Source organism: Dipodomys spectabilis, unplaced genomic scaffold, assembly GCF_019054845.1.
Source record: "Dipodomys spectabilis isolate Male_0828 unplaced genomic scaffold, ASM1905484v1 ptg000353l, whole genome shotgun sequence".
In the NCBI taxonomy this organism is placed as follows: domain Eukaryota; kingdom Metazoa; phylum Chordata; class Mammalia; order Rodentia; family Heteromyidae; genus Dipodomys; species Dipodomys spectabilis.
Genome location: NW_024871030.1, coordinates 1032980 through 1158526, shown reverse-complemented (window position 1 = coordinate 1158526; position 125547 = coordinate 1032980). Strand labels below are relative to the sequence as shown.

Genomic DNA, 125547 nt, shown 5'->3' with positions numbered 1-125547 from the left:
AGATTGGAAAAAATTACATTAAGTGAAGTAAGTCAGGCCCAAAGAAACAGGTCCCATGGTTTCCCTTATCTGCAATAACCAGTATATGTCTGAGACAAGCAGAAAAAGTCAGATAAGTTGATGTTAGGTGAAATGAACCCCAAGATAAGGATTCAAATGCTTTTTCTTTCTTGCAATTGTTTCTAACATATTTATAAGATGATTTTTTTTGTTGCTTTGTATGTCCATCCCCCATGGTATAAACCCCTGATTTCACTGTATTTGATGTTGGTATAATTTGTGGAGGGGAGGGGAAAAACAAATCGTTTAAATAGGGATACAGGTGGACCCATTGCAACAATGAGATGTACAAGTCGTTATGTCCAAAAATGAACTTTACAACTTTGGGTGGGGGCAGAAGGGGGGGGTAGATAGGAAGGGATGGGAAGGGGAAACAAAGGAGGAGACAACAATGCTTGATAAGAAATGTACTCATTACCTTGCTCATGTAATTGTAACCTCTCTGTATGGTATTTTCACAGTTTAAAAAAAAAAAGAAATGCACTCATTACCTTGTCCATGTAATTGTACCCCCTCCGAACGGTATTTTTACAATAAAAAAAACTCATGGATACTGCCCAGTCTCTGAGTTTAAACCCCAGGACCAGCACTGATGTGCGCGCGTGCACACACACACACACAAAGACATTCTCTAAACAGAAAGAAAACTATTCTAGGACTTCCAGGAGCAAGGACAATAGATTCCCAGTAAAACACACATTATAGCATCATCTAGTGGGTTATTTCATGTCTATAGAGAAACTACTCAAGAAATTTATTCATTCATCTATTTTATTTTTATTTTTTTCTGTCATGGGGCTTGAACTGTGGGCCTGGGCACTGTATCTCAGCTCTTCAGCTCAAGGCTACCACTCTACCACTTGAGCCACAGTGCCACTTCCGGTTTTCTGGTGGTTCATTGGAGATAGTCTTGTGGCCTTTCCTGCCCAGGCTGGCTTTGAACCGTGATCCTCAGATCTCAGCCTCCTGAGTAGCTAGGATTACAGGCGTGAGTCACTGGCAATTTATATTTCCCAAAAGGTAGGCATCTTGGAACAAACCATAATCCCAGTACTCAGGAGGATTGCCAGTTTCAGCCCAGCTAGGCTACCTATTGACACTATTTTAAAAGCAAGTAACCAACAAAAGAATAGCCTGTATTTTAAAACAGAAAGGGCTAAACATGTAGCTCAGGGTTGGAACTTATCATGAACATGCAGGAGGCCCTGGGGTCCATTCACATAGCACAGGAAGAAAATCAAGGTGAAATGATCTAAGTGGATGTGAAGTATCCACATCTTACAGTGGTAGATAGAGTGCTAGACAAAGACTGTCATCTCAAGCTATGAGGGAAACTGCCATCAGGAGGCTTACAGTTTAAAACATGACTTGCGGGGAAGGACTTCTCAAAAGTCACTGGATGCAATGATTTTTGCCTGTTATCCTAAGTATGTGAGAAGTGGAGACTCAGGAGATGCATAATTTTAGATTAGTCATACTTGCTGATAGAGAAGATTACTGCATTTAGAAAGGGAGAAATGTGGGTAAGTGCTGAAATTTCAAGGCAGAAGACACACCATAAGATGTTCTTTGGGCCTGACTATGTGGCTCAGTACATCTATCAAGCAGCACATAGGTGATGTAATACACACACGTGCACCCATACAATGTCCTTACTTATCAGTTAGCATGTTATATTATTCTAGAATGTATCTTTTATTTATAAAGCCATTTAAGTATTTTAAAAATCCATCAGCTAGGACTACTGTTTCCTTTATTGTATTTTGACTATATTGTTTATTGTTTTTTCAAAAGTAGAGCTGTCAGTCATTTCTGTGTGTGGTACTAGAGTTTGCTAGGCAAGTTTTCTATCATTTGAGCCACACCTCTAGTCCTATCACTTTTTTTGGTTAGTCCTAGGGCTTGAACTCAGGGCCTGGGTGCTGTCTCTGAGCTTTTGTGATCAAGGCTCGTGCTCTACTTCAGCCATAGCTCAATTTCTGACTTTTTGATAGTTAAATGGAGGCAAGACTCTCATGGACTTTCCTGCCGAGGCTAGCTTTGAACCACAATCCTCAGATCTCAGCCTCCTGAATAGCTAGGATAACAGATAAAAGCTACCGTTGCCTGGCATCCATCAATCATTCTTATTGTATATCTTTCAGACTAGTAGCATGTTTAGAAAGGCCTTTGAAAATTTTCAGCCTGTAAATACAGACTAACTTAATTCTGATACTATGTAGTGCAAGGTGGCCTCAAACTAGTAACCCTCTTCCTCAGCTTCTCATAAATATTGGAATTGTAGGTATGCGCAATCATGGCAAGCTAAAGTATTTTATAATATGACCATGTCATTAGATCCTCAAAAGGCTTTACCTATTATTCATTACACAAAGGTTTAAACCAGCAGTTGTCAAGCAGGGATGGTTTTGTGCCTCAGGGGCCAATAGGCCATGGCTGGAGATGGACTTAACTGTGGATGTGGTTGTGACATTAGCAGAGGATACATGATGTTGGTACATATCCTACAGAGCACAGCCTCTCTTCAGTCCCCCAACAAACACAAGGAATTATCCAGCCCCAAATGTGTGAAGAGATTGAAAAATATGGGCAATCATCTGTTCTCTTCCATGGCTTTTCAGATCCCCTTTGTTTCACGGTCTGCAATTTTCACACTACAAAAGTTTAAAGAAGATGAGAAAAAATAAAAAGGGAATAATTGGATATGCAATTTTTCTCTTCTTTTCATGCTAGGGATTGAACCCACATTCCATGTGCTCTACACGGGGTTATAACCTGAGCCAAAGAAATTTCAGCAAGCTGAGGATACTGGGATATTCCATTTGTAGTATCCTTCATTTCATTTTAGTTTGGCTTCAAAAGCTAAAATCCATGTAATAGAATATACCACAAAACAAAACAAAGCAAAATGGGAGTCAGGCACCAGTGGCTCATGCTGTAATCCTAGCTACTCAGGAGGCTGAGATCTGAGGATCAAGGTTCAAAGCCAGCCTGGGCAGTAAAGTCTGCGAGACTCTTTTCTCCAGTTAACCACCAGAAAACAAGTGGTGCTGTGGCTCAAGTGGTAGAGTGCTAACCTTGAGCTGAGGGATAATGCAGAGTTCAAGCCCCACGTCCGACAAAAACAAAACAAAACAAAAAACAGAAGGAAAACACCTCCACAAAACATTGACACACTATTAGGGTCAGAGGCATAAAGAAAAGACTAGACTAATTATGAGTATAGTGGCCCACATAGCCCTCTGGCTGACAGGACTGAGGCCACTTTGGCCTATATAATGAGATTCTGTTTCAGCATTCCCTACCCCCAAAGGAAAGAGACTAATTATTATGTAAATGCTTTTATTTGAAGTACTATATCACTACCAGATTACATCACTTTTCCGGAGTTAAGAGTAACATAATGATGTTGAAAACTAGAGCAAACAGCTTGACAAAGCAAGAGTACATTAAGTCTTACATAGTTTTACTTTTTAGTGACCACATCTCCTTGTTATAAGTGTAAAACTAAAACATATATTGTACACAGCGTACTTAACCTACAGAATCCCATCTAAGTTCTAGGCTCACTCTCTTCTCAAGCATGTCATATTCAATAGCATTTTAAATTTAAAGAGAGGGTTTGATGATACAGGTTTCAAAATTAATAAGTATTTGTTAAACAGACTCAAGACAAAATATTGTTTAGAGCTTGGATATAAGCAAATTTCGGGTACATTTTTCCTCTACCTATAACAATATATTTTTTTACTTATTCACTTGAAGACCCCCTTAAAAAAGTAGCAAAATCAGCAGACTTGTTGAATGTAATCAAAATATTCTTAAATGTACAAAAAAGGATCATGTAGAAAGAATATTGTAAAAAGATACTGATTTTAAGAATAAAAGAATAAGAAAAGCTTCTATTACATTCTGTGCAGCCAGTTACTTGGGCAAATTTTCAGTACTACCAAGTAAGCAAGGACTACTTCCATCTATATACCTCTGCCCATAGTTTTTGAATAAGAGTTAGCAGACAAGATGGAAAGCAAATGACTGGCTAACAATATTCCTATGCAACCATCTAAGCAAATCTCAAGAGATGGGCATTCTAAGAGGGGAGAGACATAGGGAGAAATACACGCAGCAATGAGAGATGTCAAGGGCAGCATTCCAGGAAGAGAAGAAAGTATTCTGATGATGCACACACTTTAGGTATGCCTGACAGATTCAACTTTGACTGTGGGGGAAAAAGAAGCTGTTTTTCTGAAAAATCCCCTCAGGGTTCTCATGGTGAACTACTCTTGTAAATTGAAACTAAAAGTCCTTTAGATGACCAAGAATTCCTTAAGCCGTGAGTACTTCACCTGGAAATAGCTGACTTACTAATAATCATGCACCTGGGAACATGGTTGGTTTTATTGAGAGGTGTTGTTTTACACTCTCTTCATCCCCCTACCCATCAAACATGCAAACACGGTCATGACCATCTTGGGCTTAACTTCAACAAGGTCTTCAGGAAGAGCATACACTCTGGCTCCAATTCTTCTAGCCATGGACACTGCGTACCTATTTTTCGAAAATAAAATCAAGATGAAAGAATTTCTTGTCTGTCAAGGACACTATGAGACATCTATTTTCTATTTTATAATCATTTGGCTGAGATGCAAAAACTCCCTATCAAAAGTACAAATCTGGATTTTATTTTGTGTTTGTATGTGTTCTGTTTTATTGCTTGGTCTAATAATATTTATTCACTTATCTGTTCCATCAGGAGCTGAGAATTGAGTATAAATCACTGACATCAGGTGGAAATGAAATTCTACATGTAATTACTTAGATTGGTTGTATTATCCATAGACATTCTTATTACACAGGCAATCAGTTAAGATACCCTCCTTATGGGAACTGAGAGATATGGAGCATAAAATTATGCCACATGCAAAATCCAACTTGCTTTGGTAAGATACAGTGAGTGTTTCTAAATATTTAAGTGAGAGAAGAGAATCTACATGGGATAATGGCTGAACTAAGGAATAGAAAGGGCAGGCAAAGAATAGGACAAAAGGACTGATATATACAGCTAGGGAAATTGGCAGGAACACATCTCACTTAATCATAAGCACTTTCTAGGTGCATTCCAACTGTAATCTTTATGGATATTAAATTTTTATCCTGTCATATGTATATATTTTCAAATAATGAAAATCATTATTGCAGGACTGCACATTAGCTATCTATCTTTTAAAAAGGCATTGCTGTGAGCAGATTTTTCAGATTGCACTGGTACATTTTTCACTGGGTCACTATAGAACTAGGTCATGAGTGAAGAAGGGAAAAGACAAGTAGAAAAAATTTCCTAAGCAGTGTTGCAATACAAGGCTTCCCTTGTTTTAATTTTGTTCTTGATTTGCTTTAAAGTATACACTATTCTTATAATTCTCTAAGCAACCTTAAAGGTCAGACACAAATCTAAGCTTTTCTCTATTTTGAGACAAGAGTTTCAGAACAAAGGCCGTGTTGGCATCAAAACTGTGATCCCCCTGCCCCAGTCTCCCAAGTTCTGAGATTACAGGTACACAATACTATGACTAGCAATGATAAGATTTTATAAATTTTTTGTGCCAGTACTGGGGCCTGAACTCAGTGCCTGGGTGCTGTCCCTTAGCTCTTCCACTCAAGGATGATGCTCTATCACTTGAGCCACATCTTCACTTCTGGCTTTTTGCTGGCTAACTGGAGATAAGGGCTTACAGACTTTCCTGCTTGGGCTGGCTTTGAACCTCAATCCTCAGATCTCAACATGCTGATTAGCTAGGATTATAGGATTATAGGTGGCACCTGGCCTTATACATTTTTATGGTTTAATCTTTACAAAAATTTCTCTTTTTTTTTTTTTTTGGGTCCGGTCGTGGGGCCTGAACTCTGGGCCTTGGCGCTGTCCCTCAGCTCTTCAGCTCAAGGCTAGCACTCTACCACTTGAGCCACAGCGTCACTTCCGGCTTTTTTCTTATGTGGTGCTGAGAAATCGAACCCAGGGCCTCCAGCATGCAAGGCAAGTGCTCTACTACTGAGCCACCTCCCCAGCCCCTCTACAAAAATTTCTAATGTAATTAGCACAGGCCTCATTTGAGTGATAGAGAACCTCAGACTCAAAGCTACTTCCCCATATGAGTATGGCGAAAGTGCCATGATGATCTGCCTATGCCTGTAAGTGATGTGAATCACTTACAACTTTCTTCAGGTTCACTCATTCTGTGGCAAGTAACACTAGTGGCTGAAATGTACTGTCATACGTGGACTTGTCAAAGGACACTTACATGTGGACTATCATAGGGCAGAGTAGAATGGTGCTTAACAGAAGTTTGGGAAACTGTGAAGGAGGACATTGGGAGATGGCAGATGAAGGGCATGTTATTGTTAAATAGAGAGAAAATGAGTCCCCCAAAGGCAAATAAATAGAAGGTAGGTAAGTGGTCATTTTGGGCTTGATGGGGGCAATGACTACTAATTGCTATGGAGCTTCTTTATTTTGGCTGATCCTTGGGCTTGAACTCAGGGCCTGGGTACTATCTCTGAACATTTTTTTGCTACCACTTGAGCTACAGCTCCAATTCTCGCTTTTTTTGGTAACTTATTGGTGATAAGAATCTCACAGACGTTCCTGTCTCAGCTGGTTTTAAACTATGGTCCTCAGATCTCAGCTTCCTGAGTAGCTAGGATTACAGACCATGAGCTACCCACACCTGCTTGGAGTTTCTTTCTTGGCTGATGAAAATGTTCTAAAATTGATTGTGGTGAAGGCTGTACAACTCAGTGAGCACATTAAACTACTGGAATGTATGTAGACTTTAAATGCATGAATTGGACAATATGTGAATTATATCTCAATAAACCTATTAAAATACTCAAAACCTTAAAGAATTTTCCCCAGGTCTGGGGGATGTGGTGGAACCAGAATTAACAATCATATCTGCCTGGCTGCAAAGCCTGTGTTCTCTCCACACGATTCTATACTTTCCCTTACTTGGCATTACTCTGTTTGTCATCCTCTGTTAGATTGCCACTCTTCACAAGGTCATAGTTTATGCAGCCCGGCTGGATGGCATCAATTAGATCCACAACTGCCAAACTAGAGCTGATCGTCTTATCCTAGTAAGAAAGGAAAACAAAGCTAAGAATTTCAAGATGTACAAGTTCACATGTGCGATTTTATATAAAATGCTGAAGATATAACCTAGCAAATTAGAAGAAAAACATAGCAGGAGCCCAAGAATAATTAGCATTCACAAAACCAAAGGGAGTTCTTCCAAATTATAGGTATTATTTTAGCAAACAGAGTAATAGTAATATGTGAATATAGATGTAATAGTCAATATAGATTCTTACCTTAAAATTCTGAATGGAAGTTGATTTTCCAGCTTCTCTCAATGTTCTGTTCACCCAGTTCACAATAATATCATCATTAGCTTTCTGACCATCTCCAAGATCCTCCAGGACATTTAGTGTATATCTAAGAGAAACAGAAGAAGAAAAAATACAAGCATTAGAAAGATATCTTCTGTTTAGAACAACTAGGGTTTAAACTCAGGGAATGGTGCTGTCACTAAAGTTATAATGCTCAAGGCTAGTGTTCTACCACTTTGAGCCACAGCTCCATTTCTAGTTTTCTGGTGGCTAACTGGAGATAAGAATCTCATGGAATTTCCTGCCTAGGCTGGCTCTGAACTGTGATTGTCAGATCTCAGCCTTCCCAGTTGTTAGGATTACAGGTGTGACCACCAGCACCTGACTAGAAAGATATAGCATCTTTCTTGAAAGAGTAAAGATTTCAAGGAAAGACATTCATGCAATGTGAAAAAATATTTAAAGGAGGAATGCCTTGTCACTCATCTATCTTTTGTAGTATAGGGGCATGAATCACAGTGCTTAAATGTGCAGACACATGCTATGCTATTCTAACAGTGGTAAGGATTTCAAATGAGTTGTGCTCTGGCTTGGTTCTAGTCCTAATGGGTATTTTTAGCATTAGTGTTACGAGATCATTTTCAAATGGATACATGGACATGTTCATATTTTATCCTCACAAGTTTTGTTTTATGAGAGACAGTACTTGCTGTGTAGCCCAGGCTAACTTCAAACTTGTGATCTTCCTGCTTCTGCCACTAGTGTGGTGGTATTACAGATGTGTACCACCACACCTGGTTTTATTTTTGGGGATGAGAATGGAATTTAGGGCCTCATACATGCTAAATATGTACTATACTACTGAGCTACATCCCCAGCCCCTCTAAGAATATTATGCACAAATATTAAATGATGCTGAAGTCCATGTGTCAGGTTTTCTAGGTAAAGAGGGAATTGTCACAGCTCAGATACAACTTAAGACTGAAACTCATGTCACAATCTAAAGTAAGTACAAAAGTGTACTCATGTACATGCTTGCTTATGTAAAAAGTAGCATTACAGTGGTAAAGGTAGTATTACGCTGCATCCTAGTAGAGCTTAAAGAGCTACGTGTACACTGTACCTCCTCATCAGCTGCCACACTAAAGCTAAGGTCAAAGTTTGGTTCCCATCATTCAGGTCTTGGCCTCCAATGCCAACGAGTGAGAATTTAGCAGGATGCTTCCCCAATTCAATGGCATAGTTGCAGTTCTCCAGCTGCAGACACACAAAAGGAAACGAATGGTTAAACACTTCCGCTCATTTAATCTGCATCCTTATTTGTGTGGATTGTATACTGCTAAGTTTTTTTGCACGTAACACAATAAAAATGTTATTGAAAAAAATTCTGACTGTCCTCTATAGTTAGCAGTAAATGCTTTATGAGGAAGTCAATGATTATAAAAAGTGTTGAAAAATCTTTTATTCCATATTTCCTAGACCTTTGGCCGAACCTAAAACTCTATTAGCTTTTCTAGAACATTTCCCTGAGCACTACAACTTGTGTAGAAATGGGTTCTCCTAGAGGTTCCCATTATCTTCAGTGACACCTATGGTACAGTGTCATCTAACTCACAAGCTGACCCCAGTGAACCACAGCTCAATGGTGGCAGAAGAACCTGATCACCAGTATCTTGCTATCAATTGAACAGAGTAAGGATGGCCCTACTTCAGTCCAGAACCTCAATAGTTCATCATTCACTCCAATAGCCATTGTCATTCCAATCTATAGTACCTTGTAGAACACTATTTTGTTAGTAGAGTACAGTGATTTCTCCTGGGATAAGGAAAAAGAAAGAAAATGGGGAAATGATACACATTTGCTATGGAGCAGAGAATATTCTCTCTTTCCTGAATTACTGAGTCTTCTAGGCTACGTATTTGTGTGTTTTGCTTTATGTTTGGGGACAATTCATCTACCCTACTTTCCCAAGGAGTGAAGCATCATGATACATGGATCATCAATGAGATATCCACTAAAAAAATAAAATGGATATTTCTATAAGAAAGTAACATTGGCATATTAGAATCATGAATTCTATAAGTTACCTGTCCAACAACAATGGAATAAAGAGTTTTAGATGAAAAAAAAAAACAAAAACCAAGACATAGTTCCTGTCTTGGAGAAGCTCAGACTTCAGAGCTTAAGAAAATGAAAGAAGTAGCCGGGCGCTGGTGGCTCACGCCTGTAATCCTAGTTACTCAGGAGGCTGAGATCTGAGGATTGCAGTTCAAAGCCAGCCTGGGCAGGAGAGACCGTGAGACTCCTATCTCCAATAAACCACCAGAAAACCGGAAGTGGCGCTGTAGCTCAAGTGGTAGAGCGCTCCCCTTGAGCTGGAGAGCTGAGGGACAGCGCCCAGGCCCAGAGTTCAAGCCCCATGACTGACCAAAAAAAAAAAAAGAAAGAAAGAAAATGAAAGAAGAAATAAGACATGTGGTAATTTCATTACACACCTTTTTCATGTTGGCTCCAAGTTTCGGGTATGGAGGCTTATTCACCTTATTCCAGTCCACAGGCACTTTAATTCGTTCATATAGCTGTAAGATTACCAGGGCATCTTGCAAGTCACTAATGATTTTAAGAAAAGTAATCAATGTTTACAGATAGCTAGACTTTAATTCCCTTAATTAAAGAAACTAGTGTCAAATAGTAACATTAACATTGTTAAAAACATAACCAAAGCCACAATGTAAGACTCCTGTTTTCATTGGTCTGTGCTGAAAACAGAGTTAAGGCCACTAAATTCAGTGCCTTTTTGCAAGCAAGGTGCTGTTTTAAAGGCTGGGAATACAGGAAAAAAATCTCTTCTTACATTCAGTTGGAGGGCTGACCAATAAACAAGTATATGAGTAAGAGATGATATGATTTGGGTGTACTGAAGTGCTATGAAACAAACAAACAAACAGAAGTAGGGTCAGTGTTTAGAGAATCTAACAACGAAAATTGCTAAGGATATGAACCACTAAATGTAGGCAAAGACACTGCATTGTATGGAATAAAATAAGGATGCAAAACATTATATTTGGGAAAGCAAACTTCCAGGTGGAGAAAATAGTACATGGAATATAGGACAGGTGTGAGCTAGTCCACTGGGCCAAGAATAGGCTAGGCTGAGAGAACAGTGATCCAAAGGACCCAAGGCATCACTGATGGTCTGCTGGCCTCTTAAAACAAAGTACCTGTGCCCTAGAGTACCATAAAAATACTTGTACATCCTCCCACTTGTAGTCAGTGACCAGGAAAATGAAGAATTTGGGTTTTTATATGTTATGAAAATGATGATAGAAACCATCATTTGACATTTTCAAATATAAAAAAAGCTACAAATAAAACTCTTTGAAAACCATTAGTGTTGCCCTTATATATATAGCCACATTCCTGACGCTCCTGTTTACAACAGAAGTAGATGGCTTACGCATAGAGATGATTCACGTGGGGATTAACGCCAAGTGAGTTCATCCAGTTACGGAAGGTTCTTTCTTCACGAGTTTCTCCTATTAACAATATTCAATCATTCATTAAATGTCTTGTATATGTACACATATTATCAAACCATATATTAGTTTATTTGATCTGTTCTATTCATATGTATAGGTTTTCTCCAATATGAACTTCCCAAGCATTCTAACTATATTCTGTCTACATTTCTACTTTAAAAAAATTCTTTTTGGGGAGGCTGGCTCAGTGGTAGAGTGCCTTGCATTCACGAGGCCCTGGGTTCGATTCCTCAGCACCACATATGCAGAAAAAGCTGGAAGTAGCACTGTGGCTCAAGTGGTAGAGCACTAGCATTGAGCTGAAGAGCTGAGGGACAGCATCCAGGCCCATAGCTCAGGCCACACGAATGACAAAAAACAGAAATAAAAATAAAAAATCTCTTTTTTAGGGGGCTTGGATGTGGCTTAGTGGTAGAGTGCTTACCTAGCATACATGAAGCCCTGGGTTTGATTCCTCAGTACCACAGAAAACATTTTTTTTTTTTTTTTGGGTCCGGTCATGGGGCCTAAACTCTGGGCCTGGGCACTGTCCCTCAGCTCTTCAGCTCAAGGCTAGCACTCTACCACTTGAGCCACAGCGCCACTTCCAGCTTTTCTCTTTTTGCTTATATGGTGCTGAGGAATCGAACCCAGGGCCTCATGCATGCAAGGCAAGCACTCTACCACTGAGCCACCTTCCCAGCCCAGAAACCATTTTTTAAAATAGTTAAAAAATTTATTTCAAAATTAAACAATACAGATATATTACAAACAGTTAAGCAAGTTAGGTTTATGAACCTTTCCTTCCATTCCCCTTCTACTTTATGTGTGTATGTGCATGGGGACACACATGCACACATGTGTATTCTGAGGCTTGAACCGAAGGCCTTAAGATCTTTTTCCTCTGTTTTGTTTTCTTACAGGCATACAGGCATCATTCTATATTTCAGCTTTGCCTCCAGTTCCAGGTTTTTCTTGGTAAATTGGAGAAAAGGTTCTTGTGTATTTGCTGCCTTGATTGGCTTTGATCTATGATCCTCAGATCAGCCTGCTAAGTACCCCCTAGAATTACAGGGTAAACCACTGGTACCTGACTTTTTTTTGTGTGTGTGCAGTGCATGGGTTCAAACCCAGGGCCTCAAAATGAGCTATGTCACTAGAGATTTATAAACTTTATAAAATTCCATTCTCTGTTAATATTTTTCCATTATCTCCTCAAATCTGCATACTTCAAAGTAACTGCTGTTATTAATTGTGTTTTTCTAAAACTTTGCTATGCTTCTATGAACCCATATATTCTGGCTAATGTGTTTTTCCTCTACCCATTAAAAAATACCAAACTACATATAACTATCACTTATATAAGCCAATGCTAAAACAATGTTACCTGAAAGCTTAGTGGCTGGATGGAGCTCAGAGGAGAATACTTACTAACACTCTACCATTTGAGCCACATTCACAGACCCATATTTTTAAAATCAATTCTCTCTGTGGTAGCAGATACAGGAATTCAGAGCCTTGAGCATGTGAGACAGGTCCCTACCACTGAGCTCAACTTCAATCCAGTCTACTTTATTTTCAAAGTTTGCTTGTATTTTTTTTTTGTTGTTGATTGTGGGGCTTGAACTCAGGGCCTAGGCACTGTCCCTGAGCCTTCTTGTGCTCAAGGCTGGCACTCTATCCCTCAAGTTACAGAGCCATTTCCAGTTTTTGAGTGGTTTATTGGACATAAAAGTCTCATGGAGACTTTTCTGCCTGGGCTGGCTTAAAACCACGATACTCAGATCTCAGGCTCCTGGGTAGCTAGGATTATAGGCATGAGCCACCAGTGCCCAGCTTGCTTGCATTATTATCTCTATACAGAAGCCTCTGGTTTCCACTCACCGGTGTCTACTTTTTAATTTATCTATTTTATTCACCTGTCAAAGCCAAGTGGATAAAGTAACTTACTAAATTAAGATTATGATATTGCCATGCTCTTTATATTTCTACTCTACAGCCTACACATTAGAATTAGCAAAACTTCCTGTTACCTTCTAGTAGAGTCCAGTCAATATCCTGATTCTCTGGCTTAGTCAGTGCTGGGTACTTATTAAACAAGTTTGCCACAAAGGCCAGGTTCAGTTTGGGGTTTCCACTAACAACATCAGCAGGGGTAACAAACTGTCTGCAACCTAATTTATCTGCTTGTTGAAGCATACTCTCTGCTCTCTTCAAATCATCTGTTTCCTGTTGAAGTAAAATAAAATGACATCTTTTAAAGTCCATACAGAAAATATAAATTTCCTTTATAATTATAGGCAGGTAGGATAATTCTACTTTCTTTTAGTCAACACATGGTATTTATTATGAAACTTTTGAATGAAAAAAGAAGGAAAGTGGCTCAGCAGGATATGCAGTATCTTTAAAGACCACAGATGGCGCCAGATCATGCATGTAAGGATTCACTAAATTAAACTCAATTAGAATTACATCTCTCATGCCCCACAAAAGGCTAAATTAGATTTTTTAAGACAGAAATTGACAAATAAATTTAAAACTGTTCATGTTTTCAAATAGTTGAAAATGGTGACACTGGAAAAAGGTACTTTTTTGTTTTTATTTTTGTTTTTGCCAGTCCTAGGGCTTGTGAACTCAGGGCCTGGTTGCTGTTCCTGAGCTTCTTTTGCTCAAGGCTAGCCACAGCACCACTTCCAGCTTTTTCTATGTATGTGGTACTGAGGAACTGTACCCACGGCTTCATGCATGCTAGGCAAGCACTCTATCACTGAGCCATATTCCCAGCCTCTTGTTTTTGTTTTTATAAAATGACTGGAGAAGACTGAGGCACCTGGGTGGTACTAGGAAAAGAGAAAAGTTTAAGGGAAATAACACAAGCTAGGAGAAATAGAGTAAGATTGTGTACAACCTTAAACATCAGAGCATTTTGGACTCAAGTCTAGAGTTGGTAAGAAAATCTTAGAAGGATTCTGAGGAGGAAGCCCCAAAAAACAAAGTGTATTTGGAAGGCTGAGAAGTGACTGAAGAATTGTATTAGAATCAGAACTCATTTACCTAGGTACGCATTCACCTGCCCAGCCATCCCAGACAGCTCGCTTTGTGCAAATGTGGAAACCTTATATCTACCAAGAGGTACCTGAGCCTAAGTATTTTGCCTTTACCATACAGACAGGAATATAAGCACACAGTCAGTTAAAAATTCAGTTTTGGTTTAGTAAATGAAACCAATTGCATAATATAATACATACATGGACTTTTGTTAAACATTATTAAATATATTTGGTATCTAATGAGTATAAGGAAATCCAGAATACTAAAACTGGGATAATTAATTTAGTCCAACTTTTTAAATGGATGGGCAAAGTAAAATCTAATTTTGGGAAGGAACTTTGTCCAAAATCACTGAACAATACAGGGAAATAATCAGGAAACACGGTCCCTAACAGTGATTCCTCAAATTGGATTTCATAGATCAGGATTTTGTAAATATATTTACTTGACTCTTAATACACAAACATTGCCAATTTAGATATGAAAAATATAATCACTAAGTCTATTACTGAGGATAATCGAAATACTTGGAAAAGGCTATTTGCCAGTCCTTATTTCCCTTACTTGCTTTGAATGCTTTTTATCATCATCTGTATAAATCATTACCACTATGATTATTGGAACTTACTATTTATCAAAGTAAATAAGGCTAGTCCCCCTAGTTACATAAACAAAAATACTGTAAAACATAATGCTTAAAATTGTTAACATCACTACATGCAGTTATAACAATTCTTCTATTTCTAAGAAATAGACAATAATTTTGGTAAGATTGTAGAACAAGAGTACCTATACTTACATTGAATCCTGACATGTTAATATCTATCCGTGGTTCACCTTCCTTTTGTCCTTTTGGTGCGATTTGATTGAGAAGGTGGAAATAGGCTTTGGAATCCTACAAACGAATTGAAAATGTCAATGAGATATCATTTACACAGAATGAATATGTCTTAATGTGCTGTGCTAAGAAAGATATTCACATCAGATTCCATAAAACTACAGTGCACAAATCTGTCTTCAAATTTAGCGGAATTTAAGCCCCACCCCAAAAGTGTATCTAGCAAACTGTATGTTGTCTAACTTGAATATGGATGAACTGGATTGACTGTATAATTTATTGAACTCATCAATAATGCTAATAAATATTTCTTCTGTACCTTCACTGAATTACTGAAGTCTATAAGCTTGATAGAGAAAAAAGCATGAAAAATGTAGTAGACCAAAAATCCAGGAAGCATAGGGAAAGAGAAAATAAACAGGTTATATTATTAGAATACATTATATATACACATATATCATAACCTATGGAGAAGACTTCTGTTATGTTAAAAATATATAAACTACACATTTAAATGTCAGTAAGTCTTCAGTGAGAAGCAGTTGGTAGAATAACACTTAACTCTTTAGAGTTAACCTTTTAGGATTGGAATATACTTAAATCTCTCACTCTCTCTTTTCCTCCTCCTCCCCCTTCCTCTCATCATTCATTCCCTTTCTTGTTCTCTGCAGGACCTCATGCATGTCAGACAAGTTCAAGCATTCTACTGCTGGGCTATATCCCCAGCCTCAAGCTTCTCTTTTGGTTTAAGTTCCTGGACATTCTCATCTTTGGAATACAATAAAAATAAAGCAGAATTACTCATATTGGGGATGGGAGGAGTGAATTAGTCTGTGAACTCTTCATGGCATACCTCTTGGAAAGCATTGTAAAACGTGCAAGTATGCTAAATGTCTCTACACCCATCAAATAAAACTCTGCCTCTCTCGAACACTAGATGACAAAAAACTGAATCAAGATTCTTCAATCCTGTCCCATCAGAAGGCCACCTATCCATCAATGGCAGTTTTCTATTACTAAGCTTCCAATGTTCAGCAAGGTTATCAGAAGTGTTTCAGACAGTTAGTTTCATAGAACAAGTGCATCCTAATCTCAGGTGAATTTATGCCAGACCTGCCAAATATGAAACCACCAGGAACTGCCCACAAACTGCATCTTAAGCCAGCTATGCAAGGGAGTTTGCATTTCAGTGCTACAAATGGCTCAAAAAAGGGGAGAGGGGAAATCAGTGAGTAAAAGCCACTTCAGAGCAATTCAGGAGAAGTTAACCCAATTCCTATCACTCGGGGGCATAGGATTTCCCGTGTTCTAAGGAACAGTGCATTGAAGCTAGGAAAGTGATTTCCTTTCCACTTACTCACTAAACACACATCAACAATTATGTATTATCTAATCCAAAGCACTGAAAAACACTGAAGCATAGACCCAGCAGCCTGTAATTGCTAGCTTGAAAGGCAATCCACAGGGAAAAATTTAAACTTGAGTTAGACAAATTGCAAGCTGCTTTTCGCATTACTAAATCATTCTTTGCTTTTCAAAAGAAAAAACATTTTCCTTAAAAAAATTCCTTTCATACATTGGAAATATACCCCAGTACATAAAACCTACTTCTAAATGAGTTTTTGGTTGAACATAAAATATGATGCAAAATATACCCAGCTGGACATGTTGTATAAGTTGAAAGTAGAGGTGCGGTCAATTGGGTCTTAGACATTAGAAGGAATCCTTAATTTCACTGAAAAAAATTCAGCACAGCAAATATCCCACATCTTCCTCTCACCACGAAACATATTGTTAGTATCCCAGGAAATTGTGCCCATAGCCCTGTTGGTCAATGACAGCTGGTGAAGACCCTCTATTTTGTTCCTACAATCAACACTGGCAGTTTTCAAGAGAGTCGTAGAAAATGAAACAATGAAGTTGTCCGGTGGCATGATGGGGAAATGGGTTTATAGACATGCCCTTCCCCTGCCAAAAGCATCTTTTGTAAATGAATGCAGGATTTGCATACACAACACATCCTTCTATACTTTTTTTTTTGGTCAGTAATGGGGCTTGAACTCTGGGCCTGGGCGCTGTCCCTCAACTCTTCAGCTTGAGGCAAGCACTCTACCACTTGAGCCACAGTGCCATTTCCGATTTCTTGGTGGTTAATTGGAGTTAAGAGTCTCACGGACTTTCCTGCTCAGGCTAGCTTTGAACCATGATCCTCAGATTTAAACCTCCTGAGTAGCTAGGATTATAGGTGTAAGCCACTGGCACCCGGATTCCTTCTATACACTTTAAGCTATCTGAAGATGACAATAATGCCAATTATAAATGGAAATGCTAACCGAATAGTTGTGATACTATATTATGTTGGGTCTAACAACAAGATAATGAAGTCTGTGCATGTCCAATAATACACAAATTTCCTCCTCAATTCCACATCAATGTACAGATGTGGAATGCAAAGATGGGGGAGGCAACTATATTTGTTACAATTATTTTGGTCCCTCTCCATGTAAGGAGCCAAAGGCATCATGTGGTAAATGAATATTACCAGTGCCTTCCTACGTCGCTTGTTTTTTTCCCCCTCTGACTGTCCATGAGTGTGAAAGCTCAATCTAATTCCAGAAGTATTTGGGAAGCTTTTCTGTACCAGGCCTTGTTTTAGAGATCAGGTTCAGTACGAAGGTAACTGGGACAGGGGCTCAGGTAGGATTCAGAGAAATAACAAGCACTCATGACTTCCTAACATCTAAAGATAGGAGAGAGAATATAACAGGTACAAAGATAAGCAAGAAGCCAGGTGGCCTGTAATCCTAGCTACTCAGGAGTCTGAGATCTGAGTAGTTTGAAGCCAGCCCAGGAAGGAAAAGTCCAAGAGACTCTTACCTCCATTTAACTAGCAAAAAGCTGAAATGGAGCTCTAACTCAAGTGGTAGAGTGCTAGATTTGAGCACAAAAGCTCTGGGACAGAGCCCAGGCCCCAGGTTCAAGCTGTAGAACTGGCACACACATACAAAAACACTAACCCAGAAAACTGATGGTGACAATAATTTTGATGTTTTCACTCTTTTAGGTCTTTTCTCATTCTTTTTCCTTTTCTCATTATGTGTTTCCCAATACTGAGACTCAAATTAAAAGCCTGGTACTTTTGCTCAGGTTTTTTCATTCATGGTTGGTGCAAAAGCACTTGAGCCAGGTCTTTGGTTCTGGCTTTTTGAGATAATCCCACGGATTTATCCATCCAGGTTGGCTCTAAACTGCCATTCATAGATCTCAGCTTCCTGAGCACCAAAGACTATAGGCATGAGTCATCAGCACCTGCCTTTTCTAGGTGGCTTTTCTAACAGGCTCATTTGCATGAGAAAGGCAGGAGTAGAAGGATCATGTTACAACTTGTAAACTCCATATTTAATAATAGGCAGAATACAAAACATTATCACTATAATGCATTGAGTTTTCCATGAAATGAATACTTGGTGTTCACATGCTTATTTGGTGCTACTTTTCCTCTAAAATCTATGTGGATGCCTTGGAGTGGAGGAGGTAAATACTTGCCTGGCATGCCAGAGCCTATAAGAGTGCAGATTAATAAACAAAAGGGACTTAAAAAAATAAAATCTACCATCAGGCCAAGAGGCAACATGGCTTGTTGATAGTGATATACCATTAGGACTGCCTCTGTTATAAAGGATGCAATTCTCCAGATCATTATATTGCCGAGCATCCTGACTCTTTGCAGTTACCTTGATGTCAGCACTGAAATTGTTGATCTTTTGCCAGCCTGAGTTTTCCAAATGAAAGTTTGCCCACCTAAGCAGAAGCTCTTCTGGAGACAATTTCATAAGCTCCTCCAAAGTCTCACCATCTCTAAGTAAAGCAGCCAACGCTGAAGAAAATAAAAACTTCAATCAATGTATGATATGACAAAGGGTCTCGCCAAGTTTACTCAACCTTTTTGTTTTTCTTGGGAGAGAAGGTTTCACTTCGTTACCCAAGCTAGCCTTGAACTTATGATCCTGTCCCAGCTTCCTAAGGGCTGGGATTATGAGTGTGCATTATCATGCCCAGCTTTGCCCAGTCTTTTTGAGACAATCTTAAGTAATAGAGATGTAAGAACTAGTATAGCATAGTTCTGGCTTCATGAGTATAATCTAATAAAAAATAAATATGTGAGTAGATACTTATTTTACAGAGTGATACATAGACATTGTATTGTGAGAATGCACAGAAAACATATAATAAAGTAATATTACTTTTATTATTCTTCACATTTGAAATACCAAAGTAGATTTAACATTTATTGACTTTAACATTTTCTATATAATTATGTATTTGCATTAACTGTTCTAATTTAGTAGCTAGTAGGGATTATAGAAGGATGTTTAAACTGGGGGAATTTTTGATTAAGGCATTCTACAGGTGTTGGGGGAGTTGCTCAGTGGTAGTGTGCTTAACTAGCATGTGTGTATAAAGGCCCTGAGATCCATCCCCAGAGTGAAAGACCTCAAATCCAAGAAGTTGAGTATCTATTATGAAATAACTGCCTCCCATAAAATGAAAGACTAATGTTGGACAAGAAAATTAGTTAGTACTATTTGATTTCTAAAGTTCTAATTATACCTCTATCAGGCAAAGATCATCTTTGATAGATTTGTGTCATTATGGTGCTCAAGGATTTAAGCAAGATGAGAAGTAGCGTGCTGATATGTACAGAGCCCTCCTTCTGGTTACCCTTCCCCCCACCATCAAAGGATGGAAAGAATCAAATAACCCAACATCTACATATCTAATTTATTTCATGAGCCAATATAATTGTTTTCTTTCCGCAGTTTCCATCAATTAAGCAAGGAAAACATTGATATGATGTCAGCAACTGGAGCCATTTTTGTTTTGTTTTGTTTTGGTCAGTCATGGGCCTTGAGCTTGGAGCCTGGGTGCTGGCCTTGAGCAAAAGAGCTCTTTTGCTCAAGGCCAGCACCCTACCACCACTTTGAGTTATAGCACCACTTCTCATTTTCTGATGATTAATTGGAGATAGAGTCTTAAAGACTCTCTTGCTCAGGCTGGCTTTGAACCACAATCCTCAGATCTTAGCTTCCTGAGTAGCTAGGATTATAGGCATGAGCCACTAGCACCTGGCTAACTGGTGCAATTTTAGTCATTCAAAAGTAGGATCTCAGTGCCAGGCCCAGTGGCACATGTCTGTGAAGTCCCTGCTACTTGGGAGGCTGAGGATGAGGATCACTTGAGCTCAGAAGCTTGATTACAAAATAAAAGAAAATAAGTAAATAAAAGTAAACATTTAAAAATTCAGAAATAAAATAAAAGCAGTATTAAAAATAATAATAAGAAAAAAGGACAAACTATTAGAGAAGCTCCTTCTTTCTAGATCCTTTAATATATTGGAATCCACCAAGTCTGGCAGAGTAGTGGGTCATTGCTGGAATCTTGTAGCACTTCTCTGTTCCCACCTTATTGGTTGGTGCTGGTATGTGAGTCCAAGAGTTAAAGATCAAACTGGGTAACAGTCAGATCCTCCCACAACAAAACAGAAACCAAGCAAAACCCTTAGGGCTAGGGGTGTATATAACTCAGTGGTAGAGCACTTGCCTAGTATGCACAAGGCTCTGGGTTCTATCTCCTGCACCACACAAGATAAGTAGGACTTATCTTGTGAAAATGTGCAAAAGCCAGTCCTATGATATGTAAATGTCCAACATAGGATTTGGCAAACATTATAAGACCTTGAAAAATATGGAGAATCCCAAATATATACTCTTCCATCAAAGTAATTAAGAACTATTATGATGGGAATGATGCTGGAAATTTTGAAATAAAATATGAATATCTGGAGCAATAATCAACATTTAAAATTTTAGAGAACTGCCTACTACCTGACAGCCATTGGATTGCATATAAGCATGCACTCTGTAAATAATGAGATCTAGAAGTCTATGCTGTTAAAAGGATGGAGGAATTTTTTTTCTGGCTCAGGAAATATAGGAACACTAAGATAGATGGCAGGACTGTGAAAGCAGTCTAAATCTATGATAGAATATAAAAGGCATTATAAATAACAGGACATAGCCTACCATGGAGCTCAGGGGCGTCATGCAGTAGAGGCTGTGTGGACCCTACAGAAAAGGCTGTTACCTTTGGGGACTTGGGAACATTATTTTCGTACCTTTGTTGTAGATAAAATTTAAAGTGCCAGATAAATGTAAATTACTACAAAAGAAGAGTTATAATTAGGCTGTTTCCCTGAATGCCTAAATAGCATTATCTTATGTTAATTCTAGTTATCATCTAATCACCTCAATTTAAGTGAAAGTATAATAGTTTGTATGAATAGAAAAAGATACCCCCAATAAACCACTTTCCCAATAATGACTGTGTTCCATTACCTTCATTCCGGCTTAACTCAATGTCTGCAAACAAACCGATCTTAATAATCTGCCAAAGCAGACCCAACACCAGATGAGGTTTCCCAGCCCGTAAATCCTCTGCACCAATGTTCACAACGTGACACCCAATGGCAGATGCAGAGTTCAGAGCCAAATTCAAGTTTTCCTGCAAGACAGCCAAATTACAATTACACTTGCTTTTTGACCTTTCCATTTTTCCCAGTGAAAATTTTCACTGAAAATAATACTCAGATGTTTCATTTGGCCCCTTCTGAATTATGCTGACACTAAAGGAAAAGCCCAAGTGACTACAGTAAATATATCCATGTGGATAGTGTCGTATTTCAAAAAAAATGTCTTAATGAGAGTCCCAGAAGTATGGCATGCACCCAAGTCAAGTTCTAGAAGCTACCGATCTCTATCTGATGCCTGAGGCTGAGGGGATTTTACCATTTAATAGTCTAATATTCTTCCAATGGAAAAAGAAAGAATGCTCCATTCCTTTAAATAGGCCAACTCATGAAGGGTTTAAATATTGTCCTTGAGCTCATGGCTTGGGCACTGTCCACTCAAGACTGGAGCTCTGCCTCCTGAGCCAAATCTCTACTTCTGACTTTTTAGTGGCTAATTGGAAATGAGACTCCCACAGATTTTCCTGCCCAGTCTGGCTTAGGACTGTAATCCTCAGATCTCAGCCTCTTGAGTAGCTAGGATTATAACAGGAATGAGACGGTGGTACCCAGCTGGAAATATTCTACCACAAAAAGACCATAGGGCTTTGAAATGAGGCAGAGATTTGCACCACAGTTCTTTATTAACCTCTGGCAAACTTTCAGACTTTTCTAAGTTTCAGCTCTGAGGATTAAATGAGATACTATGTGGTGAGTACAAAATATGCAGTGTGTAGAACAAGCTTTCCTGGTTTTATACCAGTTCCATGGCAAGAGTGGAGAACAGGGTGTACCTGAATGATGAAGGGTGTAAGTTTCTTCTTGTTGATTGCACGTTCATCAATTGTATCAGGAACTGAAAGGTTGATCATTTTGCTGCAACAAAAATGAAAAAAAGTTAATTACTCTTAAAGAGTCTATAAAACATGTCTTTCATGTGATCTAAACAAGAAACCATGTTGATTGATCACAATAAAAACTACATACAAGCCTAGCACTGGTGGCTCACGCCTGTAATCCTAGCTACTCAGGAGGCAGAAAGCTGAGGATTGCAGTTCAAAGCCAGCCCAGGCAAGAAAGTCCATGAGATTCTTATCTCCAACTAACTACCAGAAAACTGGAAGTGGCGCTGTGGCTCAAGCAGTAGAGCCCTTGCCTTGAGCTGAAGAGCTGAGAGACAGTGCCCAGGCTCAGAGTTCAAGCACCACGACCGACATAAAAAACAAAAACAAACTAAAAGAAAAAACTATACTCATAAAATGCTTTAAAAAAAAAAAAACAACCAAAGAGCTGAAGGTATAGCTTGGTGGCAAAGTGCTTGCATAGTATACAAAAGGCCTTGGGTTTGATCTCCAGCACCAAAACCAATACCAAAAATATGACCAAAATGTTTATAGTAGCTGAGACTCTGAATAGAGTGTAGGGGCATATTTTCTCGTGATTACATTTTTTTGAGATACTGGGGTTTGAACTCAGGGTTTCCAAATTATTATACAAGCACTCAGCCACTTGAGCCATACTGCTAGCCCTGTATTGTTTACATTCTGAAAATGAATAATCTGCATATTGAAAAGGATCAGTGAACAATTATGATAACCAGATATACATTGAAACTCTTCTACATGATTTAATTTATATTTAAGTTTTACCCTCTATCCAAAAAACAGTAATACATTATTTGTTGAGAAGACTTTTTTGATGCTACAGGAAGAAACAGACTCACACATGAGGTCCACCCCATCTTCTATCACTGAGCTATACCCCCATCCAAGCAAGGGATTGTTTCATTCACTCAAGTCTTACTTCTGCTTTTTCATGGTGCTTGAGCTGGAATCCAGCATTGTACTGCTGAGTTACACTCTTAGCCCCCTTCACCACATGCTTTCTGAGTGTCTCAAGAAGCTAGACACTCCATTTGGTACTGGTAATACAGTGGAGAGATAAAGAAAGATTAGTTAGGCTACAGTCTGTCACTTACTAGAAAGAAAATATTTTCTTTTGTTGGTCATGGGGCAGGGCCAGGGTGCTATCTCTGGGCAATTTTTGCTCAAGGATAGTGCTCTAAAGGCACACCTCCAATTCAGGTTTTCTGATGATTAATTGGAGATAAGAGTCTCACGGACTTTCCTGCCTGGGCTGGCTTCAAACTGCAATCCTTAGATCTCAGCCTCCTGAGTAGCCATGATTACAGGTATGAGCCACAGCATCTGGCTAGAAAAAAACAATCATATTTGATACTATTTATGTATTTTTAAAAATTTATTTGGTGGGGAGAATTGAACCTCAGGGCCCCCAAAACATCCATGGTTCATGGTATGTTCTATGTATATACATAGTATATGGAAAGATGCATGGTTTTCCCTATTCACCATAAAATTTCTTACAGATGGTACTATAAACAATTAAAATGTTATGAATCTCAGCCTAAATTTTACCACATGGGGGGTGTGGAAGGTAAATATTGCACACTTGGAACTAGTGTTGCAGATTTTAAAATATTTACATACACATAATGAGGTTATTATGAGGATGTCAAACAAATTTCATTTGTGTCATATATACCTTGCACACATAACCAAAGGGTAATTTTGATTTGTTTTTTATGGTGCTAGGGATGAAAGCCAGGGACTCAGACATGCCAGGCAAGCTGCATCTCTACCATAGAGCTACCCCTGGCCCAGAAAGTAATATTATACATTATTTTTAGTGCACCTGCATTTTGACAGTGACTTGCCACATAAAGTTAGGTGTGGAGTAGTCCACTTGCAGTGTCATTGAAGTAGGAAGGTCAGGTCTAGCCAGCACCATATTGATCACATGGTGAATGGTAGGGTCTAGCATCTCTTCTTCATGCTAGGGGAGGGTGACGCCTCCCAGGTGATGCATATGCCCAGATCCCTGGAGATAGGGACAGGCACTTGGCTGATAGGTTACTGAACCTGTCAGTCCAGTGCCTGGGACTGGGAGTGTTCTGTGATCCTGTCCTGTGCTGGGACACTATTTAGACTCTGACAAGCATAGGCACCCTTACATGTGTCTCCGTTTTTGTGTCCTGTGTCCTGTCTCTTCAGTCATCATAGAGTCCCAATTCAGCTCTCCATCAGAGCTGAATTAGTTTGTTGGTATTGTTTTTGTTCTTTTCTTTCTCCTTGGCCTGTGTCCTAGCTGTGTTGTGTATAAGCGGGCTGCAGGCCTTTATTACAACAGACTGCCTGCAGACTGCTATGTAATAAAGATCCAAGATTCATTCTCCCAAAATGTGTCTTCTCTGATAATATACCTTACAAATGTCAGAGCTTAAAATGTTTCAGATTTTGTAGCATTTTGGCTTTCAGATTTTTGGATTAGGAATGCTCATGACAGAAAGGAACCTAAACACATGTGGAGTTCACTATCCTAGTCCACAGCTGCATGGCTTCTGAGTGTATGAGCCTGAATTTGAACCTGGGTCTATCAGTCTTGGAGCATGCTCTTAACCACTGGGCTACACTGCCTCTGAAAAGAAAAGCAGCAGCAGAGAGCACTGAGGTTTTCCCATCACTTCTGCCAAGACCCTGCCGGCTATGGGGGAGTCACAGTGACAGGAACTTTTTAAAAATAGGTCACTGGAGAGAGTGAACTGAAGGTAGCCCTTTTTTTCCCTTTGGAAGCTATTGCATTTCAGAATAGACACTGACATACTTAAATGAACGAAGTAGTAATGTACTGCTTGCTAGTGATGAGAAGAAATGGGTGCTGAGTTTTTGTCCTATAGAGAATATCTCAGTCTCTGACAGTTTTCTTTACAGAGAAAGACTTAAGAGATGAAACAAAAGGGACTGAAGTGAGGTAATTCTCCTGTGTTTCTTTCCTGAGATGCAGCTGCCAATCATTTAGAAACAAACTGAGCAAGTTTATGGAAGGACATTTTTGGAAATCTGTAGATAAAACAAGTTAGCATCTTACCAAAGCACAATTCCATCACCAACAGCTTTGAACAGGTCATCAGTATTTGGGTTCATAGGTATAACATGTCTGCAATCTGGATCATTTTCCAAGGCCTTGTTTATCCAGTTAACAAAAGCATATTTTTCTTCCTCTAAAATCATGAATGAAAAACAGTTCATACTCTGTATTAATCTTTTGACCCCCCCCCCCAAAAAAAACCTAAAATAGTTGTAATAGCAGTATTGAACAAACATGTGGTTATCATCTTTGGACACCAGATACTTGGATATAACCCAAAATGAACAAAAACAATAAAGTAAGTAAACTGATCCTCAGAGAAGTTACTTATAAAGTCTTTTAAAAATTGTATGTATAAGCCAGGTGCTGGTAGCTCATGCCTGGTATCCTAGTTACTCAGGAGGCTGAGATCTGAGGATGATGGTTTGAAGCCGCCATGAGCAGGAAAATCCATGAGACTCTTATAAAGTATTTTAAAAAGCCAGAAGTGGAGCTGTGGCTCAAATGGTAAAGTGCTAACCCTGAGCAAAAAAGCTCATGGACAGTGTCCACACTCTGAGATCAAGCCCAAGTACCAGTACAAAAAAATTTACATTTATAGCACTGCACAACTCTACTGTAATAAAATCTATCATGACATGAACTGTGTCTCTTGTAAGCTAAAAAAAATTATACAATAAAAACCTGTCATATAAAAAACCCTGTCATAACTTTATGGTATTACATCTAAGCTCAAGTGCATCTAACCAAGGACATCAATGGTATTCTTTTTGTTGATTTATTTATTTATTTTTTGCCTGCTGTGGGGCCCTGTGCTGTCCCTGAGCTTTTGTGCTCAAGGGACACATTAGCACTTTAACACTTGAGCCATAACTCCACTTATTGCTTCTTGTGGTTAATTGCAGATAAGAGTCTCACTTGCTACTTTTCTTCCTGAACTGGCAATACTCAGATCTCAGCTTCCTAAGTAGAGATTACAGGTGGGAGCCATTGGCACTTGGCTGGGATTCTTTTGTTTTTGTGCTGGTCCTGAAGCTTCAACTCAGGGCCTTACACTCTAGCTTGGCTTTTTCACTCAAGATGGACACTCCAACACTGAGTAATAGCTCCACTTCTGGCTTCACTGAGTCATATCTCTACTTCTGGCTTTTTGCTGGTTAATTAGAGATGAGATTCTCTCACACTTATTCACCTGGGCTGGCTTCAAACTACAGTCTTCAGATCTCAGCCTCCTGAGCCATTGGCGCCTGGCTGGTGGGATTCTTAATCAGAACCCCCCCCCCCCATGACCTTACAGTAGCTACCCTACTCCCATCTACATCACCTGGAGCCCATTACCTGAATAAGAATGCTGAGTCCCTTCACTGGAGAGCTCTGAAGTCCCCCCCAGAGCACAGATCCCCTCCTTCCTGTTGATTGCCTTGCGGAAGGTTTTAGCAATATCACTGCTTTTTACCTCTTGGAAAATCTAGTAAGAAAAGAATTTTGTTGATTGACAATTCAGGCACAACAATAAGCATACTTGTCTTATTTTAGATCTTGATGGTTATTGTTTTCCCCAGGTGATGAGTGTTAAAAGGAAAATTGGGCTTGAGTTTTTGCAATGCTAAACAAATCTATCATGGTGCTACTCCAGATGAAGCTTCAAGTCAGTTGCACACACTTTCCAAAAACATGAAGTGCTACATGCATTGAATCCCTTGTAAGCTCAAAAGTAGGGTGGTTGAAAAGCACAGGTCAACTTGTTAATTTCCTATTTTTTTTTTTTTTTGGTCAGTCGTGGGGTTTGAACTCTGGGCTTGGGCATTGCCCCTGAGCTCTTCAGCTCAAGGCTAGCGCTGTACCACTTGAGCCACAACGCCACTTCCTAACCCCGATTCTCAATGTAAAGAATGTTACTTAAAAACACTTAAAATGCACTTTTAAAAAAAAGTGCAGCATAATGGTAGCTCAAGTAAGAATCCATTTAATCAAAAGTTGCAAGGGAGTCAGGATTTGAAAAATCTGTTCCTCTCCTTTCCTCTCTCCCTTCCTCTCTCACTTCTCCTTTTCTTTGTCTCTGTCTGTCTCATTTGTTTCTGAGGATAGACTTGAACGTTCAGGTCGATAACTCCACCACTGAGTTATAACCCCAAACCTAGCTTATCTTCACAATAAGGAAAGTGGCTAACAAGTTAATGTGTATACTCTAATTGTATAAAACAGGTTGAAACAGTGCAAATTTCACATCCTGGCTCACTAAATTGACTGGGTGGGCATTCTAATGGCATTTCTATATACTCCCAAACCCCCCTCCCCAAACTTGTCCCTGATCTACCAAGGTACAGCACTGCCTCCAGTTGCATAGAAGCAATGTGCATAAACTTCAAAGAACTTCCTTTAAATGCTGTTTAGAACCCTCATTTAAGTGACCCTATCAAAAGAAACACAACTGTAATGGAAAGTTTGCTAAAGAAATGTAAATTAACTCAAAGGTCTTTCATGCTGTCAATGAATACATATATTCTCATCTCAGCATGATTGTAGCCTATGCCTAGAATAATATCAATATATAGCAGTTCGTGCTGGGAAAATCCAGCCCATGAGATACTAAAACCTTGCTGAAGACTGCCAAGTTTCAAGGAGAGAACGATTTTGTAACTAGTCCATCAGAATAACTGACATTTTGTAATCTGTACCAAGGTTGCTGCCTGCATCATCTCATACCCTTACCTTTCTTGTCCCCTTACCTTTCCTGAAAACTGACTTGCCTGCATCTAGAAACAACTGATTCAAGTTTTCCCACTTTCTATATCTGCAAGTCTGTAGAATGCCAGTAATTTTACAGGTAGTGTTTTTGGTGTCTATATCTACAATACAGAAGATACACAGACACATTAACTTTTCTAGATAGTGTGTGCAAATGATAAACCCACTTTCTTCTCCATAGCACCGACTCTCATCTGACTTGGACACTCCAGGTAATTTTTCTATTATTCAAGCCAAACTAATTGAATTGAGTCACTCCCTGGAATGTGGCAAAGACTGAATTAGAATGTGTTTTGATCCATAGCTTCCTTTTTTGATAACAAGGCACCTGGCTCAGTAAGGAGACAAGTACTTCATTCCAATTCTGTGTCATTTAGTTAAACATTGTGGAGCAAGTTAAAATCTGACAGGTTGGGGCTGGAAAGGTGGCTCAGTGGTAGAGCGCTTGCCTTGCATGCATGAGGCCCTGGGTTCGATTCCTCAGCACCACATAAGCAAAAGTAAAAAAGCCGGAAGTGGCACTGTGGCTCAAGTGGTAGAGTGCTCGCCTTGAGCTGAAGAGCTGAGGGACAGTGCCCAGGCCCAGAGTTCAGGCCCCACAACTGGACCCCCCCCCAAAAATTTGACAGGTGGTTCTATGCTTCCATCAGAAAGAATGACATTTGTTAGGAAATGGAAAGATTTGGAAAAAATTATATTAAGTGAAGTAAGCCAGGCCCAAAGAAACAGGTCTCATGGTTTCTGTTATTTGCAATAACTAGTATGTCTGAGACAAGCAGAAAAGGTCAGAGAAGTTGATGTTAGGTGAAATGAACCCCAAGATAAGGACTCAAATGTTTTTTCTTTCTTGCAATTGTTTCTAACATATTTATAAGATGATTTCTATGTTACCTTGTATGTCCCTCCCCCACGGTAGAATCCCTGCTTTCATTGTATTTGATGTTGGTATAATTTGTGGAGGGGAAGGGGAAAAACAAACCATTTAAATAGGGATACAGGTGGACCCATTGCAACAATGAGATGCACAAGTCGTTATGTCGAAAAACAAACTTTACAACTTTGGTGGTGGGGGGGGGGGAGGAAGGGATGGGAAGGGGAAACAAAGGAGGAGGCAACAATGCTTGATAAGATATGTACTCATTACCTTGCCCATGTAATTGTAATCCCTCTGTACGGTATTTTCACAATTAAAAAAACTTCTGAGAAGTGGCATTTCCTCATTCCTGCCATACCACATGACAGTACAATGGGCAAAACATAGTACTGCCTCACAGTGATGTACCAGGCTGGTTTTCTCTGTATTAGTGCTTTCGTAGTAAGCATTATTGCCGGCTAGAAATTAGCCTGTTTCAATGAGCACAATTTCAGCCCACAGATAAATCCCGATTTGCATGTGCCATAGGAAAATGTGATGATTAAAATGAAAAGAAAAAGGAGGAAAAAAAGAAGTAGTATTGTATTATAATGAAATGACTTCTATGGTCTAGTACAACTTCTGATGTTTGGGAATGAAATGCAAGAATCTAATTAAATTTTTTAAAAAGAAGATTGTATGACTGGAGGAACAAAGTGTGAACAAATGCAGCAGTGGTCCTCACTAGACACTGTTGAAAATGAAAATATACAACTTGTGGGAGGGGACTGGAGGGAAAAACTGGGAGAGAGTGAGGGAAGTGGTAACATTGTCTTATTACCTGACTTATGTAACTGTAACCTCTCTGTACATCACTCTTATAATAATTTTTAAAAAAACAAAAAAGCTCATAATGCCTTTTTTCCAACTCCCTCGCTTCCTCCCTTTCCTTTCCTTTTATTTCTGTGGTGCTAGAGACTGAAACCCAGGATCTTGTACAGTTTAAGTTAATAAGCACATGCTCTACTGCTAAGCTCTACTCCTAGCCCCTACTTTCTAAATACTTTAAAATACATTCTTTCCGCTAATCCCAAATGATTGTGTACTTTCCTGCTCTTTGGATTATAACTTTTAATGTAAGACAATAAAAAATTCATATATGCAGATTGATTGAGAATTTGCTTTTTCCTTTCCACTTTAGTAAAGCAACTGCTGGAATGGATGATAAAGCTATTGGAGTATCAGCTTTAACTTTGTGAGAATATTAGAAGGCAGAGCACAAGGCTGAACACTGTGCTTTAGTCTTCTCAATGAAGCTTTTCAAGGCTGTGCAGGGATCCAGATGAGCTCATTGTTTGGAACCATTGTTCCTCCATGAGGAAGGACTAGTTTCATCATCTGTGAAGAACTTCCTGCCCACACAGCAATGTCCACTCTCCTTCAGTCCCCTTTAGGGAATGTATTTGGTTCTTCCATAAGTGTTATCACCTTTCTCTCAAAGATCCTCAGCAAGAAGCTAACTTCTTCCCATCCCAAAAATGACCCTGACATAGGCCTAGTGGCCAAACCCAAACAACCCAGAGGCATATGACTTATGAAGGAAAGATTTCAGAAACAATTACAAAAAAATTGACTGGCTTCTACTATATGGGGCTTATTTATTTCCAAAGTAATAGGTTTGAATTTCTCCTTTCTCTGGAAATTCTCATAATGCTGAACTTGTAAAAGAATACTGCTTAAAAAATAGTAGTCAGGTATTATGGTGTGCCTGTAGTCCCAGCCACTACAGAGGCTGAGGCAGGAGAATCCCTTGGGGGATCCAAGAGTTCCCACCAATGCAAGCAACTTGGCAAGACACTTTCAAATGAATAAATAAAATGAAGATAGTCTCCTTGACACTAACATCTATGTAGCTTTTACTATATACCTGACATTGTTTTAAGAACTTTGCCATGTTATTTAATCTTATGAAGTTAGAAACATTACAAATATTCCTTAAGAAAATCAACAACTTATTGTCATTATATAAGAACAAGATTCTCATTGTGAAAATGAGAGCTTAGCATGGTGATCCACTGTTCAAGGAATTTATTGCCATATTAGCTTTTCACAAAATCTCATTATTTCATAAATATAAACATCCAAGCCAGGCACAGTTGACTCACACCTAGCTTAAGAGGTTCAAAGTTCAAGGCTAGCCCAAGCAAAAAGCTTGCAAGATCCATCTCAACAGAAAAAGCTTGTCATAATGGCACATGGCTGTCATCTCAGCAACAGTGGGAAGCATAAATAGGAGGCTCATGGTCCAAGCCAGCTGGGAAGAAAGCAAAAAAGGAGCCAAATTAAGAAAAAAAGGTTTGGATGCATGGCTCAATCAGTACAACACTTGTCTAGCAAGCAGGAGCCCAAGTTCATAAAATTCCAGTACCACTATTAAAAAATCAAGTAATTTCATTTTCAAATGCTTAGAACAAAAGCACATATTTACAATAACTTTTGGAATCTTTTCTGCCCTCTGTGTATACTTCCACAAAATTAATACAAATTGATTTTATTTGTAGTTGCCACTTGTTTCCAGGTAGTGTTGGTATAGTCATTTCCTTTCATAGAAATCCACATTGTTTGTTTTCATTTGAAAAATAAGTGTAACCATATTGGCTTTTTCTAGGTCTAAAACATTTTAACCTAAAATGTTTTCAGTACTTGGTTTTAAAATTTCTCTGTTGTTGTCAAAATTATTATGCATCTTCTTTATTTTTTGTGCCAGTACTGGGGTTTTTATCCAGGGTCTCATGCCCTCAGTCAGCTTTCTTGCTCACCTACTGGTGCTTTTACACTTGAGCCACAATTCCTGCCAGGCTTTTTACTGGTTAATTAGAGAAAGAGTCTCCATTGGTGCCTGGCTCCCTTTTCTTTACTTTTGAAGAATATACAAAGGTTATCCCACCTCTTCACTTAAGAAGCCACTGAAAGCTGCATGGAAGTGGTCATCTTTCAAAAATACACGCAATTAAAAATCTTCCTAAGGTCATTGTTCTTGCAGACACTGCCATAATTTTGTCTACCACAAATCTTAAGGGTTGAGGCCTGTCCTTTCTAGGTGCAAGTTGTATCACAGTTAACTGCTCTGAGCTGCTTTCAACTCACAACTCAACATGCAGTTACAAGGGGAATGAGTTATGCAACAGAGAACATGCAAGTGCTCAAATTGTGACTTACTATTGAACACAGAATTCAAAGCAAAAGGCTTTGGCCCAAACTGGAGACAAAAAAATGGTTGGAGGAAATCAGTATTTCTAAAGAAAAATGGCAAGAACTATATCATTATAATTATGAGCCAAGTCTGCATTGTAAAAAGTTAACACCCTCCCCTACCCCTGTAATACTGACAGCTGAGTTAGACATCATTATTTTGTCATTATCCTTCCAGACCTGCAGTGTTCTTAAGGAGGTAATTCTAATCAGAGAGAACATGAGAATTTTAGAAAAAAATAAACTATGGAAAGGACAGAAAGGAATGCTGGGAAGTTTAAGACAAATATTGGGCACTAGTCACTAGTTTGTAATTTATCGAAAAGAATACCTAATCAAATCTAGTCTTAAAATGACCTTAATAATAAAAAGTAATCCATAAAATTTTAACAGGAGCTAGGAGTGGTGATTGCCTGTCCTAGCACTTAGGAGGCTGAAGCAGGATTCTGAGCAAGGTCAGCTGGGCTGCATAACAAGATCTTGTCTCAGAAAAATCCAAACCAATAAATTTTATGGTATATTCTTAACTGAGAGAAGAACGAAAAGCTCTTTTTAAATATGTCAATATTGTGTCAATAAATATACATTGAAAGTGGCTGGTGTCTTAGAAAAATCTCAACCCCCCAACTGTCAGTAAGTAAAAGTTAGGCTTTAGTAAAGAACTGTGTGCCTACCACACCAGATGCTCCCAAACAAAACATTGAAATGTCTTTCCCAATGGACTAAAAAGATATGCTTCTAAGTTTTCATTATCAAAATGATCACCCTAGAGAAAATGGTATAGTTAAACACCATTACCACAGGAGAAGAAAACGTCTATTTAATCAGCAAGTTTAGCTCAGGAAGCTCCTAAGACTGAGTTGGGGTATATCATTAAAGTTGTGGGGCATACTACTCACCATGAGAGAAAAAGATCATTTCAAGGCTGTCATTTAGCACTTTGAAAGACGCCTATAATGACATCCTGTTAGGAGATGGTCACCTTTCATAAGGAGCTTTCTTTCTTACAGTGTTCTCTTATGAAAGAACTAACTGAACAGAGTGGGCACAATGAAAAGGAAGGTAACTAGTTAGCAGATTGCTAAAGTGACATGTTTTCATGAGTTAACATAATAGTATTTATACTATAAGATCCCACAAGACAAAGGAACAATGGCGAGTTCTACGAATTGTAGATTTTCATATACTTACATAAACGAACTCATCAAAGCTTATCTTTCCATCTTTATTCCTGTCACTATCCAGCATGAGTTTCTGAATAATTTCTCTCACTTTATAGCCTGGCAATGGCATGTTCGCTTCCTTGAAAAGTTCATGAAGTTCATAGTCACAAATATATCCATTGCTGTTGAGATCTTTAGGGGGAAAAAAAAGAGCAAAAAAGGTTAGGGGACATTAATTGATAGCATTTTCCATTATTTTTGGTTTATTTCATAAGCTCACCTAATTGGAGTATTTTCTAATTATTTGGAACCTAAAACTGTTTGAAAGGAAAATGTACATTTTAATTTAAAGTGCAAGGTTTTTCATGATCTATCCTAGTGCTTTTTTGAGGGGTCAGTCCTGGGGCTTGTACTCAGAGCCCTGGATCTGTCACTGAGCTCGTTTTTGCTCAAGGTTGGCACTCTACCACTTGAGCCACTGTCTTCACTTCTGAATTCAAGGTAAGAATGTCCCAGACTTTCCTGCCTGGGCTGGCTTCAAACTATGATCCTCTGATCTCAGCCTCCTTAGTAACTAGGATTACCTGTGTGAGCCACTTGCATAAGGCTATCCAGTATTTTAAACAGTGGGTAAGAAGCTTTGCCTAAAAACAGTATCAGCCAGGCACCAGTGGCTCATGCCTATAATCCTAGCTACTCAGGAAGCTGAGATCTGAGGATCATGGTTCAAAGCCAGCCCAGGAAGTAAAGTCCCTAAGACTCTTATCTCTAATTAACTACTCAGAAAAAAACTTGAAGTGTTATGGCTCAAGTGATAGAGCATTAGCCTTGAGCATGAAGAGACTCAGAGACAACACTCAGGCCCTGAGTTCAAGCCCCAGAACCAACAAAAAATACTACTGCCGATTTTAAGCAAGCATGGTTGGTTAATAACACTATTATCAAAACACAGAAGTAGCTGGTCGTGGTAGTACATGCCTATAATTACAGCTACTCTGGAGGCATATCTAGGAGGATTATTATCTAAGGCTGCTCAGGGCAAAACTTTCAGACCATACCACAAAAATAAACTAAAGAAAAAAGGCTTAGGGGCATGACTGAAGTAGTACAATGCCTGCTTATTAAGTGTGACACTCAATTCAAACTCCAGCAACACACTAAGACCACTTTTTAAAAAAATCAGCACATTGGTGGTTCATGACTATAATCCCAAAACTCCAGAGGTAGACACAGTAGGACTGAGAGTTTTGAGGCCAGACTGCACTACCTAGAAGATCCTCTCAATAAAACTATACATTGGAAAGCATAAACAGGACTGGGGGTATGGCTCGAATGGGGAATCACCTGCCTAATAACTTACAAGGCCATGGATTGAAACCCCAGGACCACCAAAAGAACAAAATTACATTTTATACCAATGAAACACCAACATGGTATAAAACGACTTCTACTGAAACCATGCCTTCATGTTCCTACTCTCATTTGTATAAAACTTTTCTGAATTAATATGATGCTATTTTAAATCACACCTGAAATGCAGCAGCTACTTTTAGGGCTTACTTTGAGTAAATATAAACAAACACTAATCCAAGATTAATAAAGAGTTCATAGAAATACATGTGGTACTGACTCAAGCAGATGTTCAACATGACTCTATAAATATTCTTTTTATTTCTGTGCTACTGCAGTTTTAAGAGTATGTATAAAGTGCTGATTAAATGAATGTTAAAAATGAAGAATAAAATTCTGATCCATGGACTGAAAGTTTGTTGGATGAAAAAGAGGGTAAATGTCCAAAGTTATAACCACTTGAGGATGTATTTTTAGTAAGTAAATTTTTACTTTCTCCAGCAACATGAAATATGAAAATTAAGAAAGAAATAATCTGAGCCAGGTGTTGATAACATATGCCTATAACCCTAGCTACTCAGGAGGCTGCAGAGGCAGCCCAGGCAAACAAATCCAAGAGCCTCTTACCTGCAACTAAACAGTTAAAAAAAAGCCAGATCTGAAGGTGTGGATCAAGTGGTAGAATGGCAGTGTGAGTAAAAAAGCCAAGCAAGAGCACAAGGCCCTGAGTTCAAGCCCCAGTACCGGCACACATATACAAAAACTCTACCATATATTGTTCTTGAGACCAAGAATACTATAGACAACAAAAGAATGTCATTACAATATAATGTTACATACATAATATACAATATAATGTAATCAATATGGGACATATTTTAAATTTTTCTGGTGGTATTGTTATTTAAACTCCTGGCCTCTCACTTGCTAGGTAAGTGCTCTAACATTTGACCCAGGCCCCTAGCTAATTTTTCTTTAGTTTTTTGTTTTTTTTTGGATATGGTGTCAAAACTTTTCACCCAGGACTAGTCTTGATCATTTCCTGTAAAGTTAGGATTATGGATGTACACTACCACATCTAGCTTGTTTACTGAGATGAGAGGGTCTCACTAACTTTTTGCAGGGCTAGTTTCAAATTGTGATCCTCCTTACCTCTGGGATTATCTGTCACCACATACCTGGCTGGAAAATTTTTTATTGCCACAGCTGGGCAAGGAAAAGATGCTCCTGGTATCCAATAGGCAGAGACCAGGGATGACGATATTATACTATGCATGTGACCCCCATCCTCAATGCACAACATAGAATCATGTGGGTCAAAATGTAAACAGTGCTCAAGTTGAGTAACCATTCTAGTGACATTGTGTGGTGGGAAGGAAGGCATTTAGACAGAAAGGTGAGGGAAGGCAACTTTGCTGATTTGGGTGTTTTTTTTTTGTTTTTTTTTTTTTGGGGGGGGGTCCGGTCATGGGACCTGAACTCTGGGCCTGGACGCTTTCCCTCAGCTCTTCAGCTCAAGGTTAGTGCTCTACCACTTGAGCCACAGCGCCACTTCTGGCTTTTTTCTTTTTGCTTATGTGGTGCTGAGGAATACGTACCCAGGGCCTCATGCATGCAAGGCAAGCACTCTACCACTGAGCCACCTTCCCAGCCCCTGCTGATTTTTGTTGAATCTAGAGTTACATGAGTAAGGTGGCTATGTTGAGGAAAGGAGTTAAAGTAGGAGAAGTTGCAAATGAAGCAAATGTGGTGTGCTCCAGAGCCCACCAACAGTGAGAAACAAGGTCAGGAGCAGAGTATATCCAAGGAGTTTTTTTCTAAGTGCGATCATTCACTAAAATGGGTAAGATCCTATATGAAACCCATTTCATACTACTTTGAAAGCTGGTAAAGTCCTTCACTTTTTCCAGTTGTGCAGAGAATTGAACCCAATGCCTCCCATGTGCTATGCAAAAACTTTATCATGGAACTATATCTATCTCTAATCCAAAGGCTGATGAAGTTGTGTGTAGATAAAATGTCAAGCCTCATTTCTCTATTACTGAGCAAAACAGTCATGGCCCCTAAAGCCCTTGCTAGTATCAGGGTTTGAATTCAGGTCTCAAGTTTGCTCAATTGGCAATCTCCTACTGAGCTATGCCTCAAGCTGTTTTGCATACTGATGCTTATTTCTAGAATATATTAGTTTTATGGGGGAGGATTTTATTGAGACATTTCCATGTCCCTGGTTATTTTTGTAATAGGATCTCACTTTTTACCTGGGTCTGCACTCAGACCACAATCTTATTATTTTATGCTTCTTGCCATAGTTGGAAAGATAGGCAGGCACCACCACACTCAACTCTTTTGGCTGAGATATGGTATCAAGAACTTTATTTTGCCCAAGCTGGTATCAAATTGTGATCCACCTGATCTCAGCCACCTCAATAGGCCACCTCACTTTTTTCAGGTAAGGAAATACTTTAAAAATGTATTCTCCTTTCTCTGACTTCTGAAATGGCAAGTATCTAAGCATTGCTCAAACTTTGGTTTTTATTCAAATTTGACCTGCCATTTAACAGGTAATCAATAGTTGTTCTTTTGACAATAGAAATGGAAGGTAAGATATTTTAAACTTAACTATGGAAAAATATAATGAATTCAAAGCTGCAATAGACCAACCCAAGCTCTGAGAGTTTATCTGGTGGTTTATTTGTATTAGTGGAAATAGACGTTTGAGTTGCAGGGAGAACTAATGTTTGCCTGAACCCAATGCAAAAACTCTCTTGAGCCTTAATTAGAAAAAAGCTCACTGATGTGATTAAAAGCAGCCAGGAAGTAGCCACCCTAAAATATAACTAACATAAAATAACCACATGCGGAAACTCCATTTCAAAGCAAGGGTGGTAATAACAGATGCTTTTAGTAAGGGACAGGAACATGAGAAAGGAGTTGGGAGGAATAGGAATTTGTTATCATGTGACCATCTTTCTTAAGTTGCACATCTCTTCATAAAGGTTATTTTAATTTTTTATGTCCCACCTTAATATATAGCCCAGTGCCTAGCGTATACAAGCAACAAGGAAAAATTCTGCATGTACAATACATGGATTCTCAAGTATTAACCAGAGGAAAAACTGCTCTAACCCTAAACTAAATGGCAAAATATACACAAATAGCCTTTTTAAAAAAGCCAGAAGGCAATTCCTCAGGAAACCAAAACCTGACAGGAATATCCTTAACTGACTCTCAGTCTCATTCTCTTGGTTCTAATCCTGTCCCCACCCAGCAGCCTGTAGATCTGTAATTTAGTTTTCTAACTGGACACATACCCAGAAAAGAGGGCACAACAAAAGGGGCAGAAGAGGTGGTCAGATCAGGTGTTTCCAAATGCAGACACCTGCCATGGCTTTATTAAGAAATCCCCTGTTAGCTAGGCTCTGGAGGATCATCCTTGTAATCCTAGCTACTCAGGAAGCTAATATCTAAGGATCAAGGTTCAAAGCAAGCTTGGGCTGAAAAGACTCCAACTAACCACCAGCAAGCTATGACTCAAAGTGGTAGAGCCTTAGCCTTGAACACAAAGAGCTCAGGGACAGCACCTATGTTCTGAGTTCAAGTTCTGGTCCAGCACACGCGCATGCATGAACGCAAACACACCACACTCATGTAGCCTGTGTGTGGTGCATGTCTATAGTCCCAGCTACTCAGGAGGCTGAAGCAGGAGGATCATATGATTCCTGGAGTTTGAGGCCAACCTGGGCAACCTAACAAGACCCTTCTCAAAAAAAAGGAGTCTATTCTTCAAGACCCAAACCATCCCTACTGTTGAGGTGCATGCCAAAGACATAGAAATCTACCAGACAGAGCCCCTGGCTCTTACTTGAAAACCTTGGCTTTCAAATCCTTGTAAAAACTTTTAGTCCTTTGGGAGCTCTTTCCTTTCCCTTTCTTCACATGATAACAACACAGGTCATCTTTCAGAAGTTCTACCTACCCCTGATCTCTTCCTACTCAGCACATGCCAAGTTTATAGCGGCTTATCAAAGGCATTTTAATGTAGTAAATTGAAGGATGCTTTTATCACAGCTCCCAAATCACATATTTTCAAGAAAATGATTTCCATTTCAATAAGAAGACAGAGGGGCCCTAAAAATGGCAGCAGTTAGCAATTCTTTTTACTAAATCTCCTAGCTGGTAAAATACTTGAAAGATAAAATAGCATGCAATTATTTTTAAAGCGTTTCATGCTAATTTTACTTTCAATACTTGGTTTATTTTTTTTAAAAGAGAAAAGATATTAATACAGTCTTCAGGAGCATCCAGGATCTCCTGTGTTTTGGAAGGCTAGAAAATGAGGTAGTATAATGGCATGTTAGAAGGCAGCCATGTTATCAATGCCACTATTAACTAGAACCTCAGAAATGCAAGGCATGTATGTATGTGCACATGTTACCGGAGTGTGAACTCAGGGTCTCTCACTCTTACTCACCTTGCTTGCTCAGAGCTAGTGTTTTACCACTTGAATCACACCTCTAGTAGTCCTGGCATTTTGTTAATTGGAGATACATTCTTGTAGACTTCTTTTGTACGTTTTTTATTAATTGTAAAAATGTTGTACAGAGGGGTTACAGTTACATGAACAAGGTAATGAGTACATTTCCTATCAAGCATTGTCGACTCCTCCTTTGTTTTCCCCCTACCATCCCTTCCCTCCCACCTGCACAACTACCCCTTACCCCCCTCCCCCCGCCAAAGTTGTAAAGTTTGTTTTCAACATAGTGTTTTGTACATCTCATTGTTACAATGGGTCAACCGATGTCCTTATTTAAACATTTTGTTTTTTCCCTTCCACTCCCCAAATTAGAGAAGGGTATTTACAAGATGCAGGGCACCGACATCAAATACAGTGAAAACAGGGGTTATACCGTGTGGGAGGAACATACTAAGCAACAAAAAAAAATCACATGGTACATTATAAATACATTAGAAACAATGGCAAGAAAGAAAATAGATAGTTGTGTCCCTATCTTGGGGTTCATTTCGCTTAACATCATCTTATATGGTCATATGTACATAGCTTTAGACCTCCTCTGCTTGTCCCAGACATATACTAGTTACTGCAAATAAGGGAAACCATGGGACCTATGTTTCTTTGGGCCTGGCTTACTTCACTTAATATAATTTTTTCCAAGTCTTTCCATTTCCTAACAAATGGGGCAATGTCATTCTTTCTGATGGAGGCATAGAATTCCACTATATATAGATATCTATCTATCTATCTATCTATCTATCTATCTATCTATCTATATACATATATACACGTGTGTGTGTGTGTGTGTGTGTGTGTGTGTGTGTGTGTGTGTGTGTGTGTGTGTGTGTGTGGCCACCACAGTTTCTTGATCCATTCATCTACTGAGGGGCATCTGGCTTGGTTCCATATCTTAGATATGGTAAATAATGCTGCAATAAGCATAGCTGTGCTGGTAGCTTTAGTATGGTCTTGTTTGTGATCATTTGGCTAAATGCCCAAAAATGGGATTGCTGGGTCATAGGTCAGCTCTAAGTGGAGTCTTTTGAGGAGCCTCCAGACTGTTTTCCAAAGTGGTTGAACAAGTTTATACTCCCACCAACAATGCAGTAGTGTTCCCTTCTGTCTACATCTCCTCCAGCATCTGTTGTTATTAGAGTTCTTGATTATAGCCATTCTAACTGGGGTGAGGTAGAATCTCAATGTCGTTCTGATTTACATTTCTTTAATTGCTACAGAGGTTGAGCATTTCTTCACGTGTCTATTGGCCATATCTATCAATATTCCAACCTCATTCTTCAAAGAAATAGAAGAAGCAATCCAAAAATTCATATGGAACAATAAAAGACCATGAATAGCAAAAACAATCCTTATCAGAAAGAACAGTTCTGGAGGAATATCAATACTAAATTTCAAACTCTACTACAAAGCCATAGTAATCAAAACAGCTTGGTTCTGGCACAAGAACAGACCTCAGGACCAACGGAATAGAATTGAAAACCCAGAAATGTACCTACAGACCTATAGCCACCTAATCTTCCATAAGGGAGCTAAAAAAAATAGAATGGAAGAAAGACAGCCTCTTCAGTAAATGGTGCTGGCAAAACTAGTTAATCACCTGTAGAAAACTAAAGCTAGATAATTATTTATCACCCTGCACCAGAATCAACTCCAAATGGATCACAGACCAGAGTCAATGCAAACACCCTAAAAACATTACAGGATGGAATAGGAGAAACCCTAGGTCTCCTTGGCACAGACTGAAATTTTCTTAATAGAGACCCAGAAACACAACAAATTAAAGAAAGGTTGGACAAATGGGATTGCATGAAGCTGCAGAGCTTCTGCATGGCAAAGGACATAGCTAGCAAGATCAATAGAAAGCTCACGGATTGGGAGAAGATCTTCACTAGCCATACAATGGACAAGGGTCTCATATCTAAAATATACTTAGAACTCAAAAAATTAAATCCCCCAAAAACAAATCCTCAAATAAATAATAACCCGATAAATAAGTGGGCTAAAGACTTAAAGTCTTGTAGACTTTTATGTCCAGATTGCCTTCAGCTTATGATTCTCTGATCATAGACTTCTGGGAAACTAGTATTACAGGTGTGAATCACCAGCACCTGGCTGTAAATCATATTTAGTGGTAAACTTTTCCTAGTCTAAGTTTTCATATATGTACAGTAATGTAATAATAAATGGACCCAGAAAATAGGGACATAAGGGACATAATTTGAAAGTAGTTTTAATGACTGGAAACCTAAGATCACAACCACCAGTTACAATGGCAGCTCTTTAACTTCTCATTAAAGCTGTCAAAGTGGGACCCATTTCTGGCTCTGATGCCACTTCTATCTATACCCTGGCATGAGGTTAAAAGACTCTCCATTTGGAAGGCTTGTCTACGCCAGCCTCTTATTTTCATACATGTGAGAAAGCACATGGGAACTATCAGACACCTCGTACATTATGCAGAGCAGGCTCAGCATTTCTGCCAGGCCTGTCTTGACATTTTGGTTTAGAAAATGTGGTGAGAATGGATACACATTAACAAACAGCAGGAAAAAGAGTAGCACCACCTAATTTCTAAACAACATTCTGGCAGAAAGTAAAGTGCTAACCTGGCAGAAAGTAAAGTGCTAACGTGTGTGTGTGTGTGTGTGTGTGTGTGTGTGTGTGTGTGTGTGTGTGTGTGTGTGTGTGTGTGTGTGTGTGTGTGTGTGTGTGTGTGTGTGTGTGTGTGTGTGTGTGTGTGTGTGTGTGTGTGTGTGTGTGTGTGTTTTCCAGTACTTGAGTTCAGGGCCTTGTCCCTTTAGCTAGTTCACTCAACGCTAGCATTCTACCACTTATGCCACAGCTCCACTTCTGGCTTTTTGCTGTTGTTGTTGGTCATGGGGCTTGAACTCTGGGCCTAGGCACTATACCTCAGCTCTTCAGCTCAAGGCAAGCACTCTACCGCTTGAACCACAGCACCACTTCCGGTTTTCCAGTGGTTTATTGGAGATAAGTGTTACGGACTTTTCTGCTCGGCCTGGCTTTGAACGGTGATGCTCAGATCTCAACCTCCTGAGTAGCCAGGATCATAGGTGTGAGACACCGGCGCCTGGCTATTTCTGGCTTTTTGATGGTTGACTAGAAATATGAGTCTCATGAACTTTCCTGCCCTGGCTGGCTTTGAACTGTGATCCTCAGAACTCAGTCTTCTGAGTAGCTAGGTTTACAGGGATGAGCCTCTAATACCTAGATAATTTTTAATAAATAGCCAAGTATGTTTTTAAAGTACTTTTTGTAAAGAAAGACAAGAAAAAACATTGTCCATAAAAAAATTCTGAAGATGATGTTAATACAACATCATACAAACTCATCTTTCTTTCATACTGTCTGCCAGATTTACCAGCCAAGAGCCATCTGCTCAGTTACAGGGAATTCTGTCTCTCTGTGCCTTTCTCAGATGACACATATAGGTTGACATCTGCATTTTGTTCAAAAGGAAATCGCATTATTTCTCTTTTACCAAGTATTAGTTGAAATGCCAGCTACCTCCCTCAGTATCCTCCCCCAAGTAACCTCAAAGTAAACTTATTATACAGCCATGTTCCGGCAGTTTTGAATCACACCAAGAATGCATAGCCTTAAAAGGCAATGTTTTCCCTCCCCTTGCATCCTGTTATTTAAGCTATTTTAAGTGCTTGTCTGGAGAAAGCTGAGCCAGGATTCAAGAGGTTTTCATTTTAGCTGTTATTTTACACTGCCCTTGTTCAAGTGGTTCGTGCTGCAATCTGTCACTTCAGATGGATCGTTCAGGGGGGTACTTTGTTTTAGGAATCCCTCAGTAAGAAAGACAAGGACTTTCATTGGCCCTCAAGTTGAGTGTGTGTGTGTGTAGCCATTCTTGAATCTGTCTAAATGTAGTACTATTCTTCATAATGAGGCCATATATTGTGGGTCCTCATCTGTAACACATATGTGGCATCTTTATTAATGCCCACCTCAGGGCAGTGAATTTTAGGACTTACAAAAGTAAACTACTCAGGTACCAGTGATCCATGCCTGTAATCGTAGCTACTCAGGAGGTTGAGATCTGAGGATCACAATTCAAAGCCAGCCTGGGCAGGAATATCCATGAGACTATTTCCAATTAACCACCACCAAAAAAAGCCAGTAGTGGAGCTGTGGTTCAAGTGGTAGAGTGCTAACCTTGAGCAAAAAACCTCAGGGACAGTGCCCAAGCCCTGAGTTCAAGCCCTAGAACTGGCAAAAAAAAAAAAAAAAAAAAGAGGAGGAAGAGGAGGAGGGGGAGAAGGAGAAAGAGAAGGAAGAAGAGGAGTAGGAGGAGTACGAAGAGTAGGAAGAGGAAGAAGAAGATGAGGAGGAGGAGGAGGAGGAAAACTTTTGAAGTGTAAAGGGATAGCTTTTCAAAAAACTTCAAAATTCACTTCAGCTTGACTAATATATATGTTCCATGAAATTTTAGCACTAAAAGAATAATAGGAATCTAAATGTCTAATGGTAGATTTACACAAGCACACACACAAATATGATCTTGAATAGCCACAAACCATTGATTTTAGAAGACTTGTCCAAAAGAATTTAGATTATATTCCACCCTAAGATCTACGTAGTAAAGTCAAGCTTTCATTACACATTAAACTTGAGAGAAGGCCACTGCTAAACACCTCCAGATGCTTAATTAAACATCAGGTAGGCCTTTCACAGCTTCCATTGGAGATAGCTCATGCCAGCAAATCAAAGAGGCAATTTCATGAGTCCCAGCTAAGAGTAGACAACAACTTGCCACAACGGCATTCAATCATAGATTCCTGATGATAGAGGTTGGACAAGTTTATATGGCTAAGACTAGACTGTGGAAAATGCAAATATTCCAGCATTTTGGACTTCAACCTGCTGCCATTCTCCAACTCTACAAAAATACCTACATACTTGCTCCCATGGGCATGTTTACACAGGCACACCTACTGTCTTCCATGTTATCAATGCACCGTTTTCAGACTGTCCAAATACATTCACTTCTAAGATTGCAGAGAAGTAGTTAACCAGGGGGCACAGTGAATGAGTCCTTTTACTTCCTTGGGTTTGTAGATGGGTAGTAGTATGTTAGTATGTCTGTCTGCCTGCCTGTCTGCCTATTTGTTCATTTAGCACACTGGGGCTGTAACTCAGGGCCTTCTACATGCTAGGCAAGCTCTCTATTACTGAGCTCCATTCCCAGTCCCATAGTCTGAATTTCTTTTTTTTTGTATTTTTAATACATTTTTTATTATAAAAATATTGTACAGAGGGGTTACAGTTACATGAAAAAGGTAATGAGTACATTTCTTATCAAGCATTGTTACTTCCTCCTTTGTTTGTCCCCTACCGTCGCTTCCCTCCCACCTCCACAACTACACTACCCTCCCCACCCACCCCCACTCCCGCCTAAATTGTAAAGTTTGTTTTTCAACATAGTGTCTTGTACATCTCATTGTTACCATGGGTCAAACTGTATCCCTATTTAAACATTTTGTTTTTTCCCTTCCACTCCCCAAATTAGAGAAGGGTATTTACAAAATGCAGGGCACCGACATCAAATACAGTGAAAACAGGGGTTATACCGTGGGGGAGGAACATACAAAGCAACAAAAAAATCACATAGTACATTAAGAAAGAAAATAGATATTTGTGTCCCTATCTTGGGGTTCATTTCGCTTAACATCATCTTATATGGTCATATGTACATAGCTTTAGACCTTCTCTGCTTGTCCCAGATGTATACTATTTATTGCAAATAAGGGAAACCATGGGGTCTATGTTTCTTTGGGCCTGGCTTACTTCACTTAATCTAATTTTTTCCAAGTCTTTCCATTTCCTAACAAATGGGGCAATGTCATTCTTTCTGATGGAGGCATACAATTCCTGGGTTGGTTCCATATCTTAGCTATGGTAAATAATGCTGCAATAAACATAGTTGTGCTGGTAGCTTTAGTATGGCCTTGTTTATGATCATTTGGGTAAATGCCCAAAAGTGGGATTGCTGCGTCATAGGGGAGCTCTATGTGGAGTCTTTTGAGGAACCTCCATACTACTTTCCAAAGGGGTTGAACAAGTTTACACTCCCACCAACAATGCAGTAAGGATCCCTTCTGTCCACATCCCCTCCAGCATCTGTTGTTATTAGAGTTCTTGATTATAACCATTCTAACTGGGGTGAGGTGAATTTCTTAAGGTCTAATTAAACAAATGTGCTGGGTGATTTATTTAATATAACAAGCAAATTCTGCTAAACCACCATATTTTTGTGGCATCCTCCTGATGTGGGTTTTATATACTAGAGAATATCAAGTAACTGAAAACAAGCCAGCTTCCTTGGCTGAGAGGAATCTGCTATAGCTACAATCACCACAACCAATATTTTTTGCTTCGTGTGGTGGGCAACCTCAAAAGAACCCACCCACACTATGCCTCGTCATTTAAGAAACTCCATCATCCTTCTATTTCAAAAATGCTGAATTTCATGTTCAAAAAAGTTTTTGACACTGTACTTAGAATTGAGGGAGAAGAGAAGGGAGGGGAAAGGAGGGAAGAGGAGGGGCAAGGGGAGAAAATGGGGAGAGGGGAGGGAGAGAAGAGAGGAGAAGAGAGGCGAGGAGAAGAATATTTAGAAGGATGTCTGTATAGTACTAAAGTAAAACCGGAATAAAAACGTTTCCTCAAGTTTGTCTTTTTGACAAGTAGGAAGACTATGACCACTAGTTTCCACAGAAAAACGAGTCTTAGTATGCAAAAAACATTTTCTAGGTTCTTCTTTCACTTGTGTTCTGAAAAGATTATTTATTCCTTCTTTTCTTTCTTTGAGACAATTTTGCTCTGTAGCCCAGGCTGGCTTCGAACTCTTGATCCTCTTCTTCAGTCTTCTGAATTCTGGGACCACAGCAAACTGAGATTATAGGACTGAACTACTTCACTTGCCCTTGTTCCTCTTTAGACAGAAATTATAGCTAGGCTCCAGTGGCTTATAACTTTAATCCTAGCTACTCAGGAGGGTGCTATCTGAGGATGATGTATCAAAGTAAGTTTGGGGAGGAAAGGCCAAGAGACTCTTATCTCTAGTTAACCACCAATAAGCTGGATGTAGAGCTATGTTAAGTGGTAGAGTTCCGTCCATGAATGAAAAAGCTAAGGAATGGCTCCATACCCTGAGTTCAAGCATGAGTACCCACATCAAAAACCAAAAAAGAAATGTTATGCAGCATGCCAGCAAATAAATTAAAATAAAAACATTATGAAGTAGAGGGAAAAGAACAGTTAGATTGTCTGCTATCCCACAAAGGAAATACTGGAAACAATTGCTGAGAAAATGAAAATAATTATATGAGATGGAATCTTAAAACTAAGCAGGTGCAGAAAGTGAGTGAAAGGAGAACTTTAAACCTTAATACTCAATTTATTGCTAGGGAATTTCAAAGCACTATTAATTGACTGAACAAAACCTGTAATTAGTGGTAATTACAGAGATTTTTTTCCACACACTATGATTTTGCTGCATTTCTAAGGAGATAATCAAGGCTATTATTGTGAATAGATGGAAGAAATCATATAATGGTTTCCATATTTTGTCACAATTGAAGGGAAGCAGAATAGTCCTCCATTCCCCTCCCCTTGAAGGCAACAGCCATCAGTGACAGGAAAATAAGTTGTAAAGCTTCTCTAAAAAATTCAAGGCCCCCTGAATGAAAAAATAAATTCCACAACACCTTTGACAGTTGCCTGAGGGCTCTGTAACTAATGGCAACTGCCAACTACAAAGATTCTTATAGAAAAATCAAAAGCTTCAGCAGAGCCTTTTAATGAATTTCTAAAAGACAAACTATACACAAGCCTTTGTTATGCTGTTTTATATAGAGAGAGGGAGAGAGAGAGAGAGAGAGAGAGAGAGAGAGAGAAATTTTATGTGCTACAGTATGATGGCCAAAAGCTTTAATAATAAATTCCACTATGAAAATCGTCATAACAAAGACCCTTTGGATATATGGTTGACAATGACAGTACATCAAAGACTGTGTCAAGTTCCTTGGAATATAATCAATTAAATATTTATTGAAAACTTAACATATGTGTAATACTGTGTTAGACATTGAGAGAATACAAAAGAGTAATACTCAGAACAGGCAGAAAATTTGGACTCCAGAATTACTTACAACATATATGTTAATAAGAGTCTGGTAGAAAATTCAGAAACTCACAGTGCAGAAGATGTTTGCTGACCTAAACTCTGCTTAACAACTCTTCCCCAATGACCCTGTTGTACAGTCAAACCTTTAATTAATCCCTCATTTACTACAGTTTAACCCTGTCTCCTCCATGGAGCAAACTGGTCAACTCTCTCTTCCTATTATTTAGGGTTTTTTTTCTGGAGTGATGAAGCTCTTTTGATGATAAAAGTGTACCACATCCCATCAGATAAATGCATATCTGGATTAGCTTTATTTTATTTTTTTGCATATGTGTATTGGTGCTGGGGACTAGAGGCTGTCCTTTAGCTTTTTCACTGAAGGCTAGCACTTGAGCCACAACTCTACTTCCAGCTTTTTGGTGTTCAATTGGAAATAAGAATTAAAATAATAAAATAAGAATTAAAACAGACTTTCCTACTCCAGCTGGCTTCTGAGTAATTAGGATTACAAGCAAGGCACCAGGCTCAGTTGGTTTAATTTTTAAGAAACACTGTACATAAACATTTAAGAAGCATTGCACACAAACACTTCTAAGATAGTGCACCCAAGGACAAAGCCTATATTCAACAACTTCAGTTGAAGAAACTAAACATTGGCAATTAAACAATTACAACATTCAAACTACAATATAGTTCTATTCCTAAAGAAACAAATTAAGCTACCCCTAACACCACAAGGGAAATATAAAACAGAAGGTCACAGGAAATACATTCCTAAAACAATCATGATCAGAGTAAAAGAGAAAAAAGAAAAGAAACAAACAAAAAAAAAACAACCCTCCACTGCCAGATACCAGTGGCTCATGTTTCTAATCCTAGGTACTCAGGAGATAGTGGTTCAAAGGCCAAGCCTAAGCAGAAAAGTCTGAGACCCCATTTCTTTTTTTTTTTTTTTTTTTTGGTTCCGGTCGTGGGGCCTGAACTCTGGGCCGGGGCGCTGTCCCTCAGCTCTTCAGCTCAAGGCTAGCGCTCTACCACTTGAGCCACAGCACCACTTCCGGCTTTTTTCTTTTTGCTTATGTGGTGCTGGGAATCGAACCCAGGGCCTCAAGCATGCAAAGCAAGCACTCTTACCACTGAGTCACCTTCCCAGCCCCTGAGACCCCATTTCTATAATAATCACCAAACCCCTAGACTGAAGGCATGGGTTCAAGTGGTAGAGCACCAGATGAGCAATCAAGTTGAGTCAGTGTACCTTCTATCCTGTCTATCTTTGTGGGGATAAACAACTGTTTTGTTTGCTGTTTGAGACAGTCTCCATTTACAGCTCAAGCTGGCCTCCAAACTGTAATCCTCCAAACTCAGAGTCTCCAATGCTGAGCTTACAAATATAACAGGTATGCACCACTACACCTGGCCTACATCATACATTTATTTTAGTGCTGGTCCTGGGGCTTGAGCTTAGAGTCTGTTCCTAACCTAGTATTCTAGCCACTTGAGCCACAGCATTACTTCTGGCTTTTTGGTATTGGAGATAGGAGTCTCACAGATTTTCTGACCATGCTAGATTTGAACTTCAATCTTCAGATCTCAGCCTCTTGAATAGCTAGGATTACAGGCATGAGCCACCAGTGCTGGGTATCCCATCTCTTTACTATTTTGTCTTAAGACTTAGGATCAATCATTCATGCACTTTTTACAGAAATAACTGTGAGAGCAAATAAGGATAGCCTTCCTATAGTTAATAGTACAAAACATACTCACCAACTTTTGCAAAGGCCTCCTTGAGTTCATCAAGCTCATCTTTGGAAATCTGAGTGGTAGCCATTTGATCCATTTAAAGATCTAAAGAGAAATCAAAAAGGTTTATTTAGACTTTTAAAAAAATTGTCGTGAACATACTCTTCTAAAAGTCTCATATAGGAAAAAAATCAGAATAGGTATTATATCTGCTGTAGATCCATTATAAAAAAAAAAATGGGACCTTATTTACCAAAACTAATTTAGAAAACAGTATTTCTGAATCTTCCTTTTCTTTTTTGTTTTGTCGGTCGTGGGGCTTGAACTCTGGGCCTGGGCGCTGTCCCTCAGCTCTTCAGCTCAAGGCGAGCACTCTACCACTTGAGCTACAGCGCCACTTCCGGTTTTCTGGTGGTTTATTGGAGATAGGAGTCTCATGGTCTCTCCTGCCCGGGCTGGCTTTGAACCACGATCCTCAGATCTCAGCCTCCTGAGTAGCTAGGATTACAGGCGTGAGCCACTAGCGCCCGGCTGAATCTTCCTTTTAAGAATAATCTCCTAAAGCACAGGAGTGGAAGGGTCAACATATCCAGCAATGACAGGAAATAGACACATTGGTTTTATATTCCAAAGTTTAAAGTCCAAAATTACATGACCAGAAATTTGTGTTAAATATCATTTTCCCATTAAGCCAATCTAGTCCTAGCTATTCACAGAAAATAATGACTTTCAAATATCACACTGACATGTGTGATTTGAGTCCTGAACTTGATCCTCTCCCCGGATTTGAGCCCTAGGACTTGTGTCCTTCTTACTATAGAACTCTCACAATGCCTAGAACTGTGAGGCACTCAATTAAACTATACTTTAACCAAATTCATTCATTGACATTTATACGCCAACTAATGCATTAGATAATTCCCTAAACCCTCAATGGTCCTATGAAGGCTATTCTTATCCCTTTTATTTCTTAGTAGATGATTGACTAGCTCATCAGGATAATGGAACTGGAATTCAAATTTCAGGTTTCTCAATCCTAGACAAGTTAAAAATGGCCATGATACTATAAACTAAGTTTTCCCCCACAGAATGAATCACATATAAATGACTGGAATTTTTATTTTTTTAAATACAGGTACTGGGACTTGAACTCAAGGCCTGCCACTCTTACTTGGCTTTTTTTGCTCAAGGCTGGTATTTACCACTTGTGCCATGCCACTATTATAGTGGCATCTCAGCCTTCTGAGTAGCTAGGATGACAGATGTGAGCCACCAGTGCCCTGGCTTGTTATTATTTTTTAGGAGACAGAACCTTTTGTGTTTTGGTAGCAACAGGACTAAATTTTCAGGCCACAGTGTGAGATCTGCTTCCCTCAAACTTTGTTATGGTATCACCAGACAACAACAAAACTCATAAATTGCTCATAAACTTTTCTTACCTATGATCTCAGAATGTCTCTAGAGACAGACCACTTGTCTGTAGGAAGGCTGGGTACAAACACCTTGGAGTCTCAGTTCTATTGGGTAAAAAAAATCTTCAGTTAAATATAAAGTTGGCCTTTTAAAAGATTAAGTATAAAAACAATTTTCCAGAAATGAAGCTGTAATCTCAAAGTATTTCATAGTTTACTGAGATGATGTTCAATACTTCCAATTACTAAAATACTTGACAGGATTTATTCCAATTTTCTTCATACATATTTTAAGCAATCACATTTTTAGTACAAAATTCTTACTCATCTCCATGCACTACACCATGTACAAAACGGCATGAAAAGTTTGCAAGTGTAAAAACGTACAATGTGCTTTGTTTTCCATCTCTAAAGATACTTTACAGGAGCTGGGAAGGAGGCTCAGTGGTAGAGTGCTTGCCTTGCATGCATGAGGCCCTGGGTTTGAGTCTTCAGCACCACATAAGTAGAAAAAAAAAGCCAAAGTGGCGCTGTGGCTCAAGTGGTAGAGTGGTAGACTTGAGCTGAAGAGCTCAGGGACAGCTCCCAGGTCCAGAGTTCAGGCCCCACAACCGACAGACACACACACACACACACACACACACACACACACACACACACACAAAGATACTTTTACAGGCTGAATAGTTTAAGTCAGTAATAATGTAAGATATGTGATTTAAAAACCCAACATCATCAACAACTGATTATGTTTTCATACTACCATATAGCTACTATACAAATAAAGAAAATTAGAGAAGACGAGTCTGAGGATTGGGGAAGTAGCTCATTGGTAGAGCACTTGCCTGAGCTGTATCTCCAGGACCACCAAAATGAATGAATGAATGATGAATCAATGAAAAAGGAAACTATTATGCATTTTTTTAACTGGCATCAAGGCTTGAACTTAGAGCATTGAACTTGTGCTTGTCACAGCTGGCACTATGCCACTTGAACCATACCTCCAGCCAAACTTTTTGCTGGTTAATTGGACATGGAATTTTTTGAACATTTCTGCCTAGACTGGCTTTGAACTGCAACCCTCCAGATCCCAGGTTCTTAAGTAGCTAGAATTAAAGGCCTGAGTCGCTGGTGCCTCATTTAAAAAAAAAAAAAAAAAGACAAAAGATGGGCCTGCTATTCCAAGTGACCAGAAATCTCAATCTTTATCTCCCATCTCTCTCCTCTGTAGGCTGCAAGGATTAATATGGCAGAAACCTCCTTCCCTGCTGTCCATACCCCTTACCAATATGCCTCCCCCCTTCTATCCATATTTTAAGCATGTGTTCTGTGCCTAGTTCCTGCCCTTGAGGAATTTACAATCTGGGGAGGCAAATGTAAATAATTACAATATGACATAAAGTGAATTTGTGGCTGCAGTAAAAGGTAGAAATATCAACTTTTTAGAGAGCTAAAGGCTCTGCAGACCCTAAGGATTATGAATTCCTTCTCAAGGATGCTGAGAATGCAATTCTTTTGTTCCTCTTACAAAATTAGGAATTGCTTAGATCTCATAGAAACAAATTTATGGTACCAGTTTGCTACAAAATATTAATCCATTGTATTAAAAAACACATACATATGTAAGTTTCCAACTGCTTACTTCTTTGTAATTGTCTTAATAAATATCTGAAATGGTGTCTTTTAGATTTTTAACTAAGATTCTCCACCTCCAGGCAATGTTAAGAGGTACAACTTCCATGCTCAATACCACAAAGAAGAGGTATAACTAAATAAGAGTAAAGAGAAGAATTGGAGGTTGGGCTAGTAATCCTAGCACAGCAGAGGATTCTAGAGTCCTAGGCCAGATTGGGCTACAGAGATATTGTCTCAAAAACCCTAAGCGCCTCCACTACCAAGGAGTCACACCCTCAGCCCTACAAAGTCAAACAGTAACAGTAAGTGGTCTAATTGATAGGAATCACTGTTCCTAAATTTGACATTTGATTCTCAAAGTTACTACATGCAGACTCCCACCATGAACTAAAACACTTTTATCATTATAACTACTCATGAGCACTTAATAGTCGGTATCTTTAAAGAAATCAGACAATAATGTGCTATCCTGAGGGGAAAAAAACATTATATCAAATAATCTGGCAGTGACTGCAGGATTTTATTATTTGTTATTTTATTATACATCCAAACAGTATTTGTTTTTCTTTGGTATAAAGTTGTTTCTAAAACTTCTCATTTTACCACTACATTGAGAAGTGCTTCAAATATAATTTTAGCTTGTTTCCTTTTTCTTAAGTAAGAGTTGGGAGTATACTTGCGCGCGCGCGCGTGCGCGCGTGCGTGCGCGCGTGTGTTTGTGTGTTTGTGTGTGTGTGTGTGTGTGTGTGTGTGTGTGTGTGTGTGTAGTGATGCTGGGGGATGAGCTTAGGCCCAGCCCTAACTGTAGCTTTTAAAATACTAAATTTGGGAGGGGGGGTGGTATGAGAAGGGATGGGAAGGGGAAACAAAGGAGGAGGCAACAATGCTTGATAAGAAATGTACTCATTACCTCCCATGTAATTGTGACCCCTCTGTATGGTATTTTCACAATAAAAAATAAAAATAAATAAAAATAAAAATTAATTTACCTCCAAAAAATAAAAATAAATACATAAAACACATATGACAGGATTACAGCAACATCTCCTATGTGGGATTCAGAAAATAGATTCTTGAACTTTACAATTTGGCGGGGGAGTGTAGTTGTGGAGATGGGAGGGGAGGGATGGGAGGGGAAAACAAAGGAGGAGGCAACAATGCTGGATAAGAAATGTACTCATTACCTTGCTCATGTAACTGTAACCCCTCTGTACAGTATTTTCACAATAAAAAAACTTATTTTTAAAAAAACATTAAATCTTAGGGGAGCTAGTTGCTCATGCTTGTAACCCTAGCCACTCAGGAGGCTAAGATCTGAGGATAATGGTTTGAAGCCAGCCTGGGCAGAAAAGTCTGTGAGACTCTTACCTCCAATTAAGGAGCAAAAAGCCAAAAGTGTGGCCCAAACTTGAGTGAAAAAGCAAAAACTAGGCCGAGTGCAAGTCCTAACACACACACACACACACACACACACACACACACACACACACACACACACACATTTAGAAGTTAAAATAATACATACGCTATTCATCTCCATGGGATACTCATTGTACTATAGAATTTTTTCCTTCTCTCAAAGCAACAAAAACTTCCCAGACTAGTTCACAAGCAAAATAGAAAAATTTGACCTCATTACTGCTCTCCAGACACGACTTAATCCAGAGCACTTGTGCCAAGCTGTGGCTCCTCACCCAAGGACATAGTACATTCTAAAGGAAAGACTATTGTGCTTTAATTGCCAAAGCTAAAAGTCAAAATTATTTGACCAGTAATTCACGCCAAACATTATTTTCTCATTAATCCACTTTCCTAGCCATTTTCAGAAAACACTGGTTTTCAAATATCATACTGACATCTGTCAATCACTTTCTGAATTTGAGTGCCAGCATCGGAAAAAAAAATTGATCGCTGGAGAGTAAACATTGTTGGATATGTAGTGAGAAGACATCAATTAGTGACTTGACTTTGCTCTTTCATAATAGCATGTACATGAGCAAATTTATTCAGTCTGAGTCTTAGTTTCTTCCTCTGAAAACAGCAACGCCCATATACCCAGGATCATCATGAACATTAAAGGCAACACAGGTAAAGTCATACCTATAAAGTACAAATGGCAGCTTCAAATCCTTTGTGAAAGATAATAGAGGATGATGATTGCTTTTACATAGTTGAGAGGGGCTATGCAAACGTTAGCCACTAGTTCTTTTTTCTTTATTTTGGTCAGTCATAGGACTTGAACTCAGGGCCTGGGTATTGTCTCTGAGCTTTCCTGCTCAAGGCTAGCACTCTACTACTTGAGTCACAGCTCTATCTCTGGCTTTTTTAGTAGTTAATTGAATGTAAAAGTCTCACAGACGTTGCTAGGCCGGGCTGGCTTTGAACTGAGACCTTCAGATATCAGCCTTCTAAGTAGCTAGGATTACAAGTGTGAGCCACCAGCATCTGGCTAGCCCCTAGTTCTACTAAGAGCCCTTTAAATGGGATTCTTGGAATGTTATCTCATTATCCCTCTCTCTATCTATTCATTAGAGTGTAACAAAGCTTCCTCATATATGAAACTCATAAGCATTTAGTCACAGTGATTTAAGGAAGATAAACCTCAAGCAAACCTGTCAGCCACTTTTTTAAACCTCAATTTGGCTTCTTCCTAAGGGCAGTTTCTATCAACAAGTGGAGGAGCACACAAGTGACACATTAAAGCAAACCCACAAAAATGAAACTCATTTTCACTTCAGCATCCCTTTTCAAAATAGCTCTCAGCTGGACATTCCTCCTAAATTTGCACATTTTCTCATGAGCAATGGAAAATAAAAGTTTGAGGAAAGTAAATAGCACTTGCTGAATACAAATTGAACCCCAATGTCCTAACATGCGATTGACAGGAAATGGAAAGGCTGACTTGGATATAGTTCTTTTTTCACTCCCAATCTGTCTTTCCTCAAAAGTGAAATTGATTATGTAAGAGAGAGACAGGCACTCACACACACACAGAGCTGATAATCAAAAAACAAATATATTTTCCTTCCACTGCAATTCAGCAAATGAAATAACTCATCAAAATACAGCTATCTAGGATCTCTAGACTTTTTTTAAATCTAGAGATTATCTGCAAAACACTTTGATCTCTAATTCAGTTTTTTGTTAACTCCAGCCTGCCCTTGCTCCCAAAAAGCAAGGAAAAAACAAACCCTCTTGCCTTAAACATTAGACATACAGGAAATCAGATTTTTCAACTAAGGGAATAAAACAAAAGCAAACAAAACCTTGTTTGTTTGTTTTCTTTTCATAAAAGGATATGGTGTACAACTGGGTATGAATTCAGGGCGTCACCCATAGAAGAATCTTATGCCTATGAAGTCATCCCTAATTACAGCGTGTGACTAACAATACAACAATTATGAAACCACGCCACTGGTTCATTTAACGATACATAAGCCCTGAACACAAATCTTCTGCTGAGAACACTCTACCTAAAACAACCTGAAACTATTACTCAAATTCTGAAATGTATTTGAGGGAGAAAAGGAAGGATAGTTTGTTTTCCTTTCCTAAGTCATTCAAATTTAGAAATGCAATTCACTCAACAATGTATCTACTTACTAGTGTGTGTCAGTCCTAGGCAGGGTGGACAGGAAGGGTGCCTATGCATGCTAGGAAACTCCTGGGTAGAGAATCAACTTTGATTATGAAAATGTCTTTTTTGAAATGGAATGGCTATTAAATCATAAAAGGGGGATATGACTGGGAATGAAGCTCAATGGTATAACACTGAGCAAGTACCCTGGGATCCAGCCTCAATATGAAAAAGGAAGGAAGGGAAGAAGGAAGGAAGGGAAGGAGGAAGGGAGGGAGGGAGGGAGGGAAGAAGGAAGGGAAGGGGGAGGGGAAGAGGGGGTGGAGGGTGAGAAGGGGAGGGGGAGAGTGCGAGGAGGGGAGGAAGGGGGAGGGGGAGGAAGAGCAGGAGGAAGAGAAAGCAGAGCAGCTGGGTACTGGTAGCTGGCCTATAACCTAGCTACTCAGGAGGCTGAGATCTGAGGATCATGGTTCCAACTCAGACAGGCAGGAAAAGTCCATGAGACTCTTACATCCAATTAACCACCAAAAACCAGAAGTGGAACTGTGGCTCAAGTAAAATAGGTCTAGCTTTGAGCAAAAGCTCAGGAACAGTTCAAGCCCCAGGACCAGCATACAAAAAGTTAAGTTATTGACCAGACTAAATTAATCCCAGCCACTAGTATACTAGGGGAAAGAAAGCTTGATCACAAAGAGTGGGCAATATATTCTTAAAAGAAGAAAATACGTACATGGGAAAGAAGGCAACAAGGGTAAACAGAACATGGAAGAATATATTATTTCACTTCAAATGGGAGGGGAACCCAACAATGCAGGCTATTATTTGTCACCTGTCTTCATCCAAAACAGGTAGTGCATCTTGGAACACCTACACTTTACACACCTTCCTGTATCAACAGAAACTGCCACCCTGCCTCCTCCCTAGTTAGGCAAGTCAGCAATTGAGTCCCTAGATCCCATAGGCAATGTTCATAGGTTTAGTCCCCGGGCTAAAGCTCATCTACTCTTACTGTGAACACTCAAGCTCCAGCACTCTGCTTTCCAATTACCTTAGAAGATTTCAACTTGAATACCTAGCACCTCTGCCCACTTTTGCATCTATGTTCATTCATCAGGCTGTCACAGAAGTCTCAGTACGTTCTAGGTATGTGTTGGGTGCCAGAAATATACACAATAGGAGCTCCAAGTCCCCATTTCCCTCGGAGAGCTTACTGTCCACAGGAGAGAATAGACTGAAAACCAAAGACAAACATTGAGAGCTACCACAGTCATAGACAGTGAGTGGCAGGTGTCAGCAAACATTTTCTAAGATGAACTTTATCTTAGAGCTCAGAGAGGAATTTCTCAGTTAAGACATCACTGGCAACAGTGTTCAAAAAGATGGTATCTGAGAGACTGGGGCTTTGGGCCTAAGGTTAGTGACAAACACAGTTACAGAAGATCAGAGGCCAACTCAGAAGTGGTCAAGGCAGAAGAAGTCAGCAAATATTCAGTTGAACTTTAGCCATTTTTTTTTCATTTTTGTGGAGCTGAATCTCAAACTCAGGGCCTCCCTCATACTAGGCAAGTGAATCACACTTGGCCTAATTATTTTGCCCCTTTGCCCCCAACTCTTCCATTTACTAAACCAAGCCTCATTTCCAATTACTCTATTCTCACTCTCCAGGTGTGGAAACTGGAGACTGTAGTTTGGCCATCAGGAAGAAAAGAAAGATGAGTCAACCCCCAAACATTTTAGAGTTTTCATTTCCTAACTCTGATGTTCTCTCTATCATATCCCATTCTTCTCTCTCTCCCTCCCTCTCCCTTTCCCTTCCCCCGATTCCCTCCCTCTCTCTTTCTTTGGTGCTAGCACTGGGGCTTGAACTCAGGGCCTGGGTGCTTTGCCTAAGCTTTTATACTCAACACGAGCATTTTCATTTGAGCCATAATTCTACTCCTGGCTTTTTGGTGGTAAATTGAATTCCTGCCCAGGCTGGCTTCAAACTGCAATCTTCAGATCATAGCCTGCTGAGCAGTTAGGATTACAGGCTTGAGCCACCAGCACCCAGCATACCATACCTCATTCATGCTTGCAGTCTGGTCTACTCCAGAAGCCTTGTAGCTGATCTTTCTTGTTTCTTTCCAATGTACACTTCACATTCCTGTTTCTGAAGAAATATTGTGAGCCTTCCATACAAAAGGAAATTTCAACCTTTCAGCACAGTTTGCAAGGCCCTAATTATTCATTCAGTTAAGTAGCTGCTTTCTTTCTAATATCACTTCCTATTAGTTGGATTGCACCTCTGAATCTTACAGTCTAGAAACCCCCTATTCTAGCCAGGTGCTGGTGGCTCACACCTGTAATCCTACTTACTCATGAAGCTAAGATCTGAGGATCATGGTTCAAAGCCAGCCTAGGCAGCCAAGTCTGTGAGACTCTTATTTCCAATTAACCACCAGAAAAACCAGAAGTGGAACTGTGGCTCAAAGCAGTAGAGCATTAACCTTGAGCAGAAGAGCTTAGGGACAGTATCCAGGCCTAAATTCAAGTCCCACAACAGATGAAACAGAGAGAGAGAGAAAAAGAGAGAGAGAGATGGGGGAGGGAGGGAGGGAAGGGGAGGGAAGGGAAGGGAAGGGGAGGAGAGGGAGAAGAGGGAGGGGGAGGGAGGGAGGGAAGGAAGGAGGGAAGGAAGGAGGGAAGGAAGGAAGGAAGGAAGGGAAGAAGAGAGGGAGGGAAGGAAAAGAAAAAAAATGAGGTCTTAGGTAATGGGAGCCCCCCCACCCCCAAAAAAGTGGCTGGGGGCATGGGTGAGTTTTCAAACCTCAGTACCACAAAGAAAAAAAAAACTCTTTGATGGGAGTGATCATATCATTCACCCTTACATATTTCATTACACATTACAGAGCCTGCACAGAGCAGGTAACACTAATAACTAAAACATCAATAATGTCTTTGTGATTTTTCATCACAGCCTTTTTTTACTCTAGACTATGCTAAGTGCCTTACATATATTCTGAAAATTACTTCTCAGAAAACCCCTGAGCCTGGCCAATATTGTTTTTCTGATTTTACAGAAAGCAAATAGGCTGAGATATGTTGAGTAACTTGCCTTAAGTCACACAGCCAGAAGTAGGCAGAGTATGCAGTAGGTCTTAAAACTCTCATGAACTTTCCTGCCCAGGCTGGCTTCAAACTGTGATCCTCAGATCTCAGACTTCTAAGTAGCTAAGATTTTAGGTGCCACTGGCTATAAATAATATATATTCTATAAAAAGTAAAAACAGCTACCAGAAAATATAGACACGGACCATTCTAGCTAATATTAAGTAATATTCCATTACTTAAAGTATAAAGTAAGAAATATTTACTTAAATCTTAGCTGAAATAATAAAACCTGTAATTCTATAAAACATGCAGAATGTGGACAACAGGTTCTATACAGAGTTGTAAGTGTTCTTTCTGAAGGTAAAACAGCCCATGTGGAGCCTGTGGGGTTTTAGCTCAATGGTAGAGAGAAACCCTGGGTTCAATCTTGCACACCAGAAAAGAAACCCACACACACAAAAAAAGAAAGAAGCATGCCAATGTTTTTCTTGCAGCAAATCATTTCTGTACTCCACACATCTTAATTTCAGCCTCTTGAATGCTAAGTGCTGTGAACAGCCACACCCACTGTACCAATGCTAACAACTTGGTCTCACTCTAAGTATAACCAAACATTCATGTATCTATACGATTTACCATTTAGTTTAGGACTCTTTCTCTTACAGGACTTGCTCAAGGGAGAAAAGAAGTTTTGTTTGTCTTTTTAAAGAAAACTTTTATAGAATCTCGGTAACGCCATAATTGCCATAGTTTAACAGGGTGTATGTATCATTATCATTTCACGCTTTGAGAATCAAAAGAAGGCAGTGGAACTCCAAAAGCCTTTCCCTCTGTCTAGGTTTTAGTTCTGAAAATCTCAGAAAGGTTAAACTAGAAGGAACAACTTACTGTTCACTTATTATGGCAGATAAGCATGATGAAAAATGGCCTGTTGAGCCAGCTGCTGGTAACTCATCCCTATAATACTAGTTACTCAAGAGGCTGAGTTCTGAGGATTGTGGTTCAAAGCCAGCCCTGGAAAACAAATCCAATTAACTAGATTTTAAAAAGCCCAAAGTGAAGCTGTGGCTCAACAGATAGTATCAACCTTGAGCAGAAAAAGGTAAGGGAGAACACAAGTCTCTGAGTTCAGGCCCCAGTATGGGCACAGAAAAAGTAAAATTGCTTATTGGAGTCAATGCAGAGGAGAAACTTCTAAGAGTCTAATATTTACCATGTACAGCAGATTTTGCTTATTACAAGAGTATTTTTCAGGCCTAGATCTGGAAAATTTTCATGATACTTTGGTCACAAATTGTAAAACTAAAGAGAGGGTATATTTAACCACAATCAAGAAAACAGCATTTTCTTTTTAAAATTTGTTTGCACTGATACTGTACTTTTACAATAAATTTTGACTAAAATAATATAAATGTGAAAATATATCATGTCAGAATTGTGTAAGACTTCAGGAACATATGTAAGGTAAACTAAAAAGCTATTTTAGCCATCTTGTACTTCTCTGATGCAAAAAATTTCAGTTTTCCCTTTGTGTTATTATTTATTTATTTATTTAATTTTTGTGTCTTGACTCTCAGAGCCTGGGTTTTGTTCCTGAGTTTGTTTTTTTTGGGGGGGGGGCGGTCGAAAGGGGACTATTCAAGCCAGGCACTGGTGGCTCACACCTACAATCCTAGCTACTCAGGAGGTTGAGATCTGAGGAATGAGGTTCAAAGCCACCCTGAGTAGGAAGTCTAATAAACTACTCAGAAAAGGCCGGAAGTAGCACTCTGGCTCAAGTGGTAGAATGTTAACCTTGAGCAAAAGAATCTCAGGGACAGCACCCAGGTCCTGATTTCAAGCCCCAAGACCAGCAGAGAGAGGGGGGAGAGGGAAAGGGAGAGAGGGAGAGAGAAAAGAGGAAAGAACCAGTGCAAAAAAAGAGGGACTGGGGAATGGTTCAAGTAGTAGAGCACTTACTTACCTAGCAAGTGGGAGGCCCTCAGTTTAATCCCCAGTACTGTCAGAAAAACAAATACTGATAGGGATGAATAGGGTAAGTGCAGGCCTACTCATGAGGCAGCCTATATAGTTAGCTCATATGGATTGAGAAATAAGAGCCAGGTGTGCTGAAGCAGACTTCCATAATCCCCACACTCAGGAGGCCAGGGTAGGAGGATCACATGTTCCAGTTCAGCCTAGGTACATGGCACACCCCTGTCTCAAATAAACATATACAAGGCTAGAGGTGTAGTTTATGCTTGCTTAGCATGCCCAATGCCTTAAATTCCCAATCCCAGAGAGAAGGGAAGAGAAGGGGGAAGGAGGATGGGGGAAGGGCGAAGAGAAGGGAAGAAAAGGGGGAAGGGAAGGGAAGAGAAGGGGGAAGGGAAGGGAAGGGAAGGGAAGGGAAGGGAAGGGAAGGGAAGGGAAGGGAAGGGAAGGGAAGAAAAGGGGGAAGGGAAGGGAAGAGAAGGGGGAAGGGAAGGGAAGAGAAGGGGGAAGGGAAGGGAAGGGAAGGGGGAAGGGAAAAGGGAAGGGAAGGGAAGGGAAGGGAAGGGAAGGGAAGGGAAGGGAAGGGAAGGGAAGGGAAGGGAAAGGAAGGGAAGGGAAGGGAAGGGAAGGGAAGGGAAGGGAAGGGAAGGGAAGGGAAGGGAAGAGAAGGGGGAAGGGAAGGGAAGGGAAGGGAAGGGAAGGGAAGGGAAGGGAAGGGAAGGGAAGGGAAGGGAAGGGAAGGGAAGGGAAGGGAAGTGGGAAGGGAAGAGAAGGGGGAAGGGAAGGGAAGGGAAGGGAAGGGAAGGGAAGGGAAGGGAAGGGAAGGGAAGGGAAGGGAAGGGAAGGGAAGGGAAGTGGGAAGGGAAAAGGGAAGGGAAGGGAAGGGAAGGGAAGGGAAGGGAAGGGAAGGGAAGGGAAGGGAAGGGAAGGGAAGGGAAGGGAAGGGAAGGGAAGGGAAGGGGGAAGGGAAAAGGGAAGGGAAAAGGGAAGGGAAGGGAAGGGAAGGGAAGGGGGAAGGGAAGGGAAGGGAAGGGGGAAGGGAAAAGGGAAGGGAAGGAGAGAGAGGGAGGGAGGGAGGGAAAGGAAGGAAGGAAGGAAGAAAGAAAGAAAGAAAGAAAGAAAGAAAGAAAGAAAGAAAGAAAGAAAGAAAGAAAGAAAGAAAGAAAGAAAGAAAGAAAGAAAGAAAGAGAAAAGAGAAAAGAGAAAAGAGAAAATAAAATTAAACCAGAGACCCATCTACACAGTTAAGGGAAAGCTCTCATCTAATCTAACGTTCTTACATTCTTCACATGCAATTGACCTGTTATCATGCTTTACCCAACTACTCTCATTTAATACTTCAAGATACTACAAAACTCTAAGATGTCTGCAACCTGTTATTTGAATTTAGCTGAAAGTCAAACAGAGAGGTTTGTTTAGAAGCATTCTTATTGGCAGTAATTCTGGCATACATGCAGTACATTTCATTTCACCTTTACAATAATCCACACTATGCATGGATCATGTTGCAACAGGTCTGCAATTTGTAGATAAAAGTTAACACTTAGAAATAAATGTGAATTTATTCAAGCTAAAGTTATACTTCTACATTATGAGCCCTTTCAATACATACAAAAGTAAGAAAAAATAGTTCAACCAACACCCATGAACCCATTTCTGATTCCATAATTAGCAGGGTTTATCCACAACTGCTTGATTTATTCTCTCTTTGGGTTCCCTCTCCTCTACTCTCCTCTCTCTAATTGGAATATTTCAAGGTACACTGAAGACACTTCATGACTTTACTCCTTCAGAGCTATTAAGAAATGAATTCTTTTTTTTGGAAATACCTCTATTCTATGCCAGAATAGTTCTGGCTAGATTCTAATTGATTTTTTTCCCCCAGTACCAATACTTATGAGTCACTCAGACCGACGGTGGTAAATCCTGTGTCACTTCCTGGAGCAGTATCCAATACTTCCATTTTAAGTAAAAGTTCTCTTTCCTCTTTTTGAATTTCATAAACAAAGATAAGATCTAAAAGCAATAGCTACTTAAAATAAACCTATTAATAGAACCCAATAATAGAAATACTCAATTTAACTTACATTGAAGAAATTCTTTAAATGCTTGTCATACTAAAGTTTGGAGGTACTTAATGTCTTCAATAATGAAGTAAATATGTCAAACTGAATAGCACAAGCAAATCATACCCCTTCTCCTATTTTTACCAAGCTAAGGGATTGAAATAGGACATACTTCTTTTTAAAAGCTATAATTCCTCCTGTATTTTCCAAGCAAATTTCTATACCATACAAAATAAATCTGAATAAATTACGGGAAAACAAAGCTGCTGCTAATTAAATGAGTTAACCCTAACACCTAAGGGGTATTTTCAAAAAAATTAACATATTTGTTTGAGGAGCCAAGAGCAATATTTGGTTATAGGGTGTATGGGGGGGATATGTGCATGCACACACATGCACATTCACACAAGCATACACAACTTCAGACTACTCAGTAAGCTTCAACTCAAAAGAAAAATACTATAGAATATTATTATCTACAACTCAGTAATAAGGATTCAGGTAGTAATTTGAGCTAAGCAGAAAGATAATATTTGTCACTGAATGTGCTCTCAGATATTGTACTTGTTAATTGAAAGGACCAGATTCTTGTATTTTATATTTCACCCATTTATGCTGATGTTAGAATACTAATCTGAGGCTGGACACTGGTGGTTCATGCCTGTAATTCTAGCTACTCAGGAAAAAAATCAAGATCTCAGGGTGGCAGTTTAAAGCCAGCCTGGCAGAAAAGTATGAGATTCCTATCTCCAATTAACTACCAAAAAAAAAAAAAAGAGCAGAAGTAGAGCTGGGTCTCAAGTAGTAGAGCACTAGCCTTGAGCCTTCCACCAAAAAAAAAAATCTCAGGGACAGTACCCAGGTCCTAAGTCCAAGTCCCAGGACTGGCACAAAGAAAAAGAAAGAAAGAAAGAAAGAAAGAAAGAAAGAAAGAAAGAAAGAAAGAAAGAAAGAAAGAAAGAAAGAAAGAAAGAAAGAAAGAAAGAAAGAAAGAAAGAAAGAAAGAAAGAAAGAAAGAAAGAAAGAAAGAAAGGAAGAAAGAAAGAAAGAAGAAAGAAAGAGTGAGAAGGAAAGAAAGAAAGAAAGAAAGAGAGAGAAGGAAAGAAAGAAAGAAAGGAAGGAAGGAAGGAGAGAAGAGAGAGAAGGAGAGAAAGAGAGAGAGAGAAAGAGAAAGAAAGAAGGAAAGAAGGAAAGAAAGAAAGAAAAAGAAAAGGAAGGAAAAGAAAAGGAAAACTAATCTGAAGTAACATTTAACTCAGAATTCAGGATTTAGTCTATGAACTAGCAATACTTATTTTGTGCTGACAAAAATCTGGAGAACTAAAACATCTAATTATCTACTTTGTACAACAGAGCAGTGGAAGATCAATGAGCAGTGGAAGTCATTGTCATAGCCTTATCACAGGAATGTCACCTAAATGTCATCACCACTGACTTTCTTGTATTTTGTAAATTATTAACATCAGGACAGCTGTTTGACATAAGTTACTGTGTAAGAGCAGAAAAACTAATGTAATCATGACATGTTGCATCAGGACAGCCACCTCTATTTCTGTCACAAAACTTAAAAACATATTCAACAAATATCTAAGGCTCCTGAAATCCTGCCTTCTCTTCCTCCTCTCTCTAAACATCAATAATTTCTATCACTTAAACCTTGGAGTATCTAACTTGGTAAGTACAGCTATGCAAGTAGGACACTGAAATCATTTTTTAAAAAGCATTTCCAAAATAAAGGAGAAAAAAACCAGAACATACACTGAAGAGGTTAATTTAAAACTTCAAATATTTTCTCATAAAACAAATTTGATTCTACTTGGATGAATAACATTTAGAAGGTCACTCCAAATGTTTACCCAAATAAATAATAGGAATTAAGCTTATCAACATAAAATTCAACATCAGCTTAAATATGTAATAATCTAAACGTTAGAGCCTAACAAAATAATATTAAAATAGTTACCCTTCTGCGACAGGAACAAACCTGTTTCTTTCTCGCTGGACTAATAGAACCTTCTCCACGCCCAGAACTTGAAATCTGGAAACCCAACATTCTTCTTACAATTGCATCTTTAGAGAACAAGTCACAACACTTCCTGCTAGCAAAACAGAACACCCTGACAAAAGAATGATACAATACTTACGAATCCTCTTCCTGTCTGTCTTGCACTACTTTGCTAGGGATTTAATAAATTCTAAATCACATACAACATTGAGAGAAAACTTTATTTCAGCTCCATTTTTCAAACCCTACTCAAAGGACTCAAAGGAATTTAAAAGTTGGTTCAGGTCAAATAGCTACAACCTATATACCTATTTAGAGTTTGAGCAGTAGCCAAGTAACCTGCTTATTTTAGAATGCATGGAACAACTTCTCCCCAGGGTCGGAAGTCACCCATCCATAGTCAAGTACATTATTTAGAAAGGCAAATTATCTGTCTCAGATCGCTATGTTCTCTATTATTCATTTTGACCCACACATATTTGTAGTCCAAAGTCTAGTTGAGGAAATCTTTATTTACATTATATACTTTTTTCCTTTCTGTTGATATATAAGCTCTTATCTTTAAGAAATACACTTCAAGGGGAAAATTGGGAGAGAGGGAAGGAAGGGGTGACATTGTCCAAAATGAAATGTTCTGTTTACGTGACATATAACTAATTCCTTTGTATATCACCTTTACAATAATGAAAAAATAATAAACCCCACCCATATGAAAAAAGAAGTAACTTTCTACCAGCACAATAAACTAAGTCATTTTCTACTAAAACAGTGTGTTCTAAGGCCGGGCGCTGGTGGCTCACGCCTATAATCCTAGCTACTCAGGAGGCTGAGATCTGAGGATCGCGGTTCAAAGCCAGCCGGGCAGGAGAGATCGTGAGACTCCTATCTCCAATAAACCACCAGAAAACCGGAAGTGGCGCTGTAGCTCAAGTGGTAGAGCGCTCGCCTTGAGCTGAAGAGCTGAGGGACAGCGCCCAGGCCCAGAGTTCAAGCCCCATGACCGACAAAAAAAAAAAAAAAAGTATATGTGTGTGTGTGTGTGTGTGTGTGTGTGTGTGTGTGTGTGTGTGTGTGTGTGTGTGTGTGTGTGTGTGTGTGTGTGTATAAAACAATCTCATATAAGCACAAAGAAAAAAGCCGGAAGTGGCGCTATGGCTCAAGTGGTAGAGCGCTAGCCTTGAGCTGAAGAGCTGAGGGACAGCGCCCAGGCCCAGAGTCCAGGCCCCACGACCGACCAAAAACAAAAACAAAAAACAAAAAACAGTGTGTTCTAGTTAAAGAAAAATTATAGGGACACAGTTGGGTTCACAACCTGGCTCCACAATATACTAGGTTCTATGTGTCTTTGGATAAGTTGCTTCAATTCTATTGCTTCTTTTTCTTACCCAGGGTGAGTCAGAATTGTGGTTCAGTGGAACAATACTTACCTAGCATGGATGAGACCCTGGATAGTATCTAGGACACTGCAAACAATAGTAATAATGATAACTATACTCCATATAACAGCAAATATTTTATACATTATTAGAAAGCTTTAGTGATCTATTATATACCATCAATTTACATCAGAACCTGTATACGGTAAGTGATAACTACTCTTCTTTTTTTTTTTTGGCAGTCATGGAGCTTGAACTCAGGCCCTGAGCACTGTACTTGAGCTTTTGGGCTCAAGGCTAGTGTTCTACCACTTTAAGCCACAGCTCCACTTACAGTTTTCTGGAGATAAGAGTCTCATGAATTTTCCTGCCTGGCCTGGCTTTGAACCCTGATCCTCATATCTCAACTTCTTAAGTAGCTAGAGTTACAGGCATGAGCCATTAGCACCCGCTATAACTGCTCTTCTTATTAAAATTTGCTTTTAAACGGCTCTGGCAATCTAATCAGTAAACTCCTAAATTAAACAATTGGTTAGTTGTCAGTACCATTTATGGGAAAGAACAGAAAAAAATCAATAGTAGTACTGGGCTAGGTTCAGAATACCATTTCTCTATTAACACAGTGCAAATTAATAATAACTGAGCCAGGTACTGGTGGTTCGCATCTGTAATCTTAGCTACTCAGAAAACTGTTATCAGAGGATCAAGATTTGAAGCTTGCCCAGGTGGTCCATAAGACTCAATTAACTCCCCTCAAAAGCCAGAAATGGAGCTGTGGATCAAGTGGCAGAGTGCCAGCCTTGAGCAAAAGAGCAAACAAGCTAAGAAAGAATGTGAGATCCTGAGTTCAAGTTGCAGTACTGGCATAAACAAATGAACAAAAAAGGCCAGGAGACAGTGGCTCATGCCTGTAATCCCAGCTACTCAGGAGGCTAAGGTCTGAGGGTTGTGATTTAAAGACAACCTGAGCAGAAAAGATCATGAGACATGGTTATCTCCAATTAACCAGAAAAAAAAGCCAGAAGTGGAGGTATTGTTCAAGTGGTAGAGCAGCAGCCTTGAGTGAAAAAAAATTAAAAAACACAGAGAGCATGAAGCTCCAAATTCAAACCCAAGAACTAGTACAGAAATAACACCTAAATATGCACACTACAACCTGCTCAACTTACCTCAGGAGAATGAAAGTGAGAGAATCATTAGACTCCAGACCTTTAAATAACACAAAATCAGGTGATCATAAAAACAGGTGATCTTATGATCACTGACTTCCAGCCTAATAAAGTAATAGTGCATTCAGTCATAAAGAGGATAAAACTGAACAGTTCTCATTAAGAGGCAGACCATGTTCTTTTATGTTCATCACTGACCACATACAGCACTTTCATTTATCACATCCATCTCAATATCTGCATGAGATATCACAAAGCTCCACGATGCAGAACAAAAAGAACACAGCAGAAGCCAAAGGACACATTTTTCCATCTGTCTTTGCTTTTGACTCACTATGCCAATGGAGACTCTTTGATGTTCTCGATTTCTTCATTTTAAAAACAAGTCCCAGCACTGTCTGCCTGCAGCCTGTCTGAAGATAAAGCTTTCCAAACTCACAGGCTAATCTTGGTGTGTCTGGTGTCTATGTGTGCACACGTGTGTGTGTGTGTGTGTGTGTGTGTGTGTGTGTGTGTGCGCGCGCGCGTGCACGCGCGCGCGCTGCTAACAGGGCTTGAACTCAGGGCTTCTGGCTTGTTTGACTTTTCTGCTTACAGACAGGGTTCTACCTGTTGCCATTACTCCAGTTCTATTGTTTTCTGTTGGTTACCTAAAGAGTCTCTCAGATTTGTTTGTGTGGGCTGGCTCCAAAATATCTCAGCTGCCTGAGTAGCTAGGATTACAGGCATGAACCACCATTTTCTGGCCTCAAAGGCTAATCTTTTTGTGTGTATATATGCCAGTTATTGGGCTTGAACTCAGGGCCCGGGCACTGTCACTAAGCTTTATTGCTCAAGTCTAGTGCTCTACTATTTCAGCCACAGTTCCACTTTCAGCTATTGGTGAGTAACTGGAAATAAGTCTCTCATGGAGTTTCCTGTCCAGGAGTAGCTAGGACTACAAGGAATGAGTCACTGGTCCTTAGCTAAAGACTGATCTTTGATCAGAGGAAAATCTGTCAACATCAATTTGTAGATTTTTAAAGTTTCTTCATTGATTTCAATGGATATTGTTTCCAACTGAGCAACATCTATGTAGTCTAAGTTCTAAAGATGGTTATTCTCCTGAATGCTTACATTTTGAGTGTGAGGATGTAGTTCATATGGGAAAAGTATATATAGCATTAAAAGTTGGATAAACCCTAAAAAAATACTAAGCCTAGATCTTGTATTCTAACTACATGTTACACTGATCCATATGTAAAACTCTCATGGGAGGTTTTGGGTGTGTGTCTTTCCATTTTATTCTAAGAGGTGTACATGTTTCACATGAAAGAAGCCCTAGAATCCATCCTGAGAATTACAAAAGTAAAGAAAAATTAATTAAAAACAGAGAGCAAAAGGGCACCTTTTGCTTTAAATGCTGGATAGGTATTTCCTAAAAGAAAGCACCTTCTAGTTCCTAGTTATTCATGAGGCTTGAGACCTGAGGATCACAGTTTTCTGCCAGTCCAGGCAGAAAAGTCGCCATGAAACTCTTATCTGCAGTTAACCACTCAAAAACTGCAAGTGGCGCTATGGCTCAAAGTGGTAAAGCACTATCCTTGAGCAAAAGAGCTCTCAGCACCCCACGACAAAAAGAAAGAAAGAAAGCTCTTTCTCTAAGTAGTAAAAACAATTTTCATCTGTGCCTCATTCTGACCATATCTGTGATATGTGTGGATACAAGGAGGAAGAGTATACCACATGTATGTGTGAATCCGTGTGTGTGTGTGTGTGTGTGTGTGTGTGTGTGATTCCATGTGTGGCAAAGGTTGTGATTCATGTATTACAAGCAGACCACAGAATGAAGACAACTTCTGTGCTGTATTAGAAATTCATCAAGATGACTGCAAAGGAAAGTAAATGAAAATCAAGTGTTCTCTCTCTCATATTGCAAACTAAACCAGAAAGTTCTCTCTCTCTGTATCTCTCTGTCTCTGTCTTTCTCTCTCACACCCTCTACCTGTGGATATACATGCCCATTAGGGTAGAATGGAAAGAACACACCCAACACAGTCCTTTGAGAGTTTTACATGTGGATCCATGTAACATGGAGTTAGAATACAGTATCTAGATTTACTAATTTTTAGGGCTCTTCCGAATTTTAACACTAGATACACTATTTCCATGTGACAGGTATATTGGAGGCTCTCTTGACACCTTGAGAAAATGTTCTATTTTCCTTTTCCTCAAATATGATTTACCCAATTTTATGATTTAGTTAAAAATAAGTAACACCCACAGAGAATGAGCCATCAAATCCCAGGGAATTACTCAGGTACAGTGATGCATGCCTATAATTCTAGCACTCAGGAGGCTAAGGCAGGAAGATTCCAAGTACAAGGCAAATCTGGGCTACATAAGACACTGTCTCAAGAAAATGGACTGTTGCTAGACTCTGGTGGCTCATGCCTGTAATCTTAGCTACTCAGGAAGCTGAGATCTGAGGATTTACATTTCAAAGACAGTCCATTCAGGAAAGTCCCTGTGAGACTCTTGTCTCCAATAAACTACTCAAAAAAGCCAGAAGTAGTGCTGTGGCTCAAGTGGTAAGGAGCTCACCTTGAGCATAAGAAGCTCAGGGACAGTGCCCAGGCCCAGAGTTCAAACCCTAAGACTGGCAAAAAAAAAATGGCTTGTGGGGCATGGCTCAAATGGCAGGACACCTGTCTAGCCAATGCAAGGCCCTGAGGTTAGTCCCTGGTTAAAAAATAACAAAAGCAAGCAAACACAGGGATCTAACAAATATCAGAATGGTAAAATTCTGAATCATATTGGAAAGTTTAGGAAAGTTAAATTAGAAGCAGTATTAGGTACACAGACTTCATGTTGTATAAATGTGTCAATCTCAACAATCCAGTAGATCTGGTTTCTGTTTCTTTTGTTTACAATGCTGGGGATGGAACCCAACGTCTTGTTCATGCTAGGCAAACACTCTACCACTGTGCTACACCCCAAGTCCTGTTATTTTATTTTGTGCCAGTCCTAAGGGTTAAACTCGGGGTCTAGACACTGTCCCTGAGATTTTGTGCTCAGGGATAACATTCTACCACTTGAGTCACAGATCCACTTCTGGGTTTTGGCTGGTTAATTGGAGATAAGAGTCTCACAGTCTTTCCTGCCCAGAATGGGTTTGAACTGCGATCCTTAGATCTCAAGTCTGATGAGTAGCTAGGATTAGTCATAGCCACCTGCTCCAAGCTCACAATTTTAAATTAAGTAGGACTTTGACTTTATGTATTCTAGTTTTTTGTATGGAAAAACAAAAGTTTGAAATAAATTGAAGATTTTTTTCTATTTTGACATAGGGTTTTACAAGGTAGCAATGCTGGCTTCTAACTCAAGATTTTCCTACCTCTGTGGTCTTACAGCCATGTGTCACCATAAATCATTTAAAAAACAATTTGAAGTATGACTTCTCCAAAAGTCATTAACTGAACTACACACGGGGCAGGGAATGATTTAATAAAAGACATCTGGGCTCAGTTCATAGCTAATAAAGCATGCAGAGAAATAACTCATATGTTCTACACCTTTCTTTTTTTTGTCAGTCGTGGGGCCTGAACTCTCTTGGGCCTGGGCACTGTCCCTCAGCTCTTCAGTTCACGGCTAGTACTCTACCACTTGAGCTACAGCACCACTTCCGGCTTTTTGTGCTTATGTGGTACTGAGGAATCAAACCTAGGGGCTCATGGATGCAAGGCAAGCACTCTACCACTGAGCTACCTTCCCAGCTCTGTTCTACACCTTTCTATTCTAAAGTTCTCTCATTCAAAAAATGAAGGGATAGCCGAGTGCCAGTGGCTCATGCCTATAATCTTAGCTCCTCAGGAGATTGAGATCTGAGGACTGCAGTTCAAAACCAGCTCCAGCAAGAAAGTCCTTAAGACTCTTATCACCAATAAACCACCAGAAAATCAGAAGTAAAGATGTGGCTCAAAGTGGTAGAATGCTAACCCTGAGCACAAAATCTCAGGGACAGTGCCCCGGCCCTGTGTATCAAACCACAGGACCAGCACAACAACAACAACAACAAAAGAAATGATGAAGGAGCAGGAATGTGCAGAGGGGAGAAGAGAAAAGGAAAAGGAGAGGGGAGGGGAGGAAAGGAAGAGATACAACAAGGAAAAAAACTCTGTTTAGCAGCTCTGCCATTTTGGAGGGAGGGAGGATCTAAAGATCTCAAAGAGCTTTCCAAGAGTCAGGTGCCAGTGCTCATGCCTGTAATTATAGCTAATCAGGAGGATGAGATCTAAGGATTGTGATTCAGACAGCCAAGCCAGGAAAGTCTTTGATAGTATTGTCTCAATTAATCAGCAAAAATCTGGAAGTGGAGCTGTGGCTCAAGTGGTAGAGTGTTAACCTTGAACAAAAGAAGCTCCAGGACAGAGGCCAGGCCCTGAATTTAATCCCCAGGATAGGCACACAGTAAAGTCTGTTACAAAATGACTTTATATACAGCTTATATATATAGCAAATAAAATTTTTCTTTGATAAGTAGCAAGATTTTCCTTTTCTTTAAAAAGCAGCAGAGAATGGATTTGAAAGTAAAAGAATACATACACACATAGACACACAGACACACAGAAAACTAGGAGCTTCATTAAAGTATTTTACTTTATATATTTTTGAACATTTCTATAAAAGCTTTTAAAATCTCTATGAAAGTATTTTTTATTTTGGAAAGCAAAGCCAAATTTCCTGGCTCATACTCATCTAACAGATAAATACTGGTTGAGCATGGTTTACAAAAGGCATGATTTGATGACATAAGGACACAGAACTATGAAAACAAGCCTTTCCCCCTACTCAAAGTGGGTGTGTCCATAGATGTTCATGTCATGAACATGGATTAGTGATACTAAGTCCTCGAAGTGGGCATGATTCTTTCACAATGACCATCCTACCAGATCCTTGGACTATAAAAAGGCACAGTTTGAGCCAAGTGAGCTGCAATTCATTATAATGGAATTTTAAGAAATGGGGGTAAATGGTATGAGCAAGAATAATATAAAAAAGGTAACAAAAAATAAAGTAGTGAGGCTTTCTTTGGTTTCTCCTCTATAAAAGGAAATGAATTAAGAGATGTGAGCAAATACGGCTGTGACCACATTATTTTTCCACCACAGCCCATCACTGGATTTCACTTTAGGGTAGGAACCTCTATGTCATCTCCTTTGAGTCAGCTCTTGTACTACTCACACAGGCAAAAATAACCAAGCCATATGCCCATATTTTCCATGGTGACCATGAAATACATTTAAGGATTTTTAACATTCTTCACATGACAGAAGGTCCATTTACCAATGTCTGTGATTTTGCATTAGTCTGGACTCCGTGTCCCCTCCACACCTCCATAGAAACTCATCCTATTCTAAAGATAAATCCAAAAGTTAAACTGAAAACATTTCTCACCCACTCAAGCAGTCTAAGCATCAACATTGATTCACAAAATATAAGAAGGAAGAAAATATGATAAGCTTCTAGCTTCTTGCTCAGCATTACATACAATTTGTTCATTTGTGTTTTTTTTGCCAGTCCTGGGGCTTGAACTCAGGGCCTGGACACTGTCCCTGAGCTTTTTTTTTTCTGGTGTGAGGCCTGAACTCTGGGCCTGTACACTGTCCCTCAGCTCTTCAGCTCAAGGCTAGCACTCTACGACTTGAGCCACAGCACCACTTCCAGCTTTTTGTGCTTATGTGGTGCTGAGGAATCCCCAGGGCATCATGCATGCTAGGCAAGCACTCTGCCACTAAGCCACCTTTCCAGTCTGTGTCCCTATTTTTTTTTTTGAAGGAGGGGAGGTGCTGGCACTGGAGCTAGGCAATGTCCCTGAACTTTTGTGTTAAAGTCTAGCGCTTTATCATCTCAGCCACAACTCCACTTTCAGCTATTTAGTGGTTAATTGACGATAAGGGTCTCATGGGTGTTCCTGCCTGGGCTGGATTTGAACCACAACCCTCAGATCTCAGCCTCTTGAGTAGCTAGGGTTACAGACATGGGCCACTAGAGCTTGTCTGATTTGTCCCCATTGAAATCATATAAAATTGTGAGACTTCTCAAGGCTCTTTCAATGAAGGTTTTTAGCTGAATGATAGCACTAAAAGGGTTTAAAATCCTCTACCGCTTAAAGATTTATCACACTATATAAGGGCAGTGATTTTGTTTCCTTTAGCCATGTATTTTTAGCATTTAAGACAATTCTTGGCACAAAATTAAGCACTCTACAAATGAAACTTGCCCCACAAAAAAAGGAAAGGAAAAATAATCTTATTTAGCTGTCAATATACTACTACTTTGGTTTCCAAACTTTAAAATGACTAGTATTTCACCTCATGAAGAACAACAAAGGCAATCTTCAAAAGAAAGGGCCACTTTAGCATTTCCTGTGGGCTTGCCATAGTCCAAGATTAACCTTGTCAGTTCTCAGGAAGACATAGAAAAGCCCCTTTAAATAACTAACTTCAACAAGCTGTAATGTGAAGCTCAGGTTTCTACTTGTTACCAGATGCTGCCATCACCTCAAAGTGTTAAATGCAGCCAGGAGGTGCTTCAGATCCATTTGCATGTGAAAATGTTTTCTGACTTCCGCTGTTACTCCAAGTTCATAAAGAAAAATTATTGCCTGATTTTCTAGTAAAACATCCTGAAGATTGCCAATATTCAGTTCAAGAACCTTACTAAGGCATCCACTTCTCCATGGAATTCTTGCAAATATAATCACATGCTGGAAACACAAAACAAATTCACTCCTCTTCAGTGGGGGTTGGCTATACATCTTCACATCTCCTGAATATTTATTAGGGGCTTCCACAAATATGTCTCTTTGAGAAATTCAAAACTGTATGCACACTCTGGGAACTACTCATTCTGACAAGCAGTCTTCAGCTTTACACAGAGTTCAGGATTGCTTCACCAGGTATAATTAATTCATCAATTCTACTGTCCTATTTCTAACCCAATTCTCTGGCCAATTTATTTGGTTATGCAGCCATGAAGGTTTTGTTAGCTTAATTCACTTTTGTTAAATCTCCAGAGAGTTTAGTTCAGCAACAATGGTTGCTATTTTCTACACATAATGGTCATTGTTAAATTTGGCTCAACACAGAGTCTTGAACACAATGTAGATTTATCCTTAAGATTGGCTGCAAAAATATCTTGGCCTCCTAAAAAGTGGTTATATGACCTTACCATTCAAATGTAGGGGGAAGGCCTTACAAATTTTACTTATTTTAGTTTTGCTGATATGCCTCATTGTATTTCTTTGAGAATAGAGTAGCATGCATAAACATACACTAGGCTTGCTGGGCTATAATTGATGCGTCTTGCTCAGTTGATATTTTCTTTGGCAACTTGGTACAACTGAAAGGAGTGATTAAAATGAATTTTGCCACTAGTCACAGGGATTTTGTGGTCTTCACATGCTAAAAATCACAAAAAAAAAGCAAAAAAAAAAATCACAAAATAGCAAAAAGTCGTCCATGCAGAAGTAACTGACCTCGTCCCAATTCCAGCTTTTCATGTCAGAAATTGGCTAAATAAAGCCTTTAGCCCATTTCTTCAGATGGGATAGATGGTTCCAGGTTCACAGGCTCTGAGAACTCACTGCTTTCAAGAATGAATTTATAGCTAGGCACCAGGGACTCACATCTATAATCCCAGCTACTTGGGAGGCTAGTGTCAGGAAGACTGAGGTTCCAGCAGGCAAACAAGTTCACAAGATTCTATCTCCACAGAAAAGGTTGGGCATCTTGGTGCATGTTTTCCATTCAGCAACAGTAGGGACTATAATAGGATGTTCATAGTCTAATCTAGAGCCTCTCTCACAAACAAGCAAAGCAAAAAGAAGAGGCTGCAGGCAGGCTCAAGTGGTAGAGTACCAACTTATCAAGTGTAAATCCCTGAGTTCAAACTGTAGTACTGAATTGCCAAAAAAGGATGAGTTACAGGCTGAATATAGTCTCAAACTGTAATCCTAGATCCTAGATATTTGGGAGATAGACATCAGGAGGATTACAGTTCAACGCCAGCCCAGGGCAAAAACAAAAAAAGACTCCATCTTATCAAACAAATCAGGTTATTTCAGCTACTAGGAGGCCTAGTGAAAAGAATCAGTGTCAGAGGCAGATCCCTAGGCAAAATCAGGAGCACTTATCCAAAAAGAGCCTAAAAGTGTATAAATCAAGTGATTAGCACCTGCCTAACCAAGCACAAGGCCCATGAGCTCAAATCCCAGTACTTAGAAAAGGGAGGAGTAAGAGGAGGGGGGGGGGGAGGAGGAGGAGGAGGGGGAGGAGGAGGGGGAGGAGGAGGGGGAGGAGGGGGAGGAGGAAGAGGGGGAGGAGGAGGAGGAGGGGGAGGTGGGGGAGGAGGAGGAAGAAGAAGAAAAGGGGAGAATAAGCTTGCAAAAGACAAAATAAAGAGATGGAGGTTTGCTTAGTGATGGAGTATTTGCCTAGCACATGCAAGTCTCCGGGTTCCATGCCCCCAACTCTGCCAAAAGAAAATATAATATAATAAAGTAACTATAAAAATGCAAATAAAGCCAGGTGCCACTGGTGGCTCACACCTATAATCCTCATTACTCAGCAGCCTGAGATTTAAGGATCATGGTTTGAAGCCAGCCCAGGTAGCAAAGTCTTCCTGAAACTCATCTCCAATCAACCACTCAAAAACAGGAAGCGGAGCTGTGGCTCAAAGTGGTAGAGCTCTAGCCTGAGCAAAAGAGCTTAGGGACAGCGCCCAGGCCCTGAGTTAAAGCCCCACAAATGACAAAAAATGCAAATATATACATATGTGTATACACACACACACACATATACTTGGTTGAGCCAGGGGCTGATGGCTCAACCCTGTAATCCTAGCTACTCAAGAGGCTGACATCTGGGGACTGGAGTTTGAAACCAGGCTGGGCAGAAAGTTTGTGAGACTCTGTTTTTTTGTTGTTGTTGGCCATGGGGTTTGAACTCTGGGCCTGAGCACTGTCCCTTAGCACTTCAGCTCAAGTGTAGCGCTCTACCACTTGAGCTACAGCACCACTTCCGGTTTTCTGGTGGTTTATTGGAGATAAGAGTCTCACAGACTTTCCTGCCTGAGCTGGCTTTGAACTGAGATCCTCAGATCTCAGCCTCCTGAGTAACTAGGATTACAGGCGTGAGCCACTGGGGCGACTGTGAGACTCTTATAAGTACTGCGGATTACGCCACTGGAGTTCCAGTTTGTGAGACTCTGATCTCCAATAATCTACTCTGTAAAAAGCCAGAAGTAGCATTGTGGCTCAAGTGGTAGAGCACTAGCCTTGAGCACAAAGAAGCTCAGGGACTGAGCACAGGCCCTGAGTTCAAGCCCTAGGACTGGCAAAAACAAAACAAAAAATTTGGCTGTTTATGATGAGTACTATAAGACTTCTTTTTGTAATTGTTATTTACAGCGCTGTGAACCAAATCCAAGGCACATGCTTAAGCGAGTGTTTCACCACAGATCTATATTTCAATCCACACTATTTTCTTTCTTTTTGAGACAGTATCTCACTATATAGTTAGGGCTGGTATCAAACGGGATCTCACTGCTTCAGCCTATGTGCCTGGGATTAAAGGCATCAGGCACCACTCCCGGCTTCACATTCTCCATTACATGTTTTTTTCCATTACAAAATACAATTGCTATAGCTATTATCTCAGTATAGTTTAGAGTAAGTGGGGGAAAACTTATCACTGTGATGAAACTACCAGACCACACCCATATAACTTAGGGAAGTTTTCACTATAGAAAAATAATTCTGCTGCCTATACTCAGGCTAGTACATATGACTGTGATTTTCCTATTTGTCTTCTGTAAATCAAACCACTTAATTCCATATTCCTGTCATCAGCCAAAAATTATATTTTATTAATTATAATAAAAGCCACTTTTGAACATAAACAGGGTTGTAAAAAAGGACCAGACGGTTTTCTGTTTTGTACCTTCCACTCCAAATCACTAAACAAAAAATGTTAGAAAAGCTTTATCTTGAGAAAACAGGACAGAAATGAAAGCGTTATATTTCATTTCCTTCATTCCTAAGCAATAAGTAGAGTTTCTCCAGTTTTTAGCCAAGAAGTCTTTTTTTAACCTGACAGTAAATTTCCAAGTGTTCTGTTTAATAAAAAAATGTACCAAATATTTTTTAATGTAACACGATTTTGTAGACTAATCAAAGCCTGAGAATATACAATATATTCATTTAAAAACTTTAGAGCCAAGCACTGGTGACTTACACCTACAATACTAGCACTCAGGAGGCTGAGATGTGAGGATCTTGGTTCCAAGTCAGCCCTGGCAGTAAAGTTCATGAGACTCATCTCCAATTAACTACCAAAAAGCTATAATGGGAGCTATGGAGCCTTGCGTGAAATGGCTAAAGGACAGTGGCCAGTCCCTGAATTCAAGTCAGTATATCAGTGCATTCATGTGCATGCATGCACACACACACACACACACACACACACACACACACACACACACACAAAATAATTGACTCTTAGGAGCATAATACAATCTAATTTAGAAGAAATAAGGAATGGTAAAACTTCGTAATATATATTTTCAATATATTAGAATTCAAGTTTTGCCAATCTTTTGGATATGTTACCATGTAGGAAATGCTTTAATATCAGTGTTAGGGCTTCAGTTTTGTTAGAGCACAAGCACTCCAGATTATAGCTATGACCTAGAAAAATAGTTTCCCACTCACTGTACTGCTATTGCTAATGCATTTCCATTAGCTTGAGAAGAGCTGTCAGATGCTGAGTTTTGGAAAGTTTTCATGGAGATGTTAATGACCTGGCATCCTGTTAATAGCTGAAAGAAAATACTAGTTAGTATAAACTGGTTCATGGAGGAAGAGGCACTGCTACTAAACAATATTGGATCCTGGTTGTAATATTTACGTACAGAGAAAATAGTGGTATATTACGTCCATTACTAAAATCAGGTTCTCCAGTAATGGAGACTGCCTCCTTCACCAATGACCTTTAACACTGTATACTAAGGCCTCAGTTGCTTCATCTGTAAAATCAGTGACTGGATTTGACTCTGAGTTCATCAAATGTTAACACGTTTTTTAATTTATCTTAGTATGCCAGGTATACTGGAGACAATTAACAAAGACTCGTGAAAGAAATGAAGTAATTATTTAGGTAGTTCTAAATTGGTCACCAGGAAATGCAGTGACTTCCAGTCCTCTTCTATTTCTATCTCCTTCTCTTTTGGTTGCCAGTCTTGGGGCTTGAAATCAGGGCCTGTCCCTGAGCTTCTTTTGTACAATACTAGCAACTCTACCTCTTGAACCACAGCACTATTTCTGGGTTTTTGGTAGTTTAGTGTAGATAAAGAGTCTCACGGACTTTCCTGCCCAGCTTCCTCTCTTTAAGGGGTACCTCTCCTTTCTTTGGGGGACTGTGTTATTTGTTCTAACATTTACAATAACAATAAAGTGCCTGACCCCAGGAAATTTTGTGTGTGTAGAACCTAGAAGATAAATGCAATTAGGAGCTATAGTGATGTGAAGTAGGGAGATCTGAGGGCAATGATGCTATAATTCAAACTGGGGTCATTTTTTTCTATGGCTGTTGGATAATTCCTCATTCTCATATTCCTGCTCTTGAAAAGATCAATTAATCTTTATCAGAAAGGATGATTCATGACCATTCATTTTTCGTTCTTTCAAATATATATTTGGCCTTTTGTATCCAAGGACTCCACTTTCATGGTTAGGTTCTAGCAACAGCAGAATATATTCAGAAAAAAAAAACCTCTGGCTGCCATGAACAGGTACATTACTCCTCAAACTATACAGTACATGCCAACTATTTAGATAGCTTTTACATTGTACTATGTATTAAATAATCTACAGATGACTGGACTCTATGGGGTTGGGTTGGGAATGTAGTGCAGTGTTAAGAATTTCATGTCGTAGCTAGCAAGATCAATAGAAAGCCCACGGACTGGGAGAAGATCTTTACTAGCCATACAACAGACAAGGGTCTCATATCTAAAATATACTTGGAACTCAAAAAATTAAACCACCCAACAACAAATCCTCAAAGAAACAACTGCCCAATAAGTAAGTGGGCGAAAGACTTAAAGAGAAGCTTCTCTGAAGAAGAAAGAAGGATGGCCAATAGACACATGAAGAAATGTTCAACATCCCTAGCCATAAAAGAAATGCAAATCAAAACAACATTGAGATATCACCTCACTCCAGTTAGAACAGCAAAAATCAAGAACTCTAACAACAACAGATGCTGGAGGGGATGTGGACAGAAAGGAACCTTACTTCATTGTTGGTGGGAATGTAAACTTGTTCAACCACTTTGGAAAGCAGTATGGAGGTTCCTCAAAAGACTCCACATAGAGCTCCCCAACGACCCAGCAATCCCACTTTTGGGCATTTACCCAAATGATCACAAACAAGGCCACACTAAAGCTACCAGCACAACTATGTTTATTGCAGCATTATTTACCATAGCTAAGATATGGAACCAACCCAGATGCCCCTCAATAGATGAATGGATCAAGAAAATGTGGTATATATACACAATGGAATTCTATGCCTCCATCAGAAAGAATGACATTGCCCCATTTGTTAGGAAATGGAAAGGCTTGGAAAAAATTATATTAAGTGAAGTAAGCCAGGCCCAAAGAAACATAGGTCCCATGGTTTCCCTTATTGGCAATATCTAGTATAGGTATGAGTCAAGCGGAAAAAGTCAGAGAATGTGATGTTAGGAAAACGAACCCTCAAATATGTATTTTAATGTTTTTGTTTCTTTCATGCATGTGTTTCTAACGCATTTATAAGATTATTTCTTGGTTGCTTTGTATGTCCCTCCCCCACAGTGTAACCCCTGCTTTCACTATATTTGATGTCAGTATAACATGTGGAGGAGATGGGGACAAACAAGTCGTTTAAGGATTCAGGTGGACCTGTTGCAACAATGAGAAATACAAAATGTCATGTCAAAACCAGCTTTACAATGTCGGAGGGGGGGGAGGGGGGGTATGATTGGGTGGGGGGGGGGAGGCTGGGAAGGGAGTTGAAGGGTAAACAAAGGAGGAGGCTGCAATGCTTGGTAAGAAATGTATGCATTATCCTGACCATGTAATTGTAACCCCTCTGTACAGTATGTTCTCAAATAAAGTAAAATAAAATTTAAAAAAAAAAAAAAGAATTTCATGTCGGGCGCTGGCAGTTTATACCTGCAATCCTAGCTACTCAGGAGGCTGAGATCTGAGGATCGAGGTTCAAAGCCAGACTGGGCAGGAAAGTCTGTTGAGACTCTTATCTCCAATAAACCACTCAGAAAACTGGAAGTGGCACTGTGTCTCAAGTGGTAGACTGCTAGCCTTGAGCTAAAGAGCTAAGGGACAGTGTCTAGGCCCAGAGTTTAAGCCCCAGGACCGACAAAAAGAAAAAAAAAAAGAGTATCTGTTTATTGACCAGCAGACTCTGGGTTCCATCCTTGACAGCATACAAAACGAAGCACATGAAAAAATGTAAGTAGAGCATGTGCAAATATTACCCAGTTTTAAGTTCCCTAAGGAACTTAAACATCCATGACTCTTGGTAACTCAAGGAGTTCCTGGAACCAATTGCCTCTGCATATGGAAGGATGGCTTATGTATATGGAGATTTAGACCTGCTGTGGGTTGGCCCACTGTGAAGAAACCATAGGAGAATAAAGGGGTTAATTTCCTCATTCTCTATTAGTACAGCTCTTTCCAGTGGTACATGGCAATAATTTATTACGGCCCTTGAAGAGAACCACATATAGCAGACACAATACATTGCTTAGATCCCCTCCTGTCAGATAAAAAACTGTCACATTTAAAATCTCAGGTTTTACAGACAATTTAGTGTAAGTGACAAATATGAAGTTCAACCAGGAAATTAAAGCATCAACTATATCTTTAGTTTCTTGCCATTTCTGGTGCTTCAGATAAAGTTCAAGAAACTACTAAAGAAAGTCTGAGAGCTGGATGTTCAGGTGATGGCAAAAGTTCTGCATTCATGGATGTTTCCACAGCTGCAGAATCAACTATTACCGAAGTACATGCTGTGTGCAACATGTACAATTTGGTAAAGCTGGAAAGAATTTTATTTTTGCAAAAACTAAATGGGGTGTGGCTCATTTTCTTGCCAAAGGGCTATTTTATTCCAAGACACTGGTGTCTACTGACCTTCATTTATATGCTGAGCAATGTTCTATTTAAGTAAAATTAACTCATAGTGGGCTCTTTTTTAGGATGCAATAATTATTGCAAAGAAATAACAATGTTTAAATGTGATTTGGTCTTAGTTTAGATTTGATATGTTGGGTTATAAATGAGTGTCTTTGTCCACAAAACGTTTAAATTTAGAAATTATTTTATTTTAAAAAGCCACATTTAAATTTATATTCTCGACTGTAGCATTTGTGTGCCAGAACTGGGACTTGAACTCAGGACTGATCTCTGTTTGTGCCTTTTTGCTCAAGGCTAGAACTCTACCATTTGAGCCACACTTCCACTTCTGGCTTTTGGTGCTTAATTGGAGATAAGAGTCTCATAGACTTTAAAATCTCAGCCTCCAGAGTAGCTAGGATTACAGACATGAACTACTGGTGCATAGTATTTCAATAAAAACTTTTATTAGTTAAATAAATGATGAAACTATTCACATGGAATGATGAAACCATTCACAGAAGTAGTCCTTACCTCCTTGGCTGAATACTACTCTGTGTGCAATTAATATTATGTCAATATAATTTAGAAATCTAGGCACAAAGTTTAGAAGTTTTCCTGAGTTTATTTCTATTTGTCAATGGACTACAGTGTTCTTTTAAATAATACATGTTTCAAACTACTCAACTTGACATATTTAACTTCCCTTCATCCTTATACAAATCTATTGGCAGGGAGTACTTTCCTCCTGCCAGTTCTACCTCCAAATTTATTCTAATTTTGCTTTTTTTCCTGAGATCCAATTAAAGCTGGAACACTTTAATTTAGGATAAGGCATCAAATGCATAGGTTAGCATACATATTAGCATATATATATATATATATATATATATGTATGTATATATATATATATATGGGGATTGAACTCAGGGCCTTGTACTTGCTAGGCAGGGACTCTACCAGTTGTGCCACACCTCCAGCCCCTAGCCTATATTTTCTGACTCTGTCAATATAATTTGTCATCTACACTTCAGGATAATATGAGCCTGTTTTTGAGCCTGTTTTTAAATTATAAAATAATTTTAAATTATTTTTAGATGATAAATTTTAGAACTTCACTGCAAAAACTGGCCAGTTACAGCTTTAAACTGGAGATCCACAAACTGCTTTAAAATTTGTCGCATGTGTCAATAGCCTTCATCATTTCCTGGACTTTGCTTTAAAAAATGTCCACTAGAGGACACAATGGAAATTGTAAATTTAACATTAATATGGCGAGGTTGGTGGCTCACACTTGTAATCCTAGCTACTCAAGAGACTGTCACTGTTGAAAGCCAACCTGGGCAGAAAAGTCCATGAGACTCTTATTTCCAATAAATTACTCAGACAATGCTGGAAGTGGAGCTGTGGCTCAAGTGGTAGAGCACTAAGCCTTGAAAAAAGGCAGCTCAGAGCTCCAGTACCGGCAAAAAGAAAACAAAAATATTAATATGATTTCAATTCATCCATTCCTAAAGGGTGCATGTCATCTTGAAAAGATATTTAATTCAAAACCCCCTTTCTTCTTCAGTAAGTAAAGATTTCACTGATCAGTATTGCCTGTTTCTACATTTTTTGTCAAAAGCAAACTTTGTGCCATTCACATTACTACTATTTCAATTATTGTGGAAACACTAGAAAACTTTTTTTTTTTTTTTTTTTTTTTTTTTGTCGGTCGTGGGGCTTGAACTCTGGGCCTGGGCGCTGTCCCTCAGCTCTTCAGCTCAAGGCGAGCGCTCTACCACTTGAGCTACAGCGCCACTTCCGGTTTTCTGGTGGTTTATTGGAGATAGGAGTCTCACGGTCTCTCCTGCCCGGGCTGGCTTTGAACCATGATCCTCAGATCTCAGCCTCCTGAGTAGCTAGGATTACAGGCTTGAGCCACCAGAGCCCGGCCTAGAAAACTTGATACTAATATCCACACAGCCTAGCAGCAAATCAGGCATCAACAGAAATTATACCTTTCATCCTGTTTAAGCTGTATTTGTGAGGCACAATGAGTTTATAATGGTTTCTGTAACTTATTAAGAACCATGTTTCCAATTTTCCTTTGAATGCAAGTTCTTTAGAGTGTTCGATGGAATCTCTTCACAAAATAATAAAATAAATGATAACCAGGTTTTTGAGCTAAGCAAAGAAGCTCCTCAAACTGAGAACATGGCTGAAATCATCCACATACTCCCAGTAAAAAGCAACAATGTCATTTGAACTAAAAATAAAGCATTCTTTTGAGTTCTCAATGGTGACACAAGGAAGAAAGGGTTAAAGGAAAATGGATAGAGATCTAACAAGGGTAATTAAAGACACTAAATGACGGATAAGTGGAAACATTTATTGAACATCTACTACCGTTAGTTGCTTTATAAATACTCATATTTAATTATAGAAATAACACTGAAAAGTGGTATTACTCCCATTTCATACATGTAAAAGTTGAGGTATGGGTGAGTTAAGAATCCTCCCTGAAATTCTATGCCTCTATCAGAAAGAATGACACCAACCCCATTTGTTAGGAAATGGAAAAACTTGGAAAAAATTATATTAAGTGAAGTAAGCCAGGCCCAAAGAAACATAGGTCCCGTGGTTTCCCTTATTTGTAATAATTAGTATATGTCTAAGACAAGCAGAAAAGCTCAAAAGCTATGTACATATGACCATATAAGATTATGCTAAGCGAAATGAACCCCAAGATAGGGACACAAGAGGTTTTTTCTTTCTTGCTGTTGTTTTTAATGTATTTATAATGTACTATGTGATTTTTTTTGTTTCTTTTGTATGTTCTTCCCCCTTGGCAGAACCCCTGTTTTCGCTGTATTTTATTCTGGTGCCCTGCATCTTGTTTTTATATTTTTCTAATTTGGGGAGGGGAGAGAAACAACGAAATGCTGAAATAAGGATGCAGGTAGACCCATTGTAACAATGAGATGTAGAAGACACTATGTTGAAAAAGAACTTTACAACTTTGGTGTGGTGGAGGGAGAAGTTGGGGAGGTGGGGAGGGAAGGGATGGTAAGAGAAAAACAAAGGAGGAGGTAACAATGCTGGATATAAAATGTACTCATTACCTTACTCATGTAACTGCAACCCCTCTGTACAGTATCTTTACAATAAAAAATATATACTAAAAAAGATTCCTCCCTGATGCCATAGAGGTTTGAAATGGCAAGGCCACTACCACTTACATTTTATGTTAAAATGTATGCTAAGAAAAAGCACATACAAAAAGTCCCCCCCAGAAGGAGGGGGGGAAGGAGGAGGACTAGGAAAAGAGGGAAGGAGAGGAAAGAGAGGGGAGGAGAGGAAAGACAGGGAAGGGGGGAGGAGGAGGAAGTATAGGAAGTGAGGGGACAAGAAAAAGGATACAGTCAGAATATGTTGCATGAAAGGCAAATCTTTCATGCCACTTCCTGGTCACCATGGACTGTCCAGATCAGTACAGTCCTTAGTGAAGCTGGTGAACCAAAAGTAGAGAAATACCATGGAAAAGTCCATGAAGCCACATGAGAGAAGTTTAGGTTGAATTCAATGAATAACAAACCATTCAAATATAAAAAACTTTTTTTAAGGCATATGTTAGTTGCTGTATGTGCACAAAGTAAGTGTATAGGCACAAAGTAAATGGCAGTATCAGTTTTTTTCCAGCAATCTGAATGAAATATAAAACTTTTAGTTTAGCTCAAAGTTTATTAAATGATACCAAAGTAATTTAGCAGATCAATAGCTTGAAATAAGAAAGCCCCTCACCAGTCACTGAACTATGGTTTTTACAGACATAAATAATTTTTGTATACTTGAATTGAGTATTTGTAGCAACTTGAAATCTAACAACTACTTGACAACAAATCTGTCTCCCTTTCTCAAAGTCAAACTTCCTAGGATTGTCTATTCAATCTCATCCTGATTTGCACCTGCTAACCAGATTAGAACAAGTCAAGATAGATTCAAAAACATATACTTCATCTAAGCCAGTCCAGCCAGTCCAGTCATATATGATCCAATTTTTTGTTGTTATTGTTGTTGGTCAGGGGGCTTGGACTCAGGGCAGAGGGCACTGTCCCCAAGCTTTTACTCAAGGCTAATGCTCTACCATTCTGAGCCACAGCTCCACTTCCAGTTATTGAGTGGTTAACTGGAAATATAAGTCTTATGGATTTCCTTGCCCAGGCTGGCTTTTAACCGAGATCCGAAGATTTCAGCCTCCCAAGTACCTAGGATTACAGGCATGAGCCATCAGGGCCCAGCATGATCCAACATATTTTTTCCCCAAGGATGTTCACTGAAGCAGGATTAGTAAGATCTGGAAAGAATTTATATGTCCAAGAAACTAAAATTAGAAAAGAAAAAGAAAAGAAAGAAAGATCAAATATCCAATATAGAGTATATCATATAGTTTTCCAAAATACTCAAAACATGTTCCCAATGTAATAACTAAAAAGAACAGGTGGAGGGGTGTAATAGACATCAAGACAACACAGTTTTTCATGTGTCAATTGCACAATGCCAAATCTGAGTACAACACAATGTAATTAGAGCTTATCATGTAGAGTAAATCATGAGCATTCAAATATTATCATAATGCCCTACCATTTATTTTATAAAAAGCAAAAATTTTAAATTTCAGTGTATAATAAAAATTATATAAATATATGTGTGTGTGTGTGTGTGTGTGTGTGTGTGTGTGTGTGTCTGTATATATAACATAGCTTAAGGAAATCAAAGCTCTATTTTCACAACTCTTAATTCCAGGCTTTCTGTTTATTTCATTTTAATTAACTGCTATCACTTGAGAAATAATAGACAAAATTTATCACAGAATTTTATCTGATAATGCAAAGCACATTAAAGACAGATGTGAGTGGTTCACTCTAGTAATCTTAGCTACTCAGGAGGCTGAAATCTAAGGAATAGAGCTCTAATCCAGCCCAAGCAGAAAAGTCCCCAGGAAACTCTTCCCTGCAATTAACCACTCAACTGAAAGTGAAGCTGTGGCTCAAAGTGGTAGAGCATTAGCCTTGAGTAAAAGAGTTCAAGGACAGCACCCAGGCCCTGAATTCAAGCCCCATGACTGACAAAAAAAGCACATTAATAGTCTTATAATCATCATGTAATTGGTAAGATAGCAATAAATATTGCAGATTAATCCAAGTTAACAATTTCTCAGTAAAGGTTGAAAAGTTTTCAAAAGCAAATCTGCATTCATTTCTCACTGTTTCTATTACTGATGGCATAGCACATTTATAGATTGATTATCTCCTTAAGGAGTGTTTTCTATACCTGCATCTTGGGAAACACCCAAATATTCATGAGCAATTTTATACAAAACCTCCTGTTGGATACATCAATAGACTCTAATGATTTCCAGTAAAGAACAAACTAGCACGTAGCACTTAGCCAAGATGGGAGAAAAATTACTAAATTAATGACTTTAACAGGTTATAAAATATCAGGAAAGAAATATAAGAAAGTATTACGTAGAGGATTTTATTCTCTTGCTACCTCTTATTTCTCATTACATTATGTCTGGCTTTCTTTCGTTTTTTGCTTGTAAAATTAGATGACTAGAGAACCTTTACAGACAAAAAATATGTAAGATTTAAATAATCCTCCTCATTTTCTTCTATGTGCTGAGGATGGAACCCAGGGCCTGATGCATACTAGTCAAGTTCTCTACCACTGAGTTACGCCCCAGCTCCTTATGCCCCAGCTCCTTTGAGAACTCCTATTAAAACCTCAGTGTAGCTATAATGTACTAAACAGTATGCTGAATTTATGTAGCACCTGTCAGCTGAAGAGCCAAAGCTTCATATCACTCACTTTTCCTTTCAGCGTGCCTATGAAATGAGTAGATTGGAAACAGATGGCTTAAAAATAAAGCAAGCTCCAGATATGACCAGAGAACCTCAGTGATTTACTGAAAAATCACCCATCTGTCCAGCCTGCAGAGGACTAAAAGACCTTGGATTCCAGGCCTTTTGCCTTTTCCAATAAACACTACTCCCTTCTTGTCATCAAAAACATTTCTAAGCTTTGAAGAGAAAACTTATGCTTTCTCATATTGTAAAATAAATTTGATGCAGCAAAAATCCTTTTTAAGGAATGGTATGAAAGGTCTGTGTATTTGACAGAAGTAACATGAGGCCTGGAAGAAGCCATTGGGGGAGGGGATCACCTTCCTGAAAAATTATGTACTTGTAATCAAGGCACATATAGTTGCATCAACATTTGGAAAATCAGCGAGTGACTGAGGAAATAGCTGAGTGGTGGTACAGCACTTGCCTAACTTTTGTGAGGTTCTGGGTTCTATCCTCAGCACTACAAAGCAAAAACTGAAAAATCAACTAATTAATACAACAGAAAGAAGCCAGATTGTATTTTTTTGAGGTATTGGTGATTGAATTTAGGACCTCATGCTTACTAGGCAAGGGTTGTATTCCTTGAGTCCTGACCCCAGTTCCAGACTATAAATTCTTTTTTTCTTTTTTTTTTAATTTAAATTTTTATTTTATTGTGAAAATACTGTACAGAGGGGTTACAATTACATGGGCAAGATAATGAGTACATTTCTTATCAAGCATTGTAGCCTTCCCCTTTGTTTTCCCTTCCCATGCCGTCTGATCCTCCCCTCTGCCCCCCCATCCAATCCTCCCCGCCCCCCCACCACCAAAGTTGTAAAGTTCTTTTTCCACATAATGACTTGTGCTTCTCATTGTTGCAATGGGTCCACCTGTATCCCTATTTAAATGACTTGTTTTTCCCCTTCCCCTCCACAAATTATACCGACATCAAATACAATGAAAGCAGAGGTTATTCTGTGGGGGAGGGACTTTTTTTCTTTTTTCTTTTCTTTTTTTTTTTTTTGTCAGTAGTGGGGCTTGAACTCTGTGGCTTGGGTGCTATCCCTGTGCTCTTCAGCTCAAGGCTAGCACTCTACCGCTTGAGCCACAGGGCCACTTCTGGTTTTCTCGTGGGTTATTGGAGATAAGAGTCTCATGGATTTTCCTGCCCAGGCTGGCTTTGAACCTCGATCCTCAGATCTCAGCCTCCTGAGTAGCTAGGACTACAGGTATGAGCCACCGGCCCCCGACTCTTTTTTTCTTTTTCTTTTTCTTTTTGATCTGTCATGGGCTTGAACTCTGGACCTGGGCACTGCCCTTGAGCCTCTTCAGTTCAAGTCAAGCACTCTACCACTTGAGCCATAGCATAACTTTTGGTTTCCTGTTGGTTAATTGGAGATAAGAGTCTTATAGACTTTCTTGCCAGGGCTGGCTTTGAACCACAATCCTCAGATCTCAGTCTCCTGAGTAGCTAGGATTATAGGCATGAGCCACTGGGGCCCAGTGATTATAAATATTTTTAAAAAGGAAATTCCAGCCACTCAATTTCTTGTACCATTCTTATTTTATAAATTAAGAAACTTGGTGTTTGGCACATGTGCACACTCAATGTTAGTTACGGTATGTAATAATTTTAGGTGACTTTCTCAAAGTGGTCAAGCTCTGAGTCAATGGCAATCATGTATAGAATCCTTTGAGGCCACATCCAACATATTCTTCCCTCAGTATTTTCATTTTCATATAATAGTAATGCTTCTTTGCCCATAACACAATTAATACTCTATTTTTCTTTCAAGCGCTAAGAATGTTACAATTCACTATCAAATTTGAAACTTTCTCACCTCTGTAACTACAATAAATTAATCCAACTATGATTAGACCATCTCCTAAAACTGATTTCATGATGAGACAATTTCCATAACTTTAACCAAAGCTGTTATAACTAAAAACAGCCAGTCATGAACAAGGTTATCTAAAAGTATACGCAACACTGTAATGCATCCAAAAAGCTTTTGAATCCTCTACCACATTGAGCATATATTACATGGCATATCACTCTACAGTAATTATGCAGACTCAAATCATCACCCAGCTGGGTTCTAATCTTAGTGTTATTATTCTCACAGATCAAATTTGCCCCCTCTACATTACTTTTCCCAAAAAGAAAAACGGCTGTATGAACAAGTATGAAATAATTCTAAAACCAGATACCCAAAGTGTCCTGTAGTAAGAGACATTCATTTTCAAATCTCATTTTATACAAACTATTCTTAGAATCTAAGCCAAAAAATAAAAGCAAGAAAAGTCTGCTATATACATTCTATGTAGTTTATGCTATATCAATTAGACAAGTAAATTATGCCTTTGTCCTATGTGCTAAGACAGATGTAGGCAAGCTTTGTAAAAAGCCACATACAAATGATACCTAAAACAACATGGAATAACAATTAGTAGACTTGCTTCTTTTCTCCCATCCTTGTCACTGAGCAGAATCACTTCAGTGCTTAAGCACCATAGCCAAGCTGCTTTCTTTTCACTAAGTCACACTGTTTGCCTAGGAGCAAAATTTCATTAGGCTTCTGATAGTGCCTTGGATACTGACATTCTGCCAGTATAAACAATCATGGTCAAGTTTAATGTGTGTGTAACCATTTGTAGAAGAGACAATCTCACTCAAAATATTACTCAGTGGATATTACTAACCCTTTTACTCAGAATGTCATAAACCTAGTCATTTTTAGCAATTAAGACTCTAAAAAGCAGCATTGAGACTGGGCAGTTTGACTTCAAGGTTGATTGTGTTCATTACATCAGGCAGGGTGTAATTTATTTCACTCTTCACCCAGGAAGAGTTGGTGGTTATCTGGCCAGGTCTAAGAGTAGAAATTAAGAATCAAACTCACAGCCTCTTAATTTTTAAAAAACCGGGGTTGCTTAGATTGTTGCCACTACAAAATGAAGTCAGCAATAGTGAGGGTGATTTTTAAATGCATGGGCATGAACTTAACAATGAACTACTGTAGACTAGAAACTAGTGGGGACTCTGCTTTGACTTGTTTGATCTAATATTTAAAACAAACTTAGCTGCCTATCACTGCAACTCAAGCTAAGTAAGACTATACCCCTCTCTTTTTATTTTATGTTTTTTGACAGTACACACTTATTAGTTCCATCTAAAATTATATTGTCACCTCACTTCCACTAGGGGGGTCTATCTACCATGTAGTTAACTCCAATTGTTCAGGTGCTACTTAAATCTACTTCCAGCTATTCGTGCCACCAGTGTACACTTTACACAAGTTCCAGTTTTCAGGCTTAGAAACTCAGGCCCAGAAGGAAAATGGAGTGTTACTGTCATTCAGAGGCTGCTCCAACAAAACAAAAAGGTTGGGGGAGGGGAAAGATTCAAAGCCAAAATCTCTTAAATATTCCCAATTTTAATGTTATTGTTTTATAGAATAAATATGTTGCTGGGCACGGGTGGCTCACACCTGTAATCCTAATTACTGGGGAGGCTAAGATCTGAGGATCAGGCTTTGAAGGTAGCTCAGGCTGGAAATGCTTCAAAGACAGCTGGGCAGGAAAAGTCTAAGACTCTTTATTTCCAATTAACCATCAAAAAGCCAGGCCCTAAATTCAAGCCCCATGACTGGCACACACACAGAAAAAAAGAATAAGTATCTATCAACTGGATGCATTTTTGCAAATAAGGAATGTTTTTCAACTCCTGACCTCTGCCTGTTTTTATACTGGGCAATTTATGTAAATAGCTACTTAAATAGCAACACTGCCACGTTTCTTCCCCCAAAGTGACCTTAACTTGGCCCATATGGACAGACAACTTGGGAAAGTTGTTTTAAGGCCACTCATTATTGTAATGAAACCTCAGGCCAGCAAATTCAACCAACTTTATTGGTCAAATTTTAGTATAAACTGTTTCTGTGCTATTTCTAAGCCAAGTAATTCCAATCCACAATTGTTCATTCTAATACAGGGATTATCCACCATTTTAAATAGATGCCCACAGTAGAGAATGGTTCAATTAAAATATTGAAGACTATGCCAATGAATATAGTGCTTACTACTTAAATACTATCTTTTGGGATATGACTTCTTATGTAACATTGAAGAAAGAAATGGGACAGGAGTAAAAGGTTGGCTTTCCTAGAAAATAATCAGATTTTTTTTTGTTAGAAAAGCCATAATGAGGTTACAAGGGAAGAGATCTATTTCTCAGCATTATTTGAAGCACTTACTTTAAAAACCGCTCCTGTTTGGGATAAAATTCACTCCAAATTCACATTTAAATCCCAGTAGAACTCCCTCGAGGGGAGGCTACTTGACGTGTCTTTTTGGTAGAGGTAATCTTCGAAATATGGGCCTCAGCTATTATGGTCCAGTTTTACAATGAAAAGACATCATGTATGACCATTACCCTGGGGACATTAAGAGACTTTAACACTCATCATGCCAATAAGCATGAATGGGGTGGTTGGTGAGCATTTACTTGTAATTCACTGTAAAATGCATCTCCAGAATCAAAGTTAGGCTCCTAAATACACAGTGACAATGAAGTAGATCGTTTACTGCTCAGTAGTTGGGTTCCTCCCCCGCCCTCATTTCCCCCATGTTTTCTATCCATAGTGACCAGCCTTAGCAACCTTTTCCCCTCTCATCCCTCCTAACATTAGGCCAGGCATGGCCAGCATCCCTTCAGATTGCTCGTAAATGGTGAAGCTCTCCCACCTTAGTTCGAGTTTGGCCCACACCCCCAAGGATGTGGTACAAGCTCAGGTGAGATGTACGAAGCTGCCTGACGGATGGAAAGTGTCACCCGGTACTAACCCCACCTCATCTCATTAGGGTATAGTTTGGGTGAGGGCCAGGGAATGGGGAGGGGGGATCAAAACCCACAGGAACACTAAAGGACCAGCGGCAACTACTAGCGGACTGGTGAGAAGCTAGGGCGGGGGTGGTCAGCATCTCTGGGCCTCTGGTTAGAGAGGTTAAGAACTGTAGGGGGGGGAGGGGAAAGGGGAACAAGTGCGTGTGTGCTGGGGAAGGGGCGACCCTAATTTGCTCCAGCCGCCCCTTGGGGCTCAGTCTCTCACGACACCCGCCCTCCAAGAATCTTCGGGTGCTGCAACCCTGACCTCGCACTTTGGCTGCAGAGCCTAAGGAAGCAATGAAGGAAGCCGGCAGTGCCGCGCCTCTGGGGGAAGAGGAGAACGGAAAGGTTCTGCCTTGCTGGGCCAGAGACGTTTGAATATACAAGGGGCAAAAAAGTGCTTACTCATAGGGAGGGAGACGCTGGGCAATCGAGAGTCCTCGGTAATGGCCAGGGAGGTAAGCCGGCGGAAGGCAGGCAGCCAGAGCTAGATTCGTACCCGGGCGCCTCCGCAGCCCAGTCCGGCCCCACCCCACTTGGAACCCTGGGGTCGGCGGCTTTATGCCCGGGTCAACCGCAGCCACAGCGGCGGGAGCTGGAGGCGTCGCCCAGCTGCAGGCTCCGGGATTTCCTGAGTCCGGCGGCAGGAGGGAGGGGGAATAGCAATAGGTGGAAAAAGACAGCAAAGGGAAGTTAGGCGCTTGGTTTTCCAGTTCGCGGACATAGGCGCGCGCAAGAGAAATCGGGGCAAAGGTTGGCGTCAGTGACTCCAGCCCGAGGTGGGCAACAAGTTAAGAGTAAGTAGAGAAAAAAAACAAACGTATTCTCGAGTGAGGAACACAAAAAGTAGGGACCGGAGGGGGTAGTGGGGAACCCTCAGTCACTCCCATCAATCCTTCTTGCGAAGAATCACCAAGGCACCCAAAGACGCTCACTGTAATCTCTTTCGCCTCCCCCCCTCCTCTTCCCTGCCTTGCACAACCCCCGTCTCCACTGGTCCTAGGCACGTTCCGGCAGAGGTTCCGGGAGATGCTGTGCCGAAAATCCACTCCTGCCCACGCCCAGGAAACCCGCTCCCTTCAGGCTTGCCAGCGCTACCGAATACTTACGTAAAGTCGCCGAGATCCCGGGTCTGGCCCCCACAGCCGCCCACCACGCACTCAGACAACTTCTGCTCCTCGCAGTCTCTGCGGCTGCGGTTCTAAAGCCAGCGCTCCCTCCCTCCAGCCCCCCTCGGCCATTCGGCCGCCGCCATTGGCTCTGGTGGTGCTAGCAGTCCGCCTGGGAACCAGAAAGGGGATTGGGCCGTGAGCCTGTCACATCAACTGGGTGGGGAGCTGAGGGAACAGGCACTGGGATGGGCACTCTGGCGGGATGGGAATTGTAAACGGCTGCAAGATGATGTCGGTTCCTTCAGACTCATTCTCCCTGAGCTAAGTAATTATAAGTTATACTTAAAAATTCACAGAGCTTAGCTTGGAGTACATGTTCAAAATTTTTTTAAAAAAAGATGGAAACGTCCAAACAAGTTTGAGCCTCTTCTATTTAAGTCTAGGGCGGGAGGAGGTGCGGCGCCCCCCTCCCCAGGAAGTGTGTATGGGGGGGGTGGGAGGTGGGGAGAATCTCTGAAATGAAAGCCTTGGTGCTGGTTTCATCTGCTCTGATCAGCTCAGGTGCCAAACCACGTGGAGGGAAACCTCAGCTACTAAAGCTTTCTTTGTTTTTGTTTGTTCTGAAAGACTGTCTCACTGTGAACTCCTGGCTGGCTGGCTTGAAACTCCGGATTCTCCACCTTATGCCTTTCAGGTGCTGGAATTGGACGTGTGCATCTTCTACCACACCCCAGCTCATCCCTTTCTTCACAAACTCAACGTAGTAGCAAATCTCTCGGGTTTTTGGCCGCGAACCAAATAAATTGCCAACTGAAATCACCTGTTTGGTAGCTTTGTCCGTAGGACAAGGGGTGAGAGGCGGAGGTGGGAGTGATTGTTCTACTCGTTTAACTGGAAACTGGCTCTCAATTCTCGTCAGTCTCCTTTAGGCAGTGAATGACCTGAGGACTTGTTCTAGCTCCTCAGAGGTCCATTTTAGCCCCACTGTCTACAGTCCTGCCTTCAAATCTTAGCTGCCTCGCAGAGTTTTTTTCCAACTTATCTAAATTCCAATCCTTTGGCTCATCCTAGCTTCAAAACTCAGCTAGCAGGCCAGAGTTGGAGATAATTCTCCAAGATCTGGTAAAGAGATTGGCTTGTTGAAAAGGTGGAGAAGCAAAAAGTTCTAAGCACTTTCCTGTTCCACTCATAACCATTTTTATTCAGGAAATGTATGTTTTTGAATGGTTGTAAAATTAGAAAATTGGTCGGATTAAATCCCATTTGTACATGCACCAGGAAAAATGCTAAATTAAGATAGTCTTAAATTGAATTGTCTTATAAAGGAGCCCCCACTTCATCTGTTGCTGAGAATTTCCTTAGAAAATTTAATCTATTGTGAATGCTAGACTTCTTAAATGAGAAATGAGGGAGTTCCTATACTGGCTAAATGCGACACTACCAAGGGGAAGATTTGGCACTAGGAAAAAAGACTTGTTAAATATTAATTAATGATTAATCAACTGGCAGGACTTATGAAAGGCACAGGAAGGTGAAATGAAATAAAAGGGCAAACATACTTTCCAAAACATTAAAATTCTGCTAGGAGAAATTTTGTGCTAGATCAGGTTTGGGTCATCACAAAAATCCTGACTTGAACATGTTGAGATTGAGTTGAACTTGCAGTGTTTTCAGCACGTCTAGTGGGGCTCTAAAATGAGATTTCTGGCTTGCAATAACTAGCCCAAGGCTTGGTGTGGTCAAAGGAATTCATACAAAATTCCTAAGCACACTAAATAGGATCCTTCAGTTTTCCACTTTTTATTTTGGTGTCAGTCACTACTGAAGAGCTTCCATTTCCTTTGAAACTTAAATTATAGACAATAGCATAAAGGTTTTCCAGTGTAGGTATATTTGTCTCATTTAACTTAGCATTGCATTTTAGTTTCTTTTTTAAGTTCTAGAATTTTTGTCGGGGGGTGGGAGCAGAATTGGAATTTGAACTCAAAATGTTGCTTTTGGTTGTACTACTTACTCATCCCCAACCCTTCTTGTTTTACTTTATTCTTCAGGTAAGGCCTTAAACTTTTTGCCTGGACTGTCCTAGAACTGAGATCTATCTCCATTTCCTGGGATTACAGGTATGCACCACCACACCTCATAAGTTCTAGAATTTAAAATAAAAATATAACAATCTTGCTGGGAAGGTGGCTCAGTGGTAGAGTACTTGCCTTGCATGCATGAAGCCCTGGGTTCAATTCCTCAGCACCACATAAGCAGAAAAAGCCGGAAGTGGGGCTGACGCTCAAGTGGTAGAGTGCTAGCCTTCAGCTGAAGAGCTGAGGGACACCGTGCAGGCCCAGAGTTCAGGCCCCACGACCGACCAAAAAAAAAAGAGAGGAAAAAAAATACCAATCTTATATGTATATTATTTACTTGTACCTCTGAGAATTTTTTTAAGATCTTACATAGGTTTAAAAGTCAATCACTACTGAGTATGTCATACTTCAGTCAAATGGGCTGGGAATTTTTTTGTTTTTGGGTCCGGTCGTGGGGCCTGAACTCTGGGCCTGGGCACTGTCCCTCAGCTCTTCAGCTCAAGGCTAGCACTCTACCAGTTGAGCCACAGCACCACTTCTGGCTTTTTTCCTTTTTGCTTATGTAGTGCTGAGGAATCAAACCGAGGGTCTCAGGCATGCAAGGCAAGCGCTCTACCACTGAGCTACCTTCGGGCTGGGAATTTAATTCACTGGTAGACTCTAGGGTCCATCACCAGCACCATACACAGAAAAAAAGAAAGAAATTTAGCCAAATGTCATTTTGTACATTCCAATGCTTCAAGGTAACAGCCCAACTTCTAAGATCTCAGTAACTTTCCAACAGATAAAACATGCCCAAAGCATAGAAGCACGTATTTGAGTTCTGGTCTAGATTCCTATTGAATTAGCCAAGCAGTATAAAGCAGGTAGAACTTCTTTTTAATGAGTACTATTAAGATAGTCAATGTGATATAACTAAGCTACTCTGTTATTGCTCCAAATCTGAAAGGTCTTTTCAAAATTGAGACTATATTTCATTGTAATCTTTCACCATAACACTTGCTTGCTTTATGATTCTTGCTTTGAGATTCTACCTGTGTAGAATCTCTTACAAAGCAAGCAAAGTTGACAGTCTGTTTATTATCTATGTAAATAAGCCTGCAGAGATGGTCTTCAGGGTCCCCTCCAGCTGCTCTGGAGAGGATAGGCTGGGATTCATCTTCATAGAGCCTTGCAGACTGCCTATCACAGAGAAGTTCAGTTCAGTAAATGTTTGTTGAACTAATGGTTATTTTATGGGTATATTCTTGTACAAACAATGGCAACAAAACACCATATATAGGTCTCTCACTGACCTTTTCCTTCCCTATACACTTTTAAACTCAGCATAGCTTTGAAATAACTTAAAATCAATATCACAAACCTTTGACAGCATTACTTCTTCCTGTCCACATTGTACTTCATATTAGGATCCATATTTTGTTTTAGGATTTATCCCTATCCAGCCTGCCTGGCATTCTTCCTTACCACGTGCACATTTCAATTTTCTTGGTCCCTTTCCTACTGCATTTCCCAAACTACACTGTCCAGTCCACAGATTATGTATATAGTCTGAAATTTTCTAGAAATTTTCCTAGGGTAGGTTGTCGGTATTCTTTTTATTCACTGTTAAAAGCTTCATTTTAAAACCAAGCATTAGCCAGGCATGATGACTCATGCCTGTAATCCTTGCTACTCATAAGGCTGAGATCTAAGCATCATGGTTCAAAGCTACCCTGGACAGGAAAGTCCATGAGACTCTTATCTCCAATTAACCACCAGAAAACCAGAAGTAGAACTGTGGCTCAAAGTAGTAGAGCACTAACCTTAAGTGGATAAAGCTCAGGGTTAGAGCCTAGGCCCACCACCAATGGACAGAAAACAAAAGCAAAATCAAGCATTGTTATGCAGGTTTATAATCCTAGCATTCAGGAGTCTAAAACATTTGGATTTCAAATTAATAACCAGCCCTGGGCTGTGATAGCAGCAATGCTATTTATAAAAAATTAGAATCTCCAGTCTTTGGTGGCTTACACCTATAATACCAGCTACTCGGAGGCTGAGATCAGAGAATCACAATTCAAAACTGTAATGTCCGCTCCTGGATGGCAGCAGACTCCACCCTCCTCACAGCAAAATCTCCACCCAGTACCTGTGTTACCTAGGCAACTGGGACACCTGGAAGAGGTCACATCTGCATCCGCTGAGGTCACATCTGAATTTGATGTGGCCATACCTTTCTCCGCCCATACCCTAGATAAGGGCTAGCCCAGGCCCAGACTCTCTCTCTCTCTCTGTGTTCTATTCTAGCTCTCTCTCTGTTCGTTTCTAGCTCTCTGCTCTCTCTGTGTTCTATTCTAGCTCTCTGTTCGTTTCTAGCTCTCTGCTCTCTCTGTGTTCTATTCTAGCTCTGTTCGTTTCTAGCTCTCTGCTCTCTCTGTTCTATTCTAGCTCTTTCTCTGTTCTTTTCTGCTCTCTCCTCTCTCCCCTCTCTCGCTCCTCTTTTCTAGCTCTCTGCTCTCTGCTCTTTTCTAGCTCTCTTTTCTCTCTCTTTCCTCTCTCTCTTTCTTCTTTCTTTTGCCAGCCACGTGGAGTGCCAACCTTGCCTGGTCCCTTGCCTACCCCTTACCTGAATACCACGTGCGTGCTGGTGCTGTTCTTACTCGGCTACCTCTTTTTTAAAACCTAACAAAAACCAGCCGGGGCAGTAAAGTCTGTGAGAGTCTTATCTCCAATTAACCACTAGAAAACCAAAAGTGGAGCTTTGTCTCAAAGTGGTAGAATGCTAGCCTTGAGCTAAGCCCAGAGATAGTGCCCAGGCCCTGAGTTCAAGCCCCAAGATGGAAAAAAAGATGTATTTAATTCATTGACCTTCAACTCTGTAGACCCAGTGAAGGTCACTATCAACAGTATATATCTTTTTTGGGGGGGTGGGGTCCGGTCATGAGGCCTGAACTCTGGGCCTGGGCGCTGTCCCTCAGCTCTTCAGCTCAAGGCTAGCACTCTACCACTTGAGCCACAGCGCCACTTCTGGCATTTTTCTTTTTGCTTATGTGGTGCTGAGGAATCGAACCCAGGGCCTCATACATGCAAGGCAAGCATTCTACCACGGAGCCACCTTCCCCGCCCAACAGTATATATCTAAAATTAAAGTGTCTCCTGTGAGTTTGCTGTCTGCTAAACAAGGTTAATTATGAAGATCAGTGGCACATGTCTGTAATCCCAGCCCAAAGAAAGACAGAGACAGAGACAGAGGTGGGGAGGGGAAAGGAAGGGAAGGAAAGGGAAAGAAGGGAGAGGGGAGGAAGGGACAATTCTTTATTTTATTTTTAAATAATCTTTAAGTAATTGTACAAAGGTATTGCCATTCAACCAAGCCATTTGTGAGTAGTGTACAATGCATCTTGATCAATAAATAACACTTTCATCATTCTCCCCTATCCCTCCCAACTCCATCTTTTCCCTCATTTTCTTTCAATTTTTGTAGGATAAGCATTGAATTTTATGACTTCTTTCCCCACCTTCCTCCCTTCATTCATCTACTCCTCTCTCATCCCTCCCACCCCCCAACTGGCTCTATAGAATACCAGTGTTTATTTTGGTGGACTGTCAGCCTTTCTTAAGGAATTAAGATTCTTGTAGCTATCTGTGATGTTTTAGCATTAAATTATCATAAGCAGCATAGAAAAAGCAAGGAATTAGGTGTAATTCTAATAGAAAAACTAATATAAACAAAATTTAGGAGCAGACAACTGGAGTGGAATGGGTTGTGGTGCTTTAGGGATTGTGAAAACAAGGCCAGTGATGGAGCTTGGAGCAATCCTAGAGGGCATCCTGTGTGCCCTAGGACTCAAGTATTTTCAGCTGAGGCATGAAACATTTAAAGGCTAAATAGAAATGGGGGGAAAAACATTCCTGGGAGGAAAACAAAAGGAAGATTGGCCTTTCTTTCTGGCTCTAACTTCGAATCTACAAAACAAAAGCTAAGGATTTGCCTGAAGTTAAAGTCCCCTGCAAACAGCCTCACTAAGAAGATGGAGCTTTTCTCTAATCTATTTCAAAAAGAAATGCCTTCAATACTCTGGCCATCTCCTGACCTAACCCGAAGCAATGGAACGTGTGTAGACTTTTTTTTTGTCTTGTCATTATTTCCCAAGCAATACAGCTCTTTACCTAGAATGCACATTGTATTTGGAATTATGAGACATGGCGTAGATGGAAAGTACACAGGGAGCTACACAGAAGCTCTATGCAAATATCACACCATTTTATACAAAGCACTTAAAAACATCCACAGATTTTAGTATCTATGGAACCCTGGAACTAATCTCCTATGAATATCATGAGGAAGGGAGCTAAACTGGCACCAGTAGCTCAAGCCTGTAATCCTATCCACTCAGATGGCCAAGACCTCAGTTTCTGGTAGGAAGATAGCCTGGGCAGACAAATCTGAGAGACTTTCTATGTGTGTGGCTCAAGTGTTAAAGCTCAAGTATTTATCTTATTGATCTCTATACTCCACACTTCTGAATTAATTGAAAAGCACATTTCAAACCATGCCATGATTCCCCACACCACTAATCAGGTTCCTACAGAAACAGATATGTTCCATCTGTTATATGTGATTGTGTAATTCTTTTTTTATTTTTTGTTTTATTTTTTTTATTGTGAAAATACTGTACAGAGAGGTTACAATTACATGGGCAAGATAATGAGTACATTTCTTATCAAGCGTTGTAGCCTCCTTCTTTGTTTCCCCTTTCCATCCTCCCCAGGTCCCCCACCCAATCCTTCCCCCCCACCAAAGTTGTAAATTTCGTTTTTCGAAATAAGGACTTGTACATCTCATTGTTGCAATGGGTCCACCTGTATCCCTATTTAGACGATTTGTTTTTGCCCTTCCCCTCCACAAATTATACCAACATCAAATATAGTGAAAGCAAGGGGTTATACTGTGGGGGAGGGACATACAAAGCAACAAAGAAATAATCTTATAAATACATTAGAAACAGTCACATGAAAGAAAAAAAAATTTGAATACATATCTTAGGGTTCATTTCCCTAACATCACCTTATCTGACCTTTTCTGCTTGACTCAGACTAGATATTGCAAATAAGGGAAACCATGGGACCTATGTTTCTTTGGGCCTGGCTTACTTCACTTAATATAATTTTTTCCAAGTTTTTCCATTTCCTAACAAATGGGGCAATGTCATTCTTTCTGATGGAGGCATAGAATTCCATTGTGTATATATACCACATTTTCTTGATCCATTCATCTTGAGTGGATGTGTATGTGTGTATATGACAGAGACAGAGACACGAAGACAGAGAAATAGGAAGAAAGTATATAATTACATTTTAAAAGATGATCACTGTTCTTTTAAGAATGTTCATTGTTAAATATTTGCGTCCATGTCTGCTAAGTATGCAAATTGTGACTTTAAAAAGAGATCCACAGTGTTATAACATGAATAAACCTTGAAAGCATTATACAAATGGAATGAAGCCAATTACAAAAGACCATGAATTGAATGATTCTATTTATATGAAATGAAAAAAAAGGGAAATTAGTGGTTGCTAGGAGCTGGACAGTTGGAAGAAAATAGGAAGCTACTGTTAATGAGGAGTGGGCTTCCTTTTTAAAGGTGATGAAAAATCTGAAATAAAATTGTGTGATGGTTATACAACTTTACAAATTGACTAAAATAAGCATTAAAATGTACTGTTTAAATGCATAAGCCATGAGATATTTGAATTTTATGTCAACAAAGTTATTTTTTGTAAAAAAAAAAAAAAAAGAGAGAGTGATAAGGGCTGGGATGTAGTTCAGGGTTTGGTCCCCAACACTGGACCCTGGGGTGGGGGGAGACAGAGACAGAAAGACAGAGACACAGAGAGGAGGCCGGGTGACAGAACTGAGGTGCTTAGAACCAGAAAAAAAAACCCACTAAGGAACAAGTAGAGATAGGATTTGAAATTGCAGCATTAAACTCAGAAATTGTAAGGGCCTTAAAATATAAAGTAGTCTGTAGTCCATTTCTTGGTTATCAGAATCCCAAGATTGCCTTGTCATGGAAGGGACTAACCTGTTAAATTTACTATGATAGTGATTTAAGTTAAATGTTACCAAAAAACTTTAAGTAATAGGATAACAAATGATGATATATTGCTTCCTCCATGCTTTTAGAAAGATTTGACCATTGGTCTAAATGTTTAAATCCTATAATCTTTTTATTTATAACTTGCAATTGTATAGGTACATGGACATTTGATCTAAATAACTAAATGATTGGACACCAAGAATGCTTTTTACTTGTTTATCAATGCCACAGGGTCACCTGAACAAGGATGTAAAGAGCACAAAGCTAGTCACTCAGAGAAGACTCCCTTTACTCTTGAGTAGCACAGGATATGCAAAATGCCAAGGAATGGTGGAATGGAGTAGGACTATAAGTCTAACTAAGCTTTACTCTTTCCCAGTACTAGGAGTTTGAACTCGAGTCTAAAACTTTCTCCATTACTGCTCTATCATTTGAACCACATCTTCAGCTTGGCTTTTAGATATTTTAGAGTGTTTCAGACGTTTCTGCCTGGGCTGGCTTCTAGCCATGATCCTACGTATCTCAGCTTCTAGAGTAGCTAGGATGAGTCACTACCCCTGGCTCTGGATAAACATTGTGTGTTTGTGTCAGTCCTGGGGCTTGAACTGAGGGACTGGGTACTGTCTCTGTGGTTTTTCTGTTTTGTTTTGTTTTATATTTGCTCAAGGCTAGTGCTGTACCACTTGACCACATCTCTACTTCCAGCTTTTTGTTGATTAATTTGATATAAAATTCTCATGGATTTTCCTGTCTGGGCTAGCTTTGGACTAGATTCTACAGATCTCAGTCTCCTGAGTAGCTAGGATTATAGGCATGAACCACTGTTACTTGGCCCTGTCTAAACACTGAAGATATCATCTAGGAGTCCTCTGGAAAGGACATCAGGTAAAATAAGATCAAAATGATGAATATTTAACTCAGGAATCATCAAAGTTTGTAAAGGACTGAATTGTATTTTTTCCCCAAATCAAAGGAAATCCAGTGCCTGTGGCATGCTAAGCCAGTTCTCTACAACTGAGCCACACCCTCATTCTGTGTGTAGTAAGTATATTTTGCATGCAGGCCACACAGCCTGTATTGCAACTACTCAGTTCTTCTGTTGCAATCATATAGAAATAACCATAGAAAATAAATAAACAAATAGGCCTGATGTTGTGCCAATAAAACATCATTTGCAAGAATAGGCAGCAATAGATGAGGCCTGAAGGCTGTAGCATGCCCAACTCCTGCCTAGATTCTCCTTATTTCAGCACGGTCTTGGCTCACCTAGATTGTGTTATGTTTTAAAAATACAGCATTTAGCTACAAAATGGCTCATGGCTGAAGATTTGAACCAATTAAAATAGAAAAGAGCACTGTCTCATCATAATCTCAGGGCTTCATGGTCTTCAATACCAAAACAACTGACAGATGGCTATCTACTCTTTCCATTTTTACTTTTCAAGACTGAATGTAATCATAACAATGAAATGCTGCTGTAGAGGGACTGTAAACCACAACTGCTATCACTATTACTTGTTTCTGTATGACAGGATTCCTAGAACTTGGTATATACTATCTCATTTAATACAATTAACTCCCATGAATGGCAACATTCTTCCCATTTTTCAGGTGTGAAAAATAAGGCTTACAGAATCAGAAACCTTTGCTCAAGATCATTTTGGTTAATGATATTAGAACTGGGGTGTATTAGGGTGAAAGATGATCCTTTCTCATGTCTGACACTCTGGGATGTGATTAGAGCCAGAGGATTTGTCAGGAAATATTTACTATAAATAAGCACACATGTGAACACTATGGAAAATTAACACTATGGAAAAAAATTGTCAGTCCAATGTGCCTTATAACCAAATTCACATGATGGAACCTAATCAGGTGATAGAATATTTGGGAGGTGATTAGGTCATGAGGGTGGAGCCTTTCTGAATAGCATTCCCAAGACCTGCCTTTGAATCTACTGGTGCCATGATATTAAACTTCCCAGTCTGTAGAACGATGAGTAACAACTTTCTCTTGTTTATAAATTACCCATTCAAAGATATTTTCTTATAACAACACAAAACAGGCTAAGACATTATATTTATGGGTAATCTACTACTCACTTTGTATAACAGAATGCATTTGTTTTCTCAGAATTCTACCCATAATGTTTGCTTTTCATCAAATGAAACAATTTTGTCAAGCACTATTGGCTCAATCCTATAATCCTAGCTAATCAGGAGGCTGACATCTGGGTATCTCAATTTGAAGCTAGCGTGGAAAGGAAACATCTGTGAAACTCCTATCTCCAATTAACTATAAGAAGATGAAAATGGAGCTGTGGCTCAAGTGGTAGAACCCTTGCCTTGAGACAAAAAGTTCAGGGATAATGCCCAGGTCCTGAGTTCAAGCCACAGTACTGGCACAAAAACAAACAAAAAAGACTAGAAGGAAGGAATGTTTTATTTTCAGATTGTATTCTGTATGATTTTAGAATAATCTCATGACAAGATTTTGTCAAATCAGTTACTTGTTTGCTGGTTGGGGTTGCTGGGTATTGAACTCAGGGCTTCATACTTGCTATACAAGTGCTAGAACACTAGTACAAAACAGTTATTTGCCAGAAATAAAAAACACAAGATTTTCAACTGTCCACTTGACAAAATATAGACAGAAGCATGATTTTTAAAAAAATTCCAGAAAATACTCTGTTACAAGCCCAAATTGTCGTACTTGATGAACTCTGAATTTTGGATCACATAAATCATAAAGGAGTAGTTTTAAGGAAATTGAATATATTTGAAAATAGATTTCTGGTAAGATGGCCAGTGGCTTACACCTGTAATAGCTATGCAGGAGCTGAGCTATGGGACAATCAGAGTTTCAAGGTCTGCCAAGGCAGAAAAGTTCTTCTCTTCAAAATAACCAATCAAAAAACTGGCTGAATTGATAAAGTACAACCAAGCAAGTCAAGCAAATGCAGGATCCTCAATTCAGATCCCAATACCATGAAATAAAATAGTTTGTAAGGAAACATCTAAATCGGCCCAGTGCCAGTGGCTCAAGCCTGTAATCCTAGCTACTCAGGAGGCTGATATCTGAGGATCATGGGGGGGGGCTGGGAAGGTGGCTCAGTGGTAGAGCGCTTGCCTTGCATGCCTGAGGCCCTGGGTTCGATTCCCTAGCACCACATAAGCAAAAAGAAAAAAGCCGGAAGTGGTGCTATGGCTCAAGTGGTAGAGCGCTAGCCTTGAGCTGAACAGCTGAGGGACAGTGCCAAGGCCCAGAGTTCAGGCCCCTCGACCGGACCCAAAAAAAAAAAAAAAGACTTAAAAAAAATCTGAGGATCACGGTTCAAAGCAAGCCTGGGCAGGAAAGTCCATGAGACTCTTATCTCCAATAAACCACTAGAAAACCGGAAGTGGCGCTGTGGCTCAAGTGGTAGAGTGCTCACTTTGAGCTGAAGAGCACGGGGACAGCACCTAGGCCCAGAGTTCAGGCCCCATGACTGACAAAAAAAAAATCTAAATCATAAGGTTGATATTTTCTTTCATTTTATTTATGAATTTTGTGCTAAGACTGGGGCTTGAACTCAAGGCACAGGCACTGTCCCCTAACTCTTTTGCTCAAGGCTAGTGCTCTACCACTTCAGCCACAGCTCCACATCTAGCTTTTTGGTAGTTAGTTGAAGACAAGATTCTTATAGACTTTCCTGCCTAGGCCACAATCCTCAGATCTCAGCCTCCTGAGTAATTAGGGTTACTGGAATGAGCCTAGCTTTTATTAAATACAGAGACTCCTGAACCATTAAATTCAATGAGTAAAAGAATTTAATAAGGAAACAAGAATGTTGTATTACATCAACAATTATAATCATCTCTCTCATTCTCATTTTATAGGCTAGTAAAACAGGCCTACAAGAACACAATGGCTTGCCCTAAACTTATACTTCTTTCCAAGTGTTGTTATAAAGTTACTTTAACTGGTGGCATTTTTGAGTTTCATTATTTTCTATTGATTTGAAGGGTGAATTTGTAAATACACAAGATAATCATGTGTCCCCTTAACAATGACCTAATTTATGTCATGTAAGAGGGTAAACTTCACCTCCCACTGTTGATTTCTTGTAGAAGGGAAATAAATTGAGGGGCTGACTAAATGTGTGGCAAGAGCTTGCTGTCACAGCTATGAGGGAAGGGGGAGTCTAAGGCTAGAGGATAGCTTCAGGCCAGGAGTTCCAGAGACCAACCTGGGCAACAAAGTGAGATCCTAGCTCAACAAACAAAAGAAACAGCAGGGGAATGCCTGAGTGTAAAAAGCACAGGTAGGGTTAGCAAAGGAAATGTAAATTCCAAGTATTAAAAGATCTAATTCAAGATAAGGGCCAGAAAAGTAAGCCAGGCAAGAGAAAACTGAAGAGCACCTCTGCAGAAGGAGGGATTGGGAGTTTTGAAACAGTTCCCCAGGCACAGTGCATCTGTGTGTGTGTGTGTGTGTGTGTGTATTAGCACTATACCACTTTGTGTGTGTGTGTGTGTGTGTGTGTGTGTGTGTGTGTGTGTGTGTGTGTGTGTGTATTAGCACTATACCACTTGAGCCACAGCTCCATTTCTGGCTTTTTGGTGGATAATTGGAGATAAGTCTTACAGACATTTCTGTCCAGGCTGGGTTGGAACCACAATCCTCAGACCTCAGCCTCCTGAGTAGCTAGGATTTATAGGCATGAGCCACTGGTGCTCAGCTGCATTGAATTCTTAATTCTCCTTTTTTCCTTACCTTTTAAGATTTTTCTCCAATATCACTTATTAAAATGATAGAATCAGCTGGGCACTGGTGGTTCCTGCTTATAACCCTAACTTACAACCTTCAACTTCCTAAATTGAAGTCTGAAGATTATGGTTTGAAGCCAGCATGGGCAGAAAAGTCCATGGGAATCTTATAAGTTATTAGCCAGAAAAAAGCTGGAAGTGGAACTGTGGCTCAAGTGCTAGAGTACTACCTGAGCAGATAAAGACAAGAAAGGCCTGGAGGCCCTAAGTTCAAGTGCCAATACCGGCAGACACACACACACACACACACACACACACACACACACACACACAATTGCACAGAATCACTGGATTAGTATAAATTTCAACTTTTACAGAAGAAAAATGCCACCCAAATGATAGGTATAGACCACAAACTACTAAAGACAAACAGTAGTTGCTTTATTATTTATACATGATGCTGGGAATTGAGCCCAGAGCTCCAAGTTTGCCAGACAAACCTATTACCACTAAGCTATAGCTGCAACATGAAATCTTTAACTCCAAATACTATAATCATTAGACAAGTCCAAGTCAGAAAAAGATATACTTGATCACTAACTTCCCAAACAATGTACCAAATAGGTTACCAGAATGTATAGTGCAGCTAAACAAGCTCAGTCCTTGCATCTGGCAAAAGAAGAATTCAGGCAAAATGTAAACATAAGTAAAGATGCTTGCAAAATTTATTTGTAAAGAAATATGGGGCTGACACTGGTGGCTCAAGCCTGTAATCCTAGCTACTCAAGAAGCTGAAGTCTGAGGATCGCAGTTCAAAGCTAGCCCAGGCAGGAAAGTCTGTGAGATTCTTATCTCTAATGAACCACCAGAAAACTGGAAGTGGTGCTGTGTGTGGCTCAAGTGGTAAAGTGCTCGCCTTTAGTTGAAGAGCTTAGGGACAGTGCCCACACCGAGTTCAAGCCCCGTGACTGACAAAAAAAAAAGAAGAAGAAAAAAGAAATATGGGGCCATCTTCAGGGGTCATTCTCCTTCAGAACTTGGCCTTGAGTTAGTGAGATTTTGATAGTGTGTGTGTGTGTGTGTGTGTGTGTGTGTGTGTGTGTGTGTGTGTGTGTGTGTATGCTGGCCCTAGGGTTGTCCTCTACCACTTGAGCCACAGCTCCACTTCCAGCTTTTTCTGGTAGTTTATTGGAGATAGGAATCTCATGAAATTGGGCTCTTGTAGCTCATTCTTGAAGCCAGCCTGGGCAGGAAAGTGTATGAGACTCTTTAATTCCAATTAACCACCAGAAAACAGGAAATGGCACGGTGACTCAAAGTAGTTGAGCACCATCTTTGAGTGAAATAGCTTAGGGACAGCGCCCAGGCTCTGAGTTCAAGCCCTACAACCCAGGCTTGCTTTGAGCAACAGTACTCATATCTCAGGCTTCTGAATGGCTAGGGTTACAGACGTGAGCCATCAGTGCCCTGGCTTTTTGATTGTTGGGTCTCCTTTTTGTTTCCTGTAAGGTTATAATGCCAAAGATATACTATCCCATTCTTATTTTCTCATTTTTTTGTACTTTTTGCTGCCTCATTCTTTTGTATACCTTGCCCCCATTTTGTTGTCAAGACAAGTTTTAATTTATCAACTTATCCTATTATCTGGACGCTGTATAGGCCAAATTCCCTACCTGCTTTTATATTGACCCATATCAATATGACTACCAGTCTCCTCTAGCTCTGGCATCTTATGGTTATATACTGGAGCTCCATATGCCTAGATGCACAGAATGGTTGTGCAAACCAGAGTCAATTCCCTAGTATTCTTCTTTGAAATTTGGCTTGCAATGTTTAAAATAGTAAAGTATATAAGTATTTGACCAGAATTAATTTAGAATATTCAATTTCCTATACTTTATTTTCCATTTTAAATTATATTTTTTCCAAAAATAGCCCTATCCCTTCATTAATATTTATATCTACTCAATATTTTTGTGGAGTAAAGAAAACCTCTGAAGGAACAGCTGAGTAAGCCACCAATGTTAAGAGTCAGGAAATTGGACTCACCATTTATCCATAATACTGTTGTTAGGTATTAGGTAGGTAGGTTTAATTAGATAGCCGATAAAGAGAACACCAGGCAGTATTCAGACAGGAAGAATAGTTTATTTTACCAAATTGCTTGGCCTTGTAGTGCAGATGGAGACCACATGGCCAAAAGTGGCAGGCTGAGGTCAGCCTGGATTTAAGTAGTGAAGGGGTGGGGAAAAGATATGGCCAGGTAAGGGAAGATGTGGTCACACTGGATGTGGATGTGACCTCAAGGCCTGGGACCCTCCCCTGGTCAGATGGGAGGCATGACTAGGGGCAGCCCAGGATGTGACCTCCAGGTGTGCCAGTAACCTAGGTGACACAGGTACTGGGCAGAGACAGCCAAGAGAAGGGAGAAGCCTGCCTCTCCTTCCCAGGGCATACCTTACAACTGTAGTATTTCCAAATGTTTTATAACATTTTATTAATAATTGGAAATACATTTTTCATTTCTGAAAGGAAAATTGGTATATCATTTATAACAGCATGCATAAAAACAAAATATTATGTAAGCTTAAGAAATGTATAACAATTAATAGTTTTTTTCTCTTAAAGACTATATGAAGGGAAGTAGTAGCTCCCAACTTTAACCTAGCTACAAAGAAGGCTGAAATTAGGAGAAATGGGGTTCCAAGCCAGCTGGGGCAAAACAGTTTGTGAGACCACATCAAAGGACAAAGCTGGGCATGGTCATGCACAACTGTCATTACAGCTACAATAAGATATATAAATCAGAGGATTATGGCCCAATTTTTTTGTGTGTAAAAACAAGACTGCCTGGCACTGGTGACTCACACCCACAATCCTAGCTACTCAAGAGACTGAGATCTGAGGATCGTGATTCAAAGCCAGTCCAGGCAGGAAAGTCCATGAGACTCTTATCTCCAGTTAACTACCAAAAAACTGGAAGTGGCACTGTGGCTCAAGTGGTAGAGCACTTTGAGCTGAAGAGCTCAGGGACAGCACCCAGGCCCAGAGTTCAAGCCCCATGATGGACCAAAAAAAAAAAGCAAGACTTTATCTCAACAATATCTAAAATAAAAAATGTCTGAAGGCATGGCTCAAGCACTAGAGCACCCAAAGCCCTAAATTCAAACCCCAGTACTGCCCTGCCTAAAGAAACTTTAAAAAATTATATAAGACGGACACTAGTGTTTCATGCCTATAGTCCTAGCAACTCAGGAGGCTAAGATCTGAGGATCAAGATTTGAAGCCTTCCTGGGCAGGAGAATTTGTGAAACTTGTATCTCCAATTAAACATCCAAAAGCCAAAAGTGGAGCTGTGGCTTAAGTGGTTAAACACAAGCCTTGAGCAGAAGCGAGCACAGGGACAGTGCCCAGGACCCCAGTTAATGCCCCAGGACTGACATACACACACAAAACAAAGATTATGTAAAATATTCATAGTTAATTTCTGTCTTCAGTTATTTCCATTAAAAACTATGTTTGGATACTGTATGGAGACTTGTCATTAACGAACTTAAAACCAACATTTCAATACAAAGTCTACGTTTTTGATCTTCTAAAACAGACCATTGTACTTACTAATACTCATCTTAGGCAATGACTGTTGGTTTGTACTAAGAACAACTCTATTTCATCACTGCTTGTGAGTAGTTAAGTGATGAATATTTATGATTCATACTGTAACTTACTTACAAGTAAAAATGGCTGGTTAGCCAGAGTCAATTTTAATTCCTTCTCATTTTTATCCCTTCAACTTTGTGTTATCACAATTTTTTTTATAATTTATTTATTTATTTTTTATTTATTTATTTATTTTTATTGTGAAAATACTGTACAAAGGGGTTTCAATTACATGGGCAAGATAATGAGTACATTTCTTATCAAGCATTGTAGCCTCCTCCTTTGTTTCCCCTTCCCATCCCTTCCCATCCTCCCCCCCTCCACCCAATCCTCCCCGCTACCCCCCTACCCCCACATCAAAGTTGTAAAGTTCATTTTTCGACATAACAACTTGTACATCTCATTGTTGCAATGAGGTGGCTCAGTGGTAGAGCGTTTGCCTTGCAAGCATGAGGCCCTGGGTTCGATTCCTCAGCACCACATAAGCAAAAAAGAAAAACCCGGAAGTGGCGCTGTGGCTCAAGTGGCAGGGTGCTAGCCTTGAGCTGAAGAGCTGAGTGACAGCACCCAACCAGAGTTCAGGCCCCACGACCAACCCCCCCCCCAAAAAAAAAAGAGAGAGAGAGAGTCTATATGTGTTATCACAATTTTTAAAAAAGCTTTTAAAAAGTTGAGAGCTTGTGAAATACCATTTTGAAACTCCTTGGAATAATTATCATATACTTTAAAATAGAATGACAGGAATGTAAAACAGGTCCTATCCAGGGTACAGGTACTAGTGGGAGTGAAGAGGGTGAACAGAGAGGGTGAAGGAGCATGAATATGGTCAAAATATGTCATGTACTGGTATGAAAATGGGTCAATGAAGCTTGTGCAGATTGGTTTGGGAAGGGGGAAGGAGGATAAGGGAGAGTGATGGAGGGATAAGTTTGACCAAGGTACAGTGTATGCATATATGGACATCTCAAAATGAATACCATCCTCCTCCCCCAGAATAACTAACTGATGCTAATTTTTAAAATGTAGGAACCACAACAAAACTTTAAAATTTTTGTTAGTGCACCTGATCCAGGATCTTCGTGGAAAGGCATAAAAAAGGAATTATTCTCATTTTCTGAAGCCAAATGCAAATTCAGATATGTAAAACTTACTGTGCAAAATATTAGAATATTTAAGTTATTCCAGTGCCCTTTTCCACCTTACCCCTAACTCCATAGATTCCAGCCAAACTAAGATAGTCCATTTTCCCCCTCAAACATTCCTGTTTCAAGACTAGAATGGAAAATGTGGGTTTAGAGTTGAATCCAAACTTTAAATCTGTCTCTGTCTCACTGTATGATTTGGAGAGCCACTTTGCCTTGGTTTCTCATCTGAAAATTCAGGATACATAGTGCTAAGATCTGAGTATATAACATAAACTTAAGAAATTATGATTGAATGAAGGATCAAATATAACAAATTCCAAGCATGTTTTTGGTAGATAGTAACTCTTCATTTACCCTGTAGTCTCTCTGTGAGGCCTGTCTTCATTCTTTTATTTTTGTGCCAGTCCTAGGGCTTGAACTCAGGGCTTGAACCCTGAGCTCTGTCCCTCAGCTCTTCAGCTCAAGGCTAACACTCTACCACTTGAGCCACAGCACCACTTCTTGTTTTCTGGTGGTTAATTGGACATAAGAGTCTCACAGTCTTCCCTGCTAGTTTTGAACTGTGATCCTCTGATCTCAGCCTCCTGAGGAGATAGGATTATAGGCGCGAGCCACAGGTGGCCTGCACAGTCTCATACTCTTGCTCATCTTTTCCTGCTCATAACTAGCACTCTACCACTTGAGTCTCATCTTCAATGCAGTATTTTGCTGGTTAATCGGAAGTGGAATCTCTAAGGCTTTTCTTTACAGGCTACTTTCTAACTGTGCTGGCAGGTCTCAGCCTCCCCAGTAGCTAGTATTATAGGTGTGAGCCACTGGCACTAAGCTTTTTGTATACTTTTGGATTCACAGGCCTATCCCTATGAAACCTTGCAATGATTTAGCCAAGGCCTCCTTTCTGGGTATTTGTAGCACCTACATAATGCCTGGTTCAATAAATGTGTACTAAATTATAATAGACAAAGATCTCTCTTTTAGGGCTTTCACCCATTCCTTTCTGTTATTTAACTGACCCTTTATCACTACCACCACCTCTTCTTACTCATACTTCACAGACCATTTACACTATTGCCTTTTTCTGTAGGCTAGTCAGTCTCTGCTTTTGCTTTTGTTTTAGTTTTGGGTTTTGTTTTGCTGAGGATAGAACCTCTGGCTTCAAACCTGTTAGGTGAGTTCCTTAATGGTGGACTGCATTCTATTAAGTATGGACTAAACTCACCAAGTCAAATTTCTCCCTCTGAATATGGGAACTAATTAATGTCCTCCTATGGAGCTGAGAGAGAAACCTTGCTTCTCTGCCTTTCACCCAAAGTATTTTGTTTAACCAACAACCCCCAAAGTGGCCATATTTATGCTGATGTCAATATGAAGCAATTTTCGTTTTAATTGAGTATTTAGTTAGCAAATGATATACTAGAATTATTTCTGCACTCCAAGTTCCTGTATCAATTACAAAATGAATATGGATACATGACTAGGATTTGTAGGTATTCTTATGCTAAGTTGGTCTTCTTTTGTTGTTGTTGTTTGTGGACTTGAACTCTGGGCCTGGACACTGTCCCTAAGCTCCTCAGGTCAAGGCTAGTGTTCTACTACTTGAGCCACAGCGCCACTTCTGGGTTTCTGGTGGTTAATTGGATATAAAAGTCTCACGGACTTTCCTGCCTGGGCTGGCTTTGAACCACAATCCTCAGATCTCAGACTCCTGAGTAGCTAGGATTACAGGCATGAGCCACTGGGGCCTGGCCTAAGTTGGTTTATGATGAGGTAAGTCAAGTAACCTAGCCCCGATGAATCTTCCTTTTCATTGTGTGTGTGTGTGTGTGTGTGTGTACTGGTCCTATGATGAGGTAAGTCAAGGAATCTTCCTTTTCATTGTGTGTGTGTGTGTGTGTGTGTGTGTGTGTGTGTACTGGTCCTGGAGCTTGAAATCAGGATCTGGGTGTTGTCTCAGCTGTTTTGCTCAAGGCTAGTGCTCTACTACTTGAGTCACACTTCTGGCTTTTTGGTGGTGAAGTGGAGATAAGATTCCCCTGGACTTGCTTTCTTGGGTTGGCTTTGAAGCATGATCCTCAGATCTCAACCTCCTGATTTGTCAGGATTATAGTCATCTAGCTTCCTTTCGTTCTTTTGATTTTGTCAAAATTAAACCTTACCTAAGCATCTGACTTTCAAGAAAGGAATAAGACATTGCTCATATGATTGCTCATACATTTTTTAAAAAATTGTAGAGAACTCTTTACTATTAAGTTAAAAAAAGACTCATGGGAGCCGGGCGTTGGTGGCTCATGCCTTTAATCCTAGCTACTCAGGAGGCTGAGATCTGAGGATCGAGGTTCAAAGCCAGCCCAGGCAGGAAAGTCCGTGAGACTTTTATCTCCAATAAACCATTCAGAAAACTGGAAGTGGTGCTGTGGCTCAATTGGTAGAGCATTAGCCTTGAGCTGAAGAGCTGAGGGACAGCACCCATGCCAGAAGTTCAAGCCCCACGACCAACAACAACAAAAAAGACTCATGGGAGCTGGGCACCAGTGGTTCATACCTGTAATCCTAATTACTCAGGAGGCTGAGATCTGAGGATCACAGTTGGAAGCAAGTCCAGGCAGGAAAGTTTGTGAGACTCATCTCCAATAAACAGAAAAAGCTAGAAGTGGCACTGTGGCTCAAGTGGTAGAGCACTAACCTTTAACAAAAGAAGCTCAGGGACAGAGCCTAGTCTCTGAATTCAAGCTCTAGGACCAGGACACACACACACACAAAACTCATGGGGACTTGGGACAGAGGTCAGCAGCAGAGCATTTTTCTAACATTCATGGCTAACAATTATGGGACCTTGGGTTTATCCCCAATTTTCTATTCTCTCCAAAGGACTCAGAAGTATTAATGGCATTACTTGCCAGTCAGTTGTACCAGCTTATACAAAATAGTTTGGTTTAAGAATTCTTTTTTTTTTTTTTGTCAGTCATGGAGCCTGAACTCTGGGCCTGGGCAATGTCCCTCAGCTCCTCAGCTGTAGACTAGCGTTCTACCTCTTGAGCCTCAGCCCCACTTCCAGCTTTTTCTGCTTATGTGGTGCTGAGAAATCAAACTGAGGGCCTCATGCATGCAAGGCAAGCAGTCTACCACTGAGCCACCTTCCCAGCCCCTGGTTTAAGAATTCTAAACTAGAAAAAAGTTTAACTAAGTATCGTTGGTAAAAATTTCCCCTTATTTTATTCTGCCAATTGTTTAATCTCCCTTCAGACATCTGTTCCTGGAGACCTTTGTCTTTTCTCTATATCCTCCTCTTTCAATTAGGGATACAGATAAGCAGTTGTCTTGAGACTATACGGTCATGGACATTCCACAAGTGAATTCCAGTGCCTGCTACAGAAACAAGTGGTGAGTGTTCTCTGTTACTTGCAAACTATAAATTAATTAAGTTGACAACTTTTCCTTTTTTCCTCCTTAGGTTTGCAGAGAGAATTTTGAGATACCTTTCATTACATTTTTCATTATAAAAGTAACATATGGTTATTATTAGCACTAACAAAGTACTAAGAGGAAAATAAAAATCTGTACACCCAGAGATAACAGCTGTTAGCATTTTGATATATTTATTCCCAGTTTTTATGTGCATGGAAAATAGCTTACAAAGAAAATTAGGATCATGTTACATATAAAATGTAGTATCTTGCATTTTCAAAGTGTCTTTACATTTGGATTGTGTGTATGTGTGTATGTGGTACTAGGTTTTTAACTCAGAGCCTAATATTTGCTAGGCAGGTGCTCTACCTCCAGAGCCATGCTTCTAACTTAAAACATTTTAAAGTTCATTAAAGATTTCAAAATACTCCTTTAAATTGCTATTTAACAGCCAAGTGCTGGTGGCTCATGCCTGTAATCCTAGGAGGCTGAGATGTGAGGATGTCAGTTCATAACCAATCTGGGCAAAACAGTGTGAGACTCTTATCTCCAGTTAATCACAAAAAAATCACTGAAAGTGGAGCTGTGGCTCAAATGGTAGAACACTAGCCTCAAGCTGAAAAAACCTCAGGGATAGTTTCCAGGCACTAAGTTCAAGCATAAGACTGGCAAAAAAATAGTTATATAACATTTTGATCTTTGGCTATACCATTAATTGTTTATTCTTTAGTTCAATTCTAATTTCCCCCCTTAAAATAATCCTATACATACCCCTTTGAATTGTTAGCTATTTCATTAGACTCAAATTCTACAATATAAATTACTAGGTATAAATTTTTTTCAAAAATTTTATAATATTTGATTGTTCAAAAATTTTGTACCAGTTTACACATTTACCATCATTCCATTTCAGTGAACTCTCTGCAAAATAATTATTTAGAAATTCTTTTTTTTGCCAGTCCTGGGGCTTGAACTCTGGGCCTAGATGCTCTCCTTGGGCTCCTTTTGCTCAATGCTAGTACTCTACCACTTGATGCACGGTGCCACTTCCAGCTTTCTCTCTGATTTATTGGAAAGAAATGTCTCATGGACTTTCCTTTCTGCGTGGGCTTCAAACTGTGATCCTCAGATCTCAGCCTCCTAAGTAGCTAGGACTACAAGTGTGAGCCACCAGTGCCTGGCTATTTAGTAGTTCTTAATATGATTGACAAAAATCTATGTCTATTTGGTGTGTTAAAATGATGGGCATTAAAAAATTAAAAAATGATGGGCATGGTGGTTCATGCCTGTAATTTCAGTGACTTGGAAGATGGAGTCAAGAAGATGAAGAGTTTGAGACCAACCAGCCAAAATTAGCAAAGCTTTACTTTTTAAATAATATTTTATTTTATTGTAAAGGTGATGTACAGATATACAGAAGGGTTATAGTTATATAAGTAAGATAATAAGTACATTTCTTTTTGAACAGTGTTAACCCCTCCCTCATTTTCTTTCATTTTCCCTCTCCCACCCACTCCCCTCTCCCCCAAGTTGTAAAGTTCATTTCCAACATAGTATCTTATGAGTATTGCTGTGGCATTGGTTTAGACTTTGTCCTTTGTCTCACCATTTTGTTATTCTCCTTTACTTCTCCAAGTTAGATATATGTATATATAAAATACAGGATGCCAAAATAAAACCCAGTGACAACACAGGGGATAAATCAAAGGGGAAAAAAGTGAACGAAAAAAGAAATAACTTCATATAGTACATTAAAAAAACTCAAAAAACCAAGAAAACCTCTTGTTTCCATATCTTGGAGTTCATTTTTATTGGCATCATTTTTTTTTTTTTGGTCGGTCATGGGCCTGAACTCTGGGTCTGGGTGCTGTCCCTCAGCTCTTCAGCTCAAGGCTAGCGCTCGACCACTTGAGCTACAGCACCACTTCTGGCTTTTTCTGCTTATGTGGAGCTGAGGAATTGAACCCAGGTCTTCATGCATGCAAGGCAAACACTCTACCACTGAGCCACCTTCTTAGCCCCTATTGGCATCATTTTATATGATCATATGTGCATAGCTATTGAGCTATTGTTATTCTCTGCTAGGACTATCCTAGACAAATAGCAATTATGATGGAAAACATTTTTTGACAGTTGTGAAATGTATGTTTATTATATTTCTAAGTAGTTGTACAACAAATCCATGACAAATTACCAGATTCACTTCATGTTATTTCTTCAGAACAATGGTTTTTCCAAGACTTCAAATTTGGGATCTTCAAATTTAAAGGTGGAGAACTTCGTCATGTTCTCCTTTCCCATACATTTGTTGAAGTTTAAAAATCTCTCTCTCCAGGTCTTGCTGATACTCTGAACCAGTATCAACAGGTCCTTGAGATGACTGTCACTTTTTTGTACTCTCTAATCTTGTCCACAAAGAGTTTCTATATAGGACCAAGTTCATTTTTAAATGTCATGGCTATAACACCAATGTTCCTCCACAAATGGATAGAAACTGCTGACCCAAATTACAGAGAAGAATCTGAAGCGCCTCTGAAGAATCATGGTGGTTCCAAGGTACATGCACTCAGTCCCAATCTGCCAGAGTCACTGTCACCACAGCCATCCTCAGAAAAAAAAACATTTTTTATTGATAAAAAGGAAGTCAGTACTGGTGGCTCATGCAGGTGGTCCCACCTACTCAGGAGTCTGAGATTTGAAAATGGAGGTTAGATTCAAAGCTAGCCCAGGCAGACAAATCCAGTGTTCTTATCTCCAATTAACCAACAAAAAAGACAGAAATAGAGTTATGGCTCAAGTGGTAGAGTGCTAGTCTTGAATGAAAATGCTAAGACTGCAAGGCTTGTGTTCAATTTTGAATATCAACATAAAACAAAAGGCCTTGGTATAACTGAAGCAGTAAAGTATTTCTCTAGAAAGCATGAGGAAATGAATTCAATCTTCAGTATCACACTTGAACTTGTCTCATATATGTTCTCTGCCTATTTCCCTTTTTGACTTTGGTGTGCTTTTTATAGTTTTGCATGATTTTAATATTCATTGCAAATATTTTCCTAGTTTGTGGCTTGTCCATTAGACTTTCTTGTTTAATAATGGCTGGGTAGAATCTGAAGAAAAAGGGTTAAAAAGTGCAGCAGTAGAGCTCACTGGACATTGATGAAAATGAACTATACAACTCATGGGTGGAGATGGGAAGGAGGAAATGGGAGAGATTGAGGGAACAGATGACACTGTACAAAAGGAAATATACTTATTACCTGACTCATGTAAATTTAACCCCTCTGTATATAACCTCTAAAACAACAATAAAGTACAATTTAAAAATACTAATATCAGGCCAAATTTAAAAAATGACTGTGTGTATGTGTGTGTATGCCAGTCCTGAGGCTTGAACTCAGGGCTTGGGCATTGTCCTTGAGCTTTTGTGCTCAAGGCTAGTGCTCTACCACTTAAGCTACAGCTCTGCTTTTGGCCTTTTGGTGGTTAATTGGAGATAAAAAGTCACACAGACTTTCTTTCCCAGGCTGGCTTTGAACTGAAATCCTCAGATTTCAGCCTCCGGAATAGCTAGGATTAGAGGTGTGAGCTACTGGAATCAAGCTAATAATGGCTTTTGAGCTTCCTTTTTTCTCCCAGCTTTATTTTTTTGGGTTGTACTGCAGTTTGATCTCAAAGTCTCACATTTGCTAGGCAAATGCTCTATCACTTGAGCCATCCCTACAGCTCATACCTTTCCTTTCATGTGTAGTCCAGATCTATTGATTTTTGCATGTGTGATTTATTCAATGCTTACATATTTAAAAATCCTATTCATATTCAGTATAGGTTTTTTTTGCTAATTTTGAAGATGATGTATTTTTCTATACAGCTGCAAATATTTCTAAAGCTGCACTTTGTACCTTTTAAATATTTTTGGACAGATTTTCAAGGGTTGATTATTAAGGTAAGAGCAACTGTAATTTCTTATAGAGGACTATGTGCAGAAAAGTCTTCAGTTAAGGCTTGAAATGCTGACATCTTATTGCAGTGAACAACAGTGTTGAGTGAATGGTCCACATAATTCATTTTATGTGTGTAATTCAAGGCCTCACAACACTCAAACTGAAGAACCCTCAGCGTTTTCAGTTTAAGGATTATCAAATAGTAGCATTACTTCTGAAGAGTTAAGACAGCATTTCTTCCAGAGTCATTGAATTACATATACCATAATCACCCAGATTACTTGTATAAACCTACCAATCCAGAGCCCTTAAAACTCTGGTTCCATAATCCACAAGCATCACAGATGAGTCAGAGTCACCCCCATATTTGGGAACCTCTAGATTAGGACAGCAGAGAAGTTTCAGCAATGGAATCATGAAGACAAAGGACAAAAGGACAAAGAGCAATCATTTGAGGACTTGAGGTTAAAGGTCTGAAGCCAGTATGTCAGTCTATGGATGAGGGCCAATCAGAAACAGATACAAGATTTACTGATCCATTAATCAGAAAAGGAACTGTGGTAGCTCAATGTTCTTGTGTTCTAGTACAACTCATAAATCCATAGATTTAAAATGATCCTCCCACCACAGCTGGGGTTAACAGTTGCACAGTCACCTGAGTGAATTCAGCATCTAGGAAATGTAGCACCTGGTACCAGAAACTCATTGATGACAACTGTAGAATTTAGAGCAAGAAATACAACCCCCAGAAGGAGTTGAAGTAGTGAAGTAGGAAAGAGAGGGATGTCCTATACTTGGTGGGCTATTAAGGTTAGAAGAAGCACACATGTTTTCCTTTCTTTTGGGCAACCTGCATAGTTTCTTGAAGTTTAAATAATATAAAATAGAAAAAGAACTTAGCACAGTGACTAGTACATAATAAGTGCCTGCTGTTCTTTTTTTTGTTGTTGGTTGTGGGGCTTGACCTCTGGGCCTGGGTACTGTCCCTCAAATCTTCAGCTCCAGACAAGCACTCTACCACTTGAGCCACAGTGCCACTTCCCGTTTTCTAGTGGTTTATCAGAGCTAAGAATGTACCATGTGATTTTTTTTGTTTCTTTGTATGTTCCCCCGCCCATAGTATAACCCCTCGCCCATGGTATAACCCCTGTTTTCACTGTATTTGATGTCAGTGCCCTGCATCTTGTATATGCACTTCTCTAATTTGGGGAGGGGAACGGAAAAAACAAAATGCTTTAATAAGGATACAGGTTGACCTATTGTAACAATGAGATATACAAGACACTATGTTGAAAAAGGAACTTTACAATTTACACGGGGGTGGGGGGGAGTAGGGTGGGGGTGGGTGGGGAAGTGGGGAGTGGGGAAGTGTAGTTGCAGAGGTGGGAGGGAAGGGATAGTAAGGGAAAAACAAAGGAGGAGGTAACAATGCTTGATAGGAAATGTACTCATTACCTTGCTCATTTAACTGTAACCCCTCTGTACAATAGTTTTACAATAAAAAAACATATTTTAAAAAAAAAGAATCTCATGGACTTCCCTGCCTGGGCTGGCTTTGAACTGGGATCCTCAGATCTCAGCCTCCTCAGTAGCTAGGATTACATGCGTGAGCCACTGGCACCCAGCCTGCTGTTCATTTTTAGCCAACTAAGCAAACAAAAACAAAATGAGTGCCTAAGCTTATTCATTTAGGCCTTATCCTAAAATATCCTCAATTCCTCCTTACTCGTTTTAGCTGTTCCCTTCTCCCTTTTGTTTCTAAGGGAGGAGCCCTTATTCTGGAATCTAGAACTTCTTCCTAACCTAAAATTCTGTCCTTGGCCTCCTGAACATTGTGTAGACTCCCTGAGTCTTCTACTCAGAAGAGTCTCTAGAATAGCCTCCCACTTTTTTGATGCCCTCTTCATTTATATTTCATACTACACACATTCCTGCTGTTGTAGTTCTTTTCTTATCACATCTCCCCTTCTCTCATTCCAGGTTAACTTTTTGTGTGTGTGGGGGGGGGGGGGCTGGTCATGGGGCTTGAACTCGGGACCTGGGCACTGTCCGTGAGCTTTTGTGCTCAAGGCTAACATTCTACTACTTGAGCCACAGCTTCACTTCAGGCTTTTTTGGTGTTTAATTGGAGATAACAGTGTCTTAGATTTTCTTTCCCAGTTTGGCTTCCAACTGTGACCTTAGATCTCAGCCTCCTGAGTAGCTAAGGATTACAGGTGTGAGCCACCAGTGCCTGGTATTAGAGCAACTTTTCTATCTCTCCAGTGTCTGTCATTTTGGGCCACATTCAAGTCATCTGGCAGATGTGTAAAAGTCTCCTTCCTTTCCTTTCCTTTCCTTTCCTTTTCCCTTTCTCCTTTCCTTTCCTTTCCTTTCCTCCCTCCTTTCCTTTCTTCCCTCCTTTCCTCCCTCCTTCCCTCCCTTCCTTCCTTCCTTTTTCCTTCTTGGGATGGAACCCAGGGCCTCCCACAGACTAATCATATGCTATACCACTGAACCATACTTGTAGTCCCAAGAGTGATTTTTCATCTCTATTTTAAAATTTTAACTTAAAACTTCTTTATTTATTGACAAAGCTCAAAAAAGAAATCCTTTTGTGAGATATTTGTTTGCACACATATCTGTACACACCTTGGAGATCACATTTGATAGAACAAAATAAACACAACTCATATATCCATTCATTCATTTATTTAACTAAGAACCTGTGATGAGTAAATAAGAGGAGCTGAGGATATAGCTGAGTGGGAGAGTGTTTGCCTAGCATGTATGAGGCCCTAGGTCTCATCACAGGCACCCCAAAATAAATAAATAAAATCAATAAATAACAGTCGTCTTTTGAAAAATACATTAGATTTAGGAGGTGAATGAGGGTACATATACAATGAAATAGAATGTGTCTTCAGAGAAGGGGCAGATTCCTTGAGGCTGAAAACTTCATGTAATTAGTTTCCTTTAATCACTCATCAAATGAGATGCCTTCAGGAACAAGATTTTAAAAAACTTTTAAGTCAGTATAGAGCAGAAATGCAATTCAATTGTGTCAACAATGAACGCAGTGTGGATGAATAACAGCAGCCTCTGGGCACCACAAGGCCTTCACAGTTGTGGTATTCCATGTGTAAGGCCTTCTTTCTTTTCCTTAGGTTGTAGAAATGAAATGAAACAGTCTGAAGAGTTAAGTGGAGAATTTCCAATTTTGTTCTTTAATTAATGGGTTGTTGGCATTGAATAGGATAAAAAAAAATGATAGGTCTTTTGCCACCGAAGCATAATGACCCAGTGGCCTTTCTCCTCCCTCTGTACCCTGTACTTTAGATGGTAAACAGACATTTGAGTGGCAATATTGAAAGAGATTAACCCTCTGTTGCTTAGCACGTGCAAAACAGATAGAGACTGCATTGTCCACACAGTCACAGGATTCATGGCAACAGCATGGTCTTGAATTAGCCCCCTTTGCTCAAGCCCACAGGAACAGACATCTAGTAATAAATAAAAAGAAACCAGGTGTGGTAACTCATGCCTGTAATCCTAGCCACTCAGGAGGCTGAATTCTGAGGATTGTGGTTCAAAGTCAGTCTGGGCAGGAAAGTCCACAAGACTATCTCCAATAAACTACCAGAAAATCAGAAGTGGGGCTGTGGCTCAAAGTGGTAGAGCATTAGCCTTGAACAAAAAGAGCTCAGGGACAGCATGCAGGCCCTGAGTTCAAGCCCCACAACCGACCAAAAAAAAAAAAAAAAAAAAGCAAAAGGAGAAAGACTGGACTGAAAACATAGAAAATAGCCGAAAAACTTACAAACCTAAAACAGTTACACTGATAGTGAATTTTTCAGGGACTTTGAATCTACCTTCTGTAAATCAAATTATTTCCATCCTAAACTTTTAGAAAAGCTTGGAAAAAATATTGTTGGCTGTTTTGTAGGTGTTGTTGGGGTTTGGAGCCATAGCTCTTTTTTTTTAAACCTTATTTTTTAGATGAAGTGTCAGCTTTTTGCCTGGGATTGGTCTCTTAATGAGATCCTTTTATCTATGTCTCCTTCATAGCTTGAATGACAGACATGAACCATTACACTCAACTGGTTTGTTGGGATGGGATCTCACTAATTTCTCTTTTTCCAGCTGGCCTCCAGTCTTGGGATCCTCCTGTGTGCCACTGTACCCCGCCAAGTTTCCTTTTAAAATATAATCAAGGAAAGGCACATTGTGTATTCTCCACAAGGTTGTACAAAAACTTTGTTCTTTAAAGAATGTGAAATTATGAGTGGGGTGCTGATGACTCACACCTGTAATCCCAGCTACTCATAAGGCTGAGATCTGAGGATCATGGTTCAAAGCCAGCCTGGGCAAGAAAGTCTGTGAGACTCTTATCTCCAATTAATCACCAGAAAACCGGAAGTGGTGCTGTGGTTCAAAGTGGTAAATCTCTAGCCTTGAACAAAAAAAACTCAGGGACAGCACCCAAGCCCTGAGTTCAAGCCCCATGACTAACAACAACAATAAAAAGCATGTTAAATTATGAAACTTGTCAGAATTTGAAGTGATATGATAATATGACACTGTATTATGCCTGCCAGATTTAGCAAATAAAATTATAGAATGTCTGGTGAAATTTGAATTTGAGAAAAACAGCAAATAATTTTTAACATAATTTTATAATCTTAACCTTAAAGAACATGGGTTGATGATATAACACTCCAACAGGCTGGTTAATTTATAGAAAACAAGTTTGCTTTTAGCCCTGGGGTTTTCATCTTTTCTCAATCCTGAATGTCTCCTCAGCTTACAAGATTTCTTTGAATTCACTCAAAGATCTTGTGTGAAGAAGACCATTCATTTCCTCAATGAATTACACTTAAGCCCTGCACTCCTCTGCAAAACAAGTGTCTAAAAAGCCCCTTGTAGGCCCCCTTTTTGTGCTGGCTCAACTGCTCTTCATTTGTTGATCTGGGTTGAGTCATTCACACAAGTGCCACATCTATAAATGCTAGAAAATGCTTTTGTTCTTAATATGAAGTATTGCCAGAATATGGAGAATATGGTGGGGATTGGAACCAGGTGGAAAGGGAAGGGATTGAGTCAAAAGAAAATGCACCCAAAGCAAATAGGAAGACCTGACATGAAATCCCCCCATCCTTATAAAATGTCACAACCCAAAATATAACTCGGATGTTTTACCTGTTGCATTTCAGTGCAAGTTCAATTCACACTTATTTCAACAGGTTAAAAATTGCATGAACCAGTACATTTATTCTTTCCCATTACAGCAGCCAAAACACAACCTTTTCACATTTTATTTTATTTTTTAAAATTTTATTTTATTTTACTTGAGAACATACTGTACAGAGGGGTTACAATTACATGAGCAGGATAATGCATACATTTCTTACCAAGCATTGCAGCCTCCGCCTTTGTTTACCCTTCACCTCCCTTCCCAGCCTCCCCCCTCCCCCCCACCCAATCGTACCCCCCCCCCCCACACACACCCTTTTCACATTTTAAAGATGTGGTAAAGGCTTGGTTCCAAGTCTGCAATGCTGTTTGCCTCCTGGATGTCATAAGATGAGCAGGTTCTTTTTGCTGGGTTTTTTTTTTTTTGGTCAGTTGCTCATGGGGCTTGAACTCAGGACCCGGGTGTTGTCCCTGAGCTCTTTTGCTCAAGGGTAATGCTCTAACACTTTGAGCCACAGCTCCACCTCTGGTTTTTTGGTGGTTAATTGGAGATAAGAATCTCACGGGCTTTATTGCTTTGAACCTCAATCCTCAGATCTCAGCCTCCTGAGTAGCTAGGATTATAGGCATGAGCCACCAGCACCAGGCGTAAGGTTTACTTACTGCAAAATATGCTCTCTAGCATGCTGTTCTGCCTCAACACAGCCCCAAAGCAGCAGACTGACCACTGAATGAAATTTCCAATTCTTTGAGCTAAAGTACACCTTTTTCTTTTAAGTTGATTATCTCAGGCACTTCCACACAGTAATAGAAGCTAACATACAACCCTTTAAAAAACTGGATTAAGGACTGGGAAAGTGGCTCAGTGGTAGAGCGCTTTCCTTGCATGCATGAGGCCCTGGGTTCCATTCCCCAACACCACATAAGCAAAAAGAAAAAAAAGCCAGAAGTGGCGCTGTGGCTCAAGTGGTAGAGCGCTAGCCTTGAGCTGAAGAGCTGAGGGACAGCACCCAGGCCCAGAGTTCAGGCCCCACGACCGGACCCAAAAAACAACAACAACAAAAAAAAACTGGATTAACTTGAGGCCCATAAAATACTGCTGCTGTTAGAGAGATTTGACTTTTATAACCCAGCAAAAGAGGTCAAATACTGTTTAAAACAAATTTCAGAGAAATTTGTATGTTTGATGGTTGTAAGACTCATTGTTCCTATGATGTTAATTCTTCTACATACTATCAGGTAGCTAGCACAGAGAGAGCACTTGCGCTCAATGAGAGCTCTTAACTAATAGTAACTTGTGTTTGTTTTTGTGAGACAAGGTCTTAGTATATAACCCAGGCTGGCTTCACTTTCAGGATCTTTTTTTTTTCTTTCAGGATCTTCTTGTCTCTGCCTCTTGTGTGCTAGGATTACAGGTAGAGGCTACCATAACTGTCTTCTAGTTGTTAACTTTGTTATTTTTAAAATCAAAACTTTGTATACAATGGAAATCTTTATGTAGTTTTTGCAGTAATCAGTGACAACTGGAGTAAATCTCTTCATCATAAAAAAACGAGAGCTAGTTGTACCCCAGCTGTTGGCCAGTCTCTTCCTCATAAAACTTGGCATTTAATACGTGATGACTCCAGTTCTAGTTCTAATATTTATCATTTAGGACATATAGAAAAATGAACATCCAAGCTGGTGTCTCATGCCTGTAGTCCTACCTGTAGGCATTGAGAGGGCTGACTGCAAATGGATCACTGCAAAGAACAAAATG

At 39.7% G+C, this 125547-nt stretch overlaps 1 protein-coding gene and 1 pseudogene across 2 annotated transcripts; both read right to left on the bottom strand.

The window, feature by feature from the left end:
* Positions 1 to 4303: 4303 nt before the first annotated feature.
* On the bottom strand, positions 4304 to 93670 carry Pls3 (plastin 3). 2 transcript variants are annotated; one of them, XM_042665827.1, is made up of 17 exons: positions 93554 to 93636; positions 50596 to 50673; positions 49181 to 49261; positions 33409 to 33572; positions 26703 to 26832; positions 25365 to 25497; positions 22214 to 22295; positions 21250 to 21415; positions 18589 to 18731; positions 14816 to 14911; positions 12999 to 13194; positions 10905 to 10983; positions 9943 to 10057; positions 8570 to 8703; positions 7429 to 7552; positions 7067 to 7191; positions 4304 to 4608 (listed from the first exon to the last, which is right to left on the bottom strand). In XM_042665827.1, exons 3-17 carry the CDS (start codon positions 49251 to 49253, stop codon positions 4476 to 4478), a joined length of 1893 nt encoding a protein of 630 aa, XP_042521761.1. In that variant the 5' UTR covers positions 49254 to 49261; positions 50596 to 50673; positions 93554 to 93636; the 3' UTR covers positions 4304 to 4475. The 2 variants fall into 2 exon arrangements, with proteins under 2 accessions (XP_042521761.1, XP_042521762.1); XM_042665828.1 differs by lacking the exon at positions 50596 to 50673 and having other exon boundaries at positions 93554 to 93670.
* Positions 93671 to 116797: 23127 nt separating this feature from the next.
* On the bottom strand, positions 116798 to 117228 carry LOC122095482 (annotated as a pseudogene).
* Positions 117229 to 125547: the final 8319 nt, after the last annotated feature.

Coding starts and splice junctions, on each gene's coding strand:
- Pls3 (XM_042665828.1), bottom strand. CDS start 49,253: ATGGATCAAATGGCTACCACTCAGATTTCCAAAGATGAGCTTGATGAA. Junction 25,498..26,702: donor GACTCAGCATTCTTATTCAG/GTAATGGGCTCC, acceptor TCATGATTTTAG/AGGAAGAAAAATATGCTTTT. Junction 21,416..22,213: donor TTACACCCTTCATCATTCAG/GTACACCCTGTT, acceptor GCTGTCTTGCAG/GAAAACTTGAATTTGGCTCT.